Here is a 134,454-nt window from a genome sequence, read left to right on the forward strand (position 1 = left end):
AAGATAATGGTTGCAACAGATCTTCTGCAAAAATTGTGACATGTTGCATTTTTCGGGGGAGGGGGTCCTACTTTTACTGCCATTTTTGCAGAAGGTACCTCAAACTGAAAAGAGACACACACTCTGACCCTGCTAACAAACCCTACTGCTAAGTTAGCATGAGTCCAGACCTTGCATTACAACTATTCTCAATGATTGCTTAAACTCAGCGGCTGGGTGCCTGCCACCCAGAGCACAGGATTCCTTCCGTCAGCTACAGAGGGGAAAAACCACAAGCATGCAGAGAACTCTCCTTTCCCATAATCTAACCCGAAAAGTTCCAGTTCAAAGCCGTGAACATACAAAACACCTATGTACGTGCACACGTACAGTCACACACACGGACTGATCATACCATATTCTCCGTAACGTGGAGTCAGCCCAGTGTGCCTACGCTACCTATAGAGAAGTGCATACCAGCCCTTTTAAGTGCCGCAGCTATTTTCTCACGGTCAGAGTTTCGAACCTTTAAATTACTGAAAAAACACGACTTGTTTCCTTATGAGTTCACTAGAGCAGCAGCCCCCACTGAGGTTAGCAGAAAGGAACGTCCTGAGCTGTGCTGGACTTATTGTTCAGGTGCCACTGCGCCCCCTCTTTCTTCGAGGCCCTTCTCTTTTAAAACCTGGCCAAACCAAAGCAGTCCTGGCCTACTACTGAGCCCAGATCCTGGAAGCTGCTTGCGATCCCTGCGCTTCACCTATCTCTTTGTCCAATCCCCTGCAGGGACGCTGTGACTTTGCCCAACCTATTTATTATGGAGAAGAGGTTCCTGAACAGTAGGGCGACACGTGTAAACTTTGCGATCCGAGTCTAAACACGACAAAGGATTTAATGTCTGCCAAAGAACCAAAGCTACCTTGGAGGCTGGCATGGTCAAATCAGTTATGTGCAGCGGCCGTATTCTAATCTCAAGTTCCATTTAACTCTTAGAAATATTCCTGAGCAGAGGAAAACAGATGATCCATCGTAACCCAAGATTCCCGGTGCCCCGACGAGCACAAATGAATGGATTAAGGACAAAACTCACCTCCGTGACGTTTGAGGCTGGGCACTCCGTGAGGTCAAAGTCCACGTTTACAAGCTATTTGTTAAAACAACTTTAAAACGTCCATACTTTTATCGACAAACTAAACTATTCCTGTAAGATTTCCAGGCGGTAAAGCAAGCAATATTGCCTAAAAGGCTTTGTCGAATATTGATAGTTTGGCCTTAACAGCAACTCATCTGGGGATTTAAGTCATATTCTGTAGAGACCAAGACTCACAAACAACATACCCAGCCCTTACGAGGAACAACATTCCTCCACTCACTATTTCCCCCTGTGCTGGCATTAAAAAGGAAAGTTTCAGACTTCATTAAAATTTTTTTTTTTAAAGATACTTAGTTACTTTCTAGTTATTGATTCTTATCAATCTTTCTGAATATCCACAATTCTGACAGGTGCCTATTCCAACTAATGCAGTAGTACTGAAATGTAATTATAGGACTAACTATGGAGGACCCCCCCCCCATAGACTGGATGCAAAGCAGTTTTTGATACCCAACAAATGCCTTCCCTTTGGGAACAACAGCAGGAGACAGTGGGAAGCTTTGTTTTTACTATCACCACCCTGCTTCCTTAACATCTGCACATAATTTCTAGAACTGCTCCATGTCTTCAGGAAGCAAGCATTTTCCTCATTTCACCTTGGAGGGGGAATACTAGAGTACAATTCAGCGACCTCTGCCATTTACACAGGCTTTGCAGCAAATTAAAAGACAGAGTATCCCTCCAAAAAAAAAAGAGAGAGATGGAAATCAAAGTATTGGATCACCAGGAGCAAACTGAGTACCAGCAGTACAATTTGCAACAGGCTGTCAGGAACAGATCCTGCCCGTGGGGTTCGGTTAGCATTATAACAAATGTGAATACTTAGGGCTTTCCCCTCCCCCCCATGCATTTCATAAGCTCCCTTTCAAAGTAATGCAAGATATATTAAATGAATACAAAGAGGCACGTCTCAGAGCCTCAAGACAGTAAAATAAAAGATACTTGTTATGTTAAGAGGGGAAATTGGCTGGGTTATTCCTGTAAGAAAGCACTGGAAAGGAAGGAAGGCTGAGAGGATATAAGAGTCCAAGTTGAAGAGGCTGTATATAGCATTTACTCAAGAAGGAATAAGACCTTTCAAGAATGAGCTTCAACATCCCATGGCCAACTACCAACCATTTATGTTAGCCCATATGTTATTCTACCTATTATAAGCCCCTACCTGCTTATCTATGAAAGATAGGTGTGGGTGCATCGTCATTTCAATACCCCTCACTGAAGATAAGAGCAACCATTATCAAATATTCTTTGCTATGAATAAATGTTTTTAAAAAAACCTTTGCAAAGTTAGTGTTCTTGCAGCGTGAGTCACTAATCGCACAGTACGTCTCTTGAGAAGCATCTACACATGCTGTGTGGTGCTCCAGGGCACAGGACCCCCACAGTTCCCATGGGTTGACAACGTTAAAAGTCAAAGCCAAGACTAAAACCCTGCTCCTCGATCCTTGCCTGTTCGGCTTCCTTTACGGCAAAGCTTTTGCCGCCTGTAGCGTCAACAAAGTAGTCTGAAGGTTAAATGGGATGCTGCAAAGCGGGAATCAGACCGCTCGGGGAGATCCGGCCCTCAGGGCTTCCTCCAGAGCACGTCACCCGTTGTGTGTGGACCGGTCACCTTCAGCAGGTCACTCCACTATCAGTGCCACGTTGATGTGGGACAAATCTATCATGTGCCTGGAGAAAGGGGAAAACACAGGGGTCAAGGTCCATACAAAGGCTCTAAAGCTCATACCCATCAGCCTGCTGAAGGTCCTTCCTTGTCATACATTTCTGCCACAGGTCTGCTAAAAAGCTGACATCTGCACCTGGCATTAGAAGAAACAATAGCCAAGATTTAGGGATGGAGAGTTGGGGGCGGGGGAGGAGGAAGAGGAGGAAAAAGAGAAGGAGAAGAAGAGTTGGTTTTTATATGCCGACTTTCTCTACCACTTAAGGGAGACTCAAACTGGCTTATAATCACCTTCCCCTCCCCACAACAGACACCCTGTGAGGTAGGTGGGGCTGAGAGAGCTCTAACAGAGCTGTGACTTGCCCAAGGTCACCCAGCTGCCTTTGTGTGTAGGAGCGGGGAAACAAATCCAGTTCACTAGATTAGCCTCTGCTGCTCTTGTGGAAGAGTGGGGAATCAAACCTGGTTCTCCAGATCAGACACCACCGCTCCAAACCACCGCTCTTAACCACTATACCACACTGGCAAGGGAAGAAGAAGAGAAGTTGGTTTTCATATGCTGACTTTCCCTACCCTTTTAAGGAGAATCGACCCAGCTTACAATCTCCTTCCCTTTCTCCCCAAAACAGACACCTTGTGAGGAAGGTGGGACTGAGAGAGTCTGGAGAGAACTGTGACTAGCCCAAGGTCACCCAGCTGGCTTCATGTGTAGGAGTGGGGAAACCAACCCGATTCTCCAGATTAGAGTCCGCCGCTCACGTGGAGGAGTGGGGAAACCAACCTGGCGCACCAGATTAGAGTCCGCCACTCATGTGGAGGGATGGGGAAACCAATCCGGTTCACCAGATTAGAGTCCGCCGCTCTTAACCACTGCACCACGCTGGCTCTCCCTTTCTGCTCCAATGCTGTACACAGAAAAGCCATGTGGATTTCAGAGATATTCAGTTCCACACGGGTGGCTTCGAACTGAGACTTCAACTAGCAGCTTCGACAGAGGTTCAGTAACATGTCCTCTGCGCACATGTGCAATACTTCTGCTTATGCATAAAGGAAAATGGAAAGATGACAAGAAAAGCACTTCTGTGCGGGTGGGGATGCCAAACCCGAGAGTACAAACCACAAGGACAAGTGCATATTAATATTACCTGTGAAACTTCTGTTGAAATTTTAAAGCGTCTGCTGGCTCTTTAAATTTTGCAATGGCCTTCCGCTGTTGAGGAAGCATCTGTAAACTCTGTGGAAGACAAAGCACACACAACAGGTGCTTACACTCGGTTCAAGAGCAAAGTTTGGTTTCCTAACCCTCTCTCTCGCCCAAGAACTGGACCACCAGAAAAAAAAATTAGAACATTAGGCATCATTGCATAGAGGAGGGGTGGAAGGAACTTGCTGTCTCCACTGCGAGATGTGGTTGAAGTTGGATGCCGCTATGGTAGGCCTGTGTAACTTGCAACCCACCAAGCAAAAGGAAGCCCACCTGCTATGCTCTGTGACTGGAATATCCTTCCCCTGTCACCTTTTCAGACCTTGATAGAGGCTTATGTGAACCCAAATGATTAGATATAGCAAAACAAGGTCACAGGTGTGCAGCAGATCAGGGCTGCCAGAGAGGGCTCAATTGAGTAAGAACATAAGAAAAGTCCTGCTGGATCAGGCCAAGGCCCATCAAGTCCAGCAGTCTGTTCACACAGTGACCAACCAGGTGCCTCTAGGAAGCCCACAAACAAGATGAATGCAGCAGCATTATCCTGCCTGTGATCCAAAGCACCTAATATAATTATATATAATTATAATAAGAACATAAGAAAAGTCCTGCTGGATCAGGCCAAGGCCCATAAAGTCCAGCAGGCTGTTCACACAGTGGCCAACCAGGTCCACAAAGACGAATGCAGCAGCATCCTGCCTGTGTTCCACAGCACCTCATATAATACGCATGCTCCTCTGATACTGGAGAGAATAGGTGTCCATCACGACTAGTATTCATTTTGACTAGTAGCCATGGATAGCCCTCTCCTCCACGAACATGTCTACTCCCCTCTTAAAGCCTTCCAAGTTGGCAGCCATCATCAAAAGTCCAACTCCTACGTTGCTCTATAGAACAAAGAGTAAGGCAGGGAGCAGAGGGAGTGTTTCTGTAACCCGCCTTCAATCTTCCCAGGGCAGCAGCAAAACGAGGAGGCACGCCTCTCCAGCCCAGGAGGACCCAAAGCAGCAGCATGGGGGGTCCTGACACAGGGCCACCCCTTAGTTGTTTGCTGCCCCAAGGAGCTGCATGAGTGACGAACCAGCCCTGAAGACTGCGATGCACCTTAGGCCAAAGCCAAATACCAGTGAGAATCTTTGCCTACGCATAAGAACTTGTGCATGCATAGCAGGGGGTGTCTCCTTTACCAGGTTCTCATGCTGAAGGTCCTTCCAGTTTTAGAGGTGGGTTTGCTGGACTGCATAGGATGCTTGCAAGGAGCATAACCCTTTGGAATGGGGATCCATTAACAACTCTGTGAGTTTTGTTCAGGGCTGGATTCTAAGGATTTGAAATTCTTTTTGCAGTACAAATCCATCTTTCATCACAGCTCTGTTGAAGTCCGGAGGAAAAGTTAGATGTTTGGAGAAGGGCTCGGGTAGATTTACTCCCAGTCTGCCCTGATGTGGATGGCGCAGGCTGGCCCAAACTCCTCAGATCTCGGAAGCTAAGCAGGGTCGGCCCTGGCGAGTACTTGGATGGGAGGCCACCAAGGAAGTCCAGGGTCACCATGCAGAGGCAAGCTTGAAAGATAAAACTTGAAATAAGAGTTTTGTATTATTTTGTACATTCTCAGTTTTTTCCTGGTTCTTCTACATGGCTTTTCTGGGGTGTGTGTAAATAAACTGTTCCTAGATATGCACAGGTGTGTATATAAGGTTCTTCAGACTCAGCCCCAAACTCTGCACTAGCAGTGACTCTTGTGCCTTTGGAAGAAGCCCAAACACTAACTTCTTCTCCTTAGGCAGACTACAGTATTAATGCAGTGAAGCTGTCCGGAAACCAGTTGCTTAACACGTTCAAAAAGAAAACTCCTGGGACTTTTTATCCTGAGTATGGACCTCTTTACTATTGATGTAACGGAGGGAGTCTGGCTCCAATACATGAATCAGAGTGAAACTACAATTAACGGAAAACATGGGCAACCATGTTAAGGATTTCTTTCATTCATCATTAAGGCAGACCAATCTGAATGGCAGACTGATTAACCTGAATACATGAAGCTGCCTTATATTGAATCAGACCCTTGGTCCATCAAAATCAGTATTGTCTGCTTAGACTGGCAGCGGCTCTCTAGGGTCTCAAGCAGGGGTCTTTCACATAATCTACTTGCCTAGTCCTTTTAACTGGAGATGCCAGGGACTGAACCTGGGACTTTCTGCATGCCAAGCAGATGCTCTACCACTGAGCCACCGCCCCTCCCCAAAAACAGCATTGTCTGCACATGAATACACATGAAGATGCCTTATACGAAGTTAGACCCTTGGTCCATCAAAAGTTAGTATTGTCTTCTCAGACCAGCAGCGGCTCTCCAGGGTTGCAGGCAGAGGTCTTTCACATCACCTACTTGCCTAGTCCCTTTAACTGGAGATGCCGGAGATTGAACCTGGGACCTTCTGCGTGCCGACCAGATGCTCTACCACTGAGCCACAGCCCCTCCCCAAGGAATAGCAGCCATGACCAAGTGAGATGAATATATCTTTTATTGCAAGGAGCAAAATATGGACCATAAAGCAATGGAAAAAATTATTTTTACAGAAGTATATTATGTAAAAATAACCACATAAAGTTTACTGTAAAAAAATATTCTGTACAGAACATACACTTTCTTAGTAGCACAATTAGTCACTGAGCATAATTTTAGCAGACAGCTCCTAAGTAATGAGGAACACTAACGCTAGGCTAACAAAATTTCTATTTTTCAATCAGCTTTCTTGATAGTGACTGTGCACATATCATGTAGTTAAGCCCCGAGTCCAGCTGCAAACATTCTACTTATCCATGTACAGGTTGGTTTGCATAATTAGTTTAAATGATAGCACACTGAAGCTTACTACATTCTAATAATTAGTTGGGCCCCCTGAACATCTGTTCACTGCCACCAGTTTTAGAAACATTAAAAAAAAATCTGTTTCATGTCTGCTTAGTGCTGGGTAACGGTGGGCAAACTGGGATGAGACGATGGTTTCATATATTCTAGTATTCAAGTGGCAAGTCAGTAAAAATCTGCAGTTATACTTATTGAGTGAATCCACTAAAACTGTGTTTATTCATATATAGGGGAGTGCCAAGTGAAACCCCTGAAAATCTGGGTAATGGGGGAAAATGCAAGACCATTTTCCACGTTGCTGGAAATGACAAAAATCTGAATGTGTATGTGGGCAGGTCAGGTGACGGTTCAAGCACACAGCCCCGCGACATGCAGAGCAGGTCAGATGCGTCAACATAATGGAACAGAAAAAGCAAAACGTTTCTGGCAATTTCCACTCATTCTACAATACCACCATGTTGGAAATACAACGTCCCACCCCCTGAGAATACGCAGGCTACCGAATGTCTGGTCAGATAAAGCGCCCGGAAGAAGCTGCATCTTGGATCAATCTGCGTCTGAGGAGCAGAAGGAAGGGAAGGGCAGTTCCCTCGCGGTACCAGAATGTCTGCGGCTGCTCCGAGGCACCGGACGAGCCTCCCTGCGGCCAGCCACTGAAAGTATCCGCTTGACACAAATCAACATTTTCAGTCGCTTCTAAGTGCCATCACTTAAACTAACACGTACACCTCAGTCTCTACTTACATGGTAAATTTTCCACCACAATTGACACCTATTTCTTTTAAAACACTTTTCGAAACATAGTCCTAGCCCTGTGCACTATAGTACTCATTCACTATCAGAATGGTACTGATAAGTCATGGATCCTTCCTCTCCTCTCCACAGTCCCATTTGACCCTGGGACAGCTGATTTCATGTCACAAGACCCCAGTGATCTAACAGCCACACAGGTCAAGGGACTTAGGGTCAAAGGGGGAAAACAATTGCTCGTCTTACCTCTTCCATCAGTGCAGAGCTGCTGACAGGAAGAAGGGGGGAATTTCTCTCCCTTCCCTCTCCCCACCGCAACCTCCCTTCATCTGCAGGGCTCTAACTTCATGTGGTTCCCGTGATCGACCCGGGAATTAAGTTTCCTGTGGGCAGATGGGACTGCTGAGAGGGAGGGGAATGTGGGAAACAATCTTGAGGATCCAATCTACATGCAACAAGTCCTTTGCAAATGGTTCTTAAACAAGTGTTTGAAATGCAGATTTGGAGTCCAGAAAATTTGGACACATTTTTTCACTGAGATCCAAATTGTGGAAATCACCGGCAAGAAATCCCTGTGTAAAGAACTTTGAAACCTGTGAGCCAAATCTAACATATCATAATAAACGTGTTTAAATTCAGAATACAACAATATCCAACGATTTTATTTTTATTGGTGTGTGTAGACCAAAGAACGGTCTCTCGTCTTTTCAACATTTCTTAGTGTTCCCATTTCTGCAGTTAACAAAAATGGGCAGGCGAAATTTCACCATCATATATGAGTACAGGAGTGAGGCAAAGCCAGGCTTCCGAAGCTTGGCATGAGACCTGAAGGTTACACCATTCTCAACGCCTTTCCATCCTTGGTACAGAACAAGCTACTACTGGCTTCCAACTCTTAGATGATCCCTCTTTATTTCAGAAAGACTCTCCTGGGCCTTCTCAAAGTTGCACTTTTAAAGTCTTAAATCAGACTTGCCCGAACCAGTATGGCTGGAGGTTTCTGCATGACCCCTCAAAAAAAGAAAGAAAGAAAGAAAGAAAGAAAGAAAGAAAGAAAGAAAGAAAGAAAGAAAGAAAGAAAGAAAGAAAGAAAGAAAGAAAGAAAGAAAGAAAGAAAGAAAGAAAGAAAGAAAGAAAGAAAGAAAGAAAGAAAGAAAGAAGGCTTCTGCAATGTGAACTCAACGCCAGGCTTTTTTTTTTAAAGAAAAAAAAAAGGAAAATAAACACATCTGCAACCCTTCAGCTTTTAATGTTGGCACATTTTAAACTTAAAAGTGAATACACAAAGCTGAGCACTGCAGCCTCATGACAAGAGGCATACAGGGGACGCTGGTATGGACAAGATGGTGGCTAAAAAAAATCCGCACTCTCCTTGGCCCTGGCTCTTCGTCATGTCGCTCTGCCCTGCTTTTATGAACAACTCTCTTCAGCCAGCTGTGCTCCCCCCTCCCTGTCATCGGCCTTTAACCAGTTTAACTAAATACCCTGTAAAGCTAGATCTAGCCATTTTATACAGAAAGTATTTACCAAAAAAACAAAAAAACAAAAAACACTATTGGCATTTAACCACAACAAAAATCTCAACTTGAGATTCCTTCTCCCACTAAACAGGCCGCTAAATTACACAGTTTCCTCAACCTTCTGAGCAGCAAAGCAAGTTTCAACGTCCGTTAAAGTGAACATGAGGGACAAGAGACCACCGGATGGGGTCACTCCCCCTCCGCAGCATGCAGCGTCTCCTCTCCTCTGCCACTGGCGCTCTCCCTCTCCTGAACCTTCTTCGGCCCTGCTGCTAATAACTGATGCTCACAAGCAAGTTAGGTGTCTCTCTCTCAACTACTGCCGGACTTTCTCCCAATGCTTTCGCCTCCAGCCTCCTGTGAGAGCCAATTGGGAGAAAAAAAGAAGAAGCAGCTGGTTTTAGCTATGGCACCATTCGTCAGGGCGACATTCCATAAAACTATGAGTATGCTGTGTTACAATCATAGAATAGAATCATAGAGTTGGAAGGGACCACCAGGGTCATCTAGTCCAACCCCCTGCACAATGCAGGAAATTCACAACTACCTCCACCCACACACACACCCAGTGACCCCTGCTCCATGCCCAGAAGATGGCCAAGATGCCCTTCCTCTCAAGATCTGCCTAAGGTCATAGAATCAGCATTGCTGACAGATGGCCATCTAGCCCCTGCTTAAAAACCCCCAGGGAAGGAGCACGTACCACCTCCCAAGGAAGCCTGTTCCATTGAGGAGCTGCTCTGTTAGAAAATTGTTCCTAATCGTTATGGTGATTATAGTCACAGCTCTCTTAGAGCTCTCTCAGCCCCACCTACCTCACAGGTCTGTTGTGGGGAAGGGAAGGTGATTGTAAGCCAGTTTGAGTCTCCCTTAAGTGGTAGAGCAAGTCAGCATATAAAAACCAACTCTTTTTCTTAAAGTCACCCCCTTCTCCCCGGCTCCAGGGCTCCTGGTTTTGTGTGGAGGTCATTTTGTGGCTGGCTCCACCTCTGGTGGCAGCCATTCTATGGTTGCATCCATCACCCTGTGCCCAATTTCCAAAGGTGCCCGCATGCTCAAAAAAGGTTGGGGGTCCTTGATTTAGGGGAAGGGAATATTATTCTAAAGTAAAGTATTTTATGCCTATGTATTCTGCTTACAAACTGGAAAAAATAATTCCACTGCCTATCCAAGGGACCCTGCGAGGCTGTAAGCATGCAAAATCAAATGGGAAACCGGCTGCTGTTTGAGTAAAGGGGGTCTTGCCGTGTGGCAAGGAAGTGCAGAGAAAAATATTTAAGTTAAGAAACTTCATCTCCTTATTACTTATGATTTATGATCCTAATAACTTACTTTACCAGCTTCTGTTTTTGGGAGTCCAAGTACAGGTGCTAGGGAAACATATAAAATGGAGTTAAGTCCGCATGTCTCAGTTGCAGTAATACAAGTTCAACTTTCCCTTCTCCTAAAAGGAACTCCAAAATAAAACAATGACCATGCTACTCACTTTTCTATCACTTCCTAGAATACATACATGTCTTCTGGATAGTGATCTGTACTTCCTAGAACCATGCACATGGAAACAGAGCTTGAAATTACTCCACACAGAGTTGGGTTTCAACCACAGAGAAGCGGAACGCATCTCTCCAAAGTGCTTTTTACTATATGGGAGCTTCATCTGTAAGAGTTTGTGCATACTTTCTTTGTGCCGGCTTCTCTATTTCACTGGGTCACTTGGACTTTCACTGGTAGGTAAAGGTAGCCCCCTGTGCAAGCACCAGGTCATTACTGACCCTTGAGGTGATGTCACATCCCGACATTTACAAGGCAGACTGTGATTACGGGGGGGTTTGCCATTGCCTTCCCCGGTTATCTACACTTTACCCACAGCAAGATGGGTACTCATTTTACCGACCTCGGAAGGATGGAAGGTTGAGTCAACCTTAAGCCAGCTACCTTCCGTCGGGATTGAACTCAGGTCGTGAGCAGAGCTTTGACTACAGTACTGCAGCTTACCACTCTGTGCCACAGGGCTCACTGGTAGGAGCCCACAAAGGACTGGCAATGCCAGTTCCTGTGCAGCTTGCAAAGGGAAAGATTGGGTCAAACCATGTCCAAAGCCGATTTAGACAGCAACAAGGAGTAAATGAAAAGATGTAGAACATTACAGCAACTCAAACGTATTTGGGGGTGGCCCCATGTGAAGATCAAAGAGATCAAGCCCTACAAGGGCCTGGCAAAGAGACCCACAGACTCCCCACTGTGACGTAACCCAGAGCTTAGCAGCTATAAGTAGTGAAAAGGTCACCAGTATAAGGAAGTTCAATTCATAAGCAATGCTATATGAACATCAGTGAAACAAAGACACACTCATGTCATTCTTTCTTTTTTTGTTTTGATTTCATTTTTCATTTACCTACAACCTTTTAACTTCATAAACCAACCTCAGCACATACTTGACATTACTATAAGCCAACACTACATAGTACTCTAAGAAGGCTATGTGGGATGTCCTAAAAACAGGCATCGTCATTCATTCAGGCTCTCTATCATAGAGCCACAAAAAGAATCTTTTAAGTTCATAGTTTTAAAACATAACGCTAATTTAAAAACATAAATAACTTTTTTTAAAAAACCTGGATCTAGTCATGAATTCTAAGAATCCTGTCTGACTTAGTTGTCAACACTGATGAAGAGCAGATCATAAGAGAAAGAGACCAGGCAAAATATTCTTAAACTTAATGGTACCCTTCTGCAGAAACCTGCTTGGGAAATACAAGAAGGTGGATTTTCACCTTTAGTGGGATGGCGTGATGTAGCAGTTAAGAGCGGTGGACTCTAATCTGGAGAACCGGGTTTGATTCCCCGCTCCTCCACATGAAGCCTGCTGGGGGACCTTGGGTTAGTCACAGTTCTCTCCGAACTCTCTCAGCCCCACCTACCTCACAAGGTGCCTGTTGTGGGGAGAGGAAGAGAAGGCAATCGTAAGCCGCTTTGAGACTCAATACAGTGGAGAAAAGCAGGGCATAAAGACCAACCCTCCTTCTTCTGTAGAGGCATGCCACTGGGTGGGGAAAAATGTCCAAGAAACCAAGCACGTCATACATGCAATGGCATTGGCTATCGTTGCTACCTTTCTTCAGAACATGGGTGCAAATGACTGCAGCCTAGAGAGAAGTTTGAATATAAGCAGCTAATAGCTAACAAATAAGCATTTAGGATGCAGTGCATCTAATCTCTGAGCCAGCATGTCACCACAAACCATGACTTTGCACCAGCACTACAGGTCGCTTATGCTGAAGCTAATGATGATGAAGAAGATGATGAAGAAGATGATGATGAAGAGGAGTTGGTTTTTATATTCTCTACCACTTAAGGGAAAATCAAACTGGCTTACAATCACCTTCCCTTCCCCTCCCCACAACAGACACAGTGTGAGGTAGGCGGGGCTGAGAGAGCTCTGAGAGAATTGTGACTAGCTCTTGGTCACCCAGCTGGCTTCATGTGGAGGAGTGGGGAATCAAGCCCAGTTCTCCAGATTAAAGTCCATTGCTCTTTTTATAGTTTTTTTTATTTTTTTAAATTAAATTTTATTAACATTGCAGACTAAATCAATTTCCATCAATCCAAGGACAATTGAAAAAAGCATAATAAAAGCCATACATTTTTAAAGGGGAGACATCACAAGGTGGATCCACATAAGTCTTACTTGTCTCCTACTACTGAGCTAGGCATTCATATTGCTATAAAATCACAGGGGGACAAAACCCCATCTAATCCAGCACCTTGGCACAAGGCAACGTGAGTTGCCCAAGGACTCAGCCACCACTGCAACAAGCTGTCACCCACATAGACAAAGGGGACAGGAACTCTACACAAAAGTAAAGCCTATGATTGGTTTATTACTTGAAATGTCAAGTTCTCTTCCTGTTAGTGGTGGTGGTTCTTGGCTGCATAGATTATTAGTCTCAAACAAATGACCATTATTGCAAATATTGTGCTAGTAAACCATTTATAAACCACCGCTCTTAACCACTACACCACGCTGGCTCTCTTTAGGGTTGAAGATGCCAAGGGACTCAAGAGTCTTTCAAAATGAGGCCATGAGCCAGGGACATTAAATGACCAGCACACCATCCTTCCACCAATGTTAAAAAATGGAAGTGAGACCTGAGCCACACTCTCAGCTGCCCACCCCACAACTATCTGGATTTATCAAATGAGTTTAAACTCTTCACATTATGCCGTGAACTGCATCAACTACAAAATTCCCCAAGACGATTCCTACAAGTGTTTGTACTGGCATGCTTATTCGTTTGGCATGCGAACAGAATGTCAGGATGCTTTTTGACATGGTAGACCTCCCCCCCCACCCCAATTACAAAGCATACAACCGAGATGGTTTTTCTTAAATATCAGAGCTACTCAAAGGGACATCATGGAATTTGCTGTAGTCCAGCATGAGGAAGCTCTCAGATCCGGAGGTCTTGGAATCCAAATTTAGGTTGCTAGGCAGGAGACTAAAAGCCAGGACCTCCAAGGTAGCTTTCTCAGAAATGCTACCTGTTCCACGTGCAGGACCAGCTAGGCAGGCACAGTTGGTGAGTCTCAATGCGTGGATGAGACGGTGGTGCAGGGAAGAGAGCTTTAGATTTGTAAGGAACTGGGCAACATTTTGGGACAAGCCGGGCCTATACAAAAGGGATGGGCTCCACTTGAACCAGGATGGAACCAGACTGCTGGCGCGTAATATAAAAAAGGTGGCAGAGCAGCATTTAAACTGAACCTGCGGGGAAAGCCGACAGGAGCTGAGAAGCATCCGGTTCGGGCAAACTCAGTGCACATGGACAAAGGGAAAATTGCTTCAGATTGCCCACATGGGAATTACTTGGACATGAAAGGGAATGGGGAAAAAATGATGGATAGCCACTTAAAGATGCCCAAAGGCACATGCCAGGAAAGTCGAAAGAGAAACAGTATGGAGGTGTTTCTATGCTAATGCTAGAAGCCTCCAAGCAAAAATGGGGGAATTAGAGTGCATGGTTTTAAGGGAAAACATAGATATAGTGAGCATTACAGAAACCTGGTGGAGGGGAGAGAACCAGTGGGATACAGTCATCCCTGGTTACAAACTGTATAGAAATGACAGGGAAGGGCATATTGGAGGGGGTGTTGCTATGTATATAAAGGAAGGCATAGTGTCTAATAAGCTAGAGACCATAAAAAGGGCACACTCGTCCACAGAATCCTTATGGGTGACGATTCCGGGACCCAAAGGAGATTTAGTACTGGGGACGTTCTATCGGCCCCCTGACCAAATGGCTCCGGGTGATCTTGAGATGGAGAATGAAATTAGGGAAGCATGTAAAGGTAATGAAGTAGTAATAATGGGAGACTTCAACTTCCCTCATATTGATTGGATAAATGTATGCTCCAGTCAAGCCAGAGATAAAATTTTTAGACATCCTAAATGACTGTGCCCTCGAACAGTTGGTCATAGACCCAACCAGAGGGGAGGCGATCCTGGATTTAATACTCTGTGGTGCTGCCAGTGATTTAGTGCGGGATGTGGATGTAGTTGAGCCAGTTGGCAATAGTGATCACAATGGCATCAAATTTAATTTATATGTAAGTGGGAAAGTGACTGGGAAATCTCACACAATTACCTTTGACTTTAAAAGAGGGAACTTCTCTAAAATGAAAAAACTGGTAAAGAGGAAGTTGAAAGGAACAGTTAGAAGGGTTAAATCTCTTGAAAAGGCTTGGGGGTTACTCAAGTCCACATTACTAGAGGCTCAGCTAGCTTGTATACCGCAGGTCAGGAAAGGTAGTAATAAGTCCAAGAGGTCACCACCATGGCTAACATGTAAGGTGAAGGAAGCAATTAGAGAAAAAAAGTCTTCCTTCAGAGACTGGAAGGTTTGCCCAAACGAGGCGAACAGAAGCAAACACAAACTTGCACAAAGAAAACACAAGCAGATAATTAGAAATGCAAAAAAAGATTTTGAGGGGCATATTGCTAAACACATCAAAACAAACAATAAGAAATTCTTTAAGTATATTAGGAGTAGGAAACCAGCTAGGGAAGCGGTTGGACCATTGGATGACAATGGGAGTAAAGGAACTCTAAGGGAGGATAAAGCGATTGCTGAAAAACTAAATGAATTCTTCTCATCTGTCTTCACTGTTGAAGATACAGGGCAGATTCCTTCTCCTGAACAGAGATTTTGGAGAGGGGAAAATGAGGAACTGAGACAAATAGTGGTAACAAGGCAGGAAGTCCTAGAACGTCTAGACAAACTGCAAACTAACAAGTCACAGGGACCAGACGGTATTCATCCTAGAGTTCTTCAAGAACTCAAATGGGAAATTGCTGAACTTCTAACAAAGATATGTAATATGTCCCTTCGATCAGCCTCTGTACCAGAGGACTGGAGAATGGCCAATGTAACACCCATTTATAAAAAAGGTTCCAGGGGGAACCTAGGAAATTACAGGCCAGTTAGCTTAACGTCTGTTCTGGGTAAATTAGTGGAAAGCATTATTAAAGATAGAATTGTCAAGCATATAGAAGGGCAAGGTCTGCTGGGCAAAACCCAATGTGGCTTCTGTAAGGGTAGGTCCTGTCTCACTAACCTATTAGAGTTTTTTGAAAGTGTCAATAAGCATGTGGATAGGAATGAGCCTGTGGATATTGTGTATTTGGATTTCCAAAAAGCTTTTGACAAAGTCCCCCACCAAAGACTGCTAAGCAAACTTCATAGTCACGGGATAAGAGGACAAGTCCTCTTATGGATTGAGAGCTGGCTGAAAAATAGGAAGCAAAGAGTAGGAATCAATGGTCAGTTCTCACAATGTGAGCAGGATGTGAGCAGTGGGGTGCCTCAGGGATTTGTGTTGGGACCAGTGCTTTTCAACCTGTTCATCAATGTCCTGGAGTTGGGGTTAAACAGTGAAGTAGCCAAGTTTGCAGATGACACCAAATTATTTAGGGTGGTTAAAACAAAATCGGACTGTGAAGAGCTCCAGAAGAATCTCTGCATACTGGAAGAATGGGCATTAAAATGGCAAATGAGATTCAATGTGAGTAAGTGTAAAGTGATGCATATTGGGACAAAAAAAATCCAACTTCACATATACACTGATGGGATCGGTGCTGGCAGCGACAGACCAAGAAAGGGATCTTGGGGTGGTAGTGGATAGCTCAATGAAGATGTCAACCCAGTGTGCAGCTGCTGTAAAAAAGGCAAATTCCATGCTGGCTATAATTAGACGAGGAATAGAGAATAAAACTGCTGATATCATACTGCCCTTGTACAAATCTATGGTGAGACCACACTTGGAATACTGTGTACAGTTCTGGTCACCACACCTAAAAAAGGATATTACAGAGCTTGAGAAGGTGCGGAAAAGAGCAACCAAAATGATTAGGGGACTAAAGCAACTGTCCTATAGGGAGCGGTTAAGACGCTTAGGGCTGTTTAGCATGGAAAGAAGGCGGCTGAGGGGAGACATGATAGAGGTCTATAAAATTATGCATGGTTTGGAGAGAGTGGACAGGGAGAAGTTTTTCTCCCTCTCCCATAATACTAGAACATGGGGTCATCTGCTAAAGCTGGAGGATGAGAGATTCAAAACAGATAAAAGGAAGTATTTTTTCACACAACGCATAGTTAAATTGTGGAACTCCCTGCCCCAGGTGTGGTGATGACTGCCAGCTTGGAGGGCTTTAAGAGGGGAGTGGACATATTCATGGAGGAGAGGGGTATTCATGGCTGTTAGTTAGGATGGATATTAGTCATGCTGCATACCTATTCTCTCTAGTATCAGAGGAGCATGCCTATTATTTTGGGTGCGGTAGAACACAGGCAGGATGGTGCTGCTGCACTCGTCTTGTTAGTGGCTTCCTAGAGGCACCTGGTTGGCCACTGTGTGAACAGACTGCGGGACTTGATGGGCCTTGGTCTGATCCAGCAGGGCCTTTCTTATGTTCTTATACCAGGCAGGAGAAAAAAAGATGCCAAAAGTAATATAACAGCCAGCCCTCTTTAAACACAGTATTATAATTCCACAGCCTTGCAAGAATGCAAGTCGTTTTATTATTTCTTCCACCTGCCCCAGAATACATATCTTAACAGTATTGTCTGTCCTGAAAAATACAGATTTTTTAAAAGAGCCATCAGGCAAAATGAGTTTGTGCAGGGCTGAGGTAGGCCAAAGAAAGCAGGGAAAACTTCTCAAGGAACTGTGTTGTTTTTGCCATCTGGCAGAGGGTGTATTTGAAAACAATGTACAACCCTCCCCAGCATGTAGCTTCATACCCCCCCATACACACACATTCCAAATACCGTATATACTCGCGTATAAGCCGAGTTTTTCAGCCCAAAAATACGCGGGTCAATACGGTAGAGGGGGGAGGGAGGAGGGAGGGGGGAACTTACCGCCGCCACCTTTTCCAGGCCGGGAGCGGCCTCCAGAGGCCCCCTGCCGCCGCGGGAAGGGCGCTCAGACGCCCCCGCCGCCTTTTCTCGGCCGAGAGCAGCCTCTCAGCCGCCCCCGCCGCCTTCTCCCGGCCGGGAGTGGCCTCTCAGCCGCCTCCGCCGCCTTTTCTCAGCAGGGAGCGGCCTCCAGAGGCCCCCTGCAGCCGCGGGGAGGCCGCTCCGCCGCCCCCGCACCACTTCCCGCCGCCAGGAGCGGCCTGGGGGGGCCTCCTGCAGCTGCAGGAAGGCCGCCCCCGCCGGATCCGCCGCTTCCCGCCGCCAGGAGCCCAGAAGGTAAGCCTGCGGGGGGGGGGGGGGTTATAAGCTGACCCTCGGCTTATACGCGGGTGCCTAATTTTTCCCCATTTTTGGGGAGAAATTAGGCACCTCGGCTTATACGTGGGTCGGCTTATACATGGGTATATACGGTATCCACAAGGATGCCACACATTTCTCAGTGGAACTGTTCAGTAGGCAGACTTACCTTGGCTCAGCACTGATAATCAGACTATGCAGGACTACAGCTGGTTGTTGATCAGAAGCTGGTTCACAGTTTAGGTCAGGGGTCCCCAACATGGTGCCCATGATTGCCAGGGCGCCTGATGACATCTTTTCTAGTGCCCGCCAAGTGTTTTTGGGAAGAGGGTGGGGCCAGGCAGGGCCTTTGCCTAGTAGCTGTGTGGATTTTTGTTGAAATGTTGCTTTGGCAGCAGCTGCCACCACCACACAAGGATCTACATTGTGGTACTGAAGTTAATCTGTGGCGATTGTTTTGTGGCTGGCTCTGCCTCCTGAAGCAATTTTGTGGCTGTGCCCACCATGCCGTGTCAGAATTCCAGATCTGCCCACAGGCTCAAAAAGGTTGGGGACCCCTGGCACTAGTTCTACCGCTACTCTGTGAGCAAAGCAGCTACACAGGGAAGTTGCCAAAAGCGAGAGGAGAAACAGCTCCTTTCTCTCCCTTCCCCTCCCAGCCAGGCAGGGAAAGAAGCAAATGGGCTTCTGATCTCTGCATTGCAAAAGGGAGAAAAGAGCTTCTTTCCTCTCCTTTTCCCTGCAGCACAAGCCACCAGCTTGGGGTGAGAAGAAGGGAAATCAGCTATGCTTCTGAACCCCCCTACATGTGCTGCATTTCAAGAAGTCTAGGAGGCAGCAAACAGGTCAGAAGAACCCAACTTCAGAAGTCTCCACCCCAAAAAAACTTTGGTGGGTACAGAGCAAGATTTTCCCAGCAGGAGATCAGAAGCCTTCCCCCAGCTGGGAGTCAGCAGCTGATAGCTGCAAGTAGCCTGTTCCTGTGAATACACCTGAATGGGTTGGGAACAGTCAAACAGCCATTGGCTGCTTGATCACCTCTGGCAAACAGGACTTGAGCTGAACTGGCAGGTGTTCAAGCATCTCTAAATGCCAGTGGAACATCTTCCCTCAGCCTATGCTTTCCGCCTTCTATGGTCTCAAAATCACAGAAACGCCCCATTCTAGCCAAACTGTCTGTTGTCAAGGAAGACCATTTGCCCCTTTCCAAGTATCAGTCCATCCCAGCGAACAGAAAGCAGGCTCAGTTAAGAAAGATTCCTGCGGGTCAAACAAGTCCAGGTGCTTGCAGGTTGCTACAGCCACAGGCATAACCACAGCCCCTACCAGCTGATCTGGCTCCCGGGGCAAAATTTATTTCCAGTTGGGCAACGTGGCCATTGGTAAGAAAGACTGTGAGCGGTTTTAATAGTGCCCAGGCCATCAATGTTGGATTGACAGGGTACACATGAAGCTGCCTTATGCTGAATCAGACCCTGGGTCTATTGTCTATTCAGACCAGCAGCAGCTCTCTAGGGTCTCAGGCAGAGGTCTTTTGCATCACCTTCTTGTCTAGCCCCTTTAACTGGAGATGCCGGTGGTTGAACCTGGGACCTTCTACATGCCAAGCAGATGTTCTACCACTAAGCTACCGATGAGGCCACTACTTGACTTAATGGACCTTTGGCCTGATCCAACAGGGCTCCTACATTCTTAGAATCATAGCGTTGGAAGGGACCACCAGGGTCATCTAGTCCAACCCCCTGCACAATGCAGGAAATTCACAACTACCTCCCCCACACACACCCCGTGACCCCTACTCCATGCCCAGAAGATGGCCAAGGTGCCCTCCCCTCTCATGATCTGCCTAAGGTCATAGAATCAGCATTGCTGACAGATGGCCATCTAGCCTCTGCTTAAAAACCTCCAGGGAAGGAGAGCTTACCACCTTCTGAGGAAGCCTGTTCCACTGAGGAACCGCTCTAACTGTTAGAAATTTCTTCCCAGTTTCTAGACGGAAACTCTTTTGATTGAATTTCAACTCGTTGGTTCTGGTCCAACTTCCTGGGGCAACAGAAAACAACTTGCCACCCTCCTCTATTTGACAGCCCTTCAAGTACTTGAAGATGGTTATCATATTCCCTCTCAGTCTTCTCCTCTTCAGCCTTTTTGAAGGGCCTGGTTGTGGACTTCCCTGCAGCCGTGTGCCTGGCCACTGATGAGGCCACTGCTAGACTAAACGGACTTTTGGCCTGATCCAGAAGGGCTCCTACATTCTTACCGGCGTTGGTTGAACAATTCGGCCACCTTTGAGAACCTTACGTTTCCAAGCTCTAGAGCAGGAAGAGCCGCATTCCATAACCCCCCTTTAAAACACTGCTATCATTCCTGAAGATTTTACTGATGGATGGAAGGTTTCACTCCATAAGCAGGCCTCAGTCAAAACTCTTCCAATCCCTGCCACCCCCTCGTGGCATACTGACAAACACCTGAAATGGGAGATTGCTCTGTGTGATGGCAGGATCCCATGCTAATCTCTGGCACCTGGCTCTAGGAGTTTCCTTGCCTGTGATCAGAGGACACACCATGGACAAATGACTGCAGGACCCCTCTAGCTTTGCCATTCCTTTCTACAAGTCTCATCTCTACACACTGGGAGTGGCAGGGGAAGGAGAATCCATACACCCCTTACAATAATAATTCCTGCTCACGTGGATAAGGCAGTTATTATAAGCTGTTCATGAGGAGCAGCAACCCCCCTCCTCCAATACTTCCATCTAACAACACATTCTTCTCTTTAGGTTTCAGCATTTTTTCTACTATGTGCTTTTTAAAAATGCCCCCCCGCCAGCACTTTCTCAGGAGCAGCCCAGGTTCTCTGCGAGAGGAGCTGTGGAGCAGTGGGAGGCGGCAACCGCTAGGCACGTTCTACTCCATACTGTTTTCCTGCATGCCGCTGAATGTAAATTTCTTTGATCTGGAAATCTTTTCCTTTCAGACACAACAGGGAGGAGGGATGCACCATTAAATATACGTAGTTAACAGCTCAAAGTCCCCTCCCCTTCACCTCACCCCAAATGCTTTTCCTAGTAAAGTAAAGCTTTGTAGGATGAAAGATTTCTGGCACGAGCAACAAAAAAGCCCAGGGTGATCTACCTGAATGGGTCCTACTGACATCAGCAGGTTCTTCAGTTGGACGTCCGTGGTTGACGAAGAAAGCCCTTCAACTGACACGACGCAGGGCTGAGGTTTGCACTCCACCACTCGCAGGTTCTGTTTATTCGGCATCATGCGGCCTCGGCCCATCTGGCCCCCCATGCCTCTGCCTCTCCCGTGCATAATGACCTGCCAACAACAAAGTGAGCTGGGTTTTTTTTTTTTTTATTTGCCTGCCGTCTCTTAACCGATCTTGACAGACAACGGGAAACTTAGTCATTCGCTTAGAAGGAGATGATGAAAGCAGAGGGTGATTAAAAAGGTGTTGTGTTGCTGCCGGCGAATTTTAAAAGGGCCGCATGTTCGGAACTCGTTTGTCAACTCTCGGATTTCTCCCTGGTTGCAAATGTGCGGCTAGGCGGGAATTCCAATAATAATGGCACGAGGGAAACTCAGAATCCCATAGAGGCTTTCCAGAGAGATATGTCTTGCCCCCCTGAGCTGCTGATCTCAGAAGCGCTACCGGCCGGACAGCAAGACGACAACTTCCTGATGCACAAAACAGCAAACACTGTTTGCTTTTCTAGAACAAAGGAAGTGATGGTCCTGGGCATTTCTCTACCATCACAGTGGACTACTGGTGTGGACAGTGACGTTTCAGGTCTTAGTAATCCATGGTAACCTCAAAATGACAACCCAGCAAGGTACTAAAATCCTTTATATAACATCATAAATCCTTTATATACCATCACTAGAAACCCTCCCCCCTTAACTGTTTCTCAAATCAACTGAGATGATTAATACATTCAGAGTCTGAACAACCAGAGGCAGTTATTTTTCAAGCAAACAGCATGGAACCAACACAAATCTGGATCGACAGATCACCTTTTTAGCTTGATGAATCCCCTGGATATTTTTCAGCCCCTGAGGAACCGCTGAGTGAATCTGTGCCAGGTGGTGTGGATAGGGATGATGCGGCTGTTGGATTGTTCCCTTCGTCAACGTGACTTTCCGCACCGGCTGATGTCTCTGCTCTGGTGGCTGCTGGAACCGGTGGGGAGGCCCCTCTGGGTGAGAAAGGCCAACGTTCTCGCCACCCTGTAGAAGACGACAGCATGCCGTTCAGGAGTTTACAAAATGCCACGCACATTTCCTGCCAAGAGTTACTGTGAAACAGAAAGCTTGTCCATATGCATTGGCTCTATATTCTGCTAAAAACAGAACCCGGCGTTATGTAGAATTTAAACACTGTCCTGGGACTGTGGGATAAGAAAAGTCTTGACTCCTTTGTAGTTGGAGGCAACACTCACCCAGGCCCTAGATTGACTTTCACTCCTGAGTCGGTATGCATATAAAACAAATGCTCATACATGAAAGTGGTGCAACCTGACAGCAACAGATTGTTTGAGGGAGGTCGAGTCTCCCCATTGCATGACCATATCCTGCGAATAAGTACAGGTCTTAAAGGTAGTCCACTGTGCAAGCCCCAGATCATTACTGGCCCATGGGGTTGCAAATCATTACTGACACATGGGGTGGCATTTACTAGGCCGACTATGTTTAAGGCAGTGGTTTGCCACTGCCTTCCTCAGTCATCTACACTTTCCCCCCAGCAAGCTGGGTACTCATTTACCAAACTCGGAAGGATGGAAGGCTGAGTCAACCTTGAGCCGGCTACCTGAAACCGACTTCAGTTGGGATCGAACTCAGGTCGTGAGCAGAGCTTTGACTGCGGTACTGCAGCTTACCACTCTGCGCCATGGGGCTCCCCCTGCACACAAACCCATACAAAAAAGGGCAACCAAAACGAACAAGGGAACGGAGCACTTCCTACTACAGCTAAAGCATATGTGTGCGTTTTTTTCTAAAGATAACTAAGCAAGAGCATGATGAGTTTACAAAACTATAGCATGAAGAAAGTGGAGAGATGAATTTAACTCCCTCGGTGCTAGATCCTGAGGTCACCCAATGAAACTGACCGGCAGCAGAATACTTTCGAACACCGTCTCTTACGGAATGTCTTTGGCCCTCCATGTGATCACAGCTACTGGCTTTGAAAGCTTTCAAAGGAGGACATACAAAATTCATAGAGGTCTACTGGCCTACTGGCTGCTCTCAACCATGGTAAGTTCAATTTAGCCTCCACCTTCAGAGGTGATATGGCCCGGAATACTAAATGGAAAGGGGAAATCAACGGTACAAGGCTATTGTCTTCCTTCCCTGCTTGGGACCAAAGTGTTTCGTTATGACTGGGGCAGGAGGCGGGGGGGGGGGGGAACAGGATGCTGGACCAAATAGACTGCTAGCCCGATACAGCAGGGTGCTTACATTCTTTAAACAGCATGTAAATCTACCCCCTTCCCCCAAGTCTTTTCTGGCCCCTAGCAGCAGATTTCACTGTTGTGACCAAATTATTTTCAGAAACCCACTAGTCAATAGTAGGCAATTCTACTAAGTAGGCCATTCTTTCAATGAACTGTTTAGGAGGGGTATTTCACGGTTATTTGTAGGTTAAAATGCAACCTTAGATTTTTGCTTCCTAAAGAGACACACACACTTCTAAAAACAATGTCTACAAACATTTCAGAGTACATTTAATGCTGCAGTGGGACCAACATTCAGTGGAATTAATCTTCTGCTAGGTTTGCCTTTCCAAAGCCTTTTTACCTCGTACGGTAGGATGTTTTTGCTGGAGCATCCACCGTAAGTGCCACTTGCCCGCAATGCAAGCATCACGCGCATGGCTTTGAAAGCTGAGCTCACAGTAGTGGGCATGCCCTATCCTCAACCCTTAGTTTTAGTTAGCCCAGACTACCTCTTTGGCATTTAATCTTGAGATGTAACCCTCTTGGATCTTGTGTAGTCTTAATTTTTCAACTTGAAGGCCCTAACGTGTTGAGTCACACCACGTGTTATTCTTAGTCTCAACTGTCTCCAGTTCAATTTTTTGGGGGGCAGCAGAAGTGTGTTCATCACTAGATATGTAAGCGACCATATTTTTAAAATGTAACTTTTTGGCAATAAGTAAGACCCACAGAGGAATGTCAAGTTTTTTTTAAAGCTGTGCACTCTATCATGGACGTCCTGACAGCTTCACAATGAAGATGAAGTTTTGTTTGCCACCAATATTAGCCGGGACAAATTTATTTATAACAAATGCTTTGAGGATGTCCTGATTAAAAAAAAACCTACCCATTGATAGTGTCAGAGTTTCTTGCAATTTGACAGATCAAATCTTATTTTAATTCTTAAAACCTCACGAACAAGTGATATCGCTAACTTGCATTCTGTTGCCAGCAAATTGATTAATCCCCCTCTATAGAAATCTCAACTCTTGATTATACCTATCAGACGTTAAGCAGCATTATTCCAGAGTGACAACACTTGACAAATTCCCCAACCATCTCTCTCAGCCTTTGTGGCCCGGGCAGCTTGTATTAACCCTGATGAAAAATTAATTTTCCTTATCTTCAACTAAACCCCAAAATCCAAATCCGCCAAACTGGCAACTCTTTCTGTAAAGGTATTATGAAAACCTCCAAAAGATTAATTGCATGTCTTCAGGTGACATTAAATTAATTTCTATACTCGTGGCAGACATTTGATACTCCGTACTGAGAGGACAGATAACATTGTCAGGATACACAGAAGGACAGTGGTGGAGTGTCCCAGGGCAGCCTCTTATGAATTCGCCTTTCGATAAGGCCATACTTCACTGTCATCGGCACGGTTACAGATCTTGTGGCCCACAGACCTCCCTGCACAAATTTCTATTAACGACGACAATGCTGTATTTATCCATGTAATCTTTTCTAAAGCTAATTCAAAAATCACCCAACAGCGGGGGGGGGGGGGGAGGCGCATGCCAGATAAAGAATTTAGATGAAATAAACTTGAGTTGATTGTCAAGTGATCCATCAAACAGACACAGCCAAAAAGGTACTCTACAGCCCTATTCAGCGAAGGGGAGCTATCGTTTAAATGGAATATGGCATCTTCCAAACATTACAGCAAATTCAGTTTTAGATATGCGTTTTTGAATCCTTTCCCTTCCCAACAAAACTTAATTTCACAAGCACTTCAAAGACTGTCCTTTACCAATCAGATAAGGTAAAGGTAGTCCCCCGTGCAAGCACCGGATTATTACTGACCCTTGGGGTGATGTCACATCCCGACATTTACTAGGCAGACTATGTTTACGGGGTGGTTTGCTATTGCCTTCCCCAGTCATCTACACTTTCCCCCCAGCAAGCTGGGTACTCATTTTACCGACCTCGGAAGGCTGGAAGGCAGAGTCAACCTTGAGCTGGCTACCTGAAACTGACTTCCGTTGGGATGGAACTCAGGTCGTGAGCAGAGCATTTTGACTGCAGTACTGCAGCTTACCACTCTGCGCCACGGAGCACCTTCCCAATGAGATACAAATTTAAAAAGACGTCGAAGAAGAGTTGGTTTTTATATGCCAACTTTCTCTGCCACTTAAGGGAGAATCAAACCGGCTTACAATCTCCTTCCCTTCCCCTCCCCACAACAGACACCCTGTGAGGTAGGTGGGGCTGAGAGAGCGAGACTAGGCCAAGGTCACCCAGCTGGCTTCGTTGGAGGAGTGGGGAATCAAACCCGGTTCTCCAGATCAGACTCCACTGCTCCAAACTACCGCTCTTAACCACTACACCACGCTGGCTGTTACATAAAATTAGCTAGGAACAATGTTTACCCATCGGCAGATCCATAACCACAGTACCTTCACACTGGCAGAGGGCAGGATTAGGGTGTGTACCCAAGCTTCCCTTCAGACATTCATTCAGATTAAAAAAAAAAAAGACGGGGTAAGAAAGAAGACAAACCTCAGTGCAGGTATTGGGAATTGTCAAGTGACCGATCAATTCGTTCTCTATTATTTGGCTACAGTCAAATATTGACTGGTATTCCGGGAAGCCATGAATACCAGGTATCAGCTTCGCTTCCTTATTTCACCAGGATGTCATTGATTGGCAAGGACAGGAATAAAGGCTGATTGCTCATAGCTCTACACAGATACGGCGAACTTAGCAACAGTTCTCCCTCCTACTGAGTGCCTGCTGTAACAGCAAACAGTGCCAAATAGTTTTTAACTAGTTGCTGTTACTATGCTTTCATTTCAGTGTTTTTAACTTTGAACTGCTCTTGGTACTCTAGGATAAAACCCCAAGAGAACTACTGTTCACAAATTTAAACATTTATAGAAACCTTATACCTAACACCGTTAAAACACTTGTAAAGGATTTTTTTTAAAAAAAAGATAATTTCATGGTTTGACAACAATTTGTTTTTGTAATTCACATAAGTGTTAAGCCAGTTCACTATTAAAGTATCATTGATTTTAAATGAAGTCAATGCTTTAAAAATACTTGATTATCTGGTAACCTGACCCAAACCCTTTCTGTTAGTTAAATGTCCAACTTTACAATAATCTGTGACCTTTCCTTACTTTGGCACTTACCAATGCATTTCACTCTCCTTACTGTCATTCAATTAATTATCAGCAAGCAATCGTACAGCACGTAAATGATCAGAATAAACTGAAATGTTTACCCAAATGAGAAGCGAGGCCAAAGCACTGAGTAGTATGTATCCCTTTCTCCAGGAAGAAGAGTTGGTTTTTATATGCCGACTTTCTCTACCACTTAAGGAGGAATCAAACCGGCTTACAATCACCTTCCCTTCCCCTCCCCACAAAAGACACCCTGTGAGGTAGGTGAGGCTGAGAGAGCGGTGATTAGCCCAAGGTCACGCAGCTAGCTTTGTGTGTAGGAGTGGGGAAACCAACCCAGTTCACCAGATTAGAGTCCGCCGCTCATGTGGAAGAGGGGGGGATCAAACCCGGTTCTCCAGGAGAGGCCAAACCTGCAACACTTCTCACACTTTTATCCCACCCTTCCTTCACGGAGCTCAGGGTGGCAGATGGGGGTCTTGCCTTCTCAATTTTACCTCCATACCTCCTTGAGATGGGTTAGGTCGAGAGAGGTGGCTGGCCCAAGATCAACCAAGAAGCTCTGTGGCCGGGGGGGGGGGGGGGGGATTGGAACTGCATCTCCCCAGGCAGATACTTTCTTGGCACAATCATTCATACCAGGTGTGTCAAACTCAATTGTTATGAGGGCTGGATATGACATAAATGTCATTTGGTCGGGCAAGGCCATGCCTCGCCATACCAGATCGAGAGTGGGTGGGTGGGTGGGGTGGCTGCCTCGGTTGGCTTGTAGGCTGGATAAGAGCTCTCCCTGATCCATACTTTCCCGGTAACTTCTGGATGGTATTCCTGTACCCAAAGGTCTGACCTTTAGATTTTACAGGAAAGATGTAACTGACTTGCAGTAAAAGCACAGCCTTTGCTATAAAACCTTTCATATTAATACAGAAAACAGAGTTGCACTTACCTGTAACTGCTGTTCATTGACGTCTTCGGTGCAGACACACATGTGGGACTGCGCTTGCGCGCAGGCCTACCACCGGAAAAAACTTTATTAGCCTTAAGCCTCAAACTGGGGATGCCCCTCCCACCGCAGGTGGGGCAGGTCTTCGCGCCGGAATCGCCCGCGTGCTCCTGGGCGGGGCATCCCCCTCTCTCCTCAGTTCCTTGCCCGCCGCCGACCAAGTCCAAGCAGGTAAGTAATAGGTGAACATACACTAATTATCCTTTCCTTTTTTTTTTTTAGGTCGACAGTGGGGTCAGAAGGGAGGGATGTGTGTCTGCACCGAAGACATCAATGAACAGCAGTTACAGGTAAGTGCAACTCTGTTTTCATCTTCTGTCTTCGGTGCAGCCCCACATGTGGGATTTTAACCAGCTTACCCATTAGGAGGTGGGGTCGACTATGAGAATAACGACTGAAGAACTGCTCTGCCCACTGCTGCATCCTTTCTGGCTTGCAGGTTGAGTGCGTAGTGCTTCACGAATGTATCTTCGCTCGCCCACGTGGCTGCTTTACAGATATCGCCAACCGGGATCCTTCTGTGGAGAGCAGCAGACGAACCCTGTGCCCTAGTGGAATGAGCCTTGACTTCTAGGGGGCATGGGAGCTGTGCTTGACTGTAAGCAATTTTGATTGCGGAGACCACCCATCGTGCTATAGACTTGGCAGATGCTGGCGTCCCTTTCTTGGGGCCCTGATAGCAAACAAACAGTGCCTTGGATCTCCTAAAGTGTTTAGTTCTTTCAATATAATAAAGAATGGCCCTTTTCAAATCTAACGTATGAAGTGTCTTTTCTGCCCGGGAAGTTGGGGTGGGGAAAAAGACTGGCAGGACCAAGTCCTGAGCCAAATGAAATGCATAAATAACCTTAGGTTTAAACCTAATACTGGGGTGAAGGACAATCTTGTCAGTGTATATTCTGAGGAATGGGTTATCAATACGTAAGGCCGCTAATTCCCCCACTCTTCTAGTTGAGGTGACCGCAACTAGGAAGGCTACCTTGACCAACAGGAACAATAAATGAGCTTGGCCCATGGGTTCAAAAGGGCTTAAAATAAGCTTCGCTAGCACCATCGACAGAGACCACTGAGGGGTTAGCTTGGGAGTTGGAGGGAACAAGTTAGTAAGGCCCTTCAAGAACCGTTTGGACAAAGGATGGGAGAAAGTAGTATAACCCTCCACTCTATCGTGGAAGGTTGAAATGGCTGCGAGGTGAACTCGCACAGAGGAGACCGAGAGACCTCTTGTGGTCAACTCTAAAAGATAGTCAAGGACCTTGGGGAGTGGACACAGAAAAGGTGAACAACCCTTGGTTTCTGACCAGACCCGAAATCTCTCCCACTTCTTGTCATAAGAGTAGCGAGTTGAGGGCCTTCTAGCCTGTAAGATAACCTCTTGTACTGATGGAGAAAGGCCTACATATGAGTGGGCAAGATTCTCCATGCAGTAAGATGAAGCCTCTCTACATCGTGGTGTGCTAATTCGCCCCAGCGAAAGAGGTTCGGGTGACAAGGTCGAGTCCTGTAATTTCCCTTGGCTAGATGTGTCAGCTGAGTGAACCAGATCTGTCGCGGCCACCGAGGTGCTATCAGAATGCAGTCAGTGTTGTCCGCTATCAACTTCCCTAAAACTCTCGCTAGTAGAGGGAATGGAGGGAAGGCATAGAACAGGGAGTTGGTCCAAGTGATCTGGAAAGCATCCCCCAAGGAGGCTGGATCGCTTCCTGCTAGAGAGCAAAATCTTTCCGCCTTCTTGTTGTCTCTGGTGGCGAAGAGGTTGATTTGAGGGGTACCCCAAATGTGGAAAATAGGCTGGAGGAATATGTCCTGCAGTTCCCACTCGTGATTGGTGAGAAATTCCCTGCTTAGGGAGTCTGCCCAGGTGTTGTGTACTCTGGCTATGTGAATAGCTCTTAAATGTATGTCGTTTGATAGGGCTATTCCCCAGACCCTCTGGGTTTCTCTGCAAAGTGGGATGGAGCCTGTACCCCCCCTGTTTGTTGATGTAGAACACCGTACAGGAATTGTCTGACTGCAGGAGTGTTCTGGAGCCACAGAGGATATCTGCAAAGGAGGTAAGTGCATAACGTACACCTCTTAATTCCAACATGTTAATATATAGAGATGCTTCTCTAGCGCTCCATCTTCCCTGGATGGAATGGCACCCACAGTGGCCCCCCCCCCAACCCTCCAGGGAGGCATCAGTCATGAGGATAAACTCTGGACTCCAGTAGCCAAGAGGTACACCTTTCAAGAGCTTGGGTTCAGAGAGCCACCAATATAACGATCTCAGGATCGTTCTCGGGACAGAAAGTCTGTGCCACTTAAGAGTGGCGAGAATAGTCATATGCCCTGATAAACCAATTCTGTAAATCTCTCATGTGTAGCCTAGAAAATGGGGTAACTGCTGTGGTTGAGGCCATGAGTCCTAGCAACCTCTGGATAGAGACTATCGGCTGATGTCTGCACTTCATGAAATGGTGAACTAGGTTCTTAATGGCAATCACCCTTTCCTGAGGGAGAAAGGCCCTCCCTGCAGAGGAGTCGAACACCGCTCTAATGAACTGTGCTTTGGGGGAGGGGTGCAGCCCTGACTTTTTTAAGTTGACCCTGAGGCCCAGTTTGTCACAAGTGGATAGAACCAGCTATAAATTAGCTGAGAGGGTATCCGGGTCAGTGGCTGTGAGGAGCCAGTCATCGAGATAGGGATAGATACTACACCCCTGATCTCTGAAGTAAGACATAACAACTGCTATGCATTTTGTGAAGACCCTGGGAGCTGTTGCAAGGCCAAACGGGAGGACCGTATATTGGAAGAACTTCGATCCATAACGGAACATGAGGAATTTTCTATGGTCAGGGTGAATGGACACATGAAAATATGCGTCCTTAAGGTCTAAAACCGCAAACCAAGTGTTGGGTGTGATAAGTTCCATAACAGAGGGTAAGGAGACCATCCTGAATTTTGAAATTCTCAAACATTTATTTAGAAACCTGAGGTCAATGATGGGTCTGGACCCCCCATCCTTTTTCTCGACCATAAAGATTCTTGAAAAGAAACCAGAACAGGGTGGAACGACTTTTTGAACTGCACCTTTCTGGAGGAGCTTCTCTAGTTGGGGTGCAAAATCAGGAAAAGGGTTATCGCCTGCTAAGGAGGCAGGGGAACAAACTGGGATAAACTTGAATTCCAGGCGATAGCCTTCGGAAATAACTTTTAGAACCCAGGAGTCTGAACATATGGAACTCCAGGCCTCCTGAAACTTTGCCAACCTATCTAGAAAAGGTAGATCTTCCAGGTTGGCCTGAGAAGATAGTCAGAATTTTTGACCAGATTGTCTCTGATCTTTGTGTTGTACATTGGGGGTGGTATGTTGTTTGAAGTTCTGCCTGCATTGGCCCTGTTGACTGGTCTGTTGAAATTTCCCTTGTGGAGGATACGGATGGAACCTCTGGTATCGTTGGTATCTAGGGAAAGAGGAGGAGCCGAAGGTCTGTTGACGAAACTGCGCCCTGTCCCGTTGTTGGAATTGAAAAGGTTGAGCCACTCCCAAGGATCTTGCAGTTTGGCGGTCTTTCTTCAAATTTGTGAGGAATTCATTAGTAATAGAAGCAAAAAGAGTGTCACCCTCGAAGGGGAGATCCTCAATGAGGGACCTTGTGTCCATCGGGAGGGCCGTGGTGCGAAGCCATGCGTGTCGTCTCAGAGTGATAGCTGAGGACATCGTTCTGGTTGCTATATCCGCGGCGTGTTTTCCCGCATTTATTTCTTGCCTTGATAGGCGAGTAGCCTCTGCTTGGATCAAACGCAAGGCATTTTTGGACTCTTCTGGGAGAAGCTCGATGTGAGGAGCTGCCTTTTCCCATAGAAAGATTTGGTATCCCCCCATAATTGTTTGATAGTTCGCAATGCGGAAGCTTAGGGCTGAAGAGGTGTAGGTTCTCCTGCCCAACTGATCCAAACGCTTGCTTTCCTTATCTGCAGGTGTAGAGTGCAGGCCCTGTCTCTGTTTGGATTGCATTTCGCTTGCCACTATAGATGAAGGAGGGGGTAGAAATTCAGCTGCCTCAGGTTTTATTCTATAAAGATTTTCAATCTTCTTGGAAGATGCGGGAGACGACGCAGGTTTTTTCCAGATTGAGTTTGCGATCTCGGAAAGCCTTCTAGGACTGGAAAGGCAGCAATCCCGGGAGAGTCGGGGTAGAGGCGGCTGAGGATTTTATCTTTAGGCTTGTTGTCAGCAGTAGAGATGTTTATATCAAGGGCCTCGGCCATCCTAATCATCTGCTCAGTTCTGAGTTTTAAGTCCTCTGATGGGGAGATGGCTTCTGTGTCTCCTACCAGTTCGTCTGGTGAAGGTTCAGAGACGCCTTCAGAGCTCTCAGGAGAACCTATGGTTTCTGAGTCATCAGGCTCTGATTCTGGTCTGGGAGACCTCTGAGTCAGTGGAGTAAAAGGAGGAGGGAGTTGTGGTGTTCTCAGGACAACCGGTTCTCCCTGTACAGACATTTGTCGGAACCTGCAGAATTCGATCCGATCCTTGACTAGTTCAGGAGAGATAGTAGGAGCGGAGGTTAGAGGTGCAGGTTGAAGGATCTGCTGTGGTACCGAAGGGCTTGGTACCAGGAGTGTCGGATCCGAGAGCGTCGGTTCCGAAATCAGGAGGGTTCTCTGAAGGATCCAGTTCCAGGTCAGAAAAACATTGAAGTGGAGAGCCGGAGTGGAAGGATGGGGTTCTCGGTACCGGTGGCAGTACCGGGGGTTGGAGGCTCGGATCCGAGGTCTTCTTAGTGGACGTGGATTTCTTAGGAGCCGAGTGGCTGGATCCGGATGGCTTGTCTCGGTGCTTAGTCTTGTGTTTGTGTTTTTTGGACACGTGGGTCGGATCCGAGAGTCGGATCTGGGGACTTCGGTGCCGAGCTGGGACCGGGTGTCGGTACTGAGCGTACGGACTGTGCGCCTCCCGGGGTTCTGGAGCCCGCAGATGGGGAGGGGGCGGTGAGAGCCTTCTTCCAGAGTTCGGCGCTCAGCCGGTGCGCGCGAGCATTGCGAGACCGGGTAGAGAAGCCTTGGCAAATCGAACACTTTGAAATGTTGTGCCCCTCGCCCAGACAGCCTAAACAAAGCTCGTGCTGGTCAGAATGTGGCATCTTTGCAGAGCATTTTGTGCAAAGTTTAAACGGAGTCATGGGGGCCATCACGGCTCTCGGTGCAAGGACGAGAGGGCCGGGATATTAAGGCTCTTCTTCTTCTTCTTCTTCTTTTTTTAAGGGAACGTTGAATAACGAGGAAGGAGGGAGCCGGCTAGGCGGGCAAAACTGAGGTAAGGCAAAAAGCTCCAATCTTGGAGGCGGCAAAACAGGAACTGAGGAGGGAGGGGGATGCCCCGCCCAGGAGCATGCGGGCAATTCTGGCGCGAAGACCGGCCCCGCCTGTGGTGGGAGGGGCATCCCCAGTTTGAGGCTTAAGGCTTATAAAGTTTTTTCCGGTGGTAGGCCTGCGCGCAGGCGCAATCGCGCAGGCGCAGTCCCACATGTGGGGCTGTACCGAAGACAGAAGATGAACAGTACAATACTTTAAAAAAAATTGTAAGTACACCTATCCACAGGGGAGCATTTAAACATGAATATAAAAAGGGGAAGGGGGGAACCAATGTAGGAGAAACTCCCCCAAAACTATCCAAAATGGGTAATATATATCTAGATGCCATTTTCAGGTCACTCTCTTTGAGGGTATTATTTGTTCTGGAAGCCTGTACCGGGGACCTTGCAAACTCCTTGACAAGCTCTTCAGCAGCAATTAGCTCCTCTGAGACCTGCACACTCACTTGCACAGACCTGCAGAACAAGCAGCTGAAATCCCCTGGCCAAGAGTGATCTTGAAATCCATTAGGATACATTAAACATTTATTTTCAGGTACCTTTTGGGATAATGTTTAGCAGAGAAAACTATTTCGACTCACTGGTAACTCATTTGCGAAAATTATGGGCAGAACAAAATATGCATTAAAAAAAAAACTATGAAGATCTTAAATCATCTGCAAACTCTCCATACCCACAAATGCCACACACAGAAACAGGCAGTTATACACGCAACTCACAGGACTATTTTTAACATGCTCTGGAATATGTATATGCAGGAGCACACAGAGCAGAAATGGGCGTGCACACTGATGGTGATTGACAGATCCAAGTTATTTTGACTAAGATATAAATGAAAAAAGATCTAATTTTTTATACCCCACTTTTTCTCTACCTTTAAGGAATAATCAAACCGGCTTACAATCACCTTCCCTCCCCCTCCCCACAACAGATACCTTGTGAGGTAGGTGGGGCTGAGAGAGCCTGAACTTGCTGGATTTCAGGACAGATTTCTGCCTCCAGAATGGAAAAACACACTGACATTTTTTAACATGTTGTAATACATTCCTTTTCACAGCCCCAACTACTGGTTAACTGGTTCCTATTCTCGGTCAGCCTTGTTAGTCACCAATTGCAATGTAAAGTTCACCGCTATATTTTTTTAAACATACAAATCTCCCAATTGCTTTGCCAGTGACTAAGGCTATTGATAAGGCTAGCAATAATGTTGTTCTTCACAGGGAACATTCCTAGCCATTGCTGCTTTTTATGCAAACAGGCAACGAAAAGAAAGAAAATCAGCAATCACATTTTTACATAATTTTTCACACTGAGGGATTCTGGGGAGCTGACAATCTATTTAACATCAATAAAACCTAGCCACTGGTGACCAACTGGGTGGCTGGCATCCATTCATGTGTACTCACATTTCCATGCATGGGACATAGGAGTCTGTTACCTGTAAGCAAAAAAATGAACAAAGCACAAATGGGGGAAGGGGGCTTAGGTTTCTTAGTCCATATTGTATGCCTCTTCTTTGGAGCCTTCCACATAAGAGGCAGGCCAGTGATGTGTTGACTTCCTCACCCTCCAAACCCTCTCCTGATATCTTTCATGAAAGAGACGGGCACCTGGATGTTCACACTGGCAAGGCTATTGGTTTTGCAAGGAGTTCTCCATCCGGGAAGAACTGCTCCTTTTTTGAAGAAGGAAAGAGCCATTCCATTCTGAATTTCAGGGTTATTTCCGGATGACCATCTTCTTCAGTCTGGGCTTTTGACAGGTAACTGCTTTATAATAGGGGTGTGGTGGTGGTGGTGGTGGAAAAGGCTGTCAATTCACAGCCGACTTATGACGACCCTGTAGGGTTTTCGAGGCAAGAGACGTTTGGAGGTGGTTTGTCATTGCGTGCCTCCATGTGGGCTGAGAGAGTTCTTAGAGAACGAACCCTTGTTTACTCACCGAGAAGGTTCCTTCCGCTCTGAGGGACAAGGGCATCTTGCAGCTTGAGTTATTCATACCCACTGCTTGGGGAGGCAGGACTAAATTTTAAACTTCCTGTCTCCTAGGGCGGGAATAGCCCCAGCTTCCAGTTTACCTACTAACCAGGTACTAGAGACAGGAGAAAAAGCATGCAAACGTAACTTTGTATAACAATAATAATAACCAACTGAGTGTGAGTAAGAGGTGGTAACAGAACAAGAGTTGAACGTTATATACAGAATGATAGGAAGGTGGAGGAATTTCCCTGCATCCCTACCTCTTTGTTGCAAATATTTGAAGTAATTTTACCACACGGAGCACCACCCTGGCCAGATTCTTTTTTGGGTGGGAAAGAGGCCCTTGTCCCTCAGAGTGGAAGGAACCTTCTCTGTGAATAAACAAGGGTCCGTTCCCACTCTGAGTGACAAGGGCATCTTGCAGTTCGGGATGTCCAGGAGCTAGATCCTGGGTGGGAAAAGGCTTGGTTAGTCCTTTGTGATATGTTGCAGTACTTTTCTGCCAAACGTGGCATCAGTAGCAGCCAAGGTGTTAACTTTATGTCTCACGAAAGTAGAGATGGTGGACCAGGTGGCCACTTTGCATATCTCATCGATGGATGCCTGACTGTTGTATGCTGCCGTGGTAGCGGCACTTCTGATTGAATGGGTCGTTATGCCCATGGGTATTGCCAGATTAGATGCTGTGTAAGCTTCTGCGATGCATTGCTTGACCAGCCGGCTTAGTATTTGTCGAGACATCTTGTTACCCAGATTAGGAGCTGATGGATATAAACAGCGCCTCTGACTTCCTAAATGGGGCTGTATGATGAATATACGTGCCAATGGCTCTGCGCACGTCTAAGGTATGCCACTCCTTTTGTTTTGGAGTGATAGGATTAGCAGAGAAGGAGGGCAGGTGAAGTTCCTGTTGGCGATGGAACAGAGAATTTACTTTAGGAATAAAGGTGGGGTCAGACCGGAGGACCACCTTATCCTGGTGAAAAATGCACAGGTCTTTCCGGATTGACAGAGCCCCTATCTCTGATATCCTCCTTGTTGAAGTGATGGCGGTGAGGAATAGGACCTTCATGGACAGCAAGCGGAGTGGGATCTCCCGTAATGGTTCAAACGGTGGCTTGGTCAAGGCCGTCAGCATGACATTGAGTCTCCAGGTTGGAAATCTGTGTACTGCTGGGGGGTTGGTTTGGGTGACCCCTTTGAGGAAGGCTTTCACCTGTGGGTGCCCCGATAAGATGAAGCCGTCTAATGATGTAATGACTGTAGATATGGCAGCCACCTGTTTGCGTAGTGTGGCAGGCTGGAGCTTTTGTTTTACCCCGTCGTGTAAGAAGGCTAAGAAGTGGGGAAGATCGATGTGTAGTGGGTCTTGACCTTTTCTACGGCACCATCTGGCGAAGGCCTTCCAGGTATAGTCGTAGATCCTTCTGCTGGATGGCTTCCTGGCCTGCAGAATAGTATCAACCACTTCTTGGCTCAAACCTAGAGCTGTCAGTTGGTGCCGCTTAATGGCCAAGCGGTTAGTCTGAATTATTCAGGATTGGGATGTTGAAGCGGTCCCTGTTGAAGCAGGTTGGGAAGGATGGACAGTCACCACGGTTGTTGTATCGCTTAGCTGTTAAGGCTGCGTACCACGGTCTTCTTGGCCAATCTGGTGTGATCAGAATTATTGTCGCTCCCTCGGATTGTATTTTTCTGATGACCTTTTGCAGAATGGGGAGGGGAGGGAAGGCGTATAGGGTTCATAAGCGTATAGGCCAATGAAATGTCAGAGCATCCGTCTTTTCCGCTTGAGGATGGTAGAAGTGGGTGTAGAAGCGAGGCAGCTTATGGTTCTGGATGGAGGCGAACAGATCCACCTGCAGATTTCCGAATCTGGCTAGCAGCATCTTGAAGACTTGGGGGCACAAGGTCCACTCTCCTTCGTCGATTGTGTGTCGAATGAGCCAGTCTGCCTGAATGTTTAGTTTGCCCCGGATGTGCTCGGCCCGTAGTGCCAGGAGATTTCTTTCCGCCCAGATGAGAATCTTTTGGGCCTCTCAATGTAGCGTTGTGGATCTGGACCCACCCTGTTTGTTGAGGTGGGCCTTGGCCGCCACGTTGTCCGTCCTGACGAGGACGTGCTTGTTTGACAGAGACTGCTGGAAGCGTAGTAGCATCAGATGGATGGCTCTCAGCTCTAGCAGGTTGATGTGCTGTTTCTTTTCTGCTAGAGACCAGGTTCCCTGTACAATGGAGTCTTCTGTAGTGGCACCCCATCCCTCCAGACTGGCATCTGTGAAGATTTGGACAGGTTCTGGAAGAATAAAAATTACTCCCTTTCTGAGATTTTTGGGCTGAGACCACCATAGGAGGCTCTTGCGTACTACTGGTTCTATGTGTACCCACTTGTCTCTTTTGAGCACAATGCACCTCTGATGAGGGCAGAGCATCCACTGCAGGGGTCTGGCATGGAAGCGTGCCCATGATACCACTGGTATGCAGGAAATCATGAGTCCCTGTAGGCGAGCCAGTGACATGAGGTGTGCCTGAGGGGATCTGGCAGTGTTTTTTGCCATAAGGACAATCTTTTGGACCTTCTTCTCGGGAAGAAAGATGGTGTCTATGGTGGTGTCTATGGTGAACTCCAGGTGGGAGATGTGTTGAGAAGGCTCCAGCTGACTTTTTTTCTGGTTTAGGAGGTAGCTGTGCTCCTCCAGAATTTGCATCACTCAGGAAATGTGTGTTTTGGACGTTTGCCTGGACGGAGCGCAAATCAGCAAGTCGTCTAGATAAGGATGCAGCTGGATGCCCTCCCTTCGCAGTGATGCCACCAGGGTTACCAACACCTTGGAAAAGACCCTTGGGGCTGAACCCAGGCTAAAAGGGGGGGGGCCTGAACTGGAGGTGGAAGTTCACATATACGAACCTGAGGAACCTCCGATGGGAGGGGTGTATGGGCACATGGATTCACCTCTTGCTAATCTATGGATGTCATGAAGGTATTGTGTTGGAGGGCCTCCAGTATGGATGAGAGAGTCTCCATCCTGAACCGCCTGGCCTGTACATACCTGTTGAGGTATTTGAGGTCCAGGATGACCCTCCAGTCCCCGTTCTTCTTGGGGACTGTGAAAAATATAGAGTACACACCGGTTTTGTGTTCTTCCGGAGGTACGGCCTCTACAGCACCGATTTGCAAGAGGTGTGTAATGGCATCCACAGCATGTGCACGTTTGGCACGTGATCGAGAAGTTGGGGACTGTACAATTCGATCTCGTGGTGTGGATCTTAATTCTATGCGATATCCTTCCTTTACTACCTGAAGTACCCAGGCATCCGACTGGGTGACTTCCCATAGTAGGAGGAAATGTTGGCGTCTTCCCCCCACGGGAGCAGATGTGATGTCACTGCTTCCCTGACTTGGGGAATTTATCCCCCTTGTTCCCCTGGAAACTTTGATGTTGGAAGTTTTGGCTTTGGAAAGGGTGGGAGTATCTTCCTGGGCGGCAAAAGGATTGTCTATTGCCAGACCAGGAGGGTACCCTTTGATCTTGCCTGTATCAAGCCATGAAAAGCCATGGGAGGCACGAAAAGGCTGTTGACGGCTTTTTGTCTCATTATAGTGTTTTGGCATGATGTTTTTCCTATCTTTAACATCAGTCATCCACTTATCTAAACAATCTCCAAAGAGTTTTCCTGGCTGTAGGGGGTGGGCCAACAAGAGTGCCTTAGATTTGAACTTGACTGGCCAGGCTCTCAGCCAAAGTCCCCCGCGGATAACTGCGTTGGCTGCCACAGACCTGGCCAAAAAGGAAATGGCGTCTAGAGACGCATCGGCTAGGAAGGATGACGCCTTAAATATCCTGTCCACACCCTCTACTATCTTGCTGTCCGTTCCCTCTAGGAGCTTGGCAAGCTTCTTGGTCCAGGTGATCGATGCCCTGGCTATGATGGCCGCTGTGGTGTTGGCCTGGAGGGTGAGGATGGAGGTTTCATGTACCTTATGTGACAGAAACTCCAACTTGCGATCCAACTGATCTCTAATGGACCCGGCACCGTCCTCGGCTACTAAGTCAGAAGATTGTAGCGCAGCGACGGGTGCATCCACCACTGGCAGCTGGAAGAACTCTCTAGCAGGAGAAGACATGTCATAAAGCTTTTTAACTGCTGAGGGGAACTGTTTGTTAATTGTGGGTTTGTCCCACTCAGAAGTGATAATATCATGAAAATGTTCAGGTAGTGGAACCTTCTTGGTTAACTGACCCTAGAAATATGCTTTGGTGCCCTTTGGCCAGACCTGTGGTTTAGGTTCTTCCACTGTCTCAGCCTCCTCTGTTAGATCCAGAGCTATCAGCGCCTTGGACAACAGAGACTGGAAATCTTCAGCAAGAAAAAGCCTGGGTTGGCTTTCCGCCTCTAGGTGGCCCTCTTTGGCATCAGAATAGTATTCCCCCTCTTCTCTGACACTGCCTTCTGATTAATAAAGCGAACCCTGCTCGAATAAGGTTGCTTGGGCCGCTGATTTCATGGCAGCCTTGGTGGGCCAGGGAACAGAGGTATCGGTATGGGAACAACATGTAACTGGAGAAATATTGGACGTAGACGCCGAGTCAGCATTAGAGGCGCTCGGAAAAGGTTGCCTTTGGAATGCTAGGGCTTGCCTGATCATGACTGCGACATCCTCAATGGTCGCTGGTCTCCCTCCCCCTGCTCCGCCCGTGGGAGGGGCTACATTACCCTCCGACATCATCATGGGTGGGGGGGTAATCTGCACGCGCAGATTACTCTCCCTCCGGTGGAGTTTTGGAGGAACGGCTGTGTTTGCCTGCGGCTGCGGCGCCAGAATCAGACACCAGGGGGCGCAGCTATTTCGCGCTCTTTTTAGCACAGCAGCCATGATGTTTCTTGGAATTGACTTTCTTTGAGGTGAGCCGACCTTCGGCTTGCTCTCCGGGTGGCTCCCGCCGTTCCGAGGGACCGCCTGTACGGCGATCAGAAGGTTCCTGTGTTTCTGAGGCCATCTGAGCGTCAGCTCGGTTTTCTGTGGCCAAGCGCTGCTGCGAGCGCAGGGCGTGATCATGATCGGTTTTGGACAAATAGTCATCCTCCTCACGCCCTCTGGAAGCAGAGGCAGTAGCCATGGCTTCCGAGGGGATAACAGAGTGAAAGGAAAGAAATCCACAGGCAGAAGGGACAGAAGGGTTTTTTTTTTTTTTTTTGGAGTAGATTTAGGATAAATAGAGAAGTTCGTTAAAGGTTAGATGAACAAAGGTAACATACATAGGAAATTTCCCTATCCTAGCTATGAGTTTACAGCAGCTCTGCTGTACACAATCGCTCCCCGGCAAGGCAGGAGGGAAACTGGAAGCTGGTGCTATTCCCGCCCTAGGAAACAGGAAGTTGAAAATTTAGTCCTGCCTCCCCCCCAAGCAGTGGGTGTGAATAACCCGAGCTGCAAGATGCCCTTGTCACTCAGAGCGGGAACTGTGACTGGCCCAAGGTCACCCAGCAGGCTTCATGTGCAGGAGTGGGGAATCGAACCCAGTTTTCCAGATTAGAGTCCACCGCTCTTAATCACAATGCCAAGCTGACTCTCCCTCACAGCAGGGGTACAACTTGGCATAAGAACAGCTTATAGAGATGGAAGGGGTTTTTTTGTGGGGGAATGATGGTTGGCTTAAATGCTTAATCAGAAATTTTGAGGGTTGAGGTCCTGCCCAAACACAAGCCATACAACCACAGGGCAGATGCAGCAAGGAAGGGAAAGCAGGCATCCCTCTCTTTTACGAGGAGAAGATTTAGTTTTTATATGCCGACTTTCTCTACCACTTAAGGAAGAATCAAACCAGCTTACAATCACTATCCCTTCCCCTCCCCACAACAGATACCCTGTGAGGTAGGTGGGGCTGAGAGAGCTCTAAGAGAGCTGTGACTAGTCCAAGGTCATCCAGTTTATGTGCAGGAGTGGGGAAACCAACCCGGTTCTCCAGATTATGGTCCACTGCTCCAAACCACTGCTCTTAACCACTATACCATGCTGCCAACAAAGCCTTTTGTGCCAGCGTAACTGCTGGAGGAAGAGGCAGAGAGGCCATTCCACCTGCTTCCCCCTTTTCACCACAACCACTCATGCCGCACAGCTATTCCCAAGGCAAGTCCCCTGGCTTCTGGGATCACCTGTTTGGTGCTCTCCGGGGGGGGGGAACTGCTGGGGGAATGTGGGAACAATCCATCTCTCCCAGTGCATTGAACTACCAGGGCAATCCTAAGGAGAGTCTCACCTATTAACTTCAACTCTGCAACTCTGTTTAGGGTCGAACTGCTAAGGAATCCCGCAGTGGCAACTGATGGTGGGAAGGACTAACTCAGCTAAAAGCACTGGAAGATGGATGGTGGGCAGCTCTCCAGACTCTTCCAACTTTGCTCAGAGCAACGTAGTTCTTAAGGACTGTGGTGGCAGTCAACAGAAGGATGTTTCCCTTTCTATTAAAAAAATCTCATAAGCCCACTGGGGCTCCACTGAAATGTAGGGAGGAGCCTTTATCTTTTGACTTATGTGCTCTGCTGGTTTGGGTTACTGGACTAGATACTAGTTTTTCTGGACTAGATAGTAGTTTTTCTAAGGGAGAAGATGGTCAGTGTCCTAGGACAAGCCTATCTCATTATGTTGCATATGCTATGCCAGTAATTTTAATGGGTAGTATATATTTTGCAAATTGCGCAAATAACTTTTTACTATTTGTATAAACCTGTGGGTAGAGTTTAAAACTAAGGGTTTCAGTGGTAAATTGTGAAGAGCTGAGCTGGCCTATAACTGTTTTTTAATAAAGATTGATTGATTGATGTTACATATGCATATGAATAGGGATTGAAAAGCACCTTTACACTTTCAACTGGCAAAGCACTGTTAGAAGGGGCAACTGTAGTTGATGGAAGGGGGGGCACAGATGCAATGACAAGAATGTATAACATACCCAATACTGGAAGTCAACAGATTAAGTTCCATCCTCACTAAAAAAAACCTGGGAATTTCTGCTCAAAGGTCAGGGCTGTATCAATAAGCACAGTGCTGATCCCCTGGGACACAAACCCACTCCCACCATGCAGTGAAACTGTGGCTACAGTTTAGTTGAAGCCAAAGCTACTGGACTCTTTCTGCCAGTACTGCCATATACTGCAAGTCTAACAGGACCCAAGAAAAAGCACAAGATTTTGGGCACAGGTGTCAGCTACCTGAAAATCTAAACATTCATTTGAAACGCAGCATCTTTTCAGTCCTCAGGGTTATGGAGGCTGTGTGTGAGTGTACATGCAGAGCATGCTGGGAGTTCAATAAGCCACGAGTACTCGAATAAGATATCCAGTGATTTAAGTGCATGCTGTCTTCTCCCTGTGAATAGAACCTACGGAACTGTAACATAGTAAAACTGCAGAATAAATCTAACCACAGTGATCTACTGGTTAGAGTGTCAGACTAAGATCTGGGAGACCCAGGTCTGAATCCCCACTCTGCCATGGAAGCTTGCTGCGTGACCTTGGGCCAGTCAGTCTCTCAGCCTAACCTACCTCACAGGGTTGCTGTGAGGATAAAATGGAGGACAGGAGAATAACGTAAGTGGGTCCCCACTGGAAAGAAAGGTGGGGTATAAATGAAGTTAGTGAATAAATGAACGAAATTGTGCAAATTATGCAAATTAATTAGAACCGAATAGTTTTATACAGGATGCGGAATCCAGCTTTTCTTGGCTTACAATTTGAATTCTTGATACTAAACACTAGCTTTAAAAAAAAAATAGTATCACGTACATGCAACACTGCCTGGCCAACTAAATGCCTTATGCATTTCGTGAATAAAATATGAGGCTTTTGCTTTTCTGCTTGTGCTACTGAGTTACATTTTCTTCATCACCTTCTATACTGATTGTTGACCCATCTGAGCCCACTTTCTTAGTAGCATCCTCAATCATAAGTATCTATCTAAGCCTTACCCTAATGGGAAAGATAACAATGGGTAGCTATGTTTGTCCGTCTGTTGCAGTAGAAAAGAGCAAGAGTCCAGTAGCACTTTAAAGACTAACTATTTCTGGCAGGGTATGAACTTTCATGAGTCACAGGTATCTGAAGAAGTGAGCTTTGACTAACGAAAGCTCATACCCTACTAGAAATTTTGTTAGTCTTTAAGGTGCTACTGAACTCTTGCTCTTTCCTAATGGGAAAGCCTGGCTTTGCTGGGGAGGGCGGGATATAAGATTAATAAAATAAATAAAATAAAATTCAGGAATGAGTCCTGCCTCCTTGGTTGCTCTTTTCCCACCAAATACTAAGGATGTTATGATCTATGAGATCACAATAAAAGGGCTATAAAAATGCAAATTATTTGAAATTATTTTATTTCATGAGATGAGTAAATACAGATGCAACCCCCCCAAAAAAACGGTACAATCATCAAACATTGTAAACAGGTCTATGTTAAATGAGATGGACATACTTTTTTCCCTCTTCTTGAGAGAACAATGCTTGCCACCCAACGGAAGCAAAGTTATCTCGGCCGTGCCTCCACCTCTTCCCCCACCTGATACACGCTAACGGCTCATGCAGATTGGAATTCAAAACAAAATTCTGAAGCCAGCAGCTTGTTTCAGCCTCGGCAAGGCCTACGAACTACCAACAGTTGAAATGATCACACACAAAAAGCAGAGCACATTCTTCCATTAGACAAAAGACCCCACTAGTGCAGTTCTCCAGAGAGACAAAAAGGTGTGTTCTTGGTCCAGTATAAGACTCAGCATTTTCAGACGACAGAGGACTGGGCATCACTCTGAGCAAGGGGCCCCAGTCTGCGGCTAAGGAGAAATCACCCAACAACAATGTAAGATGGTTGAATAGCAGTTCACATTAAAAAGCATTATGCAGTTCCACGGGCATTCACTGGGTAACCAGCAAACGTACACTTGCTTAGACACCCTCAAAACAGCCAGGGAGGGGTCTGTTCTACAAACCTGATCTCTTAACCAGTCATCATTACACCATCATGCTGATTTATACATATCCCACATGCACTGGAGCCTTAAATCAAGAATGACTATTCCACAGGCTACTGAAATTACAAGGAGGGAAATATAGCAAGGAAGGCAGTACATGCCAGCTGCGCCTGGCCCACGATGCAATTTTAATTTGGCATTGTAAACAAATACTAGAAACAAACTGACTTAAAAAACAACAACCCTTTTACAGTTGTAACTGGAAGACAAGGATATCCCTCCAAAGCTCATAAGCTGCCACCACATCCAGGCACAGTAAAGAACACATGAAGCTGCCTTATACTGAATGAGACCCTGGGTTCATCAAAATCAGTATTGTCTACTCAGACCGACAGCGGCTCTCCAGGATCTCAGTTTATTCACATCACCCACTTGCCTAGTCCCTTAAACTGGAGATGCTGGGGATTGAACTTGGGACCTTCTGCATTCCAAGCAGATGCCCTACTGCTGAGCCACAGCCCCTCCCCAAGAGAAGACTGCTCTGCTATGCCTGATCAGATGAAGGAGTAGTGAAAGGATTAATCAGTCAAGTGCTTGTTCCAGGTTAATGGCTGAAATCTGCCCAACTCAAGTAAAGGAAAGGAAGCTGAGCCCAGGGATTGAGGGCGGGCTAGAAGTCTAAAAATAAAGAAAATAAATAAACCTCAAAATGGCTGATATAGTACCCTCTGGGGATAAGAGCACCCCCATCTCCAGCACATGGCCTGCCAGAGGGGAGCTAGAAATCAAAGCATGCAATTGATGCAAAAATCCCATTTCTCTACCTGACCCTCAAATTTACCCCCCCCTTCCACAGCACACACTTCTGCATCATCCTCTAACTGTTCACAAGACGTTCCTGTCTTCAGCATCCACTTTCAAAAATGGTTGTTCCTTTGTATATGTCCTGTTTCAAGGTCTGTTAAATGTAGCTGTGGGAAAAGTACTCACTGGTGTGTTGGGTTGTTTTTTTTTAAATAATTTGGGGGATGGAAATTAGAGGGCCTGCGTGAGGATGACAGGCAGGAGATACAGAAGCAGGGGGACAGCTTATAGGAATGTTAAGCTGAAAAGGATCCAGAAGGTAGGAAAGCTAGGACAGGGGGTCCAAGACACAGAGACCCCCAATCCAACAAAAAGCTTGTGGTAACTAGGAAATACAATGCACCTTCAGTTCAAAGCTACCTGTTCCACTGGTTTCAGTTAAGTCGCAAATGGGCAGATGGATGTAAGGACAGGAAGGAATGGAAGAGATGAAAGAGACCAAGCAAGAAGAAAAATCTAAGTAGGTAGCACTACTAAGTATAAAACCTCCAGCAAGGCCTGGGGATAGAACTAGTTACAGCCTGCCAGAGCTAGAAATCGAAGCATTCAATTGGTGCAAAAATCTGTATTTCGTGTATTTTATCATATGTATCTCAACATTCATCTTGGGGGGAAAAGTATAAAAATGTGGATGTACGAGTCAGCTCTGAAACAGCATCCGTTGTGGGTCAGGTGCACCGTGCAGCTGTAGCTCTGACACAGGAAGTCCACCAGGACCCAGTTCCGAAGGGGGTGTGGTCAGGGATTTGCTGGGATGACTGACAAAGCTCCCCCCCCCGCCCGCAAGCACAGCCACCTTCACTTTGCATGAAGCACCAGAGAAGGTTGGAGACAGTGCAAGAGAGGTTTTATCCCTTGCCTCTCCCACTTCCTTAACCAAAGCCAACCCCCACCTCTCCAAAAACTAACATTTTAAATCAGTACAACAAGCAAAACAAATCCTTGATAAACTATGAGACGTTTGTAGCATAGAAGACTGAAGCCAAGTAAGAGTAGCCAGAGAAATAGACAGGCACCACAAAGGCCCAAATTCCTAAGAGTCACTCCCTAAAGCAGGGATGGGGAACCTCAGGCCCGGGGGCCGTATGCGGCCCCCGGGGACATTTTTTGTGGCCCTCGGGAGCTCTGGGGCCTTGCCGCGGAGCGCAGGGCTGCCCTCCCTGAGGGTGTTCCTAGGGTCGCGGCTTACAGGGGCGCTGCGGCGCCCTTTGGACCTCCTCTCCACGACTGTCGGCTGTTGGTTGGCGAGAGGGGAGGGACGCTTCCCCCAAGGCTGCCCCCTACAGCCGAGGCATGCAGGAACACCGTGGCACATTGTAAGCCCCTCTTGCTGCCTGTCGGCTGTTGAGCAGCGAGGGGGGGGGAAGAGGCCGGAGGCTCCCGGCAGCACAGCATGCATGCGGGAGCCGATCGGGCTTCAGGGGGGCTTTTGTGGATTCTGGGGGGGTGGTATGGAGACTGGGGCCCGATCGCACTGGGCTCCTTGTGTTGCCGTGTGTGTGTGTGGGGGAAGCGGGAGGGGGGGAAGCTGGGGCCTGGTCACGTGGGGCCAGCGTGTGCGGGTATATGAGTGTGTGTGGGGGGAACGCTTTTCTCTCTTTTCTTCCTCTTTTTCTGTCACTCTTTCTCTCCCTCTTTCTCTGTCTCTTTGTCTCCGTCCTTTTCTTTCTTTCTCCCCCTCTCTCCATTTCTTTCTCCCTCCTTCCCTTGGCGCCTCGTTTGCTCGGGCCCACTACTGGCTGCCCTCCCACCTGGGAGGGGGGACGCCCTGCAAGCCGTCTCTGTGTGGCCTCCCCTGGGGTTGCCAACCTCCAGGTGGTGGCTGGAGACCTGGCAACCCTAACCTCTCCCCCCCACCAGGAGATCTACACCTGGTATGGCCCCTGAATTATGTCATAAATGTGCAAATGGCCCATGGCAGGAAAAAGGTTCTCCACCCCTGCCCTAAAGTCTTCCCCAAGTCTTGGTCAGATATCGCCTGCTAAGAAGTCTTAGACCACCAGAAAGGCATGACACACACACACTTCCTCCAAATGTTGTGAGACAACCAAAAATCAATTGGGGGGGGGGGGAGAATTCTCAGTCATACTAGCAACATGTCTACAGGTCGCTCTCACATTCATAACTATCCAGGAGATAGAGAAGCTACAAGATATAGCATACAGACAAAAGAATATATTTACAAGCAAACACGAGACTTTGCTATAACATCTGTACAGGCACGCAAGACGCTGAAGCAAAGCAGAAGCCTGACATTATTATAAAGCAACAAATCCTGACATTACTATAAAGCAACAAATCTCTCTTAAATACACTAAAAGAAAAAAAAAACATCAAGTTAAGTTCTCCACATTTAGGGTCCTTTTTCTAGAACAAAGCTCACCAGCCATTCTGCCACTATAATCTTAGCTAGTGCTGGGAGATCTTACACATCCTAAAAATCAGCCTGGGGAATGCATATATTAGGTCACGGATGTCACAAGGTTGGGGACGAGGGCGGGATAAAAAAACCAATAAACAAACAAATAAATAAAATTCCCCACATCAATGGTGGCATAAATTTGATGTGGTTAATAACCTTATTTTCTTGTGCTGTCAGCAATATATCTGAAAATTCACTAGCTAAACTAAAACAAAGAAGTAGGGCTGTCACCTGATTAAGGAAATGTTGATTAACTGGTAAAATCTGCATAAATTTACACGTGCAAATTTAACAGTTTTTTGGGAGGTTGGGGTTGGGCTTTATTGTTTAAACTGCTTGGAAGGTGAACCTACCTTTTTATATGAAGGGAATGTTGCAACGTTTAGAGCCAGTGCTTTTGAGCAAGGTTTTTCCTGTATGTATGTATACATGATGTTTTACCAGATTGTATCTTTTATTGTGATGCAAGCCATTTTTCTTCAAGAAAGGCAGGTCAGACACCATAAGCAAACAAGTTTCACTGACGTTAGCGGGGCTGGATCTCAAGGAAATCTGTAGGACTGTAGCTATACTGCCTGCTAGGATGTACCCAGTACGATGCCTTACCTTAGTGCTGGGATGGACTAACAGCGCAATCCTGAGTTGGGGTGGTGGTGGCTGGGGCGGGCCTGGGGTCGGAGTAGCCATGTCAGCTTTAGAGCGGCATGCAGAGACGCAGTGGAAAACATAAAACCAATCCGTCCCAAGACCCATCTCCATTCACAGGGCAACGCCACCATTTCAGCAGGCGAAAGTTTGGTTTTAACCTTTTTAACTGGCAGTTTTAACCTTTTTTAAACCCTCCTTTTGTAGGTGCGAACTTGTGCCTGCTGAAATGGTGGTGTTACCCCATGAAACTCAATGGAGGAGTTTCACAGGGCTGGGGGTGGGGGGGGGGAGAATTGGTTTTATTTTTTTCCACTGTGCCGCTGCCTGCCACTCAAAAGCCGGCACAGCTACTTCATCCCTGGGCCCGCCCCAACTGCCCCCCCCCCACTCAGGACTGCGCTGTTAGTTAAAAGAAAGAAATCCTGAATATTTCGAGGCACTTTTCAAACAAGCCTGGTAGGTCATTGGTCTATTTATTGGCTTGATTAAACACTGCAGCTTATATAAAAAAGGAATTCTACTAGATGGTGTAAAAATGCAAATGTGAGTAAGATTGACACAAGCTTTTATAATGCACTTTAACTCCAGAACACAACAGAAAGGGAAGTTCCCCATTTCACTATTTTTGCCCCAAATGTCTGACCCATCTTGCACATCTATGGCCCAGTTATCAGTTGGATTGCTGCTGTTTGTGTCATTTTCAGAAAGCTTTCTTTCTTTATGGCAGAAATATTTTTAACTAGGAGAGAAATTCACTGTGGAAATACAACTGCATGAAGCAAGATGGAATTCTTACAGGGAGAGCGCCTTACTGTAGAAAACAGCAAACAACCTGTATGCAGGTCAGACATAACCTCTCACAAATGTCTTTTGCTACACGTTCATGTGCTGGATGGCTTATATGAACTGTAATTTCCCAATATGTACACATGTTTGTGGGCTTCCTAGAGGCACCTGGTTGTGAACAGACTGCTGGACTTGATGGGCCTTGGTCTGATCCAGCAGGGCTTTCCTTATGTTCTTACATAGCAGCATTCATAGGCTTAATGTCACACCTAAAAATGTAAATATAAGGGTTTGCCTTTTATTTCCTGCACAGAGGCCTAAATAGCCCTGCATAGCCCAAGTTCATCAGAGCTGGGAAGCTAACCAGGACTGGCCAGTTAGTACTTTGATGGGAGACCACCAAGGAAGTCCAGGGTTGTTATGCAGAGAACTACAATGGCAAACCACCTCTGCTCATCTCTTGCCTTGAACACCCCCCCACACACACACACACATTTGGCGTTGCCATGAGTTGGTTGTGACTCGACGGGATATTACTCACTCATTCACAGTCCTAGAAAATGCCGTATACCAGTAGACGAAGGAGCCCCAAATAATATGCAGTAACTACACAGTAAGCCTCTAACAGAGAAGACACGGTATGACTATGGCCTTGCCTCAGTTCGCACTTGAGGAAACAAAAAGTACACATGAAGCTGCCTTCTACTAAATTAGACCCTTCTTGGTCCACCAGTCAGTGTTGTCTGCTCAGACTGGCAGAAGCCCTCCAGGGTCTCAGGCAGGGGTCTTTCACATCACCTACTTGCCTAGTCCCTTTAACTGGAGATGCTGGGGATTGAACCTGGGACCTTCTGCATGCCAAGCAGAGGCTCTACCACTGAGCCTCTAAAATCACATTATCTAAAATATGGCAGTACGCTTTGCAATGTTGGTCTGATGAAAAACTACTCCAGAGATTCTGTCATTAATATCCCTGTCAATAAGCCTGCAGCAAAAAACAAAAAAGGGAGGGAAGGGGCTGGTAGTTTTGAACACTTGCAGAGAAAGCTGCAGCGCCAGAAGAACTCGCCGTTCAAAGAGAACATGACACAGCTGACTCGGAAAAGCTCAGCTGGGATGGAGCACTTAAAATCAAAGGGCGAAGGAAGAATACCTGGGTGCCTCGGAGGTAAATTATCAAAAAGATACTCCACGCAGGACTCATAACTAGATATTTATCAGGATTTTGCTCTGGTGGACTTAATCTTTTTGTAAAATCCGGCTATCAAAATTGGCCAGACTGCCTCTCCTGCTGCCAGCGACTCCCTTCCTCTCTACGCAGCATGTGGAACAAAGTAACATGCATTTAGCATTTTGAGAAACTATTGAAAGTTTAATCAAAAGCCTTGATCAGAGTATTTTTGAGCCTAGTTTTAATTTTTGTAGGGTTTATTGGGGGAAGATACTGTGAAATATTCCACTGTGCAAAGAGAAATCAGCATGTTTTTAGAAGTTGGAATGAAAACAAAAAAATTGTAGTTATTGCTTAAGAAAAATATGCCTGTCAAAACCCTTGGAATTCCTATCCCAAGCTCCGAGGTAGGATACCTTGGCCTTGATCCAAGAACTCTCAGCCTACAAAGGCTAGAAGCCAGCACACATCTGGAGTTCTCTTTCAAGTTCTTGACACAGCAGCTCACGCTGCCAAAATAGCCACGGCGGTTTTCACTTGCCTCTTTAGCAACTTCTCTCTTCAGCAGAGTAAGTTACTGTAGGACGATTCTTCACTGAAACCTCTGGCTAAGTAAATGCATGCCCTCCTCGCACATACGGGTTCTTCATAATGCAGCCTCCGCATGTAAGCTGTCTTACAAAATGCCTTCATGTGATCACCTCCAGAGGAAGGAGATTCTATAACCACTCGGCTTCTTATTCTACTGCTGAATGGCTCTTGCAATCAGAATACCACCACCACCACCACCACCCCGGCCAAAAAAAGTGCAGTTTAAAACTATTTCCCTGCAGCCTGAAAGTGCTCTCGATTTTTCAAATCTAAATCCGGTCAATTTAGCCACAATTGTCCAAAAAAGTGAAACGCTCTTTTTCTGGGATAACAAGAATGCACACTTTTAAATGATTTAACCAACTTCTTGAGCATTTTACAATGGTGCTTCTTGTACCTAGTACCCAGAGCTAGTGTGATAGAAACACTCTAAAAGGCTGTCAAAATCCAGTCCCATGAAACTAGATACATATATATGTTAAAAAAAAAAAAAACAGTGCTAAAAGATTTTCCAAAGGATATTTCAACAACAAACATGTGAAGTGACTCAACCCACACAGCTGTTTGGCCATATTTTGCCTGAGAGCTGGCAGCTGCCTTATACTGAATCAGACCCTTGGTGCATCAAAGTCAGTATTGTCTACTCAGACTGGCAGCGGCTCTCCAGGGTCTCAGGCAGGGGTCTTTCACATCACCTACCTGCCTAGTCCCTTTAACTGGAGATGCCGGGGATTGAACCTGGGACCTTCTGCATGCCAAGCAGATGCTCTACCACTGAGCCATAGCCCCTCCCCATTCCTTGCTATGAATGTTTAGTGGCTAGCAAGGGCCCCATTGCATGTATTCCGCAAGATGCACCAGCAGGAAGATAAACCCTGAGCTATGCTCCAGCCTAGCCCTCTTATTCTTCCCAACTTCTTCATGCCTCTTTTTAATACTACTTAGACATAACTGGAGTTCAGGATTGTTTGTCAACACTGACCCATCCTGTTCCATAGGTCCTTATTTGCTAAAAACCCTGCTTCTATTAGACCCTGACTCTGTGTGCCTGGCAAAATCTGGGGCAAGCAACTGGACCTGTTTTTATTAGAGCAAGTCAACTCTCTTCTTAAGCTTTCCTGGTATGGCACAGTGTCTTAAAATCACCTTAGTGTTTGTTACTGCTTTGGTTTATCACTTCCTTGACAAAAAAGGAAGCTTACAAACCCAAGGATAATACACATTTGTTCCTTTCTCTTGAAACGACTCCAATTTGTTAACATTTTAAGAGACCAGCATCCACAACTGTACCATGTACTCAAGCTAAGCCCAGTTAAGCAGAACACTACAATCATGCCCTGTTCTGGCATTATACTTAGGCTTCTATTAAAGGAACAAAAAGGCAGATTTATTCTTTTGGACACAGCCACACGGGTTACTTGTGTTAGGTTCTGTCATCCACTAAATCCTCCAGATCCATTTCTAACTCCACTAAAACACCAAACCTCTTTAATTTAGATGCAAAATTAAAAGGAGGAATGGAACCCTTCTGGTAAGTAATAAATCTGTGATCTGCCTTCTTTACGTTGGTTGTTCTTACCCTGATTGCTAACTTACAGCATATTCAACTAGTTTACCAGGACTGTGTAAGATTACACTACCGGAAAATGTGCACACATTCCGCTGAGGAAAAAGAGACCCACATAAAGTGGCTACAAATTTTCACCCATCCACAGCTGTGCGACTTCAAAACTAACTGGGGAGGATTTTGCATTTGACATGTGAACTTTGTTGAGCTTTTTCTTTATCAATACAGGCTAGCGATTTTGCCAGCGACACCGACAGGAAAAGACGCAGACCACAGACGAACAAGCCACAAGGAAGCCAAAGACATACAAGCCTGGTAACTTACCCCTCCTGACAATTTAATCACCCTGACTTTGGTGCCGACATGGGGCCCATCTCCACTACCACTGTTTGCCCGCTGCATGACAGTTCTTTTCACCCCAGGCTTCAGTTCCTGAGGCTGGCCTTGCACCGATGCCACCCGGGCAATCTGAGAAGGGTTCATATGCGCCGCAGCTGGCTTTGTCTGCAACCCTTTGTGCAGCAGCTGGAGCTCGCTTTCTGGCACTGTCCTAGTCTGTCTTAGCTGCTTTACAGTTTTTATTTGCTGCCCTTGAAATGGCACATTGTCCTCAGCCTGCAGAACGTTAGTGGGCTTAGGCTGAGCAGGAGCGGGATTCGGAACTACTGGGTCCGGCTTTTTAACCATCAGCCTATGTTTCACGTTTTGGCGGGGTGGTGCACCAGGAAGGGGAAGCAAAGGGTTTCCATTGGTGGGCAACTGTGACGACTCCTCCTCCTCCTCCTGCTGCTGCGTAGAAGAAGACTGTTGCTGCTGCTGCTGCGCCAACCTTTCCAGCAATTCTCTCTTTCGAGCACCGGCCTGAAGCTGCCGCCTGACCTCCTTCTGCTTCAGGATCTCTTCTCTCAGCCGTTTCTGCTCTTCTATCTTCAGGCGGTAGAGCCTGGTTTCTTCATCTTCATCTGGAAACTGCGGAATAGCAGGGGAAACAAGTTAGAAGGGGCCATAATTCCTCCCCAGTTTTGTCACAAGCGGCAATTTCTTGGGGGGGGGGGGTGTGCAGAAAGAAAGGATAATGGCAAGTTCTCCAAGGAGTGTTTGAAATGTAGAGAGATAGGGAGCTACCAACCGAGATTTATTAGCTATTAATTAGCCAAGTTATATAAAAAAAGAATCTATAACTCTAGCTCGGACTTTTTTAAAAAGAAAAAAAAACCTGAAACTGAATGCTGAAACTGAAGCTTTCTAAGCGGGAACTAATTTAGAAGTTGCTGAAACTAATTAAACTATTAATATAATTGAAGATTTCAAAATATTGTTTCAAATGGAAGTAGTAACAATACAGAGGCAGCCCAGTGTCACACAGGTTTTTATCTTGCTCTTTTCTGACAAACTAACAAAAGGTAGGATGGTAAATGACCTGAAAGGCCCTGATTAGAACTATTGATTTTTCTTACAGAATTTTCAGCCTGATCTGAAACTCATTTGTCACACAATAATTGGTTATAATGAACAGCACAAGTCAATCTCTCTGACCTTGAACTCGTGCACCCGCTTCAGAATTAAAATGTTGCCAAACGCAGTGTTGGAATATTAATGGTATATCAGGAATGGCTTTAATATTCCAGCCCTAAGCTTCTCTGAAAGTGTTACACTCTCTGGGCACCAAATAACCTTTGTAAAGGGCCTGAAGTGCTGGTAAGAAGGACCCTTTCAGGAAGCCACAGGAAATCAAGACCAAAAGAACAGCTGCTTCAAGTGTCACTTCTGAGTTAGCAGATGTGGGTTTAAAGGATATTTAAGAAACTGCATGACTGACAGTAGTTTTAACCCCCAAACCACTGAATTCCTGGTCCTCGCAACATGCTAAATGTTTATGTTTGCCAAAAAAAAAAAAATTAACAGAGAAGCATTAAAGACATTCAACACAGGTTGTATATTAAGCAAGCCATTATTAAAGGTAATATATCGGAGGCAAGGAAGGTTTATAGATTTAACCTAAAGGTATGAAACCAGGACCCAAAAGACTGTACTTCCAATATACATAACTTTGGCCACATCCATATAAACTGTTCAGACTTAACAAAGCTTTGAGGCACTAACTCATCAGTTCCCAATACTGGAAGGAGCTGTGCCTCAGTAGTAAAGCATCTGCTTAGTATGCAGAAGTATGCAGAAGTATGCAAGTTCAATCCCCTGCATCTTAAGTTAAAAGGATCAGGTAGTAGGTGATGTGAATGACCTCTTCCTGAGACCCTGGAGAGTCACTGCCAGTCTGATAGACAATACCTACTTTGATGCACCATTGGACTGATTCGGTATAAGGCAGCTTCATGTATTCAAAGTGAGAAGGGGGTTCAATTATCCTACATGGCAGATCTCTACATTTTTCCAAGGTGATACAGACTACCACAGAGGGGGTGGTAAGTTACCTAGGACCATGATATTCAACCATTTGAGACTAGGGACCCTCCCTTTATCCCAAACCTGCAACATAGATACTACTTTTAATTTACAACAGGCCTTTGCACCTTATCCTTCCCTGCCTCTGTTCCCCCACCCTTATTTTTCACTGACCCTTCTCTTTCATGTAACATACCCACACACAAAAAAGGGACAGGCCAACTAGTGCAATCCACATTCTACGTGCTGCTGGAAGATCAATGGCCTATGGCCCTCTACAGATAAATTTATTCATCTGTCCATTCAACAACAATTATACATTATGATTACTACTACTGGCAATACAGAGAGCCAGTAAGTCTCAAGAGCAACATGATCCCCTGGCACACTATGCCAGCCTCAGCAGCCTTCAGCTGCCGATCAGAGCTATGATGGCAATAACTGACTCATAAGACTTCTCCTGAAACTAGCATGACTCCGCATTACCATGGAGAGGAATCAGCAATGTATAAATGGCTCATTTTGGCATAGATATGTTTAATTAAGTGTGGTGTAGTTGTTAAGAGCGGTGGTTTGGAGCGTTGGAGTCTGATCTGCAGCACCGGGTTTGATTCCCCACTGGTCCACATGAGTGGCTAATCTGTTGAACTGGATTTGTTTCCCCACTTCTACACATGAAGCCAGCCGGATGACCTTGGGCTAGTCACAGTTCTCTCATCCCCACCTACCTCACAGATGATTGTAAGACAGTTTGATTCTTCCTTAAGTGGTAGAGAAAGTCGGCATATAAAAACCAACTCTTCTCCTATTTTTACCGGGCCTGGAAACGGTTCACCAACAGAGACTCATACGCGATTAGAAAAATGAGACCCCCCCCCACTCACCTCTGGCTCAGATTTCACCTCCGCTTTAGGTTGGGCCATGGGAGCAGCAGCTCGCGGTTTCACCTCTGACCTTCCCTGCTGGTTCTTGACACCTGTGGCAGGCCTCACGGGGGGAGTGGCACTGGGAATGGGTTTCACTTGGGCGGCAGGTGCTGAGGTCCGGCGGTTGCTCGCAGCCTCGATCGCGTGCAGCGGCGCTATGGGCAGTTCACGCAAGTTGCTGTTCCTCGGAGCTCCCGTCTGGAGTTGCTGATTTGGACGCTTGACGATATTCTGTGCTGGGGCATTCTGGAAAGCGGAGAAGTGAAAAATGGCATTCGGTCGCTAACGTGCAGCCCGTCGTAAAGACTCTGCCCTGGGAGGCATCGTTGTGCCAGATAGTAAAACTTTAAGCTATGGAGATTCTGAATTAAAACAGTTGTGCAGGCATGGCGACAGTGTTATGTCAAGTCTGCTTCAACTTCGCTGCACCAACAAGTCTGGCTGATCCATCAGGGCTGGACCCTTCTCAAGCCAGACCAATAGGAAGGAGGAGAACCAACCACCACCTGGCTCTCCTCCCAGTAAAACAATTATACTGTGCTGATGGCTCGAGAAGGGAAGATAAACAAAGCAGCGCTAAATGATTTTTAAACTCTTTATGGTGTCAGGTAGAAAAGAAATATAGGGGGGACATGATTGCTCTCTTTCAGTATTTGAAGGGCTGTCACTTAGAGGAGGGCAGGGAGCTGTTCCTGTTGGCAGCAGAGGAGGAAAGGAAAAAGGTTTTTACAGTAAGAGTTGTCCAACAGTGGAATCAGCTACCTAGGGAGGTGGTGAGCTCCCCCTCTGTCTTTAAGCAGAGGCTGGACAAACATTTGTCAGGGATGCTCTAGGCTGATCCTGCATTAAGCAGGGGTTTGGACTAGATGGCCTGTATGGCCCCTTCCAACTCTATGGTCTTATGATTCTAGCAATGACCTGTTACAGTTACATCCACTCAAGGCCTTTCAGACATGTCCCTTAGCGCACACAGTATCCAGTCCTAATGACTAACTGTGCATATGCATTTCGGCCTCTTGGGCCTTCCCTCCGTGGTCAAATTATACTAAAGATTATTATTAAGAATGCATCCAGAAGTGCACTTTATGAGGTATTCTATCAGAAATTTTTAAAGCTTATATCCTGTGCAGCTAGATGTAAATTAATAACACAATTCATAGGTCTTTCAGCATGGTAATTTGCTCACACAAGTTCCTGGTACAAAAAAAAAATTTCCAGGTGTGTTCGAACATCCACAAGTGACAAAATATATAAAATACGTTGTAAAGGGCATTTCTGGATATGTTCTTAATAATCATGTTTTGTATAATTTGACCACTGATGAAGGCCAGGAGGCCAAAATGCATATGGTCTACTGGTCATTTTTAATTTGTATATTATCAATGGTGTTGATTATTTTTGAAACTTCTTTATTCTGGTAGTTTTAGATGTAGCCTGTATTCCAGGCCCAGTGTTTTAATCCATTTTATTGTGTACACCAAATAAATATATTACTTAATAAGAATTTTTAGTTTCCAGCTCAATATAGTCAGCTCAAGGCAGACTTTGTTTACAGGGTGGTTTGCCATTGCCTCCCCCAGTCATCTACACTTTACCCCCAGCAAGCTGGGTACTCATTTAACTGACCTCGGAAGGATGGAAGAATCAGCCAACCATCAGCCAGTTACCTGAAACTGACTTCCGTCAGGATCGAACTCAGGTCATGAGCAGGGCTTTTGACTGCCGTACTGCAGCTTACCACTTTGCGCCACGGGGCTCATTCTCACTCTCAGTCTTAGGATGTCGATTTAAAAGGTGCCTTTCTGGGCAGACTTTCCTCTCCTGACATACCAGTTTTTGCTACTGCATTTAAATGACTCACGTGTCTGGGCTTTATCAGACCCTGCCTTTGCTGACATTGCATCCGATTGTTGCTTTGCTGCTGCTGGGAAGTTTGCATGTGAGGCCTGAACTGGGAGGGGGCAACAGGAATCAGAGGCTGGGGAGGCACGGCCAGAAGGTGGTGCTGCTGCTGGTGTTGGTGCTGATGCTGATGCTGCTGGTGATGCGGCTGCGGATGCTGGGGGTGCTGCTGTGGCTGCTGGTGCTGCTGATGCTGCGGTTGCATAGGAGGGTGCAAGGGACCCTGCAGGTTTAAAGGGAGAAAGAGGCATTTTTCAAAAATCAAGGAAAGCTTAGGCACGCCACTCTTTGTGTATCAATCATTACAATTAGCAAGCAGGTCTTTGTATACCATGACCATTACAATTAGCAAAAAGAAAGACCTATGCAAATTTTAATCCCCCCCATTCTCAAGTGAGCTTTGATCAAGCAAGCTATATTATATTTTGTAGACTTTTATATATTACTATAATATATACTACACTATAGTATATAGTGTATACATATTATACTATATATTATACTACATTACATTATGTTCACTTTTATTCCCCCCCCCCCGCTATTCTCAGGTGAGCTTTGATCAAGCAAGCTATGTTACATTATGCTCCCTTCTTTGAAAATGAGGAAAACTAATTGGAGCCTGAGTAAGGTACTTATTGCTAAAGTACAATTTGACTGTTTTAGTTTTTAATAAAGAGCTGATAATTAAAACAAAACAACACATAGGGCACACCACTGCATTTACAGGCATCCTTACATGAAAAACATAACTGAACCAGCAGAGGGGGCTCTAGCCTTTGCTGTGATCCAATATAATTACACTTGCTGCTAGCTTAATCTACTTAACTGTATGGGGACATGTTTTTAAACAATAGGTTATTTTCATAGTCCTGCTGAAATCAATTAATTTAGAAAACCATGGAATATTGAACAAAATGTCACATTAAAACTTTTCTAATCTTATTAACGGAGAACAGTTTCGAAAAAATCAAAGTGGTTTAACATTTCCACTTTGAACCACAAAGCAAACTGTAAAGTTGCCACTAGAGCCCTCGTAATTCAATTAAAAGTGAGCATAGGAAGAGCCATGTTTTCATGCTTGGCACAGCAACAAGAGGCACACTTAAATTTCTTGTAATATCAGTCCTAACATTAAACGTCCCAGGTATGCGTAAAGATGTTTTCAAAGCTTTCCACAGTATTCTGCTTAAGCAGCAAATGTTTGGAGGCTTTTTAATTTGCAGTCTTAGCCACAATCATCTTCAGAAAGAAGAAGAGTTGGTTTTTATATGCCGACTTTCTCTACCAGTTAAGGGAGACTCAAATCGGCTAACAATCACCTTCCCCTCCCCTCCCCACAACAGACACCCTGTGAGGTAGGTGGGGCTGAGAGAGCTCTAACAGAGCTGTGACTAGCCCAAGGTCACCCAGCTGGCTTCGTGTGTAGGAGTGGGGAAACAAATCCAGTTCACCCGATTAGCCTCCGCCGCTCATGTGGAGGAGAGGGGAATCAAACCCGGTTCTCCAGATCAGACTCCACAGCTCCAAACCACTGCTCTTAACCATTACACCACGCAGGGCCAGGGTGGGCGAGGGAAGCTTTAATTCAAATCGGTGTATAACATGATCCTAAGTTTCCAAGAGAATCCCGGGGAGCCAAAAACCAGTCCCAACAAACCAAGGGAATTAATTTCCAAAACCAATCACCATCTCCACTCTTTTTTAGAACTGCAGGATGAAAGAAGGCTCTCTTGGTATGCCCCCCCTCCCGAGAGCTCTTCACTCTACTAACAATAATCGACTGGTGATTCCTGGCCCAAAGCATATGTGGCTGTTTTCAACAAGGGCCAGGGCTTTTTCTGCCCTGGCCCCAGCCTGGTGGATAGTCTCCACAGTAACATCAGGGCCCTGAGGGCCCTGAAAGAATTCTGCAGGGCCTGCAAAACGGAGCTATTCTGCCAGGCCTACGAGGGCAGCTGCTAGCTACTCTGAGTTATTCAGTACCGGCCTCCCCATCCCTTTTTCCCCACTTGTCAACGATGGGGGTGATTCTGATGTCCGGTCCACGGCCATTACTACTATTTTAATGCCATCTTGTTTTAAACTGCCATGCTTGCTGTGTTTTAATTATTAATGTTTTAATCTTTTATAGTTCCTGTTGATTTTAAAGGTTGTAACCCGCCCTGAGCCTGGTCGGACCGGGAATGAGGGCGGATTATAAATGCGAATATAAACAAAATAAATATCGTGCCTAGAGAGTGAAGCAAGACATTCACAAAACAGCAGACTTAGGGGTCCTACAGGACGAAAGCTTGCACTTGGGAGTTCAAGCCAAAGAGGCTACCGGCAGATCACTGAACACTCGCTCCGAACTCTGGTTATGGTTTCCTACCTGAATGTTGGGCTGGGTGTGCGTTGCCAGGAAGGGCTGCCCTGGGGCCTGCAGGAACGGCTGCCTGGGAGGAAGGAACTGCCGCGCGCTCCCTCCGCCGGGCTGATTGAAGTGAAGAACTCCCACGTGGCCCTGGGGCTGCATGTTTGGCCTGACCAGCCTCTCTCTGGGAAAGACGGGTTGCTGCCCCTGCTGACTAAAGCCTGGCCCGGGCTGACTGAAAGGGAGCGGATTCTGGCCGGGAACGGGGTGGCTGCTGTTGAGAAGGGGAGGAGGTGGGGGCGGCGGCGGAGGACTCCGTTGCTCGAATAAGTGATGGCTGGGAAACCTTGGCTCTGCCAAAAAAACACACACAGAGATGTGCTACCGCTCTGTCCATAAATCAGATCTCTGCCCCACCCCCTATTGTAAGTCAAAAGTCACATTAAATCATAGAATCACAGAGTTGGAAGGGACCACCAGGGTCATCTAGTCCAACCCCCTGCACAAGGCAGGAAATTCACAACTACCTCCCCCACACACACCCCAGTGACCCCTACTCCATGCCCAGAAGATGGCCCAGATGCCCTCCCTCTCATGAACTGCCTAAGGTCATAGAATCAGCATTGCTGACAGATGGCCATCTAGCCTCTGCTTAAAACCCGTAGATGTCCATGAAAAAAAATGACTTACTCATACCACCCTGTGAGACCTGGGTATTATTTTAACTTCACTTCTAGCAGAAGTAGGTGGACAATCAGAATTAGAGACTGTCTTGGCTCTGAAGTTCAACCTGCTACTGTGAAGTAAAGCCATTCCCCAAATGCCATACCTAATCTCCAATTAAACCATACAAGGCAAACTATTATTATGAGTACATTTCCATCCTGATCTTCCCTTAAGGAGCTCAGGGCAATGAATATTTCTCCCCTCCTCTATTGTATTCTTTACAGCAATCCAGTGAAGTAGATTATGCTGGGAAAGAAAAACAGTCATAAAGCTTAATGTCCCAGAAAGGGGATTTTGCCTAAGAATCTGAGTGACAATTAGGAAGCCTCGGTCCAAATTTTGTATCTGCCGTGGTGACACACAGGACGACCCTACCTCCCATGAAGAAGGGCTCTCTGTCCTGCGGAGGTGGGGGCGGCATCGGTGGGGGTGGTGGCGGAGGCCCTCGCCACTGATCCTGGAGTGGGAGTCTGGGGGGTTGATTGAAGTTGGTAGGGACAGGTCCAGGAGGGTTCTGCTGAAAATCAGGAGGTCCCTGAATAGAAAGGGGGGGGGGAGACAAAGGTTAAGCCAGTTTGGGAGAGATTCTCCTACAGCCCGTTTAGAACGTCTTCTCCTTTAAAACAATCCAATTATCTCCTGTAATCTGTACAAATTGGCAACCCTACTGAGTCCTATCTGCCACTCCAGCAGCAACCCTGAACCTCAGCACAGCATTCTTTACAATGAATTCAAAATGTTTTAATAATCACAGCAGCACCGCAGGAATGCCATCTCTTCTCAAGCTTACTGAAATCCATGCAATTATTGACCTTCTATCCCATTAATCCAAAAGTCTGAATGTCTACTTTAGAAAATGCTCCTGACATTTATCTCTTTAAACCGTGCTATTCTTTTGCTATCTATGTAGTACAACCTAAGCAACCAAAATGAAGCTACTTTAATTTTCAGGATGCCATAAATTGATTTTACCCCCCTTTCTGAAGTAAAGAAATCATATTGCAAGAATAACAGGGATCCAATGTTTGACAAATCACATAACCCTAAATGCTTAACCATCTCAAGCATTCATTACCAAAGGGATATGAAATATTAACATTTATTTAAAACCAAAGGTGGCAAATCTAATTCTTTAAAGACTGATATAAGATTCAACTATTTTATAACCGGAATTGGAAGAAGCCCTTTAAACTGAAGCTCTGTAATTGAAAGTACCCCCCACCCCATGTTCTATGAAGGAGTATGCCGTGCCATTTGCAAACTTTTAAGGAAATGTTCAGACACTAACCAGCCAAATTCATAAGACGTGGCGCTATTGTATTTTTAAATGTTGCAAGCTGCCCTGAGTCCCTTGTGGGGAGAAGATGTGAGATATAAATTAAGTATATAAGTAATAAATACATATTTTGTAATCATAACCCATCCTACACCATACAATACAATGGACAGAACCTTCTCAGCCCTGCTTGGGTAAATATTTAACAATGAATGCTACCTAAAACATACCCATCCCTAAACCCATAACTGGCTCCCATAAAGTAGTCAATTATTTTCTTCACGTTAGCTGATATTATATACATCCTGAAGCACTGGACACCACAGGGGTGTCCAATCTTTTGGCTTCCCTTGGCCACACTGGAAAAAGAAGAATTGTCTTGGGCCACACATAAAATATACTAACAATTTTGTGTTGGGCTGCATTCATAGCTGTCCTGGGCTGCATGCGGCCCAGGGGCTGCAGTTTGGAGAAGCCTGATATACAAGGTGTGAGCCGTGAGCCATGTTTTAAGGCACATGGACTAACTATTTTAACATAAAGCCATACAGAATAAAAAGCTTTTGTATTTTTTACCTTGTACAACATTTGTGTGTATGCCAGGATGCGTATTGTAAAATTGTGTATGTATGACCACTGAGGAAGGCCTGTAAAAAAGGCCGAAATGTGTCTGGTCAGATTTTGATCATTTTATGTACTAACATCAACTGTTACATGTTTCCAGAAAGTCCGTATTTTAGGCCCTGTGTTTTTAAATACAATTGTGCAGAATATATCATAAAAATAGATTTATTGGTTGATATATTAGATAGTGTTTAGCTCAACCCCTTTGGTTTCCCCTGACTTTTAGGCTGAATTTCTTTGTTCCTCTTTTTCTTCAGACCTTTTAGAAATCACCATTGTGCTATAACAAAAAGCCCACTTCAGATTTATGAAGTTACACTGAAAACTGTACCAAGCAGGAGAAAGAGCTATACCATTAAGGTGCGAATCCTAAAATACTGAGCCAGCTTGTACTCTCTTTCAAGTAACTACAATCTCCTGAAGTAGATTTCACAGATCTGTCCTTTCTAGAAATCAAGCTTTCAAAAATACCAGGTTAGATTTTACCAGCTTTTCTACTCAATTTCACACAATTCCCTTTCTCTCTGTAGCCCCCGTTCCACGTGGGCTTTGTCCACCAGGATCCCATGACCCCTACCACAGCTTTTGTCAATGATCACCAGGGCCTCTCCATCTCTCTTTAGCAGAGAAGCCAGTAGGATGGCAGGAACATTTATCGGGATGCTTTCCTCAGGAGGAGGGTAGTATCAAATATCAAGATGTTAAAACACTTAACAGCCACAAAAGCATTTTTATACAATCTGCTATTTAAGCCACATTACTACCAAAGACAGCTGGTACCTTGTCATATCTCAACATAACATAACCCAGTGCCCACTGCAGAAAGCACAGTCAAGGGGAGGGGCTGTGGCTCAGTGATAGAGCATCTGCTTGGCATGCAGAAGGTCTCAGGTTCAATCCCCGGCATCTCCAGTTAACGGGACTAGGCAGGTAGGTGATGTTAAAGACCTCTGCCTGAGACCCTGGAGAGCCGCTGCTGGTCTGAGCAGACAATACTGACTTTGATGGACCAAGAGTCTGATTCAGTATAAGGCAGCTTCATGTGTTCATGTGTCATGCTCCCCCCTTTCCCTGTCAACCAGGAGAAACAGCAGGGGCACCACGCCAGGCTACACCATTCCCTAAATCTGGCTTTCTAAAAGTGGAACGTTCTAAGAGAGAGCTTCCAATTCTCACAACCCTCAGAAAGTCCACAGTACATTTAAACAGAAGTACTCATTTCATGGAATCCCACACAGAGTTCAGTATTTATACAGTGCTTTGACCAGCATAAGAGCCCCATGGCACAGAGTGGTAAGCTGAAGTACTGCAGTTCAAGCTTTGCTCACGACATGGGTTCGATCCCAATGGAAGTTGGTTTCAGGTAGCTGGCTCAAGGTTGACTCAGCCTTCCATCCATCCGAGGTGGGTAAAATGAGTACCCAGCTTGCTGGGGGTAAAGGGAAGATGACTGGGGAAGGCACTGGCAAACCACCCTGTAAACAAAGTCGGCCTAGAAAAAGTTGGGATGTGACATCACCCCTTGGATCAGGAATGACCCGGTGCTTGCACAGGGGACCTTTACCTTTACTGTCCTGCATGGCCCAGGCTAGCCTAATCTCATCAGATCTTGGTTGCTAAGCAGGGCTGGCCCTGGTTATTATTTGGATGGGGGACACCCCCCCCCCCAGGGAAGCCATGGTTGTTACGTAGAGGCAGGCAATGGCAAACCACCACTGAATGTCTCTTGCCTTGAAAATCCTACAGGATTGTTATATGTCAGCCGCAACCTGACAGCACTTTCCATCCCCACCACCTAGTGGTTTCCATCAACAGCACTTTGCATTCACAAAGTCTCCACAACCCTAACAACCACCCTGTAACATAGATTGTCCTGCGACCGGCCCTTCCCCGGGAATCGCAGACTCAGCCCTGCTCCCGCCGCTCACCTGGAACCCGGGAGAACCGGGAGGCGGACGCGTCGACCCGCCAGCAGGGAAGGGAGGCGGGGTCTGGCCGGGAATGAAGCCGAACAGTGGGGCGGCCATGAAGGGGGGGGGGCGGAGGAGAAACCCGGCGGCCTTAGGTCCCGGGAGTCGGGTCGGCACGCCTCCTCCTCAGGGAACCCTCCTCTCCCCTCTGCAGGCTGGCGACCAGATGGGGAATCAAGCGGAGGTCCTGGGGAGCCGCGCTGCACAGAGCCTGACAGACCCCTGGAATGCGACGGACCGCTGCGGGGTCTGGCGCCTGGAACCGCGCCCGACAGCCAGCTGAGCAGCAGCAGGGCGAGAGCCGGGGGGGGGCGGAAACAGCCTCGCAGCCAAATGGGCCTGGAAGTGAAGTGGACCCGAGGGCCTTATGGGCTTGGGAGGGTGGAGCCAAGGGGAGCGGAGTGCTCAAAAAGGGTTGTGGGGTGGAGGCCGAGGAGGATAGCTGTGACGGGCTAGTTGTGAGGAGCCCACAATCCTGGCGGACTCAGACAGGGAAGAGAGCTCGGATTCCCCGGCTGAGTGGTCTGAGGCCGAGGAAACTCTTCAACCACGGGTAGCCGCACAAGACCCTGACCCCGGCAAGGCGACCACTGGCCTGTGTTGCGACATAGATCGGCATTATCCCCACACCACAGATTATGTTTTAGTAAATCCTTTGCTTCTCATGAATTAGGGGTCCTAAATTATGCTTAATCGGTGCCCAGGCATTTTCAGGTAATTCTTTCTCTTATGCCTCCTTCCATTGTATTTACAGAAGGGCATTCATTACCTGGGCATAATCAACTCCTTTAATAAAACTGCATTGCCAACCTCTGTCTACAGTTGGCTCTGGAAATGAGCGGCTTCATTGAACATGACTTCCACATACACAGGCAATACTAGTTTCTGAAAGAACACGAGATAAGGTTACTTTAATCCTGTCAAAGAATTACACTATTTTGCTTTCCTTTATATCCTCTCAAATATCCTCCCTAGTTAAGAAATTAACACTCTCTCATACAATTCTTACACAAATTGTACTTTTACTTTTCGGCATCTCTTGTTAATTACATGATGTTATCTACTATAATCTATTCATGAACCACTGATAACTCTGGCTACCAATAGAAGAGAAAACTTAGCATAAATTGCTTAGAGCAAAGTTAATCTTATAAGGGAAGGAATAAAGAGGATCTAACAGCTATTATGACTTATCAGCTTCCCTAGAAGGGTCACTCTATACTTTTTTTCCCTGAGACTAATTAAATACCCTAACAATGTCATTGAAACTTCATGAATCTTTCAATAAATTACATCCTGTCTCTACAACATGTTTTCATTTATTAATCTCACTTAAAATGCAAAGAGGCCAGGAAAATGCCACTGACACCAACGTAGGGATACTCTGTTAATTCTTATTAAAACAGCATCAATGCAAAGTATCAGTGACCAGAGTAACCTATGATACCGTTAAAGCTATGGCTATGCGTCACAAAATATTAATCCTCTTATTTTAGCAGCCACTGGACTTTAACTTCTCTTGGATAAATGACCAGAACTCAATTCTATCACTACAGGGTATGATTCATATGAAAGTGGCTTCTTTTTCAAACATGCTTTGTAGCCACTATGTCTTTGGTGAGCCATTTTGGAGGATTCCCAAATGACTTGGAATTGGCCTCATGATATAGCTCTTTGTATGACATGGGCCTGCTCCAACAGGATGATGAAGAAGAAGAGTTGGTTTTTATATGCCGACTTTCTCTACCACTTAAGGGAGACTCAACCTGGCTTACAATCACCTTCCCTTCTCTACAACAGACACCCTGTGAGGTAGGTAGGGCGGAGAGTGCTCTAACAGGGCTGTGACTTGCCCAAGGTCACCCAGCTGGCTTCATGTGTAGGAGTGTGGAAACAAATCCAGTTCACCAGATTAGCCTCCACTGCTCATGTGTAGGAGTGGGGAATCAAACCCGGTTCTCCAGATTAGAGTCCACCGCTCCAAACCACTGCTCTTAACCACTACACCACGCTGATGTACAACGCCTGTACAAAAGGGAGCGGGAATCAAGCGTGAAAGAGGACTATATGCGAGTATTATGAGCCTGTTTCAAGTCAAGTTCCAGCAATCTCAGAGGCAATGAAAGAAATCTTCAAGGCCCCAATCCCAGCTCCTTTAAGTAACTCCAAGTGAGGATGACCAGCTGGACAGCCACAACAGCTGCTGTGGATTAACAACCCAACTCTGCAATATAAGATATACTTCAGCAACCAGTAGAGGGCAGATCTGTAAGAACTGTAGAATCTCATGATTGCGTCTCATTGAGCCCTGCCTCTTGATTTCAGAACCCATGGGTTTAAAAATAGTTGCTCTTCAACTTCCTTGTCTTCATACAGGATAACATATGCAACAATTAGGAAAGAATTATTCCAAAGTACACATTCTAAAGCTTTTAAAAACAAATAAGTTCAAAACTACTTAACAGCATCCTATGTATCATGAGAATTCTCTCCTCCTCCAATAGTTCAGGTAAAGCCAAGCCCTCAGATTGGCCATCGCTGCTTTTTCTGCAAACTACCAGCCATTTTAGTTCAGAGAGGACTAAGACTACTGTCTGAAATTGTTTGGGCAAGGGATAGATGAAATCTCCTGTTTCCAGAGAAACTGTCTGAAACAATGCTCAGTAGCCGCTCATTAAGTTTTGCTCATCTAATGTCTGCTTGGGAAGCAAGCCTGGAAAAATAGAGCAGTTGCACCTATCTTAGAACTGCACTGGATGTGATTTTTTATTTGCTGGATGGTAAAAAGGAAAATAGAGAAAAATTAAAACTTGGGTAGGGGCTGTGGCTCAGTTTGTAGAGCATCTGCTTGGCATGCAGAAGGTCCCAGGTTCAATCCCCAGCATCTCCAGTTAAAGGCAAGTAGGTGATGTGAAAGACCTCAGCCTGAGACCCTGGAAAGTAGCTGCCAGTCTGAGAAGACAACACTGACTTAGATGGACCAAGGGTCTGATTTAGTATAAGGCAGCTTCATGTGTTCGTGTGTTCTACTTAGGGCTAACTGAATCCAAAGCCTCCAGCTTCATTCTTGCCAGCAACTGATATTCTTAAAGTAAATTTTCAAACACGGAGGCCACATTCAGCAGTCACTCCTAATATTAACTGAGATACTTATCCTGTAACCCTGTGTATTCCTTTTAAAAACACACCCGTTAAAAACATTGACCCTTATTGCTGTCTGCACTTAAAGCCTGATGCCTAATAACATTTCACAGACAAGCTTTGATAGTCCTACTCACCCTGGAATCCAATATCAAGTTAATTCATGCAATCGTATTCCCTATTACTATTTATGGGTCTGAAAGCTGGACAATGAAGAAAGCTGATAGGAAGTAGATTCCTTTGAAATGTAGTGTTGGAGGAGAGTGTTACGGATACCATGGATTGCCAAAAAAAATCAGTGGGTTATACAGCAAATCAAGCCTGAACTGATCCTAGAAGCTAAAATGGCTAAACGGAGGCTAACATCTTCTCATAATGTGACCAAAGTACAAGAGTTACTGGAAAAGACAAGAATGCTAGGAAAAGTTGAAGGCAGCAGGAAAAGAGGGAGACCCAACAAGAGATGGATTGACTCTACAAAGGAAGCCACGGCCCTCAATTTTTAAAATCCTCACAAGGTGTCTGTTGTGGGGAGAGGAAGGGAAGAAGATTGTAAGCCGGTTTGATTCTTCCCTTAAGGGGTAGAGAAAGTCGGCATATAAAACTCTTCTTCTTCTTCAATGTTTCTAGAGGCCAGAATATCTGGGGTAAATAGTTCAGCTGCTGGTTTTAGAAGCTGTGTCTTTTAAATGGTTACAGTCCATCCAAGGCAAGTGGAAGAGTGGGAGTACAGTTCCAGTTCCAGTAGAGTAATTTCATTCCCTCCCAATTGTGTCCAAACTACATTCACTCGTATTACATCCTTCCAGAGCATGCTAGCCACCTTCCAGCCAGATTTTTTCAATTACACATGTTGTTTCTTAGGATGTCTGCAATACTCTTTATATAGCCATCTTCCATTAAGGATGTCTAAATCCACCGCCTAGCAGTTATAGTCCATAACAGGCACCCATAATTTCGGCTTGAGAAGAGAATGCACCGCACAGAAAACACAAGGGAAAGGGTTACTGCGTTTCAGAAGCCCCCTTTCCCACTCTTGCTTAATAGCTGTTACCATCATGTTTAGCTTCCTCTGCTCCTCCTGCAGATGGGAATTCACTAATATGATTAAATTTGATGGTATGATAATGTATGGTAATAGTGATTAATCAGAAGCCCACCAGCAAATGGAGGATGTTTGTTATTATGTCACCTGCATTTTAAATTGCATTTCTCCTCTGCCAGCCTGACAATGTTTGACAGCGGAAGGGGGGGGGGAAGCAGGAGGATCTCATGCGGCATCTGTTTGCTACCACTTATGGATCTGATGAGAGAAAACGCTCACTGCTCCGTCACTATTGTAAACACTGGAATTATAAGGCTACGTAGACGAGTTGCAAAAGACTATGCGCTCATAAGGAAAGCTTGCTAGAGGTGCCGAGGAAGCTCAGTTGCACATCTGCAGGAGCTATACATAATAGGAGAGAAATGTAATTTGATTCAGCAGTCTCATTCAAACATGATTTGCATGAAATGCCATATAAAAGCTCTATCCAAGAAATGTCAATCATGACCACCTGATACCTTGTATCACGCTAAAAAGAAAACAAAATGCTCTCCATACTACATAGGATTGGCCACTGCTGCTACTTCACAGTGGTAATAGAGTGAAAATTTCATTTACTGTTACACCATAACAAAAGCAGACTCACAGCAGTACCTTGGTTAGCTTTTTAAAAAACGTCTTACACCTAAAGAAATAGTGTTACAAAGTTCCCATCAGCTCTCTCTCTCAAACACGAAGACCACCAATCATAAGACACTTACCGTATATACTCGGGTATAAGCCGACCCGAGTATAAGCCGACCCCCCAAATTTGAGGCCAGAAAAGGGAATTTCTTATTGACCCGCGTATAAGCCGAGGGTCAATAAGAAATTCCCTTTACCGGCAATGCTGTGCTCTAAAATGGCGGCCGCCATTTTAGAGTGCAGGGCCCCTGCCCCAGGTCGCCCTCCCGCCGGCCTCCCGGGCCCTCCCGACCCACCCCGACCCCAGTGCCATCCAAGGGGGGGAGGGGGAAGAGCCCCTGAACCCCCTACTTACCGGGGGACGCGGCGAATCGGCGGCGCGGCCTTCCTGGGCCGGCAAGAGGCCCCTCCAGGCCCCTGCCGGCCGGAGGAAGGCGCCTGGGCGGCGGCGGCGCGGCCGGCAGGGGCCTCCTGCCGGCCCAGGAAGGCCCCTGCTGGCTGAAGGAAGGCGCCTGGGCGCCTGAGCGGCGGCGGCGCAGCCGGCAGGGACCTCCTGTCGGCCCAGGAAGGCCCCTGCCGGCAGGAGGAAGGCGCCCGAGCGCCTGAGAGCCGGCGGCGCGGCCGGCAGGGACCTCCTGCCGGCCAAGGAAGGCCCCTGCCGGCAGGAGGAAGGCGCCTGGGCGCCTGAGCGGCGGCGGCACAGCCGGCAGGGACCTCCTGTCGGCCCAGGAAGGCCCCTGCCGGCAGGAGGAAGGCGCCCGAGCGCCTGAGAGCCGGCGGAGCGGCCGGCATGGACCTCCTGCCAGCCCAGGAAGGTCCCTGCCGGCTAAAAGAACGCGGCCGGGCGCGTGGGCGGCAGCGGCGTGGCCGGCAGGGGCCTCCTGCCGGCCCAGGAAGGCCTCTGCCGGCCGGAGGAAGGCTCCCGGGCGCGGTGGCGATGATGGCGGTAAGTTCCCCCCTCCCTCCTCCCCTCCCCTACCGTATTGACCCGCGTATAAGCCGGGTTCGGCTTTTTCAGCCCTTTTTTTGGGCTGAAAAACTCTGCTTATACGCGAGTATATACGGTAAAACAAGGAAAAATGCTTCACAAAGGTCTATTTGCACATTTTAGATGTACTCTTAGGTGTAACCTAAGAAATGTGAACTATGAGCATGACATACACATTCCCTGCTTAGATAGTTAGCTAGCTAGGGACCCAAGGACTGGCTACAGTTCCCAGGTTTCTTGTTCAGAAGAATGTTTGAAAGAGTTAAGAGCTTCCCAGAAGTGTGCCCTTCTCTTTCTTCCTTGGCATGTGCTAGTCTGCTTAGATAAAATTTTTTTGACCTTATCTGGCTTTATTTTGTTGTCTCCTGAAAGTACCATGTGAGATTCCACACAATAGAGGTTCATTATCTGCTTTTTCGTATTTATGAAACTATTTCAATAAGCACTGTCACAATATGACAGAAGAGTATGCGTTTAGAGATGTTACTGGGGAAATCAACCATCAGAATCAGGTGAACAATTGTACACAGTTTGCTCTGACTGCAACGTCTAGGTTTTCTAAAATAGTCTCAGCAGGTTGGGGTGGTAAAAACTCAGGAAAGAAAGGTAAGAAGGATGCATTTTTTCACCACTTCCACCAATATCTACAACTAGATGGCCATAGAACATACACGAGACAAATCAGTATGCATGAAGCAATTTGTTACTGGAGAATGAGCAAAGCAGAGAAAGAAGGAGTGTTCTACCTCCTCCAAAGACAGGTAACACTTTTGTTTTCCCATGTCATCCAAAATTATCATGGTCATTTTCCCATGTTAAAAATTATCAACAAAGCTGTGGTAGGGTTAATTCTGCTGAGTTTTGCTTGAAAGGAACTGAGATTTGCCATGTTAATGGCCCTATATTTTATTATATTATGACTTCATGTTCAGTCCATAAAGGCAGAAGACCACCACCAAGTTACCATTTTAAGGGGGCCTTTCAGGAAGCACGTCTCTTCCTCAGCTGCTTCCCACTCGCCTGCAACCATCTAAGCTCACACATTTGTACCTTAACTACTGGTTAGGCCAACTCATTTCTAGAACCTAGCCATGCACAAATACTAATGTGCAGCGATAATACAATCTGGGCATCCATTGCCTGAGGGTAGTTAATGTTCAGTATTTAGTGAAAGAGAGGTTAAGAGTGGCTGACTCTAATCTGGAGAACCGGGTTTCATCCCCCACTCCTCCACATGAAGCCTGATGCGTGTTCTTGGGCTGGTCACAGCTCTCTTCAAACTCTCTCAGCCCACGCAGAGGCGGGCAATGGCAAACCAAACATCTCTTGCCTTGGAAACTCTACAGCAGTGGTTCCCAACCTGTGGGTGGGGGTCGCGAAGTGTTTTCTGGGGGGTCGTCGCCACGTTATCCACCACGGCAGATACTTAAAAATATTAAAAGCTCGCCTTTACTACCGGTTGTTTTGTTAGTGGGCGGGATCCGGGAGAGTCCATTGCGTGGAGTAATAAGGGGGGGGCCGCCATGTCCAGCTACTCAAACCGCCGTTTTGTCCTCAAGGGAGACGGTGGAGTCGGAAACTGTAGCGCCTTCCAAAGGAGCCTAAGTTTCCTGATAGTTATCAGAAGTCGCAAAGAGCTCGGCGATACCCAGCGTTATTTTAATCATCTCTCCGCTCCCCCCCCCCCCGCTTGCCCGGAAGGGGTGGTTCGTTCCGCAGTGAGCGCCCTGTTCCCGCGACTAGGCTGCCTCTGGGAGGAGGGGGGAGGGAAGGGATAGGGAGACGCCGGCGGGCCTTGGAGGGGAGCCGCAGCCCTCGGTGGCCATAATAGTAATAATAATAATAGTCATCATTATCATCTTGGTGCAGCAAGAAGCTGCGGCAGCGGCGAGGCGGGCGAGACCATGGCGAGCGAAGAAACTCCTTCCTTCCACCGAGGTTTCCTCCGCTCCTTCCACCTGCAGGACTTCCCCCATCCCTGGTCTCCCCACCCCCCTCCGTTCCAGCGTGTTGACAGAGGCCGGCGAGAGACTTGGAGGGGGGGAGGGGTCATAGGGCACATTCTAAATCTGGGGGGCGGGGGGGAGAGTGTCGGGGGTTGGCGGCCGTTAACGGTTTAGAATGCCCAGCGCCGCCACCCCCCCTTTTCACTCTCCCCCTTCTCTTATGAGGCGCTGCAGGCCCTAGAAGGGCCTGGGCTCGGATGGGGCGGAGGGCCTCTTCCCTTGCCCCCCGCCCTGCATTAAAAGTGGGAGCAGTGGGATGCCAGGCTTCGCCTTTTCCTTGTGGCCTCCTCAAGGAAAAGGCCCCCAGTAGGCCTCGCCCCCTTCATCTGACAGCCTAGGCCTTCCCCAAAGAGCCTGACTTTTACGCCTTGTGGGGTGGGGGACCACAAGAGCGGAGGGCCTGTCCATGTGCACAGTGTGCCATCAAGTAGCCTCTGAGTTCAGCATCAGGGATCTCCAAAATGTCCTATCATGACCAGCCTTGCTCGTGTCTTGCAAACTGAAGGCCGTGGCTTCCTTGATTGAGTCGATCCATCTCATGTTGGGTCTTCCTCTTTTCCTGCTGCCTTAAACTTTTCCTAGCTTTATTGTCTTTTCCAGTGAGTCTTGTCTTCCCTTGATAGCCGCAGTTTAATCATTTTAGCTTTTAGCAGCATAATCACCCAGGTAAAGCTTTTAATGTGTTTTCTTTATCCTATTGAAAATGTCATTTTATGGCTTGCAAATGTGGCGGGGGTCGCAGGTTACTTGGCAATTGTAAAAGGGGGTCGCGACTCGAAAAAGGTTGGGAACCACTGCTCTACGGGGTCACCATAAGTCAGCTGTGACTTGACGGCACTTTCCACCACAACCATTTAGTGAAAGATGGTCATAACCTATTCCATTTTTTCTAATAAATCTTGGGAGTCTTGGTCATGGAGGTACTCTTTCGGACAGAAATCCATAACAAAATTCTCTTTATTCCAAAAGGAATTTTTTTTAATGGAAAAAAAATCTCTCTTGTTGAAACCAAAAACAATGGGAGCCTTGAGCACACATTACTAGGATCTTTCATCATAAAAATAAAAGAACTTGCAATGCTATCAAGATGTCCATAGGTTTCAAGGCATTTTTAGTATGTTTTAATATAAATTCTGCAGTCATTACTATGACTATCAGTAATCCCTCACAGAAAATGCAGGCACAGTAATTGATTAGATAGGCATCTTTAAAGGAGAAATAATCCTTCTATTGTAAGAATATGGAAATCAAAATTCTATTCCTGTATTTTTGAGAGGCACATTTTCTACCCCCAGCTAATTTTTGCTTATATCTGCTGTTAAGCACAAACAGTAATTTTGTATATCCAAACAAGCATCATGGCTACTTCTGCAACTGTTTCGGAATTAAATTTTAAATACTTATGCGATTAAAGGAAACGCGTGAAAAAATGAAGGCAACAATATTGTCCAAACATGTTCGCTACTTATGTGGATGCTCAACGTGAACAAATTCTAAGATGGAAAAAGTGTTAAATTTACATATTGCAAGACTATGAATGGCAAGAGGATTGTGTGTACTCAATGCCATTCGAAGAACTAATCAATCAAGGCTGGTGGATTAGCTAAAAGAAAGAAGTGGTTAGTGTGTTTTAGAAGCCAAAGATAAGGAACAAGAGGAGGGTCAGTCAATGCCAGATCAACTTATGATACTAAATGCTTAACATAACCAAGGACGGTGCTTTTTTATTATTAAATAAGCAATTTTCCTATTTATATGGAGTGGACTGTAATAGACATAAAGGTGCATTTGTAACTCCCCATTGGAGACTGATTCAACAATTTTACAATTAAACGAAATTAATTCTGCTTTCAAAAATTCATTGACCTAAGCTTTTAACAAACAATTTTCAACCGAACATATCATTGCCAATATTTACAAGTCCTTAAAAGTTATATTTCAGTGGCACTGCTTTTATTTGCCATATTAATATTTCTTTGCAAATGTATGCTCATCCATATCACAGAAGAAGAAACAGCTGCTACTCACGGGAAATCTCTGGGGTCCTACGGCAGGTCTTGGCTGGGTTGGGACTGGCAGCAAGGGCACTGAAAACAAGGATCACACCTTTGAAATCAATTTGTTTTAGCCGAGACTCCATGCCATTTTCATAAACCATCACATATACAGGCAGCTGCCTCCCCCATTCCCACAAATAGATGCAGGCACTCAAAATTAGTTAATAGCATGCAACAGGGCAATCAGGAACCTAATAGCATCAGCTACAAAAATGTACAAGTCTCATTCTTTGTAGAACTGGACGATCTCTAGGCAATTTACCATGTATATGTTTTCTAAAGGCAGCTTGCCATATTGGTTCACACACCAGCACTATTCAAACTGAACTAGTCTGAATTTCCAACCACGCTTCATTAGACACATGCCTGTACTCAGTGTTGCCCCGCCCAAACGTCAGCAGTAATACCACTGTAAGTTAACCCAACTGCATGGAAGTTTTGCAAATTTTGTTCTGCTTCCTAGCATCAAAAACATTTGGGGGAAAATGATCTAATGCCCTAAACAGAGTGTGACCTTGTTTCGCATGTTTATTTTGACTTATAAGTGAACTTAAGAAGTATTTCATGTTAATTGTATCCCTCATTAACAAATACCTGAACTGAAACATCTATGAAAAAAACGGAAGGTTGGAAATTATCTGGGGAGGGGTAATAACCAAAAATTTAGGGACAATATATAGAATGTGCATTCCTCTTTACGTTGTTCAAATTTAAGTTTAAAAAAGGCTTTGGAAACTGCTACACTAATTTTAGCACATGTAAAGAATTGTGTGTGATTTGCCCTGGACATGGTTGTCCACTCATCTGTTTCAACAGGGTTCAGTTCTCACCCACGGAGGTCACTGGGGCATATTAGAGTGCCAATGACAATATCCCTTCCACAACAATACCCCTTCCATCCCTTCAACTGTCTTGTTTGTGGGCTTCCTAGAGGCACCTGGTTGGCCATAGTGTGAACAGACTGCTGGACTTGAGGGACCCTTGGTCTGATCCAGCATGGCCTTTCTTATGATCTTATGTGAGAGGAGACAAGTAAAATAAGAATTCCAGCTTTTGTTTTGATCTGACCTGCTGGCCAATCTGGTGAATTTACAACCTGATTTCTTATTTGGATTGTATATGTATTTACAGTATTACACCCCCCTCACCAAATCCAGTTAATGGTCTACAGAATGTTTTCTGTGCCACATTACTGGAGAAAAGTGAGTAAACATTAATGAAAGGCAGGACATGATACAAGGCCACAAATGAGCCAGTCCTAAGGTCAGAACTATTTATGTATATAAACTGCATTTGTTGCCTCACTTGACTTTCAAAAAGAATTTTGTTTTGAACAAAAACATTTACGTGCAGAAACTACATAGGCAGTAATCCCCAAGGCTGTGCACACGGGGTACAAACGTTTTCTGATTTTCCTTTAGCCATTTCTTTGTGTCCTTTCCTCCACTCACCCATCTATACAGAAATTACGGCAGGAAGAAAACAGTAGACACATAAAAATGGCTCCTAAACTGCAGCTTAAATGGGTTGGGGGGATTTACTCAAGACAAAAGGCATACGGTGGTATCACATGTTGCCAGTGTAGGGGTGCAGCTGGGGCAGCCTGCAGTACCCAGATTGTAACCTGGTGTCAGGCAGGTGAAATATATATCACACCTAATCTACTCCATTGGCTAACCACTCGTCTCAGGGCCACTTTAAAGTGCTGGTATTCACCTCTGAATGGTCTGCTTTCATATGAACCGGCCTGCATACTAAGACCTGCCTTCAGTGCCCTTTTCCACATGCCACTCCTAGCAACAGTTCTGCAAGGTGACCACATGGAACAGGGCCCCCTCAACAGCAGTGCCGAGATTACTGAATTCCTTCCCCAGGAAGTCCACCTTGCACTGCATTTCATTCTCTTTAGGAAGATATAGAATCATAGAGTTGGAAGGGACCACCAAGGTCATCTAGTCCAACCCCTTGCACAATGCAGGAAATTCCAAACTACTTCCCCCCCACACCCCCAGTGACCCCTACTCCATGCCCAGAAGATGGCCAAGGTTCCCTTTCTCTCATGATCTGCCTAAGGTCATAGAATCAGCATACAGATGGCCAACTAGCCAGCAATGCTGATTCTGGGTTCCTCATATTTATTGCATTAATACCCCCCATTGTTCCCCAACTGGGACCCAAAGAGGCTACATCATTCGCTTCTCCTCCATTTTATTCTCACAACCACCAGAAGAAGTGTGGCAGAGCAAGGATTCAAACCCGGGTCCTCTCAGATCTGAGCCTGACACTTTAACCAGTACGCCACACTAGCTGTTGCTGAGATCTTTGTCCTGCCCTGGTCCTACTGCTACTGGATTAGCAGTCTGCATAGGTGCTTGTTTGCCTTTAAGACTTTTTTTTTTAAGTTCATTTTTTTACCTTTGAGTTTTTGTTGATTTAACTGTTTCACAGAATCGTTCCTTCTCCGTTAAACTACTTCAAGAGCTGTTATTAGCTAAATGACTAGAGACTAATACAGGTTGAGTATCCCTTATCTGGACTGCTTGGGACCAGCAGATCTTTTGGATCTTTCCGTGTGTTGGAATATTTGCATATACATAACGAGATACCTTGGGGATGGAACCCAAGTCTAAACACAAAATGCATTTATGGTTTTTTTAAAATTATTATATTATATTATATTATATTATATTATATTATATTATATTATAATATATATATATAGAGAGAGAGAGAGAGAGAGAGAGAGAGAGAGAGAGAGAGAGAGAGAGAGAGAGAGAGAGAGAGAGAGAGAGAGAGAGAGAGAGAGAGAGTATACACTTTATACAAATAGCCTGAATGTAATTTTAAACAATATTTTCAATAGTTTTGTGTACACTGAACCATCAGAAAGCAAATTGGGAGTGCTGCTGAGGGCCTGAGAGTAATGCCTGCATGCCGACTCAGAAAGTCCGGTTTTCGGGTCAGTCCGGATACCGCATGTCCGGATAAGGGACACTCAACCTGTATTTCTAAACCAATAAATAAAATGCACGGGTCCTCTTGAAAAAAACCTCACCTTGTACGGGAGTTACAACAGTCCCTTTGAAGTGTGGGTTGATGTGTATATTCTTTGGCTGCTGAGAGGTTGCTGGAGGAGGAGTCATGAGTATCCTTGGAGTTTCTAGCTGTGGTGGCAGATGCATCCCTTGAGGGGGAGGCGGGGGTGTATGATGCTGGGGGGGTATCGGAAGCAGACCCTGCAACGGTGGCTGCTGCTGCTGCTGCTGGAACAGATTCCTGATGGGCTGTTGATGAGGAAACATCCGTTGTGAATGAGACTGAAATGACAAAGCAAATAAAAATCAGAATTGCTTGAAATTACATCATTTTTGCGTTAATGAAAACACCACCCCTACCCCGCAGAAGAACATAGGGGACTTCCTGAGAGGGGAGGGGGCCGTGGCTCAGTGGTAGAGCATCTGTGAGGCATGTAGAAGGTCCCAGGTTTAATTCCCAGCATCTCCAGCTTAAGGGACTAGGCAAGTAGGTGAGATGTGAAGGAGTAGGTGATGTGCCTGAGACCCTGAAGAGTCGCTGCCAGTCTGAGTAGACAATACTGACTTTGATGGACCAAGGGTCTGACTCAGTGTAAGGCAGCTTCATGTGTTCATAATTAAAGGAGGTTGTATAAATGCACTGAAGATAGATCTATCAACAGGTAGTAGCTCTGACAAATAAGTAGAAACTCCATGTCCAGAGGCAGAATTCCTCTGAATTCTACCTGCGGTGGCAAAAGTGGGAGGACACTCTTGGCCTTCTTGCCTACTTGTATGTTTTTCATTCTACTCGACTGCTGTTGGAAATAGGATGCTGGACCAGACGAGACCTTAGTCTAATCCAGCAGGGTGCTTGCTTATATGTCACGCATATATCCTCCCCCAAGATACTTAGAACATCCCTAAAATGGCATGTTCTCTGCCCAAACACAGATTACATCTAGAAGATCAAGAAGAAGAACAGTTGGTTTTTATATGCCGACTTTCTCTCCCACTTAAGGGAGACTCAAACCGGCTTACAATCACCTTCCCTTCTCCTCCCCACAACAGACACCCTGTGAGGTAGGTGGGGCTGAGAGTTTGTGACTAGCCCAAGGTCACCCAGCTGGCTTCATGTGTAGGAGTGGGGAAACCAATCCAGCTCACCAGATTAGCCTCGGCCACTCATGTGGAGGTGTGGGGAATCAAACCCGGTTCTTCAGATCAGAGTCCACCGCTCTAAACCACAGCTCTTAACCACCACACCACGCTGGCTCTCTAAGCACTCTGTTGGCAATAGTGGCTTAGCTTGTGGAGACCAGGCCCTACGAGGAAAGGCTGAGGGAGTTGGGAACGTTTAGTCTAGAGAACAGGAGGTTGAGGGGGGACATGATTGCTCTCTTTAAGTATTTGAAGGGCTTAGAGGAGGGCAGGGAGCTGTTCCTGTTGGCAGCAGAGGATAGGACTCGCAATAATGGGTTCAAATTGCGGGCAGAGAGGTACCGGCTGGATATTAGGGAAAATTTTTTTTACAGTAAGAGTTGTTTGACATTGGAATCAGTTACCTAGGGAGGTGGTGAGCTCCCCCTCACTGACAGTCATTAAGAAGAGCTGGATAAGCACTTGTCAGAGATGCTCTAGGATACGATAGGGCTGATCCTGCATTGAGCAGGGGGTTGGACTAGTTGGCCTGTATGGCCCCTCCCAACTCTATTAATCTATATTTTAAAAATCCCTCATTGTTTAGAAGTGGGGCAGTAAGGATGGGCACCAAACCAGCAGAGTATTAAGGGTACCGTAACGGTTGGTTGGGTTGCCAGCAGCGCAGGCCGGTGATCCTTCAGTCTGCCCCGTTCGTGGTCTCTTCTTTGTTCTCCCATTCCATAACACATCAAAGGCCCTCCTCGCCTTCCTCCTCTTCTCGAGCCATAGCGCCCCTGCTTATGCTGCCGTTCCCGCTCTTCGAATTCAAGTAATGCTGCTTTGGCTTCTGCGGAAAGTTCTAGTGTATGAGAGAGGTGGGCACAATTGGTATTTGCCAGAAGGATTAAAAGAGCAATCAACATTTTGACTGTTGCCATGATAGAATTACACTACCCCCTTCGATAATATGGCATGCACCCCAAGACGACTGACTTACATTTAATTCACATAATCATTTCCTTATATCCTTTTAATTTGCAAATGCGTTAATTTGCAAATACATTTTTCTGTTCTTTTCAAAGTAGTCCCCCTTCCCATAGCAAGTTACTGAATTTAAAAACAGGTTCCCACCCCCACCCCCCAAATTTAACTAAGTTTGGCTTTGGGAAGATAAGCAGTATATAACAGTTGTTGGGATTTCAAGATCTAAATTTGAAACTCTTTGTATTAAATTCCTTGTGTGTCTCTGCCTCATTATGACAACTAATGTACATTGAGAACATATAGCTACTAATGGGCAAAAAAATCACTAGATTCACAGGAGGCTGATCCCACTGCCATTCTTAGTGTCTGGCCTGATAACCACCTCTATTTTTTTTTAATTTCAATTTTAGTCCCTGCTTTCCCTTCCAGTTTAAGTAAAGCTCAAGAAATTCCTGGAGAAATGACAATTTGTTTTTATTACAATTTGAAACAGAAAGGGTACAGAACAACAGGATACGAAGTAAACAAAGACATATTTTTTAAATAAAATTATCAAAGTATGCTACTAATTCTGGCTTATCTTCTGACCAGGCAAACAATTCTCTTGCCCATAAAACCAAGAGTACACTCCAGTGGTAGGAGATTCAGCTGTCATTGTCTAAAAACCCTTTTGAAAAGATCTTGCAACCCCTTGTAAATACTCAAATGTTACTTGACTTCTTCTGGGAGGCTATTCCAGCTATCATTGCAAAGCACAGGCCTCTCCGGCTCCAAGTCAGCCCCCATTTTACACTTGTGCTACGCAACCTACCTCACCTAAAACCCTTCCAAGACAAGAGATTTCCCTTTCTGTTTGCAAAGGCAGGCGCTGCCTCCATTCCATTCATGATGAAAATATTTAACATATTTTTGCCAGCACAGACACCGTCTCGACTGCAGAATCCTTTCACACACCTAATGCAATGAATCAGCAATTATTTTTCTAGTGCCTCCAAGTGTCAAGATTCATTTTGCCACCCTTGGTAATAAAATGGTTTCAAATGACATCTTTAATCAGCAAGTAAGAATGCTTTCCTCCAATAGAGACAAGCTGTCACAAAAGGTCACCTAAAAGTGACAGGAGGGAAATTACGTTTGTAATTTCAACTGAAATATTAATTTCTCTTTTAAGTGTTTTCTCAACTTATGTCTAGATTTTAAAGTAAGGAAATGTAGCTATACAACCAAGTTTCATTTTTATACCATTATTCCTATTAAGAGCAATCAGTAATGAGAAAAAGTAATATTTATTATGCCAGTTCCACTATATACTTTACTCCTATTAAGTTGACTCCTAATGGACATCAATTACAGCAGATTTTGGAGGCTCCGGCTGACAACGTTTTATCAAAGAAAAACTTAGCTGTAAATCGCACAATTAACTGGAAGACTTTAAAATACTGCATTTAAAATTATTTTCAAAGTATAACATTCTTACTGCAGCACACATATCAATAAGTACCCTTAACTTATATTTATAAATCTTCTGAAGAATTTTTCATAGACTCCACATGAACCAGAACAGATGGGCCCATGTTGTTGTGTCACCATAAAGGTAAAGGTAGTCTCCTGTGCAAGCACTGGGTCATTCCTGACCCATGGGTGACGTCACATCCTGACGTTTACTAGGCAGACTATGTTTATAGGGTGGTTTGCCATTGCCTTCCCCAGTCGTGTAAACCTTCCCCCCAGCAAACTGGGTACTCTTTGTCACCACAGCTGGTCTAATTTATTAGAAAATCTTTATCCTGCCTCTCCAAAGAACCTGTTTGAAGCCACTTACTAAGGGCACTTTCACACATGCCAAATAATGCACTTTCAATCCACTTTCAGTACATTTTAACGATCATTTGCAAGTGGATTTTGCCAGTTCACACAATAAAATCCAGCTTCAAAGTGCATTGAAAGTGGAAAGTGCACTTACCGTATATACTCGCGTATAAGCCGAGTTTTTCAGCCCAAAAAAAGGGCTGAAAAAGCGGGCTTCGGCTTATACGCGGGTCAATACGGTAGGGGAGGGGAGGGGGGGAGGGAGGGGGGAACTTACCGCCGCCATCTTTTCCAGGCCAGGAGCGGCCTCCAGAGCCCCCCTGCGGCAGCGGGGAGGGCGCTCAGCCGCCCCCGCCGCCTTCTCCCGGCCGGGAGGGGCCTCCAGAGCCACCCTGCGGCCGCGGGGAGGGCGCTCAGCCGCCCCCGCCGCCTTCTCCCGGCCGGGAGGGGCCTCCAGAGCCCCCCTGCGGCCGCGGGGAGGGCGCTCAGCCGCCCCCGCCGCCTTCTCCCGGCCGGGAGGGGCCTCCAAAGCCCCCCTGCGGCCACGGGGAGGACGCTCAGCCGCCCCCGCCGCATTCTCCCGGCCGGGAGGGGCCTCCAAAGCCCCCCTGCGGCCACGGGGAGGGCGCTCAGCCGCCTCCGCCGCCTTCTCCCGGCCGGGTGGGGCCTCCAAAGCCTCCCTGCGGCCGCGGGGAGGGTGCTCAGCCGCCCCCGCCGCCTTCTCCCGGCCAGGAGCGGCCTCCAGAGGCCCCCTGCGGCCGCAGGGAGGCTGCTCCGCCTCCGCCAGGAGCCCAGAAGGTAAGTCTGCGGGGGGGGAGGGGTTATAAGCCGACCCTCGGCTTATACGCGGGTGCCTAATTTTTCCCCATTTTTGGGGAGAAATTAGGCACCTCGGCTTATACGCGGGTCGGCTTATACACGGGTATATACGGTATTCAGCATGTCTGAAAGTGCCCTTAGTAAAACATAATAAATAAATAAAATGTCTTGAAATTCATTAATTTGTTTAAACATTAAACATTAAAAACATTAAAGCATTAAAGCATTAAAAACCACATAACACACTGCACAGTCTAAAGCGAGTCTCAAAAGTTCAGGCTAGAAGCCTGAAAGACTATGGTAAAAGATCAACCCCATAATTAAAATTGCCAAACATCCCAAGAAGAGCCCCCCCCCCAAAAAAATGAAAGGGCTTTCATAAAGGGAATAGGACAGCTAACCTGTGTTAGTAACATTAATAAACCTCCCTTAGCCAGAACTTTTCCAGCTGAGTGGAACCCTTGAGAGCAGTTCCCTGATGTTCCATTTATGAGAATAAGGAGTATGGATGAATTGCTCTACAGCAGGGGTGAGGAACCTCCGGCCCGCGGGCCAGATCCGGCCCGCGACATCATTGGCTGAGACCCGCGGACTCTCCTGCAGAAGCCGCCGCCGTTGCCACCGCTGGAGCGGGCGCAGATAGCCGGGCGAGTGGGGAACAGAAGCCAAGTGCCAGCACTCGGTATGGCCGGCGGCTTCTCCGGCGCCCTCTGGGCCTGTGCAAGGGGAGGGGCGTGGCTGGCGGGCGCGAAGAAGGCTCTGCCCCACTCCGCTCGCCTCTCACAAGACTGAAGCTGTGCCCCACCGCCACATCCCCCCTCGCAAGTGGGTAGGAAGGAGCCCCCCTCAGGGCAGGCCGGCCGGTGGGAGTTCCCCCCCTGGGCGGGGGGCTTAGGGGCCTGGGCAAGCCAGGCAGGCAGGCAGGCAGAGAGGGGCGCTGGGCTGGGCTCCCTCCCTCCTTCCCTCCGTGCCAGACGGGCCTCCTCTGAAAGGGGTGGGTGGAGGAGGTGGCGGCGAGGCCCAGCCGGGAGTGGGATCCTCCTCCTGCTGCTCGCTCCAGGCACGTGGGAGGCAGTGGGGCCCGGCACGGCCCACAGGCGAAGGGCACGGTGGTCAGGCTGGTGGCTGGCGAGCCGCAGGGAAGGAAGTCGGGCGGGCGGAGGCTCTGGGGCCCCTCCCTCCCTCCTTGCTGGCGGTGGACCCGGCTGCGAGGGGGCAGCTGTCAGCGGGGCAGGACGCTGAGCCTCCGTGGGAAGAGAAGGGTCTCCCGGCGCCCTGTGCGCTACGGGCTGTTCTGCGCGCCCCCCTTCTCTGCTGAGGGGGGAGGAGGCGGGGGGCCGTGTGTGTGTGTTTGGAAAAAGTGGGAAGGCTTTTTCTGTCTCTGGCCATTCATGCACCGGAGGTTTTGCCTTGGATTTGCCGCTCTCCAGATGCACATTTCCCCATCCGAATTCTCAAAACTCATCAATAAGCCCCCATGCAGAGTTTTGAGAATTTGGAGGGGGGGGAAATGTGCATCTGGAGAGCGGCAAATCCAAGGCAAAACCTCCGGTGCATGAATGGCCAGAGACAGAAAAAGCCTTCCCGCTTTTTCCAAACACACACATGGCCCCCCGCCTTCTCCCCCCTCAGCAGAGAAGTGGGGGGGCGCGCGCGCAAAACAGCCCACAGCGCACGGGGCACCGGGAGACCCTTCCCTTCCCGCGGAGGCTTGGCGTCCTGCCCCACTGACAGCTGCCCTCTCCCAGCCTCTTCCTGTCTCCCTCCGTCCTTTTCTTTCCCTACTTTTCTTTCTTTTTCTCCCTTGCTCCATTTCTTTCTCTCCCTATCTCTCTCCCTCTCTCTTTTCTTTCCCTCTTTCCGGTGGCTTCTCCAGCACCCTCGGGTGGAGGGGCGTGCAGTCCTATTCCACCATTGAACTGCCCACAAGCCACCCTCCAAACACCTTTCCATTTATCTTGATATGTAGAGAGAAAACAGTAAGGAACTAGGGTTGCCAATCTCCAGGTACTAGCTGGAGATCTGCTATTACAAGTGATCTCCAGCCAATAGAGATCAGTTCCCCTGGATAAAATGGCCACTTTGGCAATTGGACTCTATAGCACTGAAGTCCCTCCCCAAACGCCGTCCTCCTCAGGCACCACCCAAAACACCTCCCACTCATGGTGAAGAGGAACTTGGCAACCCTAGCCTCCCCCCCGCCCACCCACCCCCGCGGGGAGATCAATGTTCGGTATGGCCCCCGATTGATGTTATAAATATGCAAATGGCCCTTGGCAGGAAAAAGGTTCCCCACCCCTGCTCTACAGTTTAAAAAAGACAGCAAAAAGGACTGGATGATACCTACACAATCCCAGGCAACGTCTGTCAATGTAGCCTGGAAATCTGACATCATTATTCAGCTTCGTGCAGAGCTGGTGTATAAAAATGTAATGCTGGTACCTATGAATCAAACTGCTTCCAATCCCCTGGCTTCAATATCCATTATGTTCTCTGCTATGCATGCTAAAATATCCCAACAGAGCTCTTGCGCATGCTGCCGCTCCACAAAACCACAGCCTCAAATGGGAATCTAACAAAGACAGGCAGTAAGAGCTTAAAAACTGGCTTAGTGGATCACACTCCAATGGACAGCCCCCCCCTCCCCCTGGCATCGGAAACACAAAGTGAAATAAATGTGTACATTCATCTCACAATGGTGCAGATGTATTCACCTTCCTACACTGTGTGACAAATGTGTCGTGTGTGAGGTGGCCCACAGGCATTTCTAGACCACAAAATCAAGCCATAAAGTGCTGTTGGATTACGACATTAACAATATTTAGGTTCCACCTTCCAGCTACAGTTCTCACAAAGCAGTTTTATGAAGCACATGAACACATGACGCTGCTTTATACTGCATCAGACCCTGGGTCCATCAAAGTCAGTATTGTCTACTCAGAGCAGTAGCGGCTCTCCAGGGTCTGCCTAGTCCCTTTAACTGGAGATGCTGAGGATTGAACCTGGGACCTTTTGCATGCCAAGCAGATGCTCTACCATTGAGCCACAGTCCCTCCCCAAATAATGTGCCTCACCCACAGCTGTAGTAACTTAACACAACACACCCCTAAATCTGCTGCACGTTGGGATATATCAGTTCACAGCACAAATTCAGTTTGCCAACTCCACAATGTCTTTGTACTGATCTTGAAGCTGAGAATATCTCAGAAGGATGCTTGTTTGCATGTACTCTCTCAAGATGACACACTGGGAGTGTAAATAATTTATTAGTAATCCTGCTGGTTCCACCTCACTATGATGACAACATGAGTCTTAGATTTCTTTCAGTTATCATTGTTAATCAGCCAAGCCTTCCAGGAGAGGAAAAAAGAAAAAGAGACGATACCCCATGCTAAGCGCACACTGGGTGTCACCCTAGAAGAAAACCCGTTTGTTCTCAAATTAGGAATGACAAGACACATCCAGATATAACCAGAATGTGTCTTTTTACTTATGTAAAACTGCTTCAAAGATCTATAGCTTATAAGCCAAACATGACTTTTACCACATATTTAAATCTTTTCCTTCAAACAGCTTCTCATTTTGCACCCAGTAACAGTCTCAGACAAAGTCAACATTATCTGGAATTAAATCATCCTATCAATACCAAGCTAAGAATAATATTTTTAGGAAGGATTCACGTAATACAGCACCTCGGCTTCACTTTTATCCAGGGCAGCTTACAAAAAAGCTTAGTCTAAAATAACCGTCACAAAATCCATAAAATACTACCGCATATAATACATAAAGAGGGTATTCTTGAGAATACTGAAGCTCAAGCAGATACAAATGTTAATTAATGAAGATTAAGACCAACTCACCTTGTATTCGCATCATCTTAACCTTTGACAGCAAAACTTTATTTATGATTCATTACTGTTTGCTTTAATTAAAAAAACCTACAACCCTAGCCCCTCCCCAAATCTTACCCAAGGTTTCTGGAATGTTTCTTCGTTCTCTTGTGACATCTGATAGCCTAATGATTGTTCCTTCCTTCCGTTCAGTTTTGAAGCGTAATCGACCAGACTCTTCATCATCATCATCTTCCTCATCAGACTCTTCTTTGGGTTCCTCTTGAAGTTCCAGATTATCCATAACTGCCTGGAACATAATAGAACATGAATGAATTACAGACCTGTCAATTTTTTTCAGTACAGCAGAGTTAAGGCTAAAGCACAGGTTGTTGAGTATCAAGACCATAATTCACAGCATCATATATGCAGCACACTGCATGCAACGATCTCTTGAAGATCCAATCATCTGAAAGGAGGTAATCATGAAGCCTGTTTTGAATAGTGTCCTCCCTAGACCCAAATGATCTGAGTAACTATAGGCTAGTGGCAGATATCCTTTTCTGGGCAAACTCCTTGAGTGTGTACAGGCTGGACTGTTCCACACTTTCTCAGATGAGTCTGGATTATCTTCTAGATCAGGGGTCCTCAAACTACGGCCCGCAGGCCGGATCCGGCCCATCAGGTTCCTGAACCCAGCCCCTTTAACCGGTCACTTCCTCCCAGCTCCCTACACACAGCCACCCTCCTGCAAAAACAAAAAGGTTAAACGGACGTGGGCGGCAAGAAAGCAATCAACTGTACTGTGTGGCGGGCGGTGAGGCCCTGGGACTTCAAGTCCCGGCATGCAAAGCGACGCGCATGCGCCGTTTAAGCCTGCGAGGTGCGGGTGTGGCTGGCCGTAGAGCCGAGATTGGAGGGAAAAAACGAGAGGAAAAATTTTCGTTTTTCGGGTCCGGCTTGTCTGGAATGACGCCTCCATGGTGCGTTGGGGGGGAGAGAAGCGTGGGGAGGTAGGGGTAGCGGGGCGGCCGACAGGCGAGCGGGTGGCAGGTGACGCGCGACTGGCATGTGTGAATATGTATACAAGTGAATATGTCTTTCTCTGCAAGGTAGGGCAGGAGGGGGCGTGTATGGGGTTTAGGAGGGGGGGAGTTGTGCATTAGACGCCTTTGGAGCTAATGAGGGAAGGAAGGGGTGTGTGCAGGGTGGGGGGGTGTATTATTGGTCCGGGAGTCATGTTGCCAAATTCGCATTGGCCTGTTAGGTGGGGTGTGATCTGCAGAAATCCTGGCATGGAGCAAAACATCCGAGCCTGCCCGCTGCAGGTCAGCCCCCCCTTTCACGGGGCTTCTTCAAAAGTTGGCCGCTCTGCTGGGAGGTGGGCAACTTTTTTATTTATTTATTTACTTACTAATTTCATCCCCTGCCTTTCTCCCCCTCGGGGACTCAAAGCAGCATACGTCCTTCTCCTCTCCTCCACTGAATCCTCATGACAACCTTGTGAGGTAGGTTAGGCTGAGAGTGTGTGACTGGCCCTCCTAAGAGGGCTCCTGCCACAGCTGCATAATGGGTGGAACGCTGCAGGGGAAGCGGATGGTGCTTTTTTCCTAGTGTGGAGAGTCAAGAAGTGGGAAAGGATTTGCCCTGGGTTGCACAGCCTGGAGAAAGTGTGCCTTTCAATGGCCTGATGCAGTGGGGTGATAGCAGCTTTTTCTCCTCTGGCTCTTTTGTCCATCCTCCTTTCCCCTGCCTGCTGTGCAGTTCATCTTCTTTCAGCAGGCAGGAGAAGGAGGCAGAAAACAGTGTTGAAGGAGGACCAGGTGAGAGATGCAGCAGCTGCCCCTTCTCCTTCTGCAGAAAGGGCTTTAAAGGGATGAGTTGCAGACCTGTAGATTGCAACCTGGCACTTCCTGATCGTTGCCAGCCATGCAGCTGCTCAAAGCGCAAGTATCTGGGCAGCCAACAAGTTGGCATCCTTAGGTTGATGGGGGAGAATTGCAGATCCATGCAGGCTCCTCCAGTAGTTCCCTTTGAACTATGAACTCCCAGAGTCACCTGGCAAGCTGTTGTTGGAAAAAGACTGCTGAACTAGATGGACCTTTTGCATTAAAGCACTACTGAACAAATAGTCCCTGTTTTTAAGCAGCATTTGTTAATTTCCGAATGAAACATCTGAAATCTCCAACCAGATCCAGACTAACTGATGAACACTTGCATCCCTTGCTACAGCTAGCAGCGACAAATATGGAACTGGATATTGACCATCTCATTAGTCAAAAGCAGGCCCATACTTCCCATTGAAATATTATAAGTTTATGTTGAATAAAATCGTTCTTCATTTTAAATATTGCATTGTTTCTCTTATTTTTTGTGAACTACAAATAAAATATGTGCAGTGTGAATAGGAATTTGTTCATATTTTTTTCAAACTATAGTCCGGCCCCTAACAGTGTTTGAGGGACAGTGAACTGGCCCTGTTTAAAAAGTTTGAGGACCCCTGTTCTAGATCCACTTAATTCTAGTTTCTAACATAGTTTTAAATTAAACTGCTTTAGTTGCCTTGAACACCGAGAGGCAGGAACATGGCCCTGCTGCTACTTGACCACTCAGCAGCTTTTGAGTCTATCAACGATGGTACCTTTTTGATTAAGGTGGCCAAGATCAGAATCAGCACTGCTCTCTTGTGGTTCCAGAGCTAGCTGCCCAATCAATGCAAGAAAGTGGTACTACCTGACAACTGCCAGACCACCGGGAATTGTTACAAGATGCCGCAAGGTTCCCTTCTATCTCCTGTACTGTTTAGCATCTATGACACCACTGGGAGAGGCTATCCAAGGAGGCATTACTAATAATACTGATATTCTGATACTCTGCTTTACCTTTTGAACCAAATAAGATGAGATGAGTGGATGTCCAGAGATGAAATGGGATGGCTAAAGAGAAATGAACCCAGATACTACCTATGGTACTATTGGTCAGTAATGTCAGTCAGTAGTAGTAAAGAAGATCACTCTTGGTGAAGCTGCAGGGGCCCCCCGAACAAATTCTTAGTTTTAGAGTATTTGTAGATCAATATTTGCAGATCATGCCCAGGATGTAACCCACTCTTAACAAGGCATGAATTGGCCACGATTATCTATGTTCTGATAATCTGCAATGTGCTCTATGAGAGGTAGCCTTTGAAGGCTAATCAGAAGCTTCAACTGGACTAGATTTGCTGTCTGGTGTGAGCTACTGGGAACACATCTTTGCCAATGGTGAAATGACTGCCTATTAATATCTGGGTATTTTATTTAATTCATTTATATCCCGCCTTTCTCCCTAATGGGGATCCAAAGCGGTTTACCTCATTCTCCTCTGCTTCATTTTATCCTCACAACAAATCTGTGAGGTTGGTTAGGCTGAGTGTGTGTGACTGGTCACCCACTAAAAGCTTCCATGGCAGAGTGAAGATCTGAACCTGGATCTCCCAGATTCTTGTCTAATGCTCTAACCACTACACCACACCACGGTTAGAGGTGCCAGGTGAACCCGTTTCTGTCCACCCCAAGTTTTTGCTAAGTTCTGTTCTACGTGGTTTATCTTTCTTGATCAGAAAGCACGAGGCAAAGACTCTTGCAGAATATAACTAAAAATAAACAGATTTCAGCTGTTGCCAATGGCTTCAGCTACAAAGTGAGATGGCATACAGAATTATCCTCCTCTACAGTTTCACAAACTTTACATAGACCTTTATTCCCTCCACCCAAAATTTTAATATTTTAACATTTGAGAAGGCTGTAATGCAGGATACTGAGAAATTGGGAAAAGGACTAACACATATCTGGAATAATTTATCATGTAAACATAATCTCTTAGTGCAGAATCTCAGTAAGGATACTCCTATCATTATAAAGCTAGCTGATAAAGGGGGTGCAGTGGAAAGTCAAGATACAGTGGATTATGTACAGGAAGTTAAGGGGCTCGAGTTGTTTACATCTTACTATGTCCATGTAATCTCTTGTATGTGGGAGCAACAAAACATGCTTTGAAAAATAACCTGTCCAAACATTGTTATAAAATTAGGTAACTCAACTTTGAAGCTCTTTTGGTAATGCATTTTGGTGACAAACACCATCAACCCACTGATTTCAATTTTTTCATTAATGAGGAGATTCTGTCCAGGCCTCGTTAATTTCACAATATTGATAAATTAATATTTCAGAGATGCCTTCTGGATTTTCACACTGGCCAGATTAATTCCCAAGGGCCTTAATGATGATTTGGATTTGACTGCCTTTGTGTAATATGAGATACTTTCCTTTTTGGTTTCTGCCTTGTAAAGATCTGAGTCATCATGACAAGGCAATTTTACACACTTGCTGTCCCTTTAAATTTCAAATACTCAGTTCACACATAATTCTCATTTACCTTGGCCTCTCTGTTATCACAGCTGTATGTGAAAAGCTGGTTCACGGGTATCTTTAAGACTATAATTGTGAGCTTTTTAACTTCCCTTTGTTGCATCCTTCCTTTTCTTTGCACTTTTTTACTCAATTAACTAGCTTGTATTTTAATTGTTACAGATTTATGATTTACACGCTTTGTGTTCTATGATAGGCTGATACAAACAGTGTTTATTTTCGTTGCTGTAATGAGTCCGCTTAGATGTTGTATCGCACATGCTGTGACTCTTGTTTCTTAACAGACTGTTCACAACAATTGTACAAGGCCAGTTTCCAACAGGAATCCCACAGAAAAAAAATCATTCTGAAGGTATTGTAAGGGAGACTTAACTAGCTGGCAAATCGTGAAGACATTGCATTTGTTATCTGGACATTTAGTCTTGTACAATTTGTGTTCTCTTGCTAAGAAAATGTTACATTTATTGTAATTTGTTATCTGGACATTTAGTCTTGTACAATCTATATGTTCTTGCCAAGAAACTGTTACAATTTACTGGGATTGCCTGCCCTGTATAAAAGGTTTTCTGCAACAGTGGTGATTTTGTAGGTGTGATGCTGTTAATTTGTTTTTACACATTTAAGTACAATTGTTCTTTTTCTTTTTGTGGCCTCTGGTATTTAGTATCCTTTGCATTTTCTTACAGCGGTCTCTCTCCTCTTTTCGCTCTTTTTCCAACCCAGAAGAGCCAACAAAAACCACACACTGATATGTCTGTCTTGCATGGAAATAGGCAAAGTGAACTATGAAGTGCAAAGGGTATGAACCCTTTGGTGCGTAGATGGTTATCGATGCACATGCCATTGCACAAGAGGGTGGGCTTGGATTATTCCAAGATACCTAAACCATTGGTACAATGCGGTTACAAGAAATATGATTCAAGGTTATGCGCACGTGGAATTATATGCAACCCAGTGCCATGTTGTTCACAGGCTGTGTTCTTATTCTGTTCTGTTATGAATGCTTGCACATGGCAGATGTCTCACACTGAAATCCTGAAATAACACTTTGATACTTACATATCACCCCAGTTCTATCCCATTTTCCAGGGAGATCCAACAAGTTTTATATGTCCCTTCTCCTTTCATATCATGGTAATGAAACCATCTGTAAGGTGGGTACATTTTGTGCTCTGGCTTGTTTAATAAGGAAGGACCTGGTTATATATTTTTATTAATTATGCATATCACACGGAACTTAGTTTATAACGAGGCTATGATTTTTAGTGTATGTACATATTGCTTTGTATGTGCTGTTGATTATGCTATTGCTGGCTGATCTGTGCTCGTTATAAAATTAAGATTTGTGATGCAGAAGATGCTTTAAACACTGTTCCTCCACCAGCTTTAAACATTGAGTGAACCAAAAGGACTGAAGAAAACACTAACAAACCTGGGTGCGGAGGGGCTGAGTTTTTGTTTTCTTAAGAACATGGAGGGGAAAAATTGCCTCCCTGTCACGCAATCTAAGATAAAGCTCCAACTTCCTAGTTGGAAAGAACCTGAGAACTAGGATGAAGACCCTTAAATCCAAAAGGTAATATAATCCTCTGCCTCAAATACTGGCAGTGAAAGAGAAGAGTGGCAGCTAGTCTCTTCTAGAAGAGGAAAGCAAAAATAAGCGCGTCAGACAAAAAATGAACTTATTGCTCAGTTGATAATTGGTCTTCTCGTGGATGGCTGCCCTAAGTAGCTCTAAATTTCCTGTCTCCCATCTGGGGGCACGGTGTCAGCTTATCCAAAAGTCTTGAAGTGTCAAGTGTCGGGACTCTTGTACTATACAGTTCATGGCATTTTCATTAAAGGGTTTGGCCTTGCTTGAGACTGCACCTCCCTTGCATATGTGGCTCTTCCGGCACGGAGAGAGATGCAACAGTCCAGGAAAGGAGAAGCTTTTACAGCCAACTGGCTTTACTGAAAACTGCTGGTTAAGAATGAAAACTATTTACCAAGCAGATAATCAAAGATGTATGTTAGATTCATTTCAAAGAGTTGGAGTGACTAAAAAAAAATTAAGGCACTTGTGTACAGGGTACAAGATAGTAAATGTGCTAGGCAAATCTCTTTTTATAGGACTTTCATGACAGAGTGGGGATTTGAGCCAGATCTCCCCAAGCCTGGCCTCATCCTCTAAGCACAACACCACCCTGCCCTCCTTCAGGGACAAGTCAATTCCCATATAGACACAAAGGATGAAAACAAAGCAAGGAGTTTGTAACATCATGCAGGGTGGTATAGTAGTTGCATATTATCCATGTATAGTCTCATATGGAAATAAATAAGTATTCATTGGTTCCTGTAGGTTATCCGGGCTGTGTGACCGTGGTCTTGGTATTTTCTTTCCTGACGTTTCGCCAGCAGCTGTGGCAGGCATCTTCAGAGGAGTAACACTGAAGGACAGTGTCTCTCCTCTGTTACTCCTCAGTGTTACTCCTCTGAAGATGCCTGCCACAGCTGCTGGCGAAACATCAGGAAAGAAAATACCAAGACCACGGTCACACAGCCCGGATAACCTACAAGAACCAATGAACTCTGACCGTGAAAGCCTTCGACAATAAATAAGTATTCATTCACTATGGAGTGCTACTTAACAATTCTGAATTTTAAGTCAAGGGAAACTGATGTTTATCTTTCAAAGCAATTCTAGATATTCAAGTAGTGAAAAAAAAATGACTTCAAATGCCCAGGTCTTGGGCATTTCCCCTTCTCTCTTAACACAAACTCATAACACAAAGGTAACACTGGTATAGGAGTTAAACATATGAGAAGGGTAGGGGCGAGGAAAACTAGGGAAAGAAAAACATTTTGAGGCTTAGTCACTAATGTGACTAAGGGAGGGGCTGTGGCTCAACGGTAGAGCATCTGCTTGGCAGAAGGTCCCAGGTTCAATCCCCGGCATCTCCAGTTAAAGGGACCAGGCAGGTAGGTGATGTGAAAGACCTCTGCCTGAGACTCTGGAGAGCCAGGGTCAGTCTGAGTAGACAGTACTGAATTTGATGGACCCAGGGTCTTATTCAGTATAAGGCAGCTTCATGTGTTCACAGGAACTGTGACTATCCTGACATTGATATCACAAGGGAACACGTTTTAAAAAGGAGGGCTAACACCAGGATGAACAGAATAGTTTTTCTTTGCACTATTATACTTCAAAGATGCAATACTGGCGCCAGGGATGCAACAGCTTGCATTTGTCCTTAACATAACGGCATAGTGAATTTCAGACTCTCTTGAAATCCCACCCAGTAAACAACATTTTCATTCGGGATTTCAACTCTCCAAAAATACCTCTTCCGATTCATTTGCAGGTGTCTGGGTGTCAGCAACTTCTCCCAATTCTTCTTCAGCTACGTATTCTTCTTGTTCTTCCATTACTTGCTGCTCACCATAAGACTGCATATAATCTTCATCCTATAAAAAATTGCAGATTGTTATTCCCCCCACCCCGTTCATTTATTAAGAACCAAGTACAACTGTAAAACTCTCAATCTCTTAATTGGAAAAGTGGCTGGAAGGTTGTGGGATCATTTCTTCCCTCAACCCAACCTAAGAAGAAAACCTTACCCCCCCCCCCACACACACACACAAAGAGAAGATCATCATCTGGTATCACAGGGATCTGCTCTGCAGAACACTTCGGGGAGGGGGGGCTACTTTTTTCAGCCTAACCAGTCTTGCCCCTTTAAGCAAGAAAACAATTTCAGCAGTTAACAACTGCAAGGCTGGAAAAGAGGGCTGACCCATACACACACCTCTGCCACCAATTACTGCAACCCATTTAATAAACCATTAAAAAAATTATTGTAAATATTTTTGACAACTGTTAAGGCTGAAAAGTGGACTATAAAAACAACAGAACTCTCCCCTTTTACAAGAATCTCCCTGTAACTTCCACAAGCCAAGTGGAACCAGGCAGACCAGGAAAGGCAAGCGAGAATTTGCGCAAGGGGCACACAGTCCCACAGCTACCTGCTCATCTCTTAAGAGATAAAGCGTACACAGGGTGCCCTGGGCCCCAGCAGTGTGTGCCAACCTTTACCACAGACATATAACAGAAGGCTGTAGTGACAACTAGTGTAGCTAAGCTATTTCAACACATTCAGTCATCTTTTCACTCTGCAATCTCTTAAAAATACAAGGTAAGTCAGACACAATTAGTCAGACACAACTATTCATCAAACTGTTATGATATTTTTCCTTATGCAGCTGTTCCAACTGTGGTTATGGAGGGGTTTGGTCAATTCAAGAGCAGCCATACACTGCAATAAAAATACTTCCACCAATAATTTATCTAATTTTCTTTGTTTCTCGACAATATTACTAGCAACTTAAAAACACTAACAAATCCAGTCAACTATCATAGCTGGACTGTAGTAGACGCTGAACAAACAAGAAATAAGGTAAAATTAAACGGCTGCCAATTAATCTGCTAACCCACAATTTTGCCTTGCGAAATATTTTGGTTCTACCTTTCAACTAAAGTCAGAGCAAGCTCTTCAGCAAGTCCCTTCAATGGGAACCAATTATGCATATGACATTTTCTGAAGTAACCTCCAATCTCTTTATTCAGGTTGAGACAGTTCTCAGTTACAAAAAAAAAAAAAAAGGATGAATGAGCAGAACATCAATCACTTTCAAATATTAGCACCTTAAAGATGTCTTTAGCAGGTCAATAATCTTTTCACCTTCGAAGGACTTTATCAGATCTTGTCTAAAGCCCGGATAAAAGCTTTTGCATTAAGTACTCCTGACAATTCGCTGTGTGTCTCCACCACACAAAGCTGTTTTCTTCCTTAAGGATACAATCCTCAAGGTCATGATTCTCAACTGCCTTCCAGAATGACAAAGGAGCATTACCTACAGCCAAACAAGCTGTCAACACAAAACTTTGTCACAGCCTAGATAAAGAAACTGGCAGACAGTGATAATAGGTCTAATTTCCCCCCCATCCCTAGGGAGGTAAACAGATTTCAGATCAGTCTAAAAACCTAGACACGTGAAGCAACGTTATCTCAGGAAATACAATAGAAAGAAACTCACTGGAAATTCATCTAGCGGTTCATTGATTTCAAGATCTAGCACTTCATCATTATAAATCTCTTCTTCTCCCTGATCTTCACCATATTCTATTTGGTCTTCTGTTAGTTCAGCCTCTGGGCCTTCATACTGCCCTTCTTCTGTGTACTCTTCAGCATATTCTTCAGGCATGTCTGATTTGTTGTAAGCCAGTTCATCCTCCCCTTGTTCGTATTCTGAATCTTGTTCAATGGATGGATCGTTGGCTCCCTCCGAGAGCTCAAAGGATGTAACCATGCCAGATGTAGTATTAAGACTTACCGAAACATCCTGGGTACTGTATTAAGATAAAATACAGAAATCTGAATAAAATGAAAAGATCTGTTACCCGTATTTTGTGGGCAGGGTCTGAGGAGTCTGTAGTGTGGGCAGAATTCAGTTTCTTCATTAACCAGGAGAAAAAAATATAGCCCACGTGTCAACTTGACTCCACGCCACAAAAGCATAATGCAAACTTCCATCACAGCTTATCACCAGCTGCAGGCTATTTGAGCAGAGGGATCAAACCAACCAGATGGTCTAACAGGTTAAGTTGGCAAGAGGTTCTATAGACTAACCGAGCAAACGGCTTTCAATTTTAATTCCCATTTTAACAAAGAGGCACAGCATGAGAACCACTACTACGACGTCAGTTTCTCATTCTTTACTATATCAAATGTTTGAATTATTTTACAATACTTTTCTTTGTTTTTAGGAACTAATGCTTCTTTAAAGGGTGCATTTGAACAGCCTTCACTGGAATTTGCATCGAGTCCTAGAAAGCTTACATAACTACAGCTGCCTCGAGTCTCCTATCCAGGATTGCACTAGCAAACAGCTCAGCAGTTGCTAATTCGGTTAGCCACCTAGAAATCCACAGCTACAATAACTTTTGTTTAATCTACTTTGCTTTCCAAAAGCAATAAGGAATAGCTCTTTCTCCAACAACTATGATATGAAGTATGGAGATGAACAAATTAGTGCAAATGATAATAATAATAAGAGTTGGTTTTTATATGCCGACTTTCTCTACCAATTAAGGAAGAATCAAACCAGCTTACAATCACCTTCCTTTCCCCACAACATACACCCTGTGAGGTAGGTGGGGCTCCAAGAGAGCTGTGACTAGCCCAAGGTCAACCAGCTGGCTTCATGTGGAGGAGTGGAGAAACTAACCCGGTTCACCAGATTAGAATCCGCCCCTCGTGTGGAGTAGTGGGGAATCAAACCCGGTTCTCCAGATTAGAGTGCACGGTACCTAACCACCACTCAACCACCACACCAGCTCAGAATTAGGTTTTGAAGTAATCTGCCCAACTACAATTTAGTCAAAATATTTTTAAGAAAGCTGATCCTTACAAAAATTCAAAATAAAAGATAAATACTTAAATAGGTCTAACAGCAATATAGAATGCATCTAGAAATCCTAGTACTCTCTTTACATGTTTAACCTCAGCCAGAAGAAAAATGAATTCCTATTCAAAATGTCACAAGTAAAAGCTTATTTTAAAATATCACTTTTACATAGCTCTAGCACTTGTGCATGAGCACACTTCTGTTCAGGGTTAAAGCACATTACATTCACTGCTATATTATTGCAATAAAATTCATTCAAGGGACTGAACTAGAAAACCAGTTACTGGTTTAAAAAGTGACAAACCTGAAACGTTGATCCTCTTCATTGTCACTCTGCAAAAGATCATCATTCAGTTCTTCATCTGACATATCTGGAGTCTAAAATTACAAAAAAAGAAAAGAAAAGGAAGAAATTGTCCTTGAGATAACCCCAATATATAAGGGTTTAACAGAGTAGCAAAGAAGGTTTCTCTTCATGCTTGGGACTTTTTTACAAGGTATTATCAATATCAATCAAGATATTACCCTATTATTTTTGTTTCTTTCAGACCATCAGTGAAACAAACATCAATTCTGAAAAAAATATGAATCAGTTGGTTGAAGGAGATTTCACAACTCCCCAAACAGAGACTGCATTCGGACGTCAAAGCAAGATGCAATTAAAGTTGAACACAAGCACATCTTGCTGCTGTGCTCACATACGCCCCTCCCTCCCACTTCCTACTTTTAGCATACAGAACTTGAATGAACTCTTCCTGGCTTGATGAAACTCCACCATGACATGCAAATACAGGCACCTCATGAATTGGGGGTCTGTGTACGTCAAACGAGCCAGTTTCGTTTCTTAGCTTGTGCTGTATGAACAAAGCCCTCACCATCCAAGAACCTATACCCAGATGTCACAGAAAACTGGAACTTGATCAAATGTGACATGTCTGCATACTAGAAGAGAGGAAGGTGGGAGGAGCGACGGGCATGCACAACCACAGCAGCAAAATGTGCCTGTGCCCAGAGTTTAAGTGCACTCAAAAATAATATCCTATTTTGAAATAGAAACTCCAACAAAATAACCAGCACGAAGGCTCATGCAAAACACTAACAAATCTAAATACAAATACAAAAAACACACATACGTGGCAGTTGTATATACAAACATCTATTAAGACACTCTTATTCCAAATGGTGTAGCATTCAGGCAAATAAAGCATTTGTATTTAGATTTGTTAGTGTTTTGCATGAGCCTTCGTGCTGGTTATTTTGTCAGAGTTTAAGTGCAGCTTGTCATAACATCTGAATGCTGCCGCAAACGTAACTTCCAACAGTGAAGATTGAAAAATAGTCTCCACGGGGGGCTGGATCTAGCCAGATTTTTCAATTTCACCCAATTCTTCTACTGATTACAGCCCCATATCACATATCTTTTGTCTAAGAATGTTCCCATGATCTTCAGTGTAGCCTTTTCTGGTAGTCAAAGGGAACAACCGCTTATTTTTTCACCAGCAGAAAACCAGATTGGATCTAACCCATGGTCTCATTAGAACACGCACAAATAAGAACTTGACGTTTAATAATCACGAGAACCACCCTAGTGGCTCAACTAAACAATAAATATGATCAGGTATAGGATAGATCTAAGGACTCTTCTACTAAGGAAGAAATCTGCCTCTGAGGAAACAAAGCTTTAGTGAAAAAGAGCTGCAGCAACTTGTTTTCATATAAACCACATATCAGAATTTATCGACTGATTTCTAACTCCAGACCACTGCAAGTTCTCTCTTGGTAACTCCACCCAATGACAAATTTGTCACACTCACATCATGCCAGAAACTCTGCCAAAAACTAAGTTATGTGTCTCCTCTGATGGGAACTGCTGCATCTTCAGCAACAATGGCTCATGTCTCAATGGCATGTATTAAGAGTTATTAAGTAAAACATATGAACTTAGTACATGAAATTAGTTTTGTTGGGCAGGAGGAAGAAGTAATTAAATTGGCAGGTGCAGCTACACATTCAAGTTCTATCAATAAACACCTTCATTCGAGAGGAAGGCAAGCTAGAAATATCTAGAGACAGATGTGAAGGACTGGATGAAAACTGGAAAAACTGTGTGGGGGGGGTACTCTCCCCAAGGACCCCTCCCCTTCCCCAATGGAAGATTTGGGAATTCTGGGGACTACTGAAAAACTCTTATGTCCTTTGGTATGAACAGAATTCTTCTTGGGAATGCTTCTTTGCCTCACTCAAATGTGTAGCATAAAAAAGCCTAAGGACTTTTTCAATGGAAAAATTGGGAAATTTGGGGGAACACTAATGAATAAGCAAAAGGCAAGACAATGTTTCACTCAAAATGTATAGTATAAAAATGTTTACATAAACCAATCTATAGCATTAAATGGAGACAACACTAATGTATTATGTACACATATACAACATGTTTTCAATAATGTTTTTAAGTGTAAATAATTTTGGCAATACTATGTTGTAACATGTTGATGGAGCCTAGATTTGTTCTCCTCTTTTCAAGCTTCCACATAAAAGCACATATTTCAAAAAACACAAGCAGATGATGTTATCAGTGCACTCAAAGTGCACAGAAAACCAGCATTAACAAGTAAAAGGTGCATGTAAAACATTCCTTATGCATCACAAGCACTTTATGCACACACGTCAAATGGGTTTATTATTGACCTTTTTGCCAGGCAGTAAATCTTCTCCTAGCAAGTCGTCATCCAGTTCACTGAAAGAAAAACAAAGACAAACATACTCTGGGAATAAGCTCTTTCTGAAGCAAGGATTTTATACAGAATCACAATATGTACTCATGAAGAAGTCAAAAGCAACATTAGAGCTGTTCAAATGACTGACAAAGAATTCTTCAGAAGACATACAGTATAGTCTCAATTTAAGATAACAGGTGGGAGTCTGGAAGAGAATACAGCAGTTTCTCAAAAAGTTAATGATGAGTACAATTTTTCAATTGCCAGGTATTCCTCCTACTGAGTCAGGCCCTTGGTCCATCAAAGTCAGTATTATCTACTCAGTCCAGCAGCAGCTCTCCAGGGTCTCAGGTAGAGGTCTATTCACATCACCTATTTGCCTGGTTCCTTTAACTGGAGATGCCGGGGATTGAACCTGGGACCTTCTGCATGCCAAGCAGATGCTCTACCACTGAGCCACAGCCCTTCCCCATTTAGTTGGAAACGAACTGCAAAATCCAGCTTACTCTGACACTATTTTATGCTGTTTTGCAGCATATTATTTGTTTAAAATATTTCTACGTCGCCTTTCCACCCAATTTAGGTTCCTCAAGGCAGCAAATACCGTATTTTTCGCTCCATAAGACGCACTTTTTTCCTCCTCAAAAGTGAGGGGAAATGTCAGTGCGTCTTATGGAGCGAATGCAGCGGTAGCGGGGTGCCGAGCTGGGTCGCCGGGCCGGCTGGGATGCCGCCAGCCAGCTGGGGGGGTGGGAGGCCCCTCCCAGCCCCCCAGCGCAGCGATAGCGGGGCACTGAGCCAGGACGCCGGGGCCGGCTGGAATGCCGCCAGCCAGCTGGGGGAGGTGGGAGGCCCTTCCCAGCCCCCCAGCGCAGCGGTAGAGGGGCACGGAGCCGGGACGCCAGGGCCGGCATCGGGAGGCCCCTCCCAGCCGTGCAGCGGCAGCGGGGTGCAGAGCCGGGCAGCCCAGGGAGCCGGCTTGAATGCCGCCCAGTGCAGCGGCAGCGGGGCACCGAGCAGGGCAGCCCCGGGAGCCGGCTCAGCTGCTGCCAGCCAGCTGGGGGGTGGGAGGCCCCTCCCAGCCGCCCAGCGCAGCGGCAGCGGGGCGCGGAGTCGGGCAGCCCCGGGAGCCGGCTTAAATGGCGCCAGCCAGCTGGGGAGGTGGGAGGGGCCTCCCACCCCCCCCCAGCTGGCTGGCAGCACCCGAGCCGGCTCCCGGGGCTGCCCGGCTCTGCGCCCCGCTGCCACTACGCTGGGTGGCTGGGAGCCCCGGGAGCCGGCTTGAATGCAGCCAGCCAGCTGGGGTGGGAGGCCCCTCCCAGCCGCCCAGCGCAGCGGCAGCGGGGCGCGGAGTCAGGCAGCCCCGGGAGCCGGCTTGAACGGCGTCCCCAGCTGGCTGGCAGCAGCCGAGCCGGCTCCCGGGGCTGCCCGGCTCTGCGCCCCACTGCCGCTGCGCGGCTGGGAGGGGCCTCCAACCCACCCCAGCTGGCTGGCAGCGGGGCGCGGAGTCGGGCAGCCCCGGGAGCCGGCTTAAATGGCGCCAGCCAGCTGGGGAGGTGGGAGGGGCCTCCCAGCCGCCCAGCGCAGCGGCAGCGGGGCGCAGAGCCGGGCAGCCCCGGGAGCCGGCTCGGCTGCTGCCAGCCAGATGGGGACGCCGTTCAAGCCGGCTCCCGGGGCTGCCTGACTCCGCGCCCCGCTGCCGCTGCGCTGGGCGGCTGGGAGGGGCCTCCCACCCACCCCAGCTGGCTGGCTGCGTTCAAGCCGGCTCCCGGGGCTCCCAGCCACCCAGCGTAGTGGCAGCGTGGCGCAGAGCCAGGCAGCCCCGGGAGCCGGCTTGGACACCTCTGTGCTGCCATCCCAGGCAGCGAGGAGTTTAAAGACCCCCCCACCCGGCTTCCAGGGACTGGAAGCCAGGCGGGGGGATCTTTAAACTCCTCTGTGCTGCCTGGGATGGCAGCGCAGAGGAGTTTAAAGACCCCCCCCGCCCGGCTTCCAGGGAGTCCCTGGAAGCCCGGCGGGGGGGTCTTTAAACTCCTCTGAGCTGCCTGGGATAGCAGCGCAGAGCACTTTCAAGACCCCCCCGCCGGGCTTCCAGGGAGTCCCTGGAAGCCGGGCGGGGGGATCTTTAAACTCCTCTGTGCTGCCTGGGATGGCAGCGCAGAGGAGTTTAAAGACCCCCCCGCCCGGCTTCCAGGGAGTCCCTGGAAGCCGGGCGGGGGGATCTTTAAACTCCTCTGTGCTGCCTGGGATGGTGTCTAGAAGCCGGGCGGGGGTGGGGGAGGTCTTGGAAAGTGCTCTGCGTGGCCCTGCCCACCTCCCAGCTGGCCGTCGGCGCGGGGAACGCGGGCTCGCGCCATCTTGACGCACCCTCCATAAGACAAGTTTTAGAGGAGGAAAACAAGATTTTTTCTTGTTTTCCTCCTCTAAAAACTAGGTGCGTCTTATGGAGCGGTGCGTCCTATGGAGCGAAAAATACGGTATGTCTCCAAACAGCAGCAGGAGGAAGAGAAGGAGGAGTTAGTTTTTATATGCTGACTCTCTCTACCACTTAATGTAGACTCAAACTGGCATACAATCACCTTCCCTTCCCCTCCACACAACAGACACCCTGGGAGGTAGGTGAGGCTGAGAGAGTGTGACTAGCCCAAGGTCACCCAGCTGGCTTTGTGTGTAGGAGTAGGGAAACTAATCCAGTTCACCAGATTAGCCTCCGCCGCTCATGTGGAGCAGTGTGGAATTGAACCCGGTTCTCCAGATCAGAGTCCACTGCTCTTAACCACAACACCACGCTGGCTCTTAAGCCCTTCACAACAGGTACACACATTCTCAGCCTGACCTATTCTCACAGTGAGGATAAAATGGAGGAGTAGAGAATAAGTGGCACTAGATTCCGACTGGGGAGAAAAGCAGGGTACATATAAAGTACATGTTTTCCTGCTATTCAGCTTCTGATACATACACAGCAGGCACACACTTTATTAGCATGTACAACTGCGTACTTAAAAAAAAAACCCAGGCTAAAACCCAAACTGAAGAATGCAGAATGGAATCCCGGAGAAACCATCTCAATGTGAAATTCATTAACTTACCTGTCCCAGTCATCATCTCCAGCTCTCCTCCTCCAAGATCTTTCTGCACCCGGCTTATCAAATTGATCAAAGTCATCATCTATTAACAAAAGACATATACTGACTAGTACATTTGTTTATTAATTGCATTTATGGCCTGCCCTCATTCCCAGCAAGGCGGGCTCAGAAAAGAAAATGCATCAACTATAATGCATCAAAACTGTTTCTGCACTGGTTATTTGCTTCACGTACAATAGTGTTGGGAGGCGGATTTTTTTTCCTGCTTCCCCATTGCTTTGTGGTGCATTTGTGCACCTTCCAAGGTTTCCCTGGATTTTCTACAATCTTAACATGTTAAGAGTTAACATGAAATTGATTGACTCAATAAAAGAAAGCCATGGCCTTCAGCTTGTAAAACTGGAGAAAGGCTATCAATAATAGGATGTTTTGGGGGTCATTAATTTATAGGGTCACCATAAGTCAGAAACAACTTGACAACACTATACACAGTAACTTTTGTGAGTTATTTGCAAAGCTGGTTCCATAGTCACAATTTCTCCTTGCTAATATATCTTGCCTGGAGTATTCATAATCCACGGCCAGAAAACTTTGAGAGCAGGATAATCTAAACCCTTTTAAATCAGTTTAGCATGGTGGGGGGAAGCATTCAAATGTCTATATACCCAAATCACTGCTAGTAAGGAGTATAATCACAAGTAACATCCTATAAAAAGTAGGAGTGCTTTTCCTCATTTCAGAAAAGTGTGAAATATAATGCTTAAGAGATGTTTCGGTGTTCTTAAAACTAACAATTAAAAAAATCTAAGGCATGCTCAAGTCATCATGGTTCTGTGAATATACCTAGCTTCTATTTAATTTTTCCAGTCCTTTTCCTAAGCAAGCTGTTACTTTTGACACAGAACATGTGCAACATTAAACACATCCCAAATTAAGCCTGCTCTTTATTAATACCAAAGCTTGATAGCATCCTAAGTGACAGAACACGCACTTCCTACTCAAATTCTACCCATTCATATTTTTCTATAACTCTTCTCTTCCTTCCTCCTGTGAAAGGCATTCCACACATAAGCAGGAGTTGAAAAGAAGAAAGCCTGTTCTCAGCCCCCTGCAAGGAAGAAGCTGGAGTTCAAGGGCTTTCCTGCCCCCTCTGCTTGAGAGTTGCAGAAATCCTCATATGCTTCATTACTGCATGATTTACAGCAATAGCAACCCCAAAGTCTTTGTTTCCCAAGGCAGAAACAAGGTGCCAGACCCAATAAAATAGTATGAGAATGGGACACAGGAGCAACAGTTCTCACACCACGACTTCATTGTATGGCTGAGGGAGGGTCGACTTATTAAAACCCTGCATATGAGATCTTCAGTTTATCCTCAGTACCTTTTTTCCATCTAGGAATTGCATGGACTGTAAATTTACACTTCTGAGCAGCCTGCATGGCAAAAAATCTATAACAGTCCCAAGCTAAAGAGATGGTGCATTTGTAAACCTCACCAATTAACAGAAGTGTATTTTAAGTATAAACTTTCAAATGGTTCTTTGTGGGTAGACATATGTTAAAGTGTTGGAGGAGCAGAATACACTTGCTGTTTGTTAAATAGTGTTTAGCTTGAGCGGTTCCTCAGTGGAACAGGCTTCCTCGGGAGGTGGAAAGCCCTCCTTCCCTGGAGGTTTTTAAGCAGAGGCTAGATGGCCATCTGTCAGCAATGCTGATTCTATGACCTTAAGCAGATGATGAGAGGGAGGGCATCTTGGCCATCTTCTGGGCATAGAGCAGGGGTCACTGGGGCTGAGGGGGGGAGGTAGTTCGGAATTTCCTGCATTGTGCAGGGGGGTTGGACTAGATAACCCTGGCAGTTCCTTCCAACTCTATAATTCTGTCTTTTTTATATCACAATGCATTTGCTAGAGGTTACTGTAAAAGTTGCTGAAATCTGGCAGCAATTTGCCAAAGATGGGATTTGGGAACTTTTCATACTGTTCACCTTGTGCAAACAAAACAGAATTCTTGCTTGCCTAAAAGAAGTACCTTGTTATGTTAGTTCAATGTACTACAGGCATGAAATAACTCCAGTTTTATATTGGGAGCAGCATGTTGTCAGACTAGGACCTGGAAGATCCAGGTTCAAATCCCCCTCTGCTAATGGTCTTGATGGAACAACTGGTGGATGGTCATTTATTTTGCTTTCCCCCCTGCTTTTCAGTGGTAAAGAAGCTCATGGGCATCATAATTTAACACAAATAATTATTAAACAGAAATGCAAAATGTTCTTTGTGGAGAGAATTCTCGATTCTGCTGGATCCAGGAATCATCAAGGATGCCCAGCTGCTCCCCAGTGGCCACAGCACTTGGGTTGGAGGAAGGGGGACCTTATCTCCAGCATACACTGTCAGAACTCTGGGTACAGGTGTTGGGCTATGGGTGTCTTCCATAGCTAATAAGGTAGTGAGTATCAATCTAGGAGGCAAAATGAATGGGATGTCCAGTGGAACCTTAACGAGTAACGAACGTTATTCCAGCACAAGCTTTCTTTCTTTTTTATTGTTTTAAAAGTTTTTATTTTAAGAATAAAAGGCGTGAACATAAAAAAGGGGTGGGGGATGGGGGATTGGAGCCTTGACTACTTACCGTGAGGGCTCCTTCTCTTCTGAGGCGGAGGGCATCTTGGAACTGTGGGTTATTGTCCACGCCCTATCTGGGGAGGCAGGACCAAATTAACTTCCTGCTGCCCCCTGTCGGGACACTAACCCGCTGTACCTCAGTCACAGGCTTGCCTAGCTCTTAGACAGGAACAAAACGAGGTATAACGGAACAAAAACGTAACCTTAACCAATGAACACATGAAGGAAAAACATTCCTATAACATTACAAACAGACAGGCAATGGGACCGGAATTAGGTCTGAAAATGGCTGTCTTCTGAAGGTATGGTCGATAGCACGTTGTCCTGACTCTTCGCCCGGGTGGGCAAGATGCCCTCCGCCTCAGAAGAGAAGGAGCCCTCACGGTAAGTAGTCAAGGCTCCATTCTCCTCTGAGGCTCGGGCATCTTGGACCTATAAGAGCTCCCATCAGGGTGGGTCATGCGTTCTCATCCACTACATGCTGTAAGACCCTACGGCCAAAGGCCGCCTGTGCAGATGACCATGTACTGATCTTGTAGTGCTTGACAAATGTTGACACGCTTGACCACGTGGCTGCGCGGCAAATTTCATCAACAGGAGAATGTTTGTCAAACGCCGCCGTTGTAGAGGCGCTGCGAAGCGAATGAGCCGTAATTCCCGGTGGAAGAGGAGCCCCCGCTGCTTTGTATGCCTCAGCTATTGTTGACTTTAAGGCATAACTGATGGATGCCGCTGACATTCTGAAACCCTTGTTAGGGTTGGATATGTTAATAAACAAATAGTCTGTCTTTCTCAGGTCTGATGTTCTCTCAATGAAGATGCGCAAGGCTCTACGTAGGTCGAGAGAGTGCCAAGATCGTTCCTTTGGGCAAGGTGGTTTAGGACAGAATGATGGTAAGGAAATATCCTGACCGCGATGAAAAGGAGAATTAACCTTGGGGATAAAGGTGGGGTCTGGTCTTAATACCACCTTATCCCTATGAAAGATGCATAGTCCCTGACGAATAGACAGGGCTCGCAATTCTGACACTCGACGAGCCGATGTGATGGCTACGAGAAATAGAACTTTCATCCTAAGAATCCTAAGAGGAGCTGTCCGAAGGGGCTCGAAGGGTTCCTTCGTTAGGGCCTTAAGAACGATGTTAAGATTCCAGGTAGGGAACCGGTGAACAGTAGGAGGTCGAGTCTGGGAAACTCCCTTTAGAAAGGAGACGATATGCCGATGCTTGGATAACGCCGCTCCATCCACCATTGGAACCACTGTTGCTATGGCCGCAACCTGTCTGCGAAGAGTAGAAACTGCCAGGTTTAGTCTCACTCCCTCCTGTAAGAAACCCAGGATGTTGTTAACTCCTGGTTGAAGAGGGTCAAACTTCTTTCTACGTGCCCATCTGACAAACGCTTTCCATGATGCGGAATAAATGCGACGGGTTGCAGGTCTGCGCGCCTCAAGAATGGTGTTCACGACCTCTGTGGGGTAACCCAGTTTGACCAGGCTCAACCTCTCAAGTGCCAGACGGTCAAGCAGAACCAGTGGGGGTCTGGATGGACTAGAGGACCTTGGCGTAGAGTCCCCCACTGAGTTGGAATTCTCCATGGTTCTTGAACTGCTAGTCTTTGTAGAGTGACGAACCATGGACGGCGAGGCCAAAACGGGGCCACCAGGAGTACATTGGCCTTTTCCATCTGGATCTTGCGAAGGACCTTCGGAATGATTGGCAGAGGTGGGAAAGCGTACAACAGAGTCCTTGGCCAAGGACTGAGAAGAGCATCGATTCTCTCTGCGTCTGGATGGAAGAATCTCGAGAAGAATCTTGGAAGTTTGGAATTGTCTGACGAGGTGAACAAATCGACCTCTGGAAGACCAAATTTTTGAGTGATGAGACGAAAGGAGTCCTGGTCCAAGGACCACTCTCCTTCGTTTACTTGCTGCCTGCTCAGCCAGTCGGCCTCCACGTTGAGAGCGCCCTTTATGTGTTCCGCTCGTATTGATAGAACCTTGAACTGGGCCCAGCGGAACAGTTTGACTGCTTCCCGATGTAACGTCGATGACCTTGTGCCCTCCTGTTTGTTCAGGTGGGCCTTGGTAGTCGTATTGTCCATCCTGACTGGGACGTGGTGGTTGCAAATGTCCGCTGAGAAGAATAGAAGAGCCAGTCTCACAGCTCTTAGCTCCAGGACATTGATGTGAAGATTCGACTCCTGAGCAGACCAGCGTCCCTGGGCCATCTGCCCGTTGAGGGTGGCTCCCCACCCTTCCAGACTGGCGTCCGTAAAGAGCTGGAGAGGATCCTCGTGCAGGTACTGTGTAGGTTTGGTTAAATTCTCCCTGGATGCCCACCACCGCAGGCTCTTGCGGACCCTGAGTGGTAAAGGAATGCTCCTGTCCCTCTTCATCCCAATGTCCCCTTGATATGGACGAAGGAGCCACTGTAATTGTCTGGAGTGGAATCTGGCCCAAGGCACCACTGCTATGCACGAAATCATGTGCCCTAAAAGTTTCGCTAGGGACATTAGCCTGGCTGATTTGGAACTGGCGGCCGAAGCAGCCCGACTGACAATTTTTTCCACTCTCTCTCAGGACAGGGTAACAGTATTTTTCCGAGAGTCTATCCACACTCCCAGGTGTACCAGAGATTGTGCGGGGGTGAGGGAACTTTTCTCGAAGTTCACTAAATATCCATGGTCTTGAAGAACCTGGACTACTCTGTTGGTATGGGTCCGGGATTGTTCCCTGGATTGTGCACAGATCAGGATGTCGTCCAGGTACGGATGTACCTGGATAGACTCCTGTCTGAGGGTGGCCATAACAGTCACCAGGGTCTTTGTGAAAACCCGGGGGGCAGAGGCTAACCCAAAGGGGAGGGCCCTGAATTGATAATGATTGATGCCATGGGTGAACCGAAGGAACCTCCTGTGGGCTGGATGGATAAGGACATGGAGGTAGGCCTCCGTCAAATCCACCGCTGTCATGAAAGTCTGAGGCTGGAGGGACTCTATGATGGATTTTAACGTTTCCATCCGGAAATGTTTGCGCCTCATTCTCCTGTTTACATACTTTAAATTGAGGATAGCCCTCCAGTCTCCATTTTTCTTCGGAACCATGAAGAAGATGGAGTAGATCCCCAACCCCCTCTCCTGGTTGGGGACCTTCTCCACGGCTCCTATGTGCAATAGGTGCTGAATTGCTGTGGCGGTTCTGGCCCTCTTCTCTTTCTTTAGGGGTAAGGGGGAAGAAAGGAAACGATCCCGGGGCAGGGAAGAAAACTCCAGGAGATATCCCTGAGAAATTATTTGGGATACCCACGAATCCGGGTTGGATCTGGCCCAAATGTGACTGAAAGCCTGAAGTCTCCCCCCCCACTGCCAGCAGTGAGGCGTCATTGTGAATTGCTGTTTTTGGGGAACTTATCCCCTTTGTCAGGTCTAGTCTGGCCTTGTCTCTGGAACTTCCCCCCTTTCCGAAAGGATCTACTCTGGTTCCATGAGTTACTCTGGTTCCAGGAGCCCTTTCTGTAATCTGCCCGGTATCTGGGAGGGACCTTGGAAGAACGAAAGGACGGGTAAGAAGAGGATCTATTCTCCTTCCGAAGTTGCCTAGGGAGGACGTGTTTCTTATCCCTAGTTTCAATCAAAATCCCGTCCATTTTTTCTCCAAAAAGCCGGCCCCCTTTAATGGGGTAGGACAGGAGAATGGTTTTAGATCTGAAATCGGCCGGCCAGGCCCTTAGCCACAGGGCCCTTCTAATGGATGTGGTAGAAGCCATGGCCCTAGCCGTGAAGGACATTGTGTCCAGAGAGGCATCTGCCATAAGAGTGATGGCGCTAAGCACTCTCTCCAAGCCCCCAACAACCCTGCGGTTGTCAGGCGGAACCAATTGTAGGAGTTTTTTGACCCATAAATAAGAAGCCCTTGCAAAAATGGAAGTAGTGGCGCTAGCCTGGATGGCTAGGGCCGAAGCCTCGTGAGCCTTTCTTGCCAAATGATCAGTCTTCCTGTCCAACTGGTCGCGGATGGATCCCACCCCATCCTCAGGAATCAACCCAGGGGTCTGAAGGTCAACCACTGGAGCATCGACTACATGAACCTTCAACATCTGCATGGCGTGAGGAGCCAGAGTATAATGTTTTTTGACGTAGGCCGGGACCTGTTTATTAGAGGAGGGGTTATCCCACTCGTCCGTGATGGCCCTAATAAAAAACTCTGGGAAAGGAACTAGGTTGCTTTGAGTTCTCCTTCTAGGGAAGCACTCCCTAACTCCCTCTTTGAATTTTGATTTGGGTTCCTCTGAGGACTGTTGCTCCTCATTAAGGTCCAAAGCGATCATAGCTTTTGCCAACAGGCCCTGGAAGTCCTCTCCCGAGAACAACCTGGGCTGTTGGTCATCGGGACGGGGGGTCTCGTCCTCGGAGTCGAACTCCCCCTCCTCGCGTTCTTCCCCTTCTGACTCCTGGTCAGTGGTAATGGTATCCTGAAGGCTAGGGGAGTCAGAGCCAGATTGAGAAATTGGCTGTGACTGTGCCTTTTTAGCGGCCTTAGTGGGCCATGAGGCGGATGTCTCCCCTCTGGATGGCCCCCCCGAGGTGGATGAACTGCCCTCTTCCCCCTGAGATTGGGGGACTAAGGTAGGAGAGGATCCTGAAACCCCGTTAGAGAACTGGGGCAGGTGCATTTGAAAAGCCTGGAAGGCTTGCCACTGCCTCTGCAAGGCTATATTAACCATGTAATTAGCTTGATCAGCAGTTAAAAACCTCCCTGCTGCCGCCCCTGAGGTGGGAAAGGGGTTAAAAAATGGTTGCTGGACTGGAGCCTGCTGCATAGGCATAAAGTGGCCCCCTATAGGCCCCAAGGAAAAGGCGGGAACAGAAACAGCGGGCTGCCTTTTTGTTTGCTCCGAAAGGGGGGGGTACGTTACCACCTCCCGACGGGAGACCGTCTGTCGCCACGGGATCTGAAGTCGCGGGCGAAGTTGCTGTTGAGGAGGGCTGGGTCCGCGAGTAGACAGTCGGGGCCTTCCTGCTGGCTCTCGCCGCGCCGGCGAACTTCCCGCTGCCGCGCTTCCTGCGTTTAGCGCCGGCAAGGGACGGCGCCGCTTTTCGCGCCTTTTTCTGCTTGGGCTGAGCGGCGACTCCGCTCACCTCCTGCGGCTCTCCGCTCACCTCCGTCGCCGGGGTGGATACGCCCTCGTCTCCCTTGGGCAGTGCGTTGTTAGTCGGGGCGAATTGGACCAGCCCCACTGAGTAGTCGTTCTCCGAGAGAAGGTCGTCTTCTCTGTCCAAAATGGCGTCCGCCATTTTTTCTCCCCTTCTCCTCTCGCTTCAACACTCAGGAAGACACCAGGAAGGTCGAGGGAAAAGACACCGGGTAGGTCGGGTCGGGTGGGGAGGTAATTGGAAAGAAGGTTGAGGAAAGGAATAAGGGAAAGGACACAAAAAAGCCTCTAAACCTAAGCCTAACTCACAGAGCTGTGAAAAACTCACTGCTCTCCCCACTAGGCAGGACAAAAGACGGAGGTACAGCGGGTTAGTGTCCCGACAGGGGGCAGCAGGAAGTTAATTTGGTCCTGCCTCCCCAGATAGGGCGTGGACAATAACCCACAGTTCCAAGATGCCCGAGCCTCAGAGGAGAATACAATAATGCATCAAAAATCTTGTATCTACTGTTCAATTGTATTAAAAATTATATATCTACACTGGGTGTGAATATACCTTATGTCCCAGTTCAATCTCTCGTTCAACACTGCTCACAAAATAGACCTGTGCTGTAATGTGAAAGCCTCTACAAAGCACAACAGCACGCTGGCTAATCTCTAATAAATGTAATCATAACAAACTTAAACAAGGTAACTGAAAACATAACAATATAACAATGACACTAACAAACCAGCTCTAAGAGCCCTGAATAGGTAAATTACATCAACATATGTCCAAAATCCACAATTGGCAACAGGAAATGATCCTGAAATCACAGGATCATACACCTGTGGGCAAAGGAGAATAAAAAAGTTCATTAGAAGAAGCAAGCATCTTCCTAAGTGGTGGATTACATTTATTAGAGATTAGCCAGTGTGCTGTTGTGTTTTGTAGAGACCAGTTCAATCTCTAGCATTCTAATGTATTTGTTCTCTATTTCTATGTTTCTGTTGAGTTTGAACAAAAATACAATTTAATAACACATTTTTAACATTATCCATATCAAACTCCTCATAGCTTATGCTGTTCTCACATAAGCATAACAAAGCCTCCAAATTAAAAAAAAATCTTCTCTGGGTTGTTTATTTACTAGATTAGTTAGTTTTGCCATCACAGCATATTCTGCCAATTTATTCTTCTATATTCGGACCTTCATCCAATTTCCATTTTGCAGCTAGTACCACTCTGGCTGCTGCCAGCACAAGCTTTGAACACATGAAGCTGCCTTATACTGAATCAGACCCTCGGTCCATCAAAATCAGTATTGTCTACTCAGACCAGCAGCGGCTCTCCAGGGTCTCAGGCAGGGGTCAACGGCTCATTTCAGATGCATGAGCTTTCTGGCGGCAACCCCTTCTCCCTTGCACTTACTGTGGGGCTACTGTGGGGCGGTCAAGAGGAAAAGACATGGTGTCCAAGTGGAACTCTGGGCCCCTGACAGCCTTCTCAGATGTTTGAAGGGCCAGGGAAACTGATGGGCCCACAAGGAAGCCGCTGGCTAAACAGCGCCTCCTTAAAGGGCTGCAGCCCATACCTCCCTTCAAGGTACTGTCATTTCTAGCTGTGACCAAAGATCGGAAGGGGTGGGCGATGAGAGACAATATGCCCTACTCAACATTTCTGGAAAATATACATCTCTCTACTCTTGGGTCCATAAACTTCAATCTCATAACAGGCATAAATAAGTGAATAAATACCAGCTAGCATTATTAATTATTGTTCTATCCAACAAACTGAGAGCAACATGAAGTTTACCGGATGGGAATTTCGTTACTCCCCTTGCAGACCACCAAGTCCCCCAAAAGTTTGCACCTGGGAATTTGGAGAGCATCACAAACGAAACTGAAAGTAAAGTGGGTGTCTGCAGTGGTAGCAGTTAATTGGCCAATACTGTTACCATCAACCTTCATCAATGGTAAGGTACAAATCATCATTTCCAAAGGGCAGCCTCAGCTACTTAATTATAGAACCAAAGACATAAATTATGTTTAAGCTTCCAAGTTTACAGAAGAAAGACAGGGGAAATTGTTCACGTTCCTTTTTCCCAAGAACCCAGATATATGCATGGTGCTTTTGTGCACCTTAAATATATTGTTCAACCTTCATCAACACATTCTTCTGGTAAAGGATAAACCAGGACCAGCAAGTTAAAGCTGGAGCTTTTATGTTCACTATAGTTACAGTACACATGGAAAATACTGCATAGTTGTCAAGCACTTCAGAATTCCTAAATTAAATAAAAAGCGAAATCCTTCAAATATTTTATTCCTAAAAGACTTGTCAACAAAACAAAACAAAATTAAGCCCATGTGATTTGCCTAACTAAGCTGAGGGCTTTGGGGACATGCTTATGTCAAAACAATTTAACTCTGCAAACCAGGGAAGACAGGAAAAGTGTGGGGGGGATGCAAAAATAAGGAGTGCCAGAAGTATTTGGCATAACTTGAACTTGTTACTATCATTTATCAACTCCTTGAGAGTCAAAAGGGATTTCTCATTTAAATTCACATACAAAACTGGTTAGCTCCTTTGTCAACAAAACAAGTATAATTGTACAGAAGAATCTTGGTTATATTGCATCAATCACCAGCATATAGGTTTCCATTCATTCAAACCTAAGACTTTTCTGTCTACTACCTGGAGAGGTAAGGTGTCTCAAAATTTTGAAGCAGGGGGAGGGGTCTGGAAATTTCGAAAGAACATATACAATATTTACTTCCTTATCTAACTTAAACTTCTTTTACTGTTTTTAACATAGAAGGCATCATTTGTAACTAAGCTAACATAAAATTGTACTATTTTGCACATTTCTAAAATGTACAAATATAAATGATTTAGTTTTCTATTAAAAATTGCAACTCTACCCAATACATGGGAAACAGTTGCAACCGCTTATGCTATCTGAGCATATGTATCTTAATTTCTGCCATGTGAGAGGTAGGAAAAAATAAAAAATGAAGATACAAAACAAAGGCTGCAGTAACCAAAAGAAACGCTATTATTTGGACATACAGTCTCAAACAGTCAGTCCACAGCATACCAAGTTAAACTCAGTAATACTGACAACACTGAACTGTTTATTATCCTTAAACATAACATTAATGGTTGCCAAGATTGTTTGCATTTAAACAAACATTCTTGAAAATGTGGGATGTGTCATCTAATGCTGAAGCACTACACATGGATGTCTTTTAAAACATTTCACCCGTTCCAAAGTTTTTTTAAAAAAGTTTTTCACGCTCCCCAAAATTTCCCAATTTTTCCACTGGAAAAATTGAACAAGTCCTCAAACTTTATCATCCTATACATGTTAAGAGTGTGAAAAACCCTGCCCTAATAAACATTTTACTCATTCTAAATGAGAAACTATCCCTTGAGTTTCAGTGTTTCCCCAAATTTAAAGGCCTCTGGGAGGGGTTCATCTTTTTCTGGTTTTTTCTATAGGCCCTCACACCTCTACTCATTTTTCCCTCCAAATTTTTTTCAGGCTCTTTTATCTCTACAATTACCAGGTTTGCTTACTACCCAAGAAGCTAGCCAGAGAACTGTTAACTGAAATTATTGAAATGAAATCTGGCTTGCATACTATATATCAAATGATTGGGTTCACAGAAAAGTCCTGCAAACCATTATAAGGCAAACTTTCAAGCAACACAGTGAGGGCAGCACTGGAAAGCATAAGCAGCTATGAAGAAAACTTCCAGGAATTTTATTTTTTTAATGAAGACCCTGAACTGAGAAAAGATGACAGAGAGAGCAACGAGTGTGAGCAAAAGCTAAACAAGCCAACAATGAAGTGTGGGAGCAGAACACCCACAGTGTATTCCAGACCCAAGAAATCAATGTAATTCTAGGTCAATAAGCCTACAAAAGGCTTGCAATAAACCAATTGAGTTGGGAGCTTTCTTGCAACTGATTGATGCCTACAGCTTTTTGCAGGACAAGTGACAAACTTTAAGAATACCCTTACAAGTATGGTAAAAAATATTAAACACTCAGATAAAGCTTCTTATCCATAGCTTATAAAACAGATCAACTCAGTCTGTAAGATGATGAAGTTCACATGACAAATGTGGTGAAGAGCTATGTCACTGAAGGGTGCTTTGAGCACTCCTTTTCCACTAATTTTTTTTATAGAAAGATCATCTAAAGCAACAATTTTAAGATACAGAAAATTGTCAAGAAATAAACTTCTGGAATCCTAAGACAAACCACCTCTGAATGTCTCTTGCCTTGAAAACCCTGCAGGGCACCATAAGTCAGCACTTTCCACCACCACCAAGTACAGGATCATAGAGTTGGAAAGGACCACCAGGGTCATCTAGTCCAACCCCCTGCACAATGCAGGAAATTCACAACTACCTCCCCCCACACCCCCAGTGACCCCTATTCCATGCCCAGATGACCAAGATGCCCTCCCTCTCATCATCTGCCTAAGGTCACAGAATCAGCATTGCTGACAGATGGCCATCTAGCCTCTGCTTAAAAACCTCCAGGGAAGGAGGGCTTTCCACCTCCTGAGGAAGTCTGTTCCACTGAGGAACCACTCTGTTAAAAAATTCTTCCTAATCAATCTGAGAAGGTCCTATTTCACACTTTTAGTAAGCCAGTAAGAGACACTGGTGTTGGACTAAGATCTGGGAGTCCCAGGACTGAATCCCCACTCTGCCATGGAAGCTTGCTGGGTGACCTTAGACCAGTCAATTAAAAAACACAGCTTAATGTATCACAGGGTTGTTGTGAGGATAAAATGAAGGAGAATAATGAAAGCTAACCTGTATCCTCCTTAGAGCAAAGAATAGGACACAAATCAAGTAAATAAACCAACACCAAATTCTCTACCAGATCTCACATAGCCCCATGTTAGAGACTTGAACACTTCTCACATTGCTAGGAAGCAAACAAGCAACAGTCACATGTTATAAACAAACTGGTTTTGTGGTCAGTGCTTCTTTTTTTAAGCAACAGAATATTTTAGATATAGGACAGCATGTTAGATTCCTCCTTCATACTTGCCTTTCTCTGGAGAGAGAACTGTGCTAGTCTATAACTGCAATAATAATTGGCCTTACATCACCCCTTAACAAAGCTTTTAGGAACTAAAATCCATTTCATGAGACGACTTTTACAGCGGAATAAAATTGTCTACATCTTTAAGCCGCTGCAAGGCTCTTCTTTAACTCCCGTTTTTTTAGATGTTCATATGACACCCAGCTTCCAACCCCATATAAACATTAGTAGTAGAATCATAGAGTTGGAAGGGGCCATACAGGCCATCTAGTCCAACCCCCTGCTTAATGCAGGATCAGCCTAGAGCATCCCTGACAAGTGCTTGTCCAGCCTCTGCTTAAAGACTGCCAGTGAAGGGGACCTCACCACCTCCCTAGGGAGCTGATACCACTGTCAAACTACTCTTACTGTAAAATGTTTTTCCTAATATCCAGCTGGTACCTTTCTTTCTGCAATTTAAACCCATTATTGTGACTCCTATCCTCTGCTACCAACAGGAACAGCTCCCTGCCCTCCTCTAAGTGACAGCCCTTCAAATACTTAAGGAGAGCAATCAGGTCCCCCCTTCAATCTCCTCTTCTCCAGACTAAACATTCCCAACACCCTCAGCCTTTCCTCGTAGGGCTTGGTCTCCAGGCCCCTGATCATCCCCGTTGCTCTCCTCTGCGCCTGCTCGATTCTGTCCACATCCTTTTTGAAGTGAGGCCTCCAGAACAGCACACAATACTCCAGCAGAAAAGAGCAAGTGTCCAGTAGCACCTTAAAGACCAACAACATTTCTGGCAGGGTAAGAGATTCCGTGAGCCACAGCTCATTTCTTCAGATACCATGCAAACATTGTATATGGTATTCCCTCCGCCCCTTCCAACACACTGCATCTGGACAACTTGCCTTCACAGCGCTACACGCGTAAGTAGTCCTTCCAACCCCTCAAAATGTGCACTCAGCCCATTTATGCCTGGGAGGCTTCGCCGCTCTCTACATGCACGTTTCCCACATCTGAATGGTCAAAACGCTGCATTGGGGGGCTTATTTTGGAGTTTCGAGGATTTGGATGGGGAAAACGCTCCTCTAAAGACTGGCAAATCCAAGGCAAAAGCTCCCAGGCATAAAGGGCCTCAGGCTTCTAGGACTCTCCCCACCCCCGCATTATGCAACCTGCGCTGTCAGCAACCCCCCCACACCAGTGTCCGAGAAGAGCGCAGGTCCCGCGACCCCCCCCAACACCCCTCATATCCTGCCTCCCCCTTTTGCACAGGTACCCCTCAAGCCGGAACGCCGCCTCCGGCCTTCAAGGCCAGCATCCTCCTCCGCCCATTTCCACCCCCCCCCACAAACCGGCCTCCAGAGGCCACTAGCCTCTCCCTCTTCCAGACGCCCCCTTAGAGCTTAAACCGGCCCCCTTTTCACGCCTGGCGACCCCCACAGGCAAGCCCCCTCCCCTCCCGCGGCCCACCAGCTACCAGGGCCCCGCATCCTCTCTCCCTCAGCCGCGCCCCCTCGGCCTGCGCGGTCGGGTCTCCTACCGGCGCCTCCTCCCAAAGCGGCGGCCATGGCGGCCGGCCTCGCGAGGGCCCGCGGCGAAGAGCCCCCTCCTGCTTGGAGCGGCGGCGGGGGGATGGTGGGGGGGTTATCGGTTGGGGCCGCCGCCGAGCGCAGAGCTAGCACAACATGGCGGCCGGCGGCTGAGGGAAGAAGCGGGGAGGAGGGGGGGATTTCGCTCCTGTAGCCGCGGTGCACTCTGGGATAGCCGAGGGCTCTCCTGGTTGGCTGCGTCGCGGCGGTAGCCCAACAAGCGGCTTCGCAGGCGCAGGCGCAAAGCTGGAAGTAGGGCAAAAGTGGGCGGAGGGGAGGGACGGACGGACGGAGGGAGTCGGGTGGTGACGCTACGTGACGTCGGAGCGTGCGTAAAGCAACTTCAAAAAAACAAAAAAACCCGTATTCTCTCCGCCTTATTGACAAACGTCTGGGCTCTGACGCGCATGCGCTCTTTGGAAAAGGGGTGGAGGGGGAACCCTGGCGATTGATATCTCAAAAGCAAGGTGGTGCGGCGCATGCGCAAAAGGAACTCCGGTGGCCTGGGTTGATTTCTGCTCTTCCGGCGGAGCAGAGGAAAGCGACTCAAAACTAATCTTTGGTCTGCGTATTTTTGGGCTTTAGCAAGATTACATATTTAGCATAGAAACCCCGTCGTTCTTTCTACCTATCGCCTCAGTAGATAGTTGCCCCCTCTTTTAAAAAAAATAAGCTGTGTTATTATAATAATTATGATTATAAATGTTGATCGTAAGAACATAAGAAAAGGCCCTGCTGGATCAGACCCAGCCCCATCAAGTCCAGCAGTCTGTTCACACAGTGGCCAACCACGTGCCTCCAGGAAGCCCCCAAGCAAGATGACTGCAGCAGTATTATCCTGCCTGGGTTCCAAAGCACCTAAGATAATAGGCGTGCTCCTCTGATCCTGCAGAGAACAGGCATGCATCATGACTAGTATCTGTAAGAACATCAGAAAAGCCCTGCTGGATCAGACCAATGCCCCATCGAGTCCAGCAGTCTGTTCACACAGTGGCCAACCAGGTGCCTCCAGGAAGCCCACAAACAAGACGACTACAGCAGCACCATCCTGCCTGTGTTCCACAGCACCTAATATAATAGGCATGCTCCTCTGATCCTGGAGAGAATAGGTATGCATCATGACTAGCATCAATTTTTACTAGTAGCCATGAATACCTCTTTCCTCCATGAACCTGTCCACTCTTAAAGCCATCCAAGTTGGGAGCCATCACCACATCCTGGGGCAGGGAGTTCCACAATTTAACTATGCGTTGTGTGAAAAATACTTCCTTTTATCTGTTTTGAATCTCTCACCCTCCAGCTTCAGCAGATGACCCCGCGTTCTAGTATTATGGGAGAGGGAGAAAAACTTCTCCCTGTCCACTCTCTCCAAACCATGCATAATTTTATAGACCTCTATCGTGTCTCCCCTCAGCTGCCTTCTTTCCAAGCTAAACAGCCCTAAGCGTTTTAACCGCTCCTCTTAGGGCAGTTGCTCTAGTCTAGTCATCATAATAAAGTGTTATGAATGAGAACCCTGGGATTCCAGTTGCGGGACTTGCCTAGTAATCATGCAACCATTTCCTGCCTCCTCTAGTGTTTGTTTGCATCCTGTCCAGCGGGTTCTGCTTTGCCTTGGGTGAATAACAGTGCAATCCTATGCAGTTACTCTGGGCTAAGTCAATTTGTTCTAATGGGGTGAGACTGGAGTAACTATTTGGAGTAAATTTAATCTTTGAGTGAGAAGCGGAAAGAGGTTCAGTTGCTTCAAATACCTAACTATTTATCAAAGGATTCTCATGGGAGAAACCATACAAATCCTTGGCGTGTGGAAAGAATTTCAGTCAGAGGACCAGCCTTCCTTACCACAGCAGGGGAGACCCAATATAAATGCACCAAGCGTTGGAAAGAATTTCAGTCGGACTGACAAAATAAATTGTTGTGGAAGGAGACGCATGGGATAAATCATACAAATGCCTAAAGTGTGGAAAGAATTCCACTGACAAAAGAAATCTCACTTCTCATCTAAGCAATCACACAGGAGAGAACTGATTATGCAGGGTCGATTCTGCTCCTCGCTCAATGCTGATTTTTTAAAATCCGACCTTTAAAATGAGTATTCACGTTCTGAAGCAAGAGGAGAAAGTCAAACAAATTCCACCCCCCCCCTCACTTGCTCCTTCGTTTGCATAGCCATTAGCAATAGTCGTTTGCATAGCTAAGTCGTGGCTGGAATTCTGCATGCTTCCTTCAGTGAATGCTTGGATGCGGGGTGGAGCAAATACAAAAGGCCGTGCTAAAGGAGCTCATAAGGAATGTGAAGCAGGTATGCCCCGGCTTCACAGTGACTGGAATGACGGTTCAGCATGAAGAAATCAAAAAAATATGTGGGGCGCTTCAGCCTGGAACGCACTGGAATTACCGAGCATAAACGGCCAAAATGCTTCAAGTATTCATTGGTTCTTGTAGGTTATCTGGGCTGTGTGACCATGGTCTTGGTATTTTCTTTCCTGCTCGGGGGTCGCATAACGAGCAGGAAAGAAAATACCAAGACCACGGTCACACAGCCCGGATAACCTACAAGAATTAATGAACTCTGACCGTGAAAGCCTTCAACAATATTACTTCAAGTATGGTAAGAGCTTCAGCAGCGGCACGCCTTACTGGTCACCACAGGAGTCACACAGAAGAGAAACCATGCACATGAAGTTTATCCCAATCACAGTGCAGTCACACCTCTCGTCTTTGTTTACATGCCTACATCAGAAAGTCCATATAAATGCCAGTGTGGTGTAGTGGTTACGTTGTCAGACGTAAGATCTGGGAGATGCAGGCTTGAATCCCCACTCTGCCATGGAAGCTTGCTGGGTGACCCTGGGCCAGTCACAGTCTCAGCCTAATCCAGGGCTGTTGTGAAGATAAAATGGAGAAGGGAATGGTGTAAACCACTTTGGATTCCCATAGGGAAGAATGGTGGAGTATGAATGAAGTAAATAAATAAGAATCTGTATAGAATTGCACGCTTAACCTCTGATGGTTTATTCCAATAGAAAATGGGGGGACAGTGAAATATTAGCTCTGGAAAAAATAATGAGACAATTGAGCTTGGCTCAGTGTTGCCTAGTATCAGGCTGTTCAGGTGCCAACCTGGGGTCATTTGAACACCTGAAGCTGCCTTATACTGAATCAGACTATCAGTCCATCACGGTCAATGTTGTCTACTCAGACTGGCGGCAGCAGCTCTCCAGGGTCTCAGACAGATGTCTTCCATATCACCTACTGCCTGGAGATGCCAGGGATTGAACCTGGGACCTTCTGCATGCAAAGCAGATACTTTACCAATGAGCCATAGCCCTACCCCACAGAAGCCTTGTTTTAGAAATCCTGAGGGACTGTACCAGGGACTGTACCTATGATTGTTGCTGTTGTTAATAATAACAAAAGGCTCCATTGCATGTATCCTGAACTATTTGGGATGACTGCTTGACTGCTTTGACTGCTGCTGTGTGAATGTTGACTGTTTGACTGCTGCTGTGTGAATGTTGCACATTAACAGCAAAGGTTAACCTGACTCTCCTCCAAACTCTGTACAGACTTTCTATCATTACTTCAATACCATGTATTGAAGCCTTACACACAGCTGCCTTAATATCTGAGCTGTGGCTAGGAGAAGTGTAGCAAAGAAATTTAATCTGTGATATTAAACACACTGTGACGGACACAACCATCCCACAATTTCAGTTTCCTGCCTACCCTGCTGCACCGGAGTTCCCAGTGGAAAATTAAAAAGAAAAATCTAACCTGGGCTTGTGGAGTTAGGATCTAGACCTGAATATAAACTTGCCTGAGGTTGAAACGTTCACCGAGGTTAAATGGACAGGCACAAGATGGTTCCTTTTAGAAAAGCGAACAAGGACAAAGTTTATTTAGAAAGAAAATAAAACTTGAGTTCAATATTAATGTTTTGGTCAAACTAACCCTCAAAGCCTAACCTCCTCTCAACCTTGTGTGTGTGTGTAAAGTGCCATCAAGTCGCAGCCGACTTATGGCAACCGCTTTTGGGGTTTTCATGGCAAGAGACTAAACAGAGGTGGTTTGCCAGTGTGCCTTCTTCTGCACAGCAACCCTGGACTTCCTTGGCGGTCTCCCATCCAAATACTAACCAGGGCTGACCCTGTTTAGCTTCTGAGATCTGTCGAGATCAGGCTAGCCTGGGCCATCCAGGTCAGGGTTCTCTCAACCTTAAAATCCTCTAATTTCTCCTTGCCCGCTCCCAATTCCCATGAGGGCTGCTGTCTGTGGATTCAGAGTCCTGTTCTCTGTGGCTGCTTTGTCTCTGAGGCGTGTTTCTTAGCTCTCTACCTGTCACACATACACAGAAGCTGTACCCAGAGTCACACAAAAGTAAATTAACAGTGATGATGGTGTAACATGTGAAGCTAGCTTACAAAGGAAGGCATATTTTCTTTTGCATACCCCACAGAGGCTCAACACCCAGTGGGTGATCTTTAATCCTCACAGGTATACACTGATATAATGAGGCTACAAAGGACTTCCTACAAATAGAATTTGTATGCTGATTTCTATTCTAATAGAATTTGTGTTCTTGTTTCACATTGTTTTTGTGTATGTGTGTTTTTCATGTTGCCCTGGTTTTTAAACTGAATTCAGAAGTTGTGTGTTTCTCTATCATCTTGCCAAAAAACACCTGTGTGTGCTGTATCTGCCAATTCTATAGTGGCAAAGGGAGGGAGAGACTTGCCTCTGTTGGGCCTCTGCTATATTCAGACCTGTGGCCTCCGGGGCTTTTTCGATTATTTTGCCTGGCCATCGGACCTATTTATCAGCCCCTATCCACGTTAAGCTTCACGCCTGGTTTTTAATTATTTTGTTCCTCCCCACAAACAAGCTAGGTAACCCATCCCCTTATACTCCACACTACAGCACAAGAGAACCAATAGAGATGCCTCATCCAATATAGACACAATTTTGGAAGTGCTATCTTGAATAACCAATTATTGACTTCATCATACATTGTACTAGGATTTAATTAAGCGATAAGGCCCATCATAGTGAGGTCCTTTATCTTTAAGATAAGGATTTGTCAGGCTTACCCCAGGAGGTCTTTATCTGAAAGATAAGGGAAAGGTACGTAGGTGCCTCCTTGTTAGTTTAAACCCTTTAATTAAAAGTCCTCTTTTAAAAAAAAGTTATAGGTTGTTATTGTCTTTGCTTCCGCTCTTGAGAGATGTAAACTAGTAAGGTGATAGCTTTTACTGACCAACATCTAGTGAAAAAGAATACGAAGAGTATTGAGTAACTCCCAGTTTTGATCCAAAAGGTTATATCACTGCCTCACCGATTTAGAAAATTTTAATGCAGTTGCATGGGGCCGTCTTCATTTCAGTTGGCTCAGGTCATGGCAGTCAGGTTGGTGGCGGGGTAGGGTTGCCAGGTCCCTCTTTGCCACCAGCGGGAGGTTTTTGGGGTGGAGCCTGAGGAAGGCACGGTTTGGGGAGGGGAGGGATTTCAATGCCATGGAGTCCAATTGCCAAAGTGGCCATTTTCTCCAGGTGAACTGATCTCTATCGGCTGGAGATCAGTTGTAATAGCGGGAGATCTCCAGCTAGTACCTGGAGGTTGGCAACCCTGTGGCAGGGCCTTGTCATAAAGAGCATGCTCTTCTAGCATTAAAGGTCTCTAGCAGGGCTCCCCTATCGTGTTTAGCTTGTGGGCACTTTTGGAATTTTGCAAAAAAGGGAGCGGCTGGTACCACCAGAAAATGGCAGCCATGGGGTGTGGGGGCCAAAAGATTGCCAGGTTGCAAGCCAAGCAGTCTCTCATGATGGAGGCAGCTACTTCAGAATCGGAGCTACCTGCAGACACAAAAGCGATGCCACCTGTGTTCTTCTGAAGTACCTACCTCAGTGAGGCAGATGAAAGCAAGACTGGGTCGTCGCTTTAAGGAACAGAAGCTTTCTTGAAGAGGCACAGGTCATACCATGCTTGTCAGTTTCCCACCAGAGGCAGAGGTTACCTATTTCCGACCACCACTTCCGTGAGAAAAATAATGTAAAAAAAAAAAAAAGACACTGTTAGGGGATGGCATGATGTTACTTCCAGGGAAAACCCAGAAGTGATGTCAAACCTCTTTAGGAATCACCAGAAATTTTACCATAGAGTTTCAGGTGATTCCTATGGAGGCATGATGTAACTTCCAAGTTTTCCCTGGAAGTGACATCATACCATCACCCAGTGCAGAGAAAAACAGCCCATTTCACCAAAGCTAACGCAGATGTGTTGTTTTCTTTTAAAATTCGAGCTAGCATGTTTCCAAACTATCTAGTTTGAATACCAAGGAGAGATTATTTTGCGGTCTTTTCCATAAGTCTTTGCATTTTTAACGGTTTGTTTTTTAAAGGGGGAGAAATCCTTTCATTAGATTAGCCTTGACTCAAAGTTGTCCCATTTTCATTTGCATCTTGTAAAAAAAAAAAGAGGTCTTTATGGCTCCAAACTGCCCTGATTTCGTGTCTCTTTTACCCGTCCTCCTCCCTGGCTCAAGCCAAGAATGCTACTGGAAGCGTGCCCACTGTCATTTTGCACTGTAACGCAGGGATAAAGTCATGAGATACAAGCCTGATCCTTCTGTAATACTAGTTGGAAGCACAACTCTGCCTTTTTCTGATGTCAGCCTTCATATACAGCAAAGAGAAAGCTGCATGCCTTGAAAGCAGCAATAGGCAATCCCCAGCCTCAGCTTTGGACATTTAAATATGCATGTCTCCATCAGTGGAGCAAATATGCTCTGAACCAATCCTGTTATCTTGGAAACTGTCCTGACTGTATAACCAGGACGGAAGGAAGCGCAGTGCAATCTCTGGTGTGCTTTCCACATCAATATGGACATATATTTACTAAATTATGTATTTTAACAGAGGGCATAATACAGCGGGACAATTTCCTACACAAATGCCATGGAAATAAGTGTATGCTTTTGGACTATCGTATTCTGGCATTGCTTTAATTCATTTCATTGGCATTCGTGCAATGGAATGTCCCAATGGATTGTCCCCCTACTGCTCTGCTCCCAGGCCATTCTGGCTTAGTGAATATTTAGCATAACGTGGGAAAAAAGAAATAAGGCAGCAAAACACAAACATCTTGTTCCAACACAAACAATTGGAGTTAGCTGGCATAATCTCTAAAACCACTGAAATGGGGATGATTGTGGATTGGGGTTTATCTGATTACAGCCAGTACAGCTGTGTCAGAGAAGGCATTATTACAGTCCTATGGGAAAGTTTACATGTTGGATTATTTGTCAAGTGCTGGCTCCTACAAAACTAGAATCTGGATCGCAGAAATTAAGGTTTAAGCCAGTTGGCCAATTTAAAAGTGTTGGATTCAGCCCTCTTTTAGCCACTATTTTGTAGGCCTTCTAAAGTGCCAGTTGTCTGGGAGAAATATATGATTCCCTTCTGGGTCATTTCCAGCTTCAGTCCTGAGCATTTGGTTGATGATCATGACCAGCAAGCTGGAAATTCTTTGCCTGTGGAATTCTGTGGCCACATCTGTTTCATTTATTGGTTTTATTGACAGTTCTATAGGCCACCTCTCCATTGGTTGAGATGGTTGACAATCACCACATTTCAAAAGGGGCAGAGAGGAAGATAAAGTGGAAAAGGAAGAGGCAGTGACAGAACTCTGGGTGGGGGTTAGCCCCCCCCCCCCAAATCCTGGAGTGCATAGCAAAAACCCTGTGAGACCTGTACACAAACTGACCCCATTGCATATCAGAGATATTATAAGCAAGTGCCAAGATGTTATGCTTGTGAAATCTCTTCTGCTTGTAAAAACTTGTAATATCTTTATACAGTGACAAAAGGTAAAAGTAAAGAGGAGAAGGGTTTTTATCCCAACTCAAGAAGCACTCCTTCAGGGGGAAAGGCTTATGAAAAACGAGGGTGCCATTTCTAACCCATCAGAATTCTTTTGGTAAGAACTTCTGCACAAATGTGTTACCATTCCCTGCAGAGAAGTGAAGAAAAAAAATGCTTACATGTAAGAAAAGTTGGTGTTACAGTTTGGGAGAAATTTCTGCTATTTCGGGTTGTTCTTTCCTTTTCCCTTAGTCCAGTGCAATTAGCGAAGTTTTAGGCCCAGCCCAGACATTTAGAATAAAAGCTGAAAATTGCATGTTACATATACTTGAAAGCTTCAAAGATTGAAAAGTCCTAAAACTCTGCTTTGGGAGAGAGCTGCCATATTGGAAAATGGCAAGTTTCTCTCTGTTTCCGTATGGGCACTTATAGGTATGAAACTAACAAGACATGACTGAGCCGGCTCCCTGAAACAGACTTCCACTGGGATCGAACTCAGGTTGTGAGCAGAGCTTGGACTGCAGTACTGCAGCTAGGGTTGCCAGCCTCCAGGTACTAGCTGGAGATCTCCTGCTATTACAACTGATCTCCAGCCAATAGAGATCAGTTCACCTGGAGAAAATGGCCGCTTTGGCAATAGGACTTTATGGCATTGAAGTCCCTCCCCTCCCCAAACCCTGCCCTCCTCAGGCTCCGCCCCAAAAACCTCCCGCTGGTGGCAAAGAAGAACCTGGCAACCCTAACTGCAGCTTACTACTCTGCGCCACGAGGATCATATAAATATACGTACATTAAAGATATAATGGTAAAAGTAGACCATTACATCATAGAACCCAGTAATTTTAATATTATTTAAATACATTGCAAAACTTCAACTCCTACTGCATTTACTCAAATACAAGACTAGTTTTTTTTCCAGGTATGCTATCAAAAAAGAGGTGGTCTTTTTAAACTCACATGCATTTTACAGTTATTTCCAGTAATAAAAAACTTATTGTGTATAACTTTCTTTGTTTTTTGCAGGTGTCATCTTAAACTCAGGGCCACCTCCCTTCTGAGTGAATATGGTACATTCTCATTCAGATTAATTCTGTTCCAGTTCAAAATAAAAGGTTGCCAGGGTTTTTTTCTTTTATGAACCTTTCCTAGGCGATTTGTTGCTTTCCCCATAAGTGTTTGTATACAGTGATTTTATCCATGAGCATAATAAACCATACCTTAGAATTGATTAATGACAATATCCCCCCCCCCCCCGCAGGCAGACCTAAGCCTGACTTGAAATAGACCTCAGCCAATGATGAGCTTTCCAACTACTAGTCCTCTCTAGACAACAAGGATGCCAATCTAGGAGTGCTGACAGACCTGAGGCTTCAGAACTGTGGGGGGGCTCACATTAGGGAACCCTCGCCCCCATATATTGGCCCTTGCACCCATTTCCATGAGGGCTAGGTGATAGCAATGCCTCTCGATTGCTCAGCCCGGTGTGCTGGGGCAGAGTTATAAGGATGATAAATAAATAAATAAATAAATAAATAAATAAAACAAAGAATTACCCTGCTCAATCGGTATATGGTTGTTAGCACGCTTGTGAAATGCATATTTTAAAGCACTTTTGTAGTCTACAGTTTGCACGGTCCTTTGAAGCGCTGGCTGATAAGGAACTCAATCGTTATCTACAGGGCCGGATTTAGGTTTGATGAGGCTCTAAGCTATTGAAGGTAATGGGGCCCTTTACATGTCCAGCGGGGCCCATTACTTACATCATAGGAGCCTACACAACACAAAACACTGTTGCTGTATGTAGGTTTTATTTTATTTGTTTTTTATCTTATATTTTGGAAATGTACATCCAGGGTTTTTTTCCTTTAAAGTTTTTTGGGGGCCCCAAGAGAGTGGGGCCCTAAGCGATAGCTTGTTTAGCTTATACGTAAATCTGGCACTGGTTATCTGACATCAGCTCATTGATTTAGATAGACAAAATAACAAAGTGCAGAAACAGATATTACCCAGATGAGCGTACTTTTCAACCTCCGATGGTAAAACATCTTGAAAATCCTGCCAGAATAGTTCTGAGATGGCGAGCGTTCCCGTTGATATAATAATAGTGCCGTTTGATTTTTTACCTGTGGGAGAAAGTACAAGCATTTATTTGGATGTGTTTGGCTGGGAAAGATGAATTAATTATGCAGCTAAGCACACACAGAGAATCAGATATTTCTGTCTGAAAATGAATTCAGTCAAAAAATATGGGAGAGCATATGCAGAGAAATTAGGTATTTTGAGAATATGAGTCATATATGCCAGAAAATTCTCTTGCACAGGCTCTATTGAAATGAATGGGAGGTGCACAAGACCACTGCTATTCTCTTGCTCACTTTCCATTCATTTCAATGGAGCTTATGCAGGATAAGTCTCCAGTGGACTGTGCTGAAGAAATTATTTATCTGAACCCCCTGCCTTCAAGCAACATGAGATCAGCTGCTGATACCCAGCTGCATGCGCCCATATTAATGACGTTGAGTTTTTCTGTTGTGTCCCACAAACATTGGAACTCCCTGCCACAGGACATAATGTTGATTCATTTTTCTGCTATCGACTGGTTTTATTGCTGTTACTTGTTTTATGGTATTTTTATTGCCATTTTATAGTTGTTTTATGGCTAGAGATTAGTGGGATTGTTTTGTTTTTTCCTGTTGGTGGAGTTTTACTTTGCATTGTGATTATCTGGTAGTGGAGAGTGCTGTCAAGTCACAGCTGACTTATGGTGACTCCATAGGTTTTTCAAGGCAAGAGACATTCAGAGGCGGTTTGCCAGTGCTTTCCTCTGCATAGTGACCCTGGACTTCCTTGGTGGTCTCCCATCCAAATACTAACCAGGGCCAACCCTGCTTAACGTCTGAGATCTGTTGAGACTGGGCGAGACTGGGCTGTCCAGATCAGGGATTATTGAGCCTGTTTTTAAAGCTTTTTACTGGTAAACCAGTACCGTAATATTCTAATAGAAAAGTGGAGTAAAAGTTCTCTAAATAAATATCCTGTGGCTAGAGCATTGCAAGCAAAAATCTAGCCCATCTTTTCTTGAAAGCAAACTGTATACTGCCCCCTATGGTTAGTTCATCGCAAAATTGACATTTCCACTAACATTTAAGCGTAGGTTCTTCCCCACAGCTTAACACCTTCATTTTCTGCCCTATCCAATGGGGTGGCTAAAAGCTGAACCATTTCTTCTTTCTGATATCATTTTTATCAGTATCTGTGCCCTTCCATTAAGCCAGGGGTGGGGGATGTCAGGCCCGGAGGCTGTTTAAGGCCAGTGAAATCATTTGGTCTGGCCCTTCATGGGTCCAGGCAGATATCTAGCTCAGAAGGATCTAAGATTGGCGACCCACCCCCTCCTGTGGACAGGAATAGCCTCTGTTCAAGGCAGATGTGAGTTTGTTTTGCCAAGAAAATGAACCTTTCCCCCCCTTGCAGAAGAGTCCTTAACTAAGGGAGCTGCTCGGACCGACCAAGAAACTGTATTAACCCTTTCCCACCCGGGCCATGGAGAAACGTATTCCCTCTGTACTACAAGAGGGCTGGGGGCGGAAGTGGCGACAATAGAGTGGTTAAAGGAGGCAGGGCCAGAATGCGCGCACGGGGCGGGGAGTTCTTAGCCAGTATGTCCTCATTTCATCCCTGCAGGCAGAGGTAGCAGGAGCCGGCTGTAGAATCCGGCCCCGACCATGCGGAGCAGGAGCAACTCCGGCGTGTGGCTGGATAGCTATGCCTGGCTGGTGCAACAGACCACCCTGTGCCACCAGGTGGGCAAGTGCACCACCGGTTGGATGCCTGCCTGCTTGCCCATGCCCCGGGGGGGGTCATCTGGGGCAGCTGCCTGCTTGGGGCTTGGTCAGCTAATTTTTAAGTTGATAATTTTGTATGGCCGGCGAATGATGTTATAAATATCCAAATGGCCTTTGGCGGAAAAAAGGTTCCCCACCCCTGCATTAAACTGATTGTTTTCTTGCAACAAGAAAGCCATTTCCCCTAGTCATTTTACACTGTAACTTTTCCCAATAAAGCAGAATGTGATGCAGCCTTCCAGCACAGATGCCAGTCTGAGGAAGCGGTTGGTGTGGACACATGCAAGGAAAAACTGCATGGAACAACAGCAACAGGGCCACAGGCTTGTGAAAGATCCCTGAGCACAGAATACATAATTGCCATCTTTCTCCTAACTGTACACGGTAATGACATAATAGCAAATTTCAGACATCTGAGCCTCACCAAGGGAATTGTCTTCAGCAAACGGTTATGGGTAAGTGTTGCTATAAACAATCTATAATACATTGGAGAGACTGTCCAGAACCACCATGTACAAGCAATACATGAAGACAGAGAGAGAGTGTGTACTGTGGTTTGTGGCTAGAATGAGCTGACCTGTAGAGCCATGGAAAACTACATGCTACTAAACACCAGAGTCCTCTCCAGGCTATGGTTGCCAGCCTCCAGATACTAGCTAGCGATCTCCTGCTATTACAACTGATCTCCAGCCGATAGAGATCAGTTCCCCGCTTTGGCAATTGGACTCTGTGTCATTAAAGTCCCTCCCCTCCCCAAACCCTGCCCTCCTCAGGCTCTGCCCCAAAAACCTCCCGCCAGTGGCGAAGAGGGACCTGGCAACCCCACTACAGGCTCAGTAAGTAATAGGCCTTCCCTAAGAATAAACTAAGAGGCTGGCTGCAAAATGTCTCTGGGGGCCAAATGAGGTGTTACAGCAGCCACAGGTCCAACCCATAGCCGCCAGCACCATTTTGGAGAAGAATGTGGCCATTTAAAAAGTGCCACAAGGGCCCAATCCTGCACCCTGTGAGGTAGGTGGGGCTGAGAGAGTGTGATCAGCCCAAGGTTGCCCAGCTGGCTTCATGTGGAGGAGAGGGGAAACAAATCCAGTTCACCAGATTAGCTTCCGCTGCTCATGTGGAGGAGTGAGGAATCAAACCCGGTTCTCCAGATCAGACTCCACCGCCCCAAACCACTGTTCTTAACCACTACACCATGCTGGCTTCAAGTCCTAGTTGAAGAATAAGAGTTGGTTTTTATATGCTGATTTTCTCTACCTTTTAAAAGGAGAATCAAACCAGTTTACAATCTCCTTCCCTCCCCCTCCCCACACAGACACCCTGTGAGGTAGGTGGGGCTGAGAGAACTCTAAGAGAGCTGTGACTCGCCCAAGGTCACCCAGCTGGCATCGTGTGTAGGAGTGGGGAAACCAACCCAGTTCCCCAGATTAGAGTCTGCCGCTCATGTGGAGGAGTGGCAAATCATACCCGGTTCTCCAGATTAGAACCCGTTGCTCCTAACCACCAGAACTTTACTACCTGTCACTGCTCGGACCCTGGAAAATATGCATGAAAACAATTCCCCCAAAGCACGCTCCAGAAATCTCAGAGCCACACGTCATGCAGGTGGTTTCATTCACCATGGCAACTGGAATTCCTCTCTCTGCCTTGTGCTACCTGCTCGGGGCTGGCAAACAAGCACCGGCTTGGGCTGCGTGCAATTGGCTGCCCACCTCCTGGTTTTCCCCACATGGTGCTCTTTTATTGGTCCATCGCCCTGAGAAGCTGCTTTGCTTACTGATAGCAGCCGTGCCGGGAGAACCCACGCACAAACAGGCCAGCAACAGCTGCATCAGGGGCAGACCCGGCTGCTTTGCTGAGAAGTACTATCCATAAGACGCCTCCGTGCTGGAGAGGAACGCCATCTGTGGATTGACAACAGCGGGCTTTATTAAGTTGCCCAGTCTGAAACTGTACGGCCATAATATAGCACGGCTGGGGCTGAGCAGAGCCTGAAATCTTGCAACTTAGGTAAGCTTCCAAATCTGACTGAATTACAATTTGTGGCTCAGAATCTCCTGCTTTGGGCTCCTCTTCAGTACGTTTTGGGAAACAGTAAAGTCCAGTTCAGTTCAGTAAAGTCCAGTTCAGGGTGTCTGTTGTGGGGAGGGGAAGGGAAGGTGATTGTAAGCCAGTTTGATTCTTCCTTAAGTGATGAAGTCAACATATAAAAAACCAACTCTTCTTCTTCTTGGATTGGAGGTTTGGGCGGAGTCTCTTTTCTCCTGAGAGTTTTATTTCTTTGTAGGTTTCATAGTTATTCAGACACAGAACTTACTGCCACTCCACACCCTGTTCTTAATTTTTAAACCATGTCTGTCCTGTAACACTCACCCGCAGAGTGGCTGAATCCAGATCCCTGAATTCAATTATGCTTGCCTTTAGAGCACAGCCATTTGTCCATATTTCTTCTGTATCCTGCAGTAAGGTGTCAGATCTTTCCTTTTATTTCATTTTATTTCAGACTCATCTGACCAGAGGTCTTGAGCACAAAGGTGTCAGATCTACAGTTTCATGAAACTTCTTCCTGCCATAAAGTAAGATGTAGTACAAATGGTTTTTTTAAAAAGCTGTTTAGGATTGTTGTGATTTCTTCAGTGGAAATGTTGGCAAATGCACAAGTCTGAGTTTCAAAAATGCTAAAATTTAATGTTGTGAGGAGGAGTGGATGACAGTTGGAATGAAACACACTGTAGTTGTCATTTTCTGTAGCAGGCACATGGTGAATTCTTTATGATAGAATCAGAGAGTTATAGAGTTGGAAGGTACCACCAGGGTCATCTAGTCCAACCCCCTGCACTATTTAGGAAATTCATAACTACCTCCCCCCACACACACACCCAGTGACCCCCTACTCCATGCCCAGAAGATGGCCAAGATGCCCTCCCTCTCATCATTTGCTTAAGGTCATAGAATCAGCATTGCTGACAGATGGCCATGTAGCCTCTGCTTAAAAACCTCCCGAGGAAGCCTGTTCCACTGAGGAACCGCTCTGTTAGAAAATTATTCCTAATGTCTAGTCGGAAACTCTTTTGATTTAATTTCAACCCGTTGGTTCTGGTCCGACCTCCTGGGGCAACAGAAAACAACCCGGCACCCTCCTCTATATGACAGCCCTTCAAGTACTTGAACATATCCCCTCTTATCATATCCCCTCTCAGTCTTCTCCTCTTCAGGCTAAACATACCCAGCTCCTTCAACCTTTCCTCATAGAAGTTGGAATTATAGTTAAGATAGGAAGCACATCACACAAAGTATTGTTATCTGAGTTAAAATGTATAGAGCTATACAAAATCTGCCATCTGCCCAAGATGCTCTTCTCTGTTGTCTGTATTTGAATAGGAAATTAACAGAGCACCCCACAAACAAGGTTACACCCTTCCAAATCCATCAAAGTCAATGAGCTTAGAAAAAATGTAACTCTGCTTGGGATGTCACCATAAACACACTGATCTTTGAAATTCTAATCTAAACATTCAAGGCCAAAGCCAGTGTTTGAAAATATTTTCCAGCTGCCTTTTATAACAAGGCTATGCCCCCAGGATATTGCATGATCACATATCTCTCCATCCTATCGTAGAGGGACATCTTTGTAAGCTAGGCTGTGCCAATAGGTTATTAGGTAGCTAGAAGAAAGCTAGAAGTTGTCCATTCTACCCAGGAAGGGAAAAATTAAGAAAAGTCTTTTAATAACCAAATTGCTCCAGACTACTAGTTACCCAACAAAGAGAGAACTTATCAATCAGTGAGGCGAACTGGTGTTTTAAACTGCTATGGACCTAGATAGTCCAGGGTAGCCCAATCTTGTCAGATCTTGAAAGCTAAGCAGGGTCTGCCCTGGTTAGTGCTCGGATGGGAGACCACCAAGGAGGACCATGGTTGCTACACAGAGGCAGGCAAACCATCTCTGAAAGAAGAAGAAGAGTTGCTTTTTATATGCTGACTTTATCTACCTTTTAAGGAGAATCAAACCAGCTTACAATCTTCCTCTCTCTTCCTCTCCCTACAACAGACACCTTGTAAGGTAGGTGGGGCTGAGAGAGTTCTGAGAGAACTGTGACTAGCCCAAGGTCACCCAAGGTCATATGGCTTCATATGTAGGTGTGGGAAAACCAACCCAGTTATCCAGATTAGAGTCCACCACTCTTAACCACTACACTATACTGGTCCTCACCCTGAGGGATCTCCATAAGTTGGCTGTGACTTGATGGAATTTTATACACACACAAATGATTATTGTGACAGAGGCTGTTGTCTCAGTTCAACGTGTGATGCAGAAGGGGAGAGCAATAGGGCTTGTAACAGAGTAAGAAAAGATGATTGGAATTTAGGGAAGAATTTCTCTTGAAAATAATAAGAGTTGGTTTTTATATGCCGACTTTCTCTACCACTTAAAGAAGAATCAAACCAGCTTACAATCACCTTCCCCTCCCCACAACAGACACCCTGTGAGGTAGGTGGGGCTGAGAGAGCTGTGACTAGCCCAAGGTTGCCCAGCTGGCTTCATGTGTAGGAGTGGGAAAACAAATCCAGTCCACCAGATTAGCGTCCGCCGCTCATGTGGAGGAGTGGGGAGTCAAACCCGGTTCTCCAGATCAGACTCCACCACTCCAACTCACCGCTCTTAACCACTACACCACACTGACTCTAACACAATAAACAGCTAGAGATGCTAGGATACAGAAGCATACAAGGCATGCTCTTTCCTTCTCTGGAGAAGAAAGGGGTGGGACTTGATATATGCAGATCTACAAACAGAATCCACCCAGTCTGCTGGTAGTTGCAGAGAGCACACCGGACCAGCTGCACACCAGTTGCAGAGAGCACACCTCTTCATAAACAGAACGGACCAAGGGAGCTGTCCATTGGGACCTTACAAATCAATGGTGCTGAAGTCAAGGTTGCATCCTGAGATTCATTGTGGGATCCAACTCACAGCCTGATGTTAAAAATACCAAGCAAGTTTTGAACTAACCAAACCTGAATCCAAATAAAATACTGTGTTTGTATTAAGTGTTGTCAAGACGACCCTATGAATGTCCTATCATTAACAGCCTTGCTCAGGTCTTGCCAACTGAGGGTCATGGCTTCCTTGATTGAGTCAGTCCACATGAACACATGAAGCTGCCTTATACTGAGTCAGGCCCTTGGTCCATCAAAGTCAGTATTGTCTACTCAGGCCGGCAGCAGCTCTCCAGGGTGTCAGGTAGAGGTCTTTCACATCACTGACTTCCCTAGTCCCTTTAACTGGAGATGCCGGGGATTGAACCTGGGACCTGCTGCATGCCAAGCAGATGCTCTACCACTGAGCCACAGCCCCTCCAATTCATGTTGGGTCTTCTTCTTTTCCTGCTGACTTTGATTTTTCCTAGCATTATTGTCTTTTCCAGTGGCTCTTAGCATGTATGTATCTGAATATTATGTATGTATCTGAATATGACAAATCTATCCAGTGCTAGCCAAAACAGTCACCCCTTATCTTGCTCTTCCCAGGAGTGATACAAATGTTTAATGGGAGGTTATTGCCCTGCCAAGCTTTCATCCCCAGCTAGAGAAGTGGAGGGTGGGAAATTGCTTCTCCATACTGCCATCACAATCCTTTCATATCACTAGTTACAGGGGAGAGCACAGGGCTGCTGTTTTCAGTGGCAGCCATGTGTCTGCTACCAGCCTCTAGTTCCAAACTTAGGCATATTACTGAGCAGCAGAAAGGGAGATCAGAACTGGCCTCATCTGATGTGTTTGTCTCATGAGGTTGTTGTCAAATTAGGTGACGAAAACCACCTTTTTAAAAGCCAAAGGAGGGTTCTGAACTGATCCAGTCCATCGCAAACCTGCTTGAATGAAAGTTATAGAGAGTTATTAATGGGACTTATTGCTGATGAGTTGGGGAAATCTGCTCATTGGCGGCTGAGAAAGCAATCCGGCTTGTTTGGGAACTTCAGCTGTGACCAGCATGCAAAGCAATTCTTTTCCATAAGCGGGTTCATGCCTCATTGACTTGAGAGGGTTGTGTTATTCCTCTGTTTGTGAGAGGGTAAGAGGAACTGTTTCCAGCAGTGACGTTTATGGG

At 46.1% G+C, this 134,454-nt stretch overlaps 1 protein-coding gene across 1 annotated transcript; it reads right to left on the reverse strand.

Annotated features, from left to right (window-relative positions):
* Positions 1 to 2,741: 2,741 nt before the first annotated feature.
* Positions 2,742 to 107,254, reverse strand: RBM33 (RNA binding motif protein 33). Its single transcript, XM_056857126.1, has 20 exons — positions 106,491 to 107,254; positions 105,353 to 105,489; positions 102,238 to 102,340; positions 99,120 to 99,168; positions 96,736 to 96,809; positions 95,061 to 95,373; positions 93,309 to 93,431; positions 85,717 to 85,888; positions 78,790 to 78,995; positions 77,035 to 77,296; positions 73,951 to 74,009; positions 60,564 to 60,723; positions 59,481 to 59,815; positions 57,066 to 57,329; positions 55,163 to 55,450; positions 52,200 to 52,844; positions 21,936 to 22,148; positions 21,051 to 21,239; positions 3,944 to 4,032; positions 2,742 to 2,803 (listed from the first exon to the last, which is right to left on the reverse strand). The coding sequence occupies exons 1-20, from the start codon at positions 107,252 to 107,254 to the stop codon at positions 2,755 to 2,757; spliced, it is 4,494 nt and encodes a 1,497-aa protein (XP_056713104.1). The 3' UTR covers positions 2,742 to 2,754.
* Between the last annotated feature and the right edge of the window lie 27,200 nt (positions 107,255 to 134,454).

Source organism: Euleptes europaea, chromosome 11 (assembly GCF_029931775.1).
Source record: "Euleptes europaea isolate rEulEur1 chromosome 11, rEulEur1.hap1, whole genome shotgun sequence".
Lineage (NCBI taxonomy): Eukaryota > Metazoa > Chordata > Lepidosauria > Squamata > Sphaerodactylidae > Euleptes > Euleptes europaea.

What these genes read in the sequence shown, in the direction of transcription:
- RBM33 (XM_056857126.1), bottom strand. Translation starts at nt 107,254, where the DNA reads ATGAAGAGGGACAGGAGCATTCCTTTACCACTCAGGGTCCGCAAGAGC. An exon ending in CTGCAAATGAATCGGAAGAG is followed by an intron (nt 85,889 to 93,308) that starts GTATTTTTGGAG and finishes ATTATGTTCCAG; the next exon opens with GCAGTTATGGATAATCTGGA. An exon ending in ACACCCAGCCCAACATTCAG is followed by an intron (nt 57,330 to 59,480) that starts GTAGGAAACCAT and finishes TTAAACCTGCAG; the next exon opens with GGTCCCTTGCACCCTCCTAT.